The sequence below is a fragment of the Haemaphysalis longicornis genome, unplaced genomic scaffold (genome assembly GCF_048455015.1).
Source record: "Haemaphysalis longicornis isolate Haplotype H1 unplaced genomic scaffold, Haemaphysalis longicornis Haplotype H1 scaffold_10, whole genome shotgun sequence".
Lineage (NCBI taxonomy): Eukaryota > Metazoa > Arthropoda > Arachnida > Ixodida > Ixodidae > Haemaphysalis > Haemaphysalis longicornis.
The window spans coordinates 103,396,321-103,536,509 of record NW_027526204.1 but is presented as its reverse complement, the minus strand read 5'-3'; the positions used below and the strand labels follow the sequence as shown (position 1 = coordinate 103,536,509).

General features: G+C 46.7%; 4 protein-coding genes across 6 annotated transcripts; 3 read left to right on the top strand and 1 right to left on the bottom strand.

Annotated features, from left to right (window-relative positions):
• Positions 1-27,601: 27,601 nt before the first annotated feature.
• Positions 27,602-38,899, bottom strand: LOC144159007 (putative serine carboxypeptidase CPVL). The gene is made up of 4 exons (XM_077690234.1): positions 38,703-38,899; positions 37,192-37,375; positions 34,993-35,323; positions 27,602-28,650 (listed from the first exon to the last, which is right to left on the bottom strand). Exons 1-4 carry the CDS (start codon positions 38,774-38,776, stop codon positions 27,779-27,781), a joined length of 1,461 nt encoding a protein of 486 aa, XP_077546360.1. The 5' UTR covers positions 38,777-38,899; the 3' UTR covers positions 27,602-27,778.
• Positions 38,900-45,052: 6,153 nt separating this feature from the next.
• LOC144159011 (putative serine carboxypeptidase CPVL) lies at positions 45,053-56,913 on the top strand. Of its 2 annotated transcripts, XM_077690240.1 has the most exons (4): positions 45,053-45,211; positions 46,726-46,906; positions 48,555-48,885; positions 55,821-56,913. In XM_077690240.1, exons 1-4 carry the CDS (start codon positions 45,147-45,149, stop codon positions 56,633-56,635), a joined length of 1,392 nt encoding a protein of 463 aa, XP_077546366.1. In that variant the 5' UTR covers positions 45,053-45,146; the 3' UTR covers positions 56,636-56,913. The 2 variants fall into 2 exon arrangements, with proteins under 2 accessions (XP_077546366.1, XP_077546367.1); XM_077690241.1 differs by lacking the exons at positions 45,053-45,211; positions 46,726-46,906 and adding an exon at positions 48,006-48,157.
• An 11,437-nt stretch (positions 56,914-68,350) lies between these two features.
• On the top strand, positions 68,351-80,063 carry LOC144159005 (putative serine carboxypeptidase CPVL). The gene is made up of 4 exons (XM_077690233.1): positions 68,351-68,557; positions 72,376-72,556; positions 77,071-77,401; positions 79,198-80,063. Exons 1-4 carry the CDS (start codon positions 68,484-68,486, stop codon positions 80,022-80,024), a joined length of 1,413 nt encoding a protein of 470 aa, XP_077546359.1. The 5' UTR covers positions 68,351-68,483; the 3' UTR covers positions 80,025-80,063.
• Positions 80,064-103,153: 23,090 nt separating this feature from the next.
• Positions 103,154-125,824, top strand: LOC144159004 (putative serine carboxypeptidase CPVL). 2 transcript variants are annotated; one of them, XM_077690232.1, is made up of 4 exons: positions 103,154-103,387; positions 114,669-114,864; positions 118,219-118,549; positions 122,386-125,824. In XM_077690232.1, exons 1-4 carry the CDS (start codon positions 103,167-103,169, stop codon positions 123,189-123,191), a joined length of 1,554 nt encoding a protein of 517 aa, XP_077546358.1. In that variant the 5' UTR covers positions 103,154-103,166; the 3' UTR covers positions 123,192-125,824. The 2 variants fall into 2 exon arrangements, with proteins under 2 accessions (XP_077546358.1, XP_077546357.1); XM_077690231.1 differs by lacking the exon at positions 103,154-103,387 and adding an exon at positions 113,989-114,202.
• Positions 125,825-140,189: the final 14,365 nt, after the last annotated feature.

The window sequence follows — 140,189 nt, the reverse complement described above, 5'->3', positions numbered from 1 at the left end:
TCTAGTAGCTCCTCCGAAGCACTGTGGAAGCCGCGACGTCATCGACCCGGCGCAAGACCACCGAGAGAAACAGGGCAATCCATCACCCTCCTTGATGTACGTGCAGTCATTGGCTGCGCCAAGCCCTGCGCGCGCTTTTTTTTTTTTTTAGCACTCGACGCGCATGCTCCGCCCACCAGATTCCGGTTGCACGGTGAGCGCTGTCGCTGTGGTTCGCGTTCGCGGCGCCGCACTGGGCAGTGTCTCGTGCGTCATAGAGGCGCGTCAGAGCCGGAAAGAACTGCGTCAGAGCGCGCAAGTGTGGCGGCAAGGTATGGTTGGTGAGCCAGGGGAGGAAGTGAAATCTTTTTTTCGTGTTTGTGCGGCCCCTGCTTTACGCAGAGGTGTAATATTTGGTACACGTTGTCGTGAAGGGGTACTCTAGCGATTGCGCGATTGAAATGGCGATATTCGGAAGCCTATTTAGGGCCCCTTTAAGCTAGACAAAAAATTGGCGCGGCTTGCACTAGCAGTTAGATGGGCAGATGAGATCAAGAAGTTCGCGGCGATAAATTGGTCGCAGTTAGCACAGGACCGGGGTAATTGAAGATTAATGGGAGAGACCTTTGCCCTGCAGTGGGCGTAGACAGGCTGGTGATGATGATGATGGTGATGCACTGGTGGTGCAGGGCTGGAGAGGCAGCAGAGCTGGCCGCCCCTCTCTCTTCATTGGAAACCCGGCAGTTGCCCCTCACTTGCACTTCCGAACTTGCCACTGAAAATTCTCCATGACTGGCAGGCCTGGATCGTTTCGTCCGCAGGTTTTCACATCTCTGCCAAAGTGGACCTCGTTGGCACGCGCTAGAACCGGCGGCAACCGGCTTCGCGAACTCGGCATCTCCAGCGCCAACTCGGCGTCAGTGCTCCCCATTTCAGGCGCGAACGCATGTGATCTGGCGAGTAAAAGAGCACGCGGGAAATGAAACCACGAACGTTCGGCGGAGTGTTCTCGAAGGTCGAGCTGTCGGACGCCGGGCGCTCCTCACTAGGCGCACACTCACGTGTACTCCGCCTTTTTAGATGCGACGCTGAGAGCATCTCTTGTCGGCGGCCCTGTCCTTCCTGCGTGCGTCCGTCGTCGTCGGCGTCCGCACTCTCCACCGCTCACCCCCTCTCCTCTCCGATAGCGAACACTCTCTCGAGAGGGGCATTAGATTGGACTGGCTTGGCTTGGCTTGGATTGGATTAAAGTGGATTGTGTTGGATTGTGTTGCGTCATAGCCGCGGCAGACGCACTGGCGCCGGCGCGTGCCCAGGTGAGAGCGAACACACTCTCTCAACATCTGCGGGTGTGCGGCCCAGCGCGCGCTCACTGCTGCAGTACTCTCTCTCTCTCCACGGTCTCCTCTCCTTCGGGCGCGCTGCGCATATAACCGGTGTGCCGCTCTCCGGCGGCCTTTCGGTCGTCGACGGTTGCTCTGCGCTTGCGCTTGAACCCCCCTCACACTCTTAGGCAAAAAGGACTAAAAGTTCGTCCTTTCGGGGACTAACGGCCTCTGCCACAATCATTAGTCCCTTTGGGGACTAACTGCGAGGGGACGAACGGTTAGTCCCCCACCCGGATGGTCCGTTCCGATACTCCCCAAGGACGAACTGCGTAGAGTGCAGAAAAAAGAAAAAAACGCTAGCACCGGCAGGGATCGAACCCCTGACGCCCAGAACTATACACAAGGAACCCGGCGCGGTATCCGCTAGACCACGCCGCCGGGTGGTTCCTGCGGCAGATAATATTCAAGTGTACAGCGTGTAGTCCTGTGCATAACGAAACATCCATTGCAACTGGTGCCCGAATTTCTATCTGTGCAAGCGAACGTGACCGCGTTTTGCGCCTTGCGCTTAGCGCTTTGCTAGGTTTAGGGACTATTTCTCAGTTCGATTCGAAGTAGAGCCTCACAACCATAGTTTTTTCGTAAATAACAATCAACTCGTCGTCGCCTAGTTGAGATAGGTAGCTGGGCGATCGGACGACTCATTTGTTTCCGCACAAATTAGCGCAAGCTAAGTGCTTTCTTAGTGTTCGATATGTTAAGTGCTCTATGTAACGTGTGTGAAAGGTGTCGTCTGTGTGAGTGTCAGAATAAGGAAACATGCCATATTTTCCTGCATCGGCGAAAGCGAATTTGGTGTTGCTTAGCCTGAATTCTTCAAATTCGCGTCGCTAGACGATTGCGACTGCGAAATGCAAGCGGGTTTTACAGCAGTTGCAGCATTGCCATAGCTTTGGTGCCCAAGGCAATTATGTACCCAGTGTAAAAGATAACTTCGAGACGCCTACCTGTAGCGAGCATTTTTGTTTTGCAGTTGTCATCAGCAACATGCGTTTTTTCTGGTCTGTTAAACATATACATATTCATTACGCTCAGAAATCCACTTTTGCTATTGTCACTAATTTTTGAGTTACTGTTAAGGCGCTTGAAAGCTTTCATTGGCCGTTATTATCTCGCACGAATCGAATGCAACACAGCGTATCAACATAACCTCGCCGAGAAGCGTATGACAATCGCGCTTCGCCGCTCCTTGCCATTACCCACCGCTCTACTAGCCCTAGGCGATTTTCTTATAACTAACATCAATATTTTCTCCCGTGGCACCATCTAAAGCACCCAGTGACTGCAATGCCTTGTGTTGTGGAAAAATAAAACCGTTCGCAGACATATGCGCGAAAGGGCAACGACGACGCCATTAGGGGATTAACGACGCAGCAAAGAGACTAACTGCATGCGTTTCGTCTTCCCGTTACTCCTTATAGATCGGCGGGGACGAACAGTTAGTCCGAATTTATGCACACGGCACGTACTCTGCCGCAGATACTCCCTTTGAAGATGAACGGTCCTTTAGTCCTTTTAGTCCTTTTTAGTCCTTTTTGCCTAAGAGTGCAGGATCGCATCACACCAGGATTCCCGCGAGGGGAGGTGGCGTAATTTTTTCCTGGTATCTTTTTCGTATTACGCTATACGGCAGAGCCAACTGCTCAAACAGCTCCGCATTAGAAAAGCAATAGCAGACATATTTACACCCTTTGAAGCAGAGGAAACCTTCACCTATTCACTGCCTCGGTTTTGTTGCGGGATAACACGTTTTTTATGGTCTAGTGGATGAGCTCGTGCCATTTTTTATAACTGTGCAAGGCGTTACTCTTCCCTCAGTAGCGCTCGGACTAAAACAAAAGGGATAAATTCAACGTGTATATTGCTGAAGCTGGTGCAGTGTTATCAGCCGCGCAAAACTATCTGCCTACAGCACACTACAATCATTCAGACCACCTGGATTAATTCGGCGGCTATAGCCGCCCAGGTACTAGACAAGATGTCAAGGCAAGGAGGGTTTCGAAGATATTTAGCACCTGTCTCGGCGATTTTTCGCCCCTGTCAAGGCAAATAATGCATCTTCAAACACGAAGTATCGGCAGTCTGAGGTTACTTCTTGCTAGTTCCTGCTTGATTGACCCGCTCTAAGTCCCAGCGGCGCCGGGCAAGCAAAACGCTCCTCCTCCGCTCACTGTTTTTCCCTTTCTGCCTCTTCCAGTATCGACTAGAAGCGCGCATGCGCGACAACTGGAAAACGGTTGCCGCTGCTGCCGGAGCAACGCTAGAGAAGGCCTCCGCGCTCGCGCGCACATCGTATAGCATAGTAGAAATCTTGTGTCAGCGTTCAGAAAACCACAAAAGAGAGGATGCTCCGTCCACAGGGACGAATCGCAGCAAGAAGTGTTTTTGCTTCGTGTTAGCACAAGGGGAGACACTCGTTCGTACAGCGTCAAGTCAAGCTGAACAACAAAGCTGGTGTCGTTCAAACAGCTGTACAACTACGTGCAGCGTGTTTGATTTCACCTTTTGCTGTGTCGTGTCGTGCGCCAGTGCTTTTCGCCACACGTTGCGTTCGTGCTCCGACGCATTTTCGTAACATCAATAAAGTGTTCAAGTGCGGTTTCGGCTGCCGTCTTACTGTTCGAGCGGCGTACGTCTGCATGGCTCCGCGTCGAACTCGGCGAGGCATAGCGGGCTGCGCAAAAGGCGCGGAGCCAGCACCAGAGCGACGTGGAGAAGCGAAGAAACGAAGGCATCACCTCCTCCCCCCGGTCTGCGCCTCCTGGCAGTGTTGCCATGACACTGTAACGTCTACAAGCTCAACATGGTGGTGACTTTGCTATGGCAATTACAACTACCTTTTGCCCGCCCAGTGCCACAAGAGGGGGATTTGGCGCTAGTCCCAGAATTAGCCAGGACGCTGGGTTGAAGGCTAAGAGGCCACCGGTTTGTATCAGTCACTGTTCGCACACAAGTTAAATCACTGCAAAATTTAAACTAGTGCCCGCGTGGTAGAGGAGAATTTAATACACTTCTGCATTGACTCAAGGTTTAAGCTGTGGTAATCGCAAGCAGATGATAGGAGATAGGAGCTGTTTCATTCAGTAAAATGAGTAATTGAAATGTTGTTTAATATATTCCCCTCCCGGGAACCAATATGTACAGCCTTCATAATTTTTAATAATATAGCGGGAGCGACGACCGATCGGCATGTCAGCGCCTTATCACGGCGTTCACCGGCAAAATAGGCGAGGGTACGCGCACGCGCACAGAACTATCTGTTTTGGGAGCGTCGTCTGCTGCGCTGTTCTTCTAAGGGCAACACACCCCCTGTTTTTCTTATCTTGCAAGGCCGTTTCGCTACCGGCAAAGTTAGCTAAGCAGCGTGGGGCACAAAGTCATTCAGATGCAGTGGAAGGGGGTGTACCACTCTCAAGGAAACAGCGCAGCAGACGACACTCATACAGCAGATATCCCTATGCACATGCGCGTACTCTCGCCTATTTCGCGGCTGAACACCGTGATAGGCTCTGACAAGCCGGTCGGTCGTCGCTCCCGCTATATTATTAAAGATTTGGGAGGCTGTACATGTCTCCACCATGCTTTTTCTTCACTGAATATTGTCTGGTTTTACTCTGGCGGGACCCTACATACTATTTTGCCGTAATCATTTAGGATTTATTACATGGTAGAAGAATCGACAATTGCGCTAGTTGGTAGTGGTTTTTGAACATCTTGAAGTTGCGCAGTCTCTACGAGATGAAGTAGACAGACCAGTATACTTATTTACTGCTCTTTTGTTCGCTATTGTTCCTAATTCTGCTTCCAAATTCGCGAAGATTTTCTGTGGGAGATGTCTCAGGGTTCCATTTATTTTGTAGTTCTTTATATAACAAGACTGTCCTCCAAAACACAACTTAAATGGCTCATTAACTGAGGCCAAATAAATATATTTAGGGCGAATAAGTAAGAACAGCAGTCATATACTCACAGCTCTTAGTATGCCTCAAATTAATAGAACGGCGCGCTATTCTTGCTTCCATACAAGTTTAAATGTTGAAGCCGCGCAACTACACTTCACGGGCATTCAGGAGTGCCATGAGTTAGAAACATATGTGGTGTATCGTTCACAGTGCTGGGTTTATGTTCGACTAGGTTATATTTTGTTTCTAAATAATCACTACAATGATGTCGGCATACCGGCGGAAAGAAAGCTTTTGCGCTGCCTGCAATAGCCCTAAATAACCATTCTCGCGCTCATCATGCGTCATATATCTGTAGATCTCACAATTATGTGCCAGAATAACATCCAAATAAAGGAGGCTCGCTTGAGGAACTGCCGCAATAACGAGGACCTTTATGCAGTCAAGGGCTGGCGTCGGCGGTCAGCGGCAAGAAAAAATCCTGAGCCATTTCACTCTGATAAGGCCGATAGCCGGTGAAGCTTTATAGCACACAAAAAAGAGGGAACAGAAAATTTAGCATACGCGTATAAGCAAATTTTACTTCTCTTGAGCGTTGCTGGTGGTCATACACACACGCACACACGCACGCCCATTTTATTTAGACTCTACCGACCTCGAAAATGGTTCCTATTAGTCCTAAGTAGTCCCCTCCAAACGCAAGTCGAAGGAATGAAACACATAAGCTTAAGTTCGCTATTTTCATCTTGAAAATCGCGCCCATAGAAAAAGAGGTTGCAAAAACACTAAAGGAGGAAGAAGCAGCAGCTTCCAGAACCATCAGTAGCCTCCTGTCTAGCTCTATTCTCTTTGCCCGACCTTTTTGCAGTTGCTATTGTTAATAACCTACTCTAAATGCAAATGCACGTAAGGATACGTATGGGCTTGACGTCCGATTCAGGTTTTGAACCGCGTGCGACTTTGGTGAAGGGCGCGTCTGGAGACTCTGCAGATCGCGCTATGTGGAATGGACAGTTTCCACAACCATTATCTGCGTATGCGCCTGTAGGCGCTTTCATTACATTTGGTCACTCGTTCTTGTCTGAGTTCCTGCTTGAGACGGATGACGTGAGCACGCCGGGTCCAACTTCGGTGGCTGCTACCAAAGGGCCAAGTTCAGTCATGAACAATTGAAATGCGAACACAAAAACATGAACCGTAACATACAAATCGCGCAATTTCTTTCCTCGCAAATCAAATTGTCGCGTCGCTCCAAACAGTAACAAAGTTTGTAAAAGTGACCTTCTAAATAAACCACAACCGCGCCATTGAAAGGGCTCCACGAAATGTGTTCTTAGAGTCTGTGTGTCCCGGCTCATATTTTCTTGCTTGATTTCGTTTGTCTATAACTGTACATCCTTTGCACTGTCAGTAGTATTGGGGAATGTCATAAAATTCGTTAACAGGTCTCTCAAAGAGCGACCTTAGCGCATGAAGCCAAGTGCCGCGCTTTCTCTGCCTGCCCCTCTTGTTTATGCACGAGGGCTTGACGGACACTCATGTGATACGCGGCGCAGTGAGGAAGCTAATGGATTTTCGCCTCCTTGGGTATAACATGCTACATACGCTGACCCGATTAAGCGGCCTGGTTTTTTGACGGTACTTTTCTTATGCAACTTTCGATGGGAACACGAGGGCGTGTGGCGCATTAGAGACAGTCGTTCCATTACCGACGTCAGCTTTTAAGCGTCTATGAGAAAGGTGAACGGGCACTATAATGAAAGACTTAATGACACATGGAAATTATAGTTTCCTATCCCTTCCAGCCTTTTGTCCCGTTTTTCCTTGCGTAAACGCTCTAGCTAGGAGAAGCATCTCGGCCCTCTCTTTTTGTTTGCTTTTTTTCTTGCACAATATTGTCACGATGCCAAAGACGACGTAGTTGTCTTCAAGGAAAACACGGTTATTGGAGCGAACTTATGCTCCCCTAACAACACAAAGAATACACAGGCGGCAAAGCAGCAGCCAACAAAGTGACGTGCCCAGGCGAGCGTCGGCGAGTTCAATGCCGTGGCGACTGTTCTGCGGGAATTTATCTTTGGGTGCGAGTGTTTCTCGAACAGGCGATCTCATCCAGAACACTGTAGATCAAAGAAGATTATTCTAGGCGGTTGACGTTAGTTCGAAACGTTCTCCCTGAAAAGAAATAAAACGTGCGGCATAAAAATAACGAATGGAACACGCGTGCTTCACTTCCACACGGATAATAATACAGATAAAACCGCCTGGCGCCCTCAGTAGGCAAAAAGAAAACATAAACAAACCCAATGCATGGTTCGCGACAATATAGGCCTCTTGCAGCATGGTAGAGCGCAGTGTTTACAATTAACATATATAAATCATCATATGAAAAAAACTAATGGCCGGAAAGAGGGCTTGTAGAGGATCGGATCTGAAGCGTATAGCGGCCAAATGGCCTTGAAACAATGCACATAAAGGTGAACACACCCATTCGGTCTTTTGTTATCGGGGAGAGCCCAGAATTTATAAACAGTCGCCATATATGAATGATTAACGTTTGCTGAAAACATCAATGGTACTTTACTTTGTCAACCGCGCGCGCGGCCCATTACTATGCCTTGTTCTTTCAAATGTAAATTGCTTGCCATTGTGGTCTTTCGAGCCTCTACATGAATAATTACTGAAGACAGTTGTTTTGAAAAGTGCTGGCACTTTGCGGCACCTTTGATTTACATTGGCTACCCGCCTGCGAAAAAACCCCGTAAAAAAGGAGATGAAACATTGTTTTCCTGATGAGTTATTTTACTGGTAGCTCGACTCACACCGAAGCTAGTCGGCAGAAGATAAGTGCCCACGTCGGTATTTCTTTGACACGCTGTTATAAGCTTTAATTTTTTTTACTGTTGGTTTGATATTTGATATTTGATATTTGTAACTCAAGTCCCTAGTTACAGTTCCTCTCCAACTTCCAATTAGCAGTACACCAATCGTTTACTTTTTGAGTCTTCGAAAAATATCGTAGAAACAGGAGCTCTTACATTGCACGTTGTGACAGGTATCTTTGTAAATAATACGACCATGTAAAGCCTGTGAAAGATTCTGAAGTGCATGTTACAAGAGTTACCTAGAGCAAGAACTAGAATGGGGTATAGAAGGCTCAGAAAAACCGTGCCAAGCTCGATATAAATTGGAGCCTTACGCTGAGGCAAGCCTTACTATTAAAGAACTCTGCCAATCGTGTTTTTTTTTAGTTTTCGTTTTGTCTAGTACGACTAGTACTGTGGTGAACACAAAGCAAGACGGAAAGTTATACTTGTCAGTTAGGGGAGCTCCCTGCTATTGGCGGACTAGTGCGCTCGTGTTGTGCTCTATCAACACTATAATGTATTTTAGAAAAAATTGAGTAAGCGAGAGTGTCACCTTGGAGCGTAGGACACGATAGAGTTATCGGGCCCCGTTCTCTTCGCATTATCATACAGCGAATCCATCACAGCGAGGGCGTGCTACGGGGCACTGCAAAACTATAGCTCTGACCTCATCGTATTCCCTCACGGGTCCCGCAACCAGTGAAAACTTTCCGCTCCAGCTGCATGCCATCTATAGTGGCCCCGCCTCACGATTGCAGGAGTTTTTTTTTGTGCGCCGCAAGGTGGCCTTACGGGATTTTCCCCTCACAATAATTTCTAGATCGCTGTCAAAGCTGCCGACAACGCCGCTATATTGATTCACAAGGTCCCTAAAGCTACGCGTGAAATGTTGGAGCGGTTAAAAGCATTAAGCCCGAGCATGCACCTATTAGCTGCTTTATTGCGTGCTCAAATCCTCATTGCGATATTTGGCACTCATGGTATCAACAGCAGCCATGGCCCCGTGCAGTGGATGAAGCAGTGGGTGCGGGAGCACAATGATCTGGTATACTTGAAATGCGGAAATAGCTTAGATAACTCCCGTAACGTGATCATGCGAAATTTTGCTCGGAAATACACGACCTGGTCGCATCTCAGGGAGTTTTTTAGCGAAATATATCTGGAGAACATGTATTTGAACACGAGAACTGTTCTCTTGACTGCAAAAGCTGCTGAAGGAAACAAATCGTGCATTTCCATGGTGTCAGCTGCACGCCAGTGGTACCTCCTCGACACCGTTGTTCTGACTTACGGTAACCATCAATCTGGGAAAATCCGGGGTCTCGTGGCACATCGTGGAAGAGGTTCGACTGGAACTGTAGTATCGTTCCCTCCCAAAATGGAAGTCCTCGAACCGGATAACGTAAAAACTGAGAACGTAGGGAAATTTCCTCTTAAATGCCTTCAACTCGAAAGCGCTCTTCAGGGCAAGTGGAAGTCATCGCTAGAAGGCTGCGAAATCTCGTTCGGGTGCTATCCCAATAACGATTATAAAGGACCGAACACCACATGTGAACAGAAAGAGTACATAATTCTCCACAACGTATTGCACGCTGTGAACGCAACTCCAAAGTTCCGATTTTACGCTCGTTACAATTCGCTGTTGCGCGATCTTGATAGCGGGCTCGTTGACATCTCCCTAAAAATGGGGGTGTTAGGTCCTTCTTCGTTCAGGCGACATGCTTTCCCACGAGTACTTGAATACAGCCACGAAAAATTCTACACGTGGACGGGGGAGAAAGAGCAGTCCTTTCTCACTACGGTAATCCACTCAAAGTCAGTCATTGGATTCCTTATCGCCACTTTTGTGCTTGCCTTCCTGGCATTATGTCTTGGTGAGTTCTTAGAACTCGGCCGGCACTTCGACGGTCACCTGGTCATGAACTTCGCGACTTTCCTGTTCGCGACGTTCCTAGCGACATCCTTTCCCATTCCACGGAAGCGTGGGGGATGTAAGTTCCGCTGGCACGCAAGAAGCCAAGCTACTGTCATTTTCGTTTGGATGCTCGGAATATTTCCCCTGTCCTTTTATCTTCGCGGTGAAGTCACTTCCCGCCTAAGCATCGTGATTCCGCCTAACCCCATTGACACGATTGACGAACTCGAAAGATCGTTGGACACAGGCCAGTTGGCACCGTGTGTGGTCAGACGGGAAGCTCTACACTTCCTTTTAAACATCCGGAAGGAGCGTCTCGCTAGTCTTAACAATATTGACAGGAAACTGAAGCTGGCACTTGATAAGAACGGCTCTCCGCTCACGTACTCGCACCCCTTTGATTGCTTACGTTCCTGTGCGACGAAACCTGGCTTCGCGTGCATCACTTATTCGTACGATAGCTGCCCGCAACGTACTGACACCAGAGGTTATGTTGTGTCCCGCGACTCACTCAGGTTGACGTTTGCTTTCATCCCAGTAAGGAAAGACTTTGAACGAGCGAAGGCCTACGAGAATCTGCTGGTGAGGATCTTCGAGACCGGGTTGGACATTTACTCTTCAAACAGCCGTACACAATGCAACCGAAAACTCGCGAAAGCCGAAGTCGATCCTACATGGAGAAAGATAGAGGACGAAAACGAGATTTCAGAGGTGTTTAAGCTCTCCATGTTCTTCGCCTCCTTTTGCGCTGCCCTCTCTTTCGCGAGCACTGTGTTCTGTCTTGAGGCTGCCATAGGATCGACGCGTCGCGCACTAGCGCGAAATTCAAACCCATATTCCCCTGGCATGCGAGGAGGTACCCCAAAGGAATCTACGATGGCAAGATAAATATGGAGTTGGGTCTGTGTTTCTTCAACAGCTAGCATGTGCAGAAATATGTGGGGTCGAAATATACGACTCAGTGTTTACCACAGTGTCCCTACACTAAGACCTACGGCCGGGAGTTCCTGATGCAAGCTATTGCCCCGTCAGCGGAGTACAACTTCGAAAGTGGCCACTCAACTCCTCCAAAGAAGCCAACTTTCAGCACCATGGGTGGATATCACAATGGTCGATGGTCTTCTTTGCGATAACTGTGTGGAGATTCCCCTGCTACGCCTTGGACTGCCTTTAGCTGTACCGGTGCTTTTGTCGTTTGGGGGGACTAGGCTGCGCCGATGCCATGAGGACGTGTGCAACGCCATCCACTCCTTCATTTCGGAGACAGCTCGTCTGCACTGTTAAAAACATTCCGGTTAGGCTGACTTTTACTCTTCTCTCTGTTTTTTTTTCGTGTTTTCTCTCTCTCTCTCTCATTAACCTAGACCAAATTCTTTCATCTGCTCCATTATTTTGCCTCGCATGATTGATTGTAATGAAAACATAACTCTTCTTGGCCAATCCCCCTAAGTGGGTATGCGCCATTTTTTCGGGCCACCACCACCACCACCACCACCAACTTATTCTGTGTCATACATTTTTTGCTTTATCTGCCAATACTTTTGCACAAAATTGGGGTTGGACTTGTATTTTGTCAATGGTGTTGTTACACCTTGCTTTCTTTTCTCAACTGACGGCTCTGACGCGTTCGTTCGCAGAGTGCGTTGATATTTCAGCTTAAGAGGTATACCCCCTCGCAGTTTCTGATTACCAGGGTCAGTTCGCCAGCAGCATGAAGATTGTAAAAGGACAGATTGGCTGTCCATTAGTTCAACATGGGATAAAAGAAACCAGCGTATGTTCGCCCTACGTATAAATGCAAAACTCGATCACAGAAAAGAAAGCAGTTGGACAGTCAAGCGTGTTAAAATTGGGTCAGTTATAAATATTTCTTATCACGGAATGAAACAGTATTTTGAATTTAGGTGGATTGGTGAAGTCCACATTAGAGGTCAGTTTGCTTCTAGGCTTCGGTTTGCTGAAGACCGGCTAATTTCTTGCTCTTTTCACAACGCATTCCTACAGAAGAGGAACTTCACTAAAGCTTGTTATCGAGCTAGTTCATGGAACATGTTCTGAGCGGACTGCGCTTAGGATTTCTTACGGAAAAGGTAAGAAACGTAAATATTTGTCGTAAAAACGGTGCACTTACAGCTGTTGTCACTTTACCAAATGACATAAGTGTCGTTGAATTTGGAATACCCTCTCCTTTTTTTTTGAATTTTGGGAGTTTTTCAGCGCCTCATTTCACGCCATCATACGTATTTTTTCAAAAATAAGGGGCAAAACGCGAGACAAATATTACAAATTCCACTCCTGCTACTGTGTGCCTTTCGCCTGCGAAGAGGCGCATATAAGTTTAAAGGGACACTGACGTGAATTTGTCAAGCTCCCGTTTTTGCTTGCACTGCGTAGACTGGCTCAAATTAGCACACTTTTCATCGTTTATCCGGTTGACAAATCGGTAATTATTTTACAAAGCGCGAAAGAAGAAAAACTACCATGCGCGGTTTGCGGCGGCCGCACCAACTAAGGCTGTGACGTTGGGAGGAGGGGCGCCGTGATTGGACGATGCCCAAGGTTAGCAATCAAACAAGTTTCGGTTTCGGTTTCGGTTCTGTAAAACATAACTAATGGCGTTGTTGGATGGGCATTCTCAATATCTCAGTAATCATCGTACCGCGCTTCTGCCATGTTGTCGGCTGTAAAATGCACAAGATAAGCCTCCCAGGACGGCTTGCAGTCGTAGCATTCACTAGCCGAGACCTACGCAGTGCATGAACGCCCTCCGCGTACCCGCAGACGCCCAAATGTCATGCGCTTTTCCCCCATGTTTGGAGCTTGCCTCTCTCATGCCTGTATCGTAAAAAGCGTGTTCGCACCAGGCCAAGGGTCTGTTCATTCTGGCATGTGCCCACTGCCTGCAAGCAGTCGGTGCTTATGGCAACAGCATGCCAACGAGAACTCGCTAGCGCGCCAGTGCCAGCCTGCGCGCGTTTTGTGAACTAGTTCGTGTAGCCATGAACGTTGCGGCCCAAAAAAAGGTGAACTCAATATAGAAAACATCGGCGGAAAACAAAAAAGTTAACTTACAAAAAAAAAGCACGTGCCCGCGGGGATTCGAACCCGTGACTTGCAAAATACTTGCGGAGACATACCTAGCGCCCCAGACAACTGAGCCACGGAGCGGGATGCGAAGGCCTGGCTAATATTGGGGGTTTTTTTTTCTTTACTGCATGGAAAACTTCCCTTAATACAGCCTACGAAAGTTAGGAGTCATCCAAGAAGATGCACATCACTGCAGCTAAAATAAGCCGTCCGTTAAAACTCTGGCAAGCAGACGCACGCGTCCAACAGATGCAGCCATTCTGGTGGGTCACTTTGCGCCGCATAAATGCTCCGCACCAACGCAGTTTGCTCCCGAAAAATGGACTTCGTTGGGCGAGGGGGTTCCGCGTGCCTGTCCGTCATGCGGCACTTCCACAAGCTATACAATCCGATCACAACAAACATATCATAGGGCACTCCAGTAACATCTCTAAAAGGCAAGAACCGAATTGTATAAGGGGTAATGTCCATGTCCTTTTTAAGAGTTCGTTGCAACACATCCCAGAAAAACACCGCATCCCGGCACAAAACAAAACAATGATCAATGGTTTCAGGTTGATTGCATAAACGGCAATTGTCAGACCAAGGAATAGACATTCCTTTCTCGCGCAACCATGTTTTCACTGGGAGTGTTGATGTATGCAGCTTAAAGAAAAACGTTTTTGCATTTGGAGGAAGACACATACGTGTGACCCGCTTCAAAACACTGTCCTTATGGTGGCCAATGTAAGGCTGGCGATAAACCGGCACTGGGAACAGACTCTCTAATAAAGTGTTCGTCAAAGCCTTCCTGGAAAGGGTAAACAGATATTGCAGGGAAAACCTCGCAGTAAGGAAATTGAAGGTGTCAACCACCTCCTTTAAAAACCCCCATGGCGGTTTCGTACTGACTTCACCAGTGGAGACAAGCAAAAACGGTAAATGAAAACTTATGCGCTGTTGAATAACGTTGAGCAGAAGTGGATGATGCGTCACCTTATAGAAGAAAAACCGAGATACAAGCTGGTGTACAAACAAATGTATCAGCCCAGCACCCCCAGACACTAATGGCAGAAACACATTGTCCCTACGCATAGGTTCCCATTGGGACCCCCACACAAATGTTGCAAAAACTCTATGTAGAGCTTGCACTTTAGAACGCGCACAGTGGAGTACTTGCAGCACATAAACAAGCTTTGCGACAAGGAAGACATTACAAACGTGCGCACGCGCAAACACAGAAAGTTCTCGCCCCATCCATGCCTGAGAGGCTCGCTTGACTTTTTGGAGTGCCAATGACCAATGAGGCCCGGTGTTTCGTATTTGGTGCAAAGGTACACCTAGGTATTGAAGTGCGTCCTTATCCCAAGTAATGCCACCAAATAATGACGGTTTCGCACCCCATTCACCAAACCAAAATCCCTTTGTTTTTTCCATATTCACAGCGGCTCCAGACGCGCCACAAAACTGCCTGGTGAGATTAAGGGCTTCTTGAACGCTTTTTTTATCAGCACAAAAATAGGCAATGTCATCCGCGTAAGCAAGGACCTTAACCTCACAGGATAGCGATGAAAAGCCCCGTACTCTTTCACTCTGCTGAATACTAAGGCACAGAGGTTCGAGGTATAAGGCAAACAACAAGGGTGAAAGGGGGCAGCCCTGTCTAACAGACAACTTAATCGAAACTGGCTTAGACAGAACGCGGTTGACGACCAGTTGTGTGGTGCACTGTTTGTAACAAAGCTGAATGCCTTTTAACAACACATCCCCTAAATTTACCGCTGCCAATAGTGCGAATAGAAAATCATGAGAAACGCGATCAAATGCCTTTGAAAGGTCAATTTGGATAAGGGCCACCTGCTCTGCCGAATCAGACACACACTCCAATTTTGAACGGGCAACATGTATGTTTGTTTGAATGCTCCTACCTCTAATACCGCAAGTTTGATGAGGTCCTACTAAACTAGTGATGACAAGTTGAAGGCGCCTAGATAAAATTTTTGCGAAAATTTTATAATCTACATTGCAGAGAGATATTGGCCGATAGCCGTCAACCGATTTCAGCTTTTGTTCATCTTGCGTTTTCGGAATTAAAACTGTGTGTCCTAAATAAAGGGTTGGCGGCAAAACATCATGGTCGTATGCTGCTGTGAATATTTCTAACAGAACGGGAGCAAGGATATCAGAGAACTTTTGATAAAACTCTCCGCTCAAATCATCGGGCCCCGGGGTCTTGTTTGTCTTGAGGTCAGATATGGCAGCCTTAACTTCTTCGAGTGTAATAGGCCCAGAAACCAGAGCGCACTCATCGTCTGTCAGCTTTGGGAGTAAATCAATGAGGGAACTAAATTCTTGCCCCCGAGCTAATAGACTTGACCCCGCAAATAGCGTGCTGTAGTGGTCGTGGAAAGCACTAGCAATTTCAGCTGCTTCAGTGTACTTAATACCGTTATGTTTAATTTCGAACCTCCTTTGCAAGTGCTGACTCCCGCTCATCATTTAGTGAACGACGAGTGGGGTAACTATCAATATCAAAGAATTTTTCAGTTCTCGACCGAATTAGAGCGCCATGGTATTTTTCGGTAACATATTGCTGAAGTTGTGCCTTAACAATGCCAATTTCCTCTACACCCGATCCCGGACTGACCGCTTCGAGTTCATGAAGCCCTACCAATGTACGAGTTAGTTCCCGTACATAAAAACGTTTTAAAAACGAAAGGCGTGCGGACTCTTCTATTGCGCAATCCCTTACCTCCTGTTTGAATAAATCCCATTTCTGATATAAAGAAAGACTGTGTGTTTCAAGAATACTAGTCAAGCAATCGGATATACGTTTACAAAATATTCCATCGGCCAATAAAGAGGTATTAAGCTTCCACAGATCCCATTGAGGCAGCACGCTACGCGGTCTTGCTCGTCCTAAGCAAACAGATACCATGCAGTGGTCTGTGAAGAAGATCGGGCGTAGAATATAGTCAGAAATGCTAGGCATCTCTTCTGCTGAAATGTATATGCGGTCAAGACGGGCATTCGAATTGCTCTGAAAGTGAGTAAAGTGCATGGTACTCCCTTTTACCTGACCAACATCAACAAGACCATTATCATGCACGAAATCAGACAGAGTGGCTGCACTTTGGTCGTATTGTGAACGTGGTCTAGATCGGTCTTGCTCACAGCAGACACAATTAAAATCCCCCATGAGGAGGATTTTCCGTTGTGTGCGTAGAAAATTCCCTAGTGACATAAAAAAAGGAGTTACGTTCCCGACAATTCACTGGAGCATAAATGCATATGATACGCCATTCAACTCCTATCATAACAAGGTCACAGCAAATAAAACGCCCAGCATCATCTATACTACAGGAGAGACTGGAAAACTCAACTTTCTTGCTAATAACCAAAAAACATCCACCAGTCAAGCCTGCAGAGGGACTAACACATACGCTGTAATGTTCTAAAAATGGTTCTAATGCAGCCGCCGTGTCCTCATCACTGCAGAGCTTTGTCTCCTAGATGGCCGCAATGTCCACGCCCATCCGTTTAAGGAGGCGTAAAAGCTGGTATTGCCTTCTCCTGTTTCTTAGACCTCTCACGTTAAGTGTGGCAGCGTGAAATGCTGTGACACTTGCCATTTTGTTGGAGCTTCTCAAGCGACCTTTTCACCTCCAGATGTGCCACCCTTGCGGGTGGTCTTGGATGACAGTGATTTTCCTGACTTTTTGGAGCCAGCCCGCGTCACAAGACCACTAGTCACCACAGCCATGTCGGAAGAATCTTGAGCATTGGACGCTTGCTTTTTGCCAGCGCTCGATGACTTGTCTTCGCCGTCGGCACGAGCTGGCCTCTTCACCGATCCGCTGTTACCACCCGGAACATCCTCTGGTAGAGCCACAGCATCCGCCCAGGATGCGGACGGCAAGGTAACGGAACTGTCATCTCCACCTTCTCCGCACGAGGCATCACTGCTGTCATCATCGCTGGCAGGTAAAGGTACCGCAGCATGAACCTCCCCTGAAGCGTCATTCGAAGCTGTCGAATGCGTGTCCATTTCCTCTTCCCGGTTCTGCTTACTAGACTGGGAATCATCCTGCCGCTCGCGATCAGATGGCACAGGGTAGGGCTCCAGTTCCCTGCGATTCACCGCCGAAGAATCTTGAGGCCCAGCCTCCGGATTTTCCGATAGCACCGACTGGCCAACTTCAGCTGATGCGTCAACGACCTCCGTCACATCCATGACATGAGCGGAAACGTCATCTTCAGTAGTTGATTCCTGGCCATGACGAAGCTTGTCTGCGTATGTCATGACGCACCTTTCTGCGGTAGGACCATATCGGCGACACTCGTTGCACCGGGGTGTTCGGCACTGCCGTCGCACGTAAGAGGTGGCCTTCCAGGAATTAGTACAAGACACTGGCTCCCATAAATGTCCATCACATGCGGCACATCAGAGACCGATACTCCATCCTTTAGTGTAAGGGACACCTCGCGAGCTCCAGTCTCCATATGGTCCATTCCCGGACACCGCCACATTTCTCTGGTAATGGATTGGGTGGTTCCAAATGGTTCGAACGCTTCTGTTACTCTACGGTTTTCCATGTGACGCGGCACCCAAAGTAGCTTCATCTTAACATTCTTTGTATCCGGGTCAAACACCATACACTGCAATCCTTTGACGATGAACTTCTCCAGCTGGACTAGCTTCTGCTTGACAGCGCTCGAGACGCAAGTAACCATCCACACGTGGCTCATTTGGTATTGCCCTATACACAAGACGTCGCGGAGGTTGATCACGCGAGCCAGAGCATCCCTAAAATCGGGAGCACGGTATGGCCGGCCTTTCAAGTCCGCATGCAGGAAGACAGTGTTCAAGACAGCATTACCGGTTGGCAGACGGGGAAGGATGATCTTGTACGTATCCATGTTAGTTCCGGACGAAGTAGTACCTCGGCTAGTGGCCGATGCGCTGTTTCCAGCTGAGAGCATAGAGAAACACAGCCGCTCGGAACGGCTAATATTGGGTATATATTGTACAACCGGTTTACACTTTTATTTAGTTTTGGCATTTCAAGCAGCTTAGGTGACTATTTGTTGTACTGCGCTCGTGCAGTAAGCGTCGCCCGAGTTTCCACAGTAGCTCAGATCTAGCAATTGCATTTCGTAGACGGAAAAGCGTTCGCAGATGCGTAGTCGTGCTGCTGACCGCTGTGCTTGTTCGCCCAGCGCAAAAAAGTGCTTCCCGCGCCCTAGTTTTACGCTGTACGGTAAAAATATCAGTTGATTTTACTTCCTTAGTACTTATATTGACTTCGCTGACTCTTCTCCCGCCTTCAAGAGGCCTTACATCTTCTTACTGGCGTACCAGTCAGCGAAGCGTCGCAGCGCTTGTGTGAAGCGACCTTGACTTGGAGCTAGATACAGTGTACAAACAAACCAAGTAAAGAAAGGCACATTCTTCCATTCACAAACGTGTCCTGGCTTCGTTTCAACTAAGCGAACGAATTGCGACCAAGCAATTTTTTTTTAACCTCCTGGATTGCGACGACCCGCCGGCGGCCGGCGGACGAAACGCTGGGCCGACTGACTCTGTTGGCCGGGGAGCCGTGCAGTAGCGCCGCAGCCAATTGCCAGCTCATCCCCTCCTGACGTCACACGAAAACGCCACAGAAAATGGGCGAGCGTAAAGAGAGGAGGACAGCATTTTCGAATTAGTTTTTCTACTAAATAAAATCGCGTAAACGCGTCTAGAGTGGTCGAAACATGGCCTGGGGACTCCGGACTACAATTTGCGCTAGTAATCCCGCAATGTTTACATATCACTTCAGTGTCCCTTTAAAGGTCGTAGTCTTGAAAATGTAAAAAGAACCACACCGCCATATCCCGCGGAATTCATCGCATGCGGGGTCGTCTGGAGCCCACCCGTCGAGGCATTGACGTTGATGCCAGACGCTGTGGAGTGCTTTTTGGTCACAGAAGAGCGACCTTTCTTAACCACATCGGCGACTAGTACGAAGTGGCGGGCCTATTTCCCTGACGCAGAAAGACAGTGAAACGCGCGTTTCAACGAACCGAACGCCGTCTTTACGAGTAATCCATGGTTGATCTGAACGCCAACCCCCCATTTTGAAGTAATGTCGGAACGTGACATCCCGTTCCGACGTAAGTACAAGGCAGGCCCTTCCGAAGCGAAGCAGAATGTTAATTAAACGTGTAACACCCCTGCTACACTAGCGTCCGAATGTCATTTGAACCAAATGGCGTTTGACTCAAATGCCAAGTTGTGCTGCTACACTAGGTTTTGAAATATGCCATTCGGCTCAAATGACAGTGGAGCCAAATGAGAGAAGAGAGAGACATTTAAGATTTTAAATGCCATTTATGGCACTCTCGCACGCAGCGTCTTCGATCGGCAATAAAAAATATAATACTCCCGTATGAAACACAAACAAAAAGTTTTTGTTTGTGGAACTTTGGTAATTGTTCATTTACTTAAAATATGAAATCGACATATTTAATTTTTATACTCTCAAAACCACCGGGTCAGTTGCAAAAACAAAATAGAACTACGCAAACGGCCACCACATTAGAGTCAAAACTAGTGCCTGTTCTAATTTGATATCATTTGACTGCCTAAGACTGCTCCGAAATTTGATTGTTGTATTATTGTACGCTAACGGAACGGGACGACAGCATCGCCACTACAGCACGGCGAGCAATTGTGAAAGCTTTCAAATGCCATAGAAATTGTAGTGTAGCACGGCGGATTCTGAATGGCATTCGAAGCACACCATTTCAGTCAAATGACATTTGGTTCAAATGACATTCGGACCCTGGTGTAGCCGGGGTATTAGTGGGCCACGCCCCGACTCAAAACCGACCTATGGAAGACACCAAACCACGCTTATGCTATACAAAGACAAGGTGCAGAATTGAGCTAATAGAGCACTTTGTAGAAAACAAAATAACGGTTCTTGTCAAAAATATTTACAATGTTGGGGCTGGATCCCACGACGTTCGCTCCGAGACCCATTGCTCTACCTCCATGTCACGAAGGCCGAACAACGGGGGTTTTTGAGCCGTACGTAGTATAAACGAGCAGAAAGAGTGGTACAGGCGAACCAGCAGATGGCGCAGGGTGCGCACAGGTAGTGCCCAGATTGTAGAAAATCAGAACAGGGGTGCCGAATCTCACCTTCGTCCTCCAGTGGAAACAAATAGCCCGATGTCGATCATGATTTTTATGATCACAATTTGACATTCGAGGGAGACTAGCGCAGTTTGCTTCATCTGTAGCAATCAATGCGAATAGTCTCCATTCTGATCCCTTATGCAACTGAAGTTCACTTTATAATATACTATCACATTGATCATCATTTTGGTGTACCGCAATTCGCCTAGCACCCCAAATCTCTATTATTTGTTTTTCTCGCAATGTTCCTATGTACACGGGTTGCTATTATTGAGAAACTTGCCTTCTGATTCTTTGCCTATTGTTCCTCGTCGCTTCGGCTCGTCGCGTTACTCGTAGAAGCGCCTCCTGACATCCGTGTATTTAGTTATCAAACATAAAGTATTGTCGCAATCATTGTCATGTCAGTTTTCAGTGTGTTTAATAAATTTCACGTGCCTGGTTTGTTTTACGAGTGCTGCGTCTCACTTAGTCGTGTCCGGACGTTTTGTTCAAGATGATGATACCTTCCTTTTATACTCTTGAATAATTATAAGGGAAGCGGTTTAGGTGGCAGTGTGTATGAAGATCTTCTGGGAACACATAATCATTGTTAAACTTTATGACCTTATCTCGGCACCAAATCAGTCATCCGCGAAGCAGTGACCGCTGTTTATGAGCGACGATCACTTCACGACATTCACAGAACCAATGAGTTCATTGCTATTCGCTGGCTGTCTTTGCTACTCAAGCAGCATATTGCGTTGCGGAGCCTTACGGCGACAACACTGTACTAAGCGAATGAACTATGCTTTAAAGATGGATACCGCACAAGCATTTTCTCATGTTTTTCCGCCACAACACACCCCAAAGTGTATTCAAAGCGCTCCTTCCGATACAATACTACTTGAACTGTAGTGAAAGCTTTTAACACAAAAGCGTTTTATTCCGGGATACACAAAGATTTCAGTGGCGTCATATCCGTCATGGAAATGACGCCAGAACAATGAAGCAAGCGGCCTGTAAAGGGTACACCTCTGCACACAGGGTCTTTTTGTGAGGAAGCAACCTTTAGTGCTAGAAAGTACGTAATACTTAGGGTTGTTCGTCTTCGGGTTTTATATTTGAACACGAAAGTGTTTTATGCCGCGATACACCAAGATTTTACTGACATTATATCCGTCACGGAAATGACGCCAGTACACCTTTGCCGAAGCGACCCGCCAGCAGGACGTCGCTCGCCAAGCACACTTACAAGACAGCTGCCGACCAGCAAATCATGCCCAGCTACAGATGTCGCTGCACATTTCACTTTCTTGCTTCACCGATTGCTATGACAGACGAATCAACCGCAGATTTTTTCTGTTTACACGGGTTCAGAGTTTGTAGGCTTTATTTTTTGCACTGTTCGCCTGTAGGGACGTCTAATGAAATTATACGTCAGGGCTAGTTTTTGTGGCAATATGAGTTGTACTTACACGTCTTGAATGCATCGTATATTATTCAATCCCGCGCACATCTGCATGGTTATGTTGCCGCTATTTAATTGCTTACAACGTCTTTAAACAAATAAATACGCAGGTGTCACTTTACGGCATAAAAACGGCTTTATTAAAAGAAAAGGCCTGCAAAATTATGCGTTCTGATACACACCTACGGCGATGTCCTCATGCCCAAGTTGATGGGAGGGAACAAGAATGACAGAGAAACGTCTGTATATCATTTCATTTGGTGCTTCAGAAAGTTGTTCTTAAGAGATAACTTGTTAGCTGCGTTTCTGATGCGACCGCAAAGAACTGAATCATTGTACGTTTTGACGGGAGCGTGGGAATAACCAGTTCTCTGTGCTTGCTGGTGTAAGGCGCAGTGAAAACTGGTTGTAGACCGCTTTCGAAGGTGTTTGAACAGATGTGCGAGCCTCAGTTTGTATGTTTGTGTGTATGGCCTACCTCTTGGGCATTGAGACCAGTCCTGTGGCTTGCGTGATATCGTTATGTTGCGAATTACTGACATTGTGTACTGCAGAGAAACGTATTCCCCACGCTATGCAAACAAGGTGACCCGAACTGTGATTGAAAATACTTTCGGGGGGGTCAAAACAACAGGATAATCAATATCAATTTCAATATCAATATCAATATCAGCGATGTATTACCACTGTGCAAGCTACTAGAAAAGAGCTGGTGGGGAACATCGACCCGGCGTCGTAACTGTTCAGTTTGACAAGTATAGCTCGGGGAATTTTATTTGTCTGGAGCCTGTAGGAAAACATGGCGAAAACTAAATAAAATGATCTAGGTGGAAGTGCGTCACGCGATCGGTCGGCCTGAGAGACGTCAAGCCGGCCGGGCACTGAGCACCAACGCCTACGCCCTTTCCGCCCGTTTCGCTGAGTTTGTTATCCGTGAAGATACACTCCAGATGCACTTCTGCTCACCTTAGTACCAGAGAATAATTTTCTGAACCAATCTGCAAAAGTAAATTTGGTGTCTTGGTTGGTACGTCATAGTCATCCGCCTTACCCCAACACCTAACTGAAGGCAATAAACAGCGGTATTGAACCCCCAGGTAATTTTGTTGCGAGCGTAAAACTTCAAATAATATATTTCGACGCAGCAACCCAGAGGGGAAGAAGGGAAGCAAGTTCAACAACAACGTAAAAACGGATTGAGATAGTGGGCAAGCGTATCAATCAGCACCGCTTAACTAAGTAGCAGGCACAGGTACCGAATGAGTACTCAAGTTTAATAACTTTTCAGCTTTCAAAAGCACGCGTATGTAACACAGGCGAAGGAAAAGGAGGTAGGTATAGCGCAAACCCATCCTCTTCTGTTGTTTCTGTACGCACAGTCTTGTGATACGCGGTGCAGGGAGGGAGGGGACGGATTTTAGCTTGGTGTGAATTCAACTTTATTGCGAGATACGCCGACCCGAGTACGCTCATCAAACAGGCTGGTGTTTGTCTTACAAAACTATGGCATGTAATCGCGTATCTATGGCAGATTAGAGACCATCGTTCCGATACTGACGTTAGTTTTAAACATTTAGGAGAAAAAAAAAACGAGCCCTATTACGCAAGACATATTGCTACATCGTCATGATTGTTTACTGTCCCTTCCGCTCCCCTTTTTCACTCTTCTCCCTATGTCAACTCTCGCCCTGCAAAGAAGCACTTAGGCCATCCTCTGCGTTTTGCATAAATGCGGCTGTTGACGTGCTAACCTCTATAAGTCGGCTGAGCACTACCCCCAACAATACACTTGTTGTGATGTTGGCGTAGCACGTTTCAAATTTCTCCTTTGTTTCTCCTATCATTGTTTCTCCTATCCCACAGTGCCGAAGTAAGGGGAAGAGAAAGGGGCCGTCTACCTGATTTAAAGCTTTTTGGAGGTCTAGTTGTAATGGCGCAGTAGGCGCAACGGCCATCTCCGCGTCCTCAAAGATGGTCTTCATTCGATGTAAATTGGTCTTTATTGAGCGTCTTTTGAAGCCGCAGGTTTGATGTTCACTAACCACACTTTGGAGGGCCCTCTCGAGGCGTCGAGTTAGGATCCTGGCGAAAATGTTAGTCGGTCGACAAGACTGATTGGGCGGAAATCAGTTACTGCTGGTAAAGTATCAGATTTCGTCTTTTTGGGGATTAGAACGAGGTTACTTTCCCGTATGGTGTGAAGAAGCCGCTTTTTGTGCCTGAGTTTTTTCAAAATTGATTGGTAAGATGGGGCCTAGCTTTTGGCGAAAAGCTTGGTAGAATTCTGCAATGATCCCGTCCAGGCATGGCGACTTGTTCTTAAGGAGTTTTTTTTTTATTTCTAGATGCACCTCCCCTGCAGTTAAAGGCGAGTTGATTTCGTCTTTCCTGTTGTCGGCTGTCGTGGGTAAAGGAGCATGTTCCTCGGAGGGCACGCTGTCTGGCGTCCGTCTGGACCGGAAACGTTCTTTGTAGTAGTCACAAAAGGACGTCGCCACTTCCTCCCGCCCCTCCGCAATACCACCGCTGTGGCTGACTCCGTTAATGTTTTGCGGGCGACGCATTCTTACTCGAAGGCTCGGAAGAGCTTAGACGGCTGTACCTCGAGCTTGCTCTCTGCTTGCGGCTGCGGACAAGGGAACCCCAGTAGTGCTGCTAGAGTTCGCTCCAAAGCACTTCTTTAGTTAGGCGGATGTTGTCCCGGAACTCCCCTCGATGAGGCCGCGGATGCTCTCCATGAGGCGGTACTCGTTTGCTCTGCGTTCGGCCGCCTCCCGCCTGCCTGTCTCCGTGGCCACTTCCCTAACATTTGCTTTGAAGTTTTCCAGCGCGGCCTCGTCGACCGTGTTGGCTTCCAAGCTTTCCAAGGCCTTCTTTACCCTTTCGGTGAGTCCGGAGTTCAGCTACCGCTGGTCTTTGTTGTTGTAAAGGCTGGGCCTGCTACCAGACCGTGATCGGAAAAGGCGACAGGAGGGACATTCCAGCTCACTACCCGCTGTAGATAATCGCTGTTTACGTAGAAGCGATCAAGCCTCGCCTCGCCATCGTGTGTAGCGGGGCACACCCCAGTCGCGGTCCGGTGCCACGTCAATAAAATCGCCGCCGCGTAAGACGGATGTCATGGTGCGAGCCGAAGTGTCGGCCTTGATGCGGCTTCCTGCCCCGTCACAGGCACTTTGCACGCAGTTGAAATCTTCCCCCAAAAGTACATTTACCTCTACGTTCAGAACAGGTCGCAGAGAAGCAAAGAAGCCCTCCCGAGCTTGACCTTGGTTGGGTGCTTAGACACAAACAAAACGGGTGATCTCTCCGCCGAATACGACGGCGTCAACGAGTGAGAAACGGTCCGCTCCCCTCAACTCGCAGTCTATAATGTTAACTTATTCTGCTTTCCTAATTAGAATGGCCGTCCCGCCACCACGACTTTGAGTTCGTATGGGGAAACACCAGCAGTCATGACCGTACGAAATTTCGGTCGTCATTAGAGAGGAATTTTTTTGTTTTCTGGAGGAAGGCCCAATCAATGTTCTGCTCAAACCTTGGGCATGCACAGGCAGACTGCACGCAGCCGTATGCATCCAGGACGAAGCCACCAGAGACAGCGCAATATTTGGAGGAGTATACGGACGCCGAAGAAATGGCGGCCACGTCTATCCCATCGACGCCACTCCCTAGTTCCTCGAGCGCCGAGGAGCCCTTTTAAGCCCCCCTACCCCCCGTTGGCAGTCGAAATGAGCTGGACGGCTGAATCACCCCCCACCACGGCGGACGGTGTTACAGCGGCCTCGTCGACCGTGTTGGCTCCCAAGCTCTTCAAGGCCTTCTTTACCTTTTCGGTGAGTTCGGAGTTCAGCGACCGCTGGTCTTTGTTGTTGTAAAGGCTGGGCCTGCTACCAGACCGTGATCTGAAAAGGCGAAAGGAGGGACATTACAGCTCACTACCCGCTGTAGATAATCGCTGTTCACTTAGAAGCGATCAAGCCTCGCCTCGCCATAGTGTGTAGCAGGGCACACCCCAGTCGCGGTCCGGTGTCACGTCAATTAAATCGCCGTCGCGTAAGACGGATGTCATGGTGCGAGCCGAAGTGTCGGCCTTGATGCGGCTTCCTGCCCTGTCACAGGCACTTTGCACCCCATACACGAAGCACCCTTTCTCGACAACGCCAGGAGACGTGGCGAAGGCCAAGAATTCGGTAGGTATTTCAACCGAGGCTGCCAACGAATATTGTTGGTTGTGTTTTGTTTTCCGTATTTGGGAAATTCGGACCGTGATAGCGCTTGTTTCTGGCGCACCGATCTTGGAGGGGATGGGGCCAATCATGCCAGTACTACAAACGATGTAACCAGATCCCCCATATTTGAGGCAAGAAAAGCTATTACACATCCCCGGTCTACCCTAGGCAAGCCACGGTAGCCGCGAATGGAAAGGAATGCACCGCTAGAATTCTGGCGTTGACAACGCTTGCTCGTCACGCACTCATCTTGCAGACAAGTCACATTATGCTAATACTGCAAGCGATGTAGCCAGATATCTCTTATTTAACATACACAAAGCTATCGCAGATCTCTGATCTCCCCGATGGAAGCCGAACAAGCCACAAATGGATGAGCGCTTGCGAACAGAAATGGCTTGCAATATGTTGGCTCAAGGCAACGGATTACCGCAAGTTAAAACGAAATTGATTGCTCTGTGCTGACACAAACGACTTCAAACCACTAGACGGACAGCAAACCCGGACGTACAGGAAACCCGGATGCTTTCTCTCGCTGCGTCGACGCCAATATCCGGTGAACATATTTATTGGGGCTGCTCGCGCGTCAGCTCGTGGCTGCATTCATTTACAGATTACAGGCTCGCGACTCCATCCATTTATGGTACAGGTTTATTTTTTATATATATGCCCGTTTTTATTTTTTTATATCTGCATTTTTATGTCCCGCTATGAAATAAAAACGGGAACATAAAAAACAAGCCCGTAACCATATGCAAACTGATAGTAATCACACATACGGCAGTGTCCTTGCACCCAAATTTTCGCTGTAAAGGAACAATGCATAGAAACATATGTGCATTGCTTGAGTTGATTTTCTCATGCAGTGTTTCCTAAGAAATTGTCCGTTAGCCACGATTCTTATGCTAGTGCAATGGACTGGTGCACTGCATATTTTATGGTTTGTGTAGGAGTCACTAATTCTCTTTCCTCGTTGGTGCAATGCGTGCTATGAGAGTTGGGTTGGGTGTAGTCTGCGTACAATGTACCTTGTGGACGCTGAAGTCGGTATTGAGACCAGTAATGTGACTTAAGTAGTATTGTTATGTTTAGAGCTAGTGCCATTGTGTACGCCGAAGAAGTGTACCACGCTCACTATACAAACGGTGCAAAGTAAATTATGAATGCAAACTTCTTAATTGGAGTAAAATAGAGTGATAACAAATATGGGCAGTGATGAGTGATGAGCAGTTTGGCAAAAATAGCTGGGGAATTTTGTTTGCCTGAAGCTGGCAAACGGGATCGGCGAAAAATCTGTAAAATGGGAACAGACGGGCGCTTCTGCTCTCCCTAGTACCAGTGCATCATTTTCTGAGGCGACCTGCAAAAGTAGGTTTGGTGTCTTGGCTGTGGCATGTGATAGTCATACGTCTTACCACAACACATAAGTCAAGGCAATAAATATGGGTATGAACTCCTTTGAAAGTTGTTTTGAGCGTAAAACTTCACAATGCACGTTTCGATGCAGCAAGCTAGAGGTGAAGAAAGGAAGCAAGTTCACAAACAACATCAACACTGATTGAGGTGAAGGTACACTGTATCCCTCAGCATCGCTTAAAATAAGTATCAGGCACGAGTACCAAATGAGTACCTAAGTTTTAATGAACTTTCAGCTTTAAAAAGCGGCCGTAAATAAGAACGGTATAGAATACAAAGAGGTAGATATGGCGCAAACCCAGCATCCTTTTTTTGTCTTTGTGTCTTCTTTTCGGGGCTGTTTTTACAATGAACGGTTAACAAAAAACTCGACCAATTCATTTTTCCGAAGTATTGTTCTTCGTTGGTGTCTTGCTATCCTGTACCTCTTTACCCTTACCCTGCCCGTCTGCTGACCTTGCATCTTCAATAAACATCATCATCAATCTGTTTGCCTCGTCCGGTTTGTCCACGGCTGCGTAGTGGCCGGCTCCGAGTAGCACACCCTCCTTCATTTTGCCTACTGTTGTAATGAACCCGGAAACGGAGTGGGAATGCTCATAAGCTCTCCAACGCTTCGGCTGCTTTTTCCGGAACTCCTTGGCTCCACTCCACTTGAGAGACCGGAAGTAGTCCTGCAAGTTCCTTGATGGGAACAGCGTGTCCATCTGACCAGTGTACAGAAGCATAGGGTACGACTCCAACAGATCCTCAATCTTGCCGCTGATGTCGGTCAAGTAGTCCTTGGCCAGTTGACGCGTCACCTTGTCTTCGGCTTCCTGGAACCCCACGTCCTGACCAATGTGAACGGCTCGTTTAAACTCGTCCGTCTGCACGTACTTCTCGTACTTGAGCATGTTCAGCGGCTTCTCCGTATAGAGGGCACTCGCGTGGTTGTTGTAACCGGTCAACCTCTGGAAAAGGGTCGGCTTAGTCTCAGCCGTGAATATGGTGCGCATAAGGTCTAATAGGGCACTCAGCTTTCCTATGTGTCTTTTGGCCTTCTTCCTCATGTCTTGGAACTCTTCTTGGAGCAAGTCGCGCTCTTTCTTTGTCACCATAGAAGTCTCGTAGAGGAAGTCCGCAGAGTCAGCTACTTCTAGGATGTTACCCAGGAATCCGGCGCCAAGGATGGCCCCGTTAAGTCGAAGCGGAAGACGTGGCTTTTTTGCGGTGTGTAACGCGTGCGCCACGGCCACACTGTACCTGGCTGCAACAGAAAAAGCACAAAAATAGACCATAAAGAGTTACTCTTCTCGAAACATAACAATTGAAAGCAATGCTTGTTGTATGCATACACGGCCTGCAGAACGCAAGGCCGAGCAACCTGGCCACCTCCGGCCCACGCAGCTGCAAAATGGTCCCCGCTCGATACCACTTGCCAGATTCGTTTGTTCTTTCCTTAGGCTAAACAATTACGTAACTCGGATTCTTCCCAATTCCCATTTCCCTGGTAGAGTCCACATACAGCACGGCTTCAGCCCACTGCATACCAACCACCATTCTCGTCACCTTTGCCGGGCCTCTTCGCCCAAGAAGCATGCATCTGGCGCAGAGTTGAAACTGGAGCCTATTACCACCGCACCACCATCACCAAATATCCCCGTCCCTCTACGACCACCTATTATGCAAGCTCGATAGCATCCCCATCATCACCTAACACTTAGTCTACCACTTTAACACAACCGACAGCCTCCACCAAACCCCACCCTTGAGCGAGCGGTCGGAGACAGCGCTGAGCCGCCCTTTGCCAGATGAAAAACAAGCCTAGTTGACAAGAGCCCTGGAAGCAGCGTGGACTCGCAGCCTCATGGACCAAGGAAGCTTACCACACTCCCGTACCTTTACGTTACGCTCAATGAATATTCAGTACTACACTAATATGCTCGTTATGAAAGAGCTCCCGCAGATTGATTAAATTTTTTTTTTATTTAGGGAGGCTACAAGGTCGCCTACCAGGGATCGCCGCTTCGTTTAAATAGCCTCCAAAACAGCATGATGAACGCGCAAGCTAAAACCCCTTACCAAAATATTTATCTTAGTTATCGAAGCGAATATGGCATGTCCCAGAGCATACCGTGCGGACTGATGGCATGAAAGTTGCGTTCTCCTCTGCAGCGGTTGTCAATATTCCTTAAATCTTTACCAGTGGCATTAAACTACAAGCTACTGCTCCTAACCGTCTCGTAAAAGTTTCTTTCCCTATGCGGTCAGTGTGTTCATTCCGACTGTGGTGCGGAATAAACGTATGTGGAACAATCTAACATACACCTAAACAATGCATCACAGGAGGCGCCGCGAACATCTCGGCAACCTGCGCACAGCAAAAATGGTACTTCCTTCCCCATCTAAATTCCTGTCACGAAGACACGCTACATATGTTAGACAGTCGCAGACATTGTCCCTCCCCTGTGATCTGTTCCTCTACTACATACAGAAGTCACGAGGCCATCCGTACTGTTAAGGTATGCGGTGGCTATCCGGACAATGAACATACATATTGGCGATGTGTACGGGCCACCTCGTCTTCTACATTTCTTTCGACGAACCCCTTCCCCCGTGATATTTCCTACTCGTAGTCTAGCTGCGCCGCTCCCCCCGAAAACCTACGGGCAGCCCTGTGGTCCCTCTTGGCTGCCCACATTGAAACTCTGCATGACCCCACACTTTCATGAAGGCAGACGGCAAGCTCCCGCGTACTACCACAACCCCTTCCCTCCGGACACTGTCACATGCTATGTTGACGCGGCATATTACCCAGCTTGTGGCTCCACTGCTTGCGTATTTATGTCCCTCCCCACTGACACCTCAATTACCTCCACAGCAGGCCCTTACTTCCATTCTACTTCTCCCTTAGCTCTCGAACTCGCGGTGATCGTTCCCGCAACTAGAGAACTAACTTCCCTACCCCCTTCCCCCCGCTATCGCATATTCTCCGACTCCATGGCGGCGATTCGAGCTCTTCGCGACAACCGAATCGCCGAAGATCTGCATGACGACCTCTCTGAAACTCTATCGCTCCTCTCCCCTGCCTCGGTCACTGTGGTGGGGGTGCCGGGCCACTCAGGGATTATTGGCAATCAGCTGGCTCACCAGCTAGCCCGCGATATTACTAGCCGGGCGCCGGTGATCTCTTGGCCTGTCCCCCCAATGGCAGACGAGGCATATTTCTACAAGAAAACCCTCGAAGAGCACTACCAACACCTCCGGCACTCGCTGCAGACTCTTCCGCCACCCCACATTACCCTATCCATTGCACAAGTGCCCACCCTTCGGGCAATCCAGCTGAACACCCTCACCACTCCGGCACATCTTTACCACTACGGCTGTCGTTCCGACCCATACTGTCCCAACTGCCCCGCTACGTACGCAAATGTTGAGCACCTCCTTTTCTCCTGCCCCGCTGCCCAACAGTCTCCTCATTACGCTAACCCTCCTCCTCCCAACTGACGAGTGTGGTTGGTGTCGGCGGCCCTAGTTGACCAGCTGGCCACGATTCTACTTGCGGAAGAGTACGGCGCATAGGTCTTAATCTTACCAGAAATAAAGTTCTTTCTTTCTCTTTCTCTCTCTTCTCTCTCATCTCTCACTCTCTCTCTCTGGAAACTCTTTCTGCATCTCTACCAAGCCCGCCACTGTCGGAGGACCGTGGGACACCCCCTTTCTCCGAGGACTGATAACTCCGCGGCTCGGACTTGAGCTGCAGAATAAAGTTTGATCTCTCTCTTTCTTGACGCTTGGCTGAGGAACCCCATTACGGAGTAACCAAAACTTTGACGCGGTTTCTGTGGTGGGGGAAATTGGCGAAGCATTGCACATAGTGCGGCTTTTCGGAGTTGTGTGTGACGTCATTGGTTCTGCGCAAAAAAAAACGAACATGTATAAGAAATTCTCCGGGCATCTAGAATTTCCTACTCGAGATGGCTATGTCATAACACCTTCTATTCTTGTATTGCTGAATGAATTACATAATATTGTTACGTGGCAACAAGGCAAATGAGACGAAGCATGGAAGATGTGAGCGATGTATTTACATGATAGTGCCGCAGAGCGATGCGATCTATTTACAAGCGGCCATGATCGCTCGAGCCAGAGTCCATGCCATCCACTGTTTCGTAGTCGTCGATGATGGATTCCAACGAGCTACGCGCCAGCGCCTACTTGCGCTTCCCGTAAGAGAGAGAGAGAGATAAATATTTTTGTTTATCGAGCAAAGGCTGATGTGCGGGCCTCGCCCCGTGGAAGGCATCCCTATTGAGAGATGCCTTGACTTCGGCTGGACGTCCGTTATCGGGTCTCGAGGTTGAGCTGGATGTCCGGGTCTGGGCCGGCCAGGGAAGCCCTCCAGTGCTCGAAGGTGGGATTGGGAAGTAAGGGCAAGTCTGGCGTACGTTGGCACTCCCATATTATATGGTAGAGGGTGCAAGGCTGGCGACAGTAAGCACAGAGGGAAAGTTGTTGGGTGGGGAGGATGAGGTGGAGGCGGGTGGGATGTGTGTAGGCATTCGTCTGGAGCCACCGCCAAGTTGCAGCTTCCTCTCTGGAGAGGCGTTACTGTGGCGGTGGAAGGCTGCGGCGAGTTTGCCTGTAATAGGCGAAAATCTCTGTGCAGCCACTCAGTGGGTGGGGTTGGTCTTGACGGGGTAGACATTGGCCACCGTCGACAATGGCTCGGTGTATGAAATCCCGAGCCGCGGCATGAGCCGCGTCATTTCCGGGGATGGCGGCGTGTTCAGGAGCCCAGACGATGCGTATATCAGGGGTTGTAGAGCAGTTTTGAGGATGAGGAAGGCTGATAAAGAAATGCGGTCAATCTGGTAGTTTCTGCGGGCAGTCTGCGAATCGGTGAGCATAGTAGCTGGTTTAGGGCAGGAAGTGGCGGCCACGGCAATGGCTATTTCTTCAGCGACATCGATTGAGGTGGTAGTAAAGTGGCGGCATTAATGCATTGACCAGTATGCGGAACAATATCGCAAGTGCCGATGCCGTAGATTGAAATGCGTAGTAGTGCGTTTGTATTACTCTTGTGTGATTTTCTGTCGTGCTGGAGCGCCAAATGTATTTCGTTTATACGTGGCAAAGCTTTGGAATTTTATTAAATTGTAAACTCCTTCCATACTTTCCCTGTCTGCGCCGCACTGTGGTACTTTGTCACGGTGTTCTCAGAGACAACAACGTTACGCATGGAACCCTGTTACCAAAATCTTTCATAACCAAGGGTTATCAACTGTAACACAGCTAACCGAGGTGGTTCACGAACTTGCCCTTGGTGTAAATAGCTGTTCCCAAACAGATATAATATTGCTTTATTTATCGAAAGCGTTCGATTGTGTCTGTCAAAACAAACTGTTATTAAAATTGGAAAACAAAATTGTGCGTGGAGAGATAACGAATTGGGTGATAGACTTCGTCAGCGACCACCAACAGTTTGTTGTTTTTGAAGGCGCATTATTAGGGACAGCTTCTGTTAAGTCAGGTGTGCCCCAAGGCTCCGTCCTTGGGCCGCTATTATTTTTTATCTATATCAAGGACATTAGAGCCGACATAGACTGCAAAATTAAGCTTTTCGCGAACGACTGCATTATTTACAGGGAGATCAGAGACAGTGATGGCCACAAGGCCCTAAATATTCTATTGGAAAAGATTGCTCACCGGTGTGCGGAATGGCCAATGTCAATAAACTTAACAAAAACTGTCTGTATGACGGTGACCAGAAAAAAGTGCCCTCAGAGTTTATTTACACAATAAAAAACACACTCTTACAAAGGTTACGCCCCATAAATATGTCGGTGTCCCATTAACTTCCGATCTGAGATGGAATGCGCACATAAACAACGTTACAGCAGCGGCTTTACGTAAGCTGTGTTTCGTAAGAAAGCGCCTACCACTTCCGCCGACACAAACTAGGCTTTAACCTACACAACATTCGTTCGTCCAATTTAGAATACGCCAACACTGCTTCGTTTCCTCAATCTGTTACTCATATCGCAAAATTAGAACGGGTACAAAGGAACGCCGTAAGGTTTATCCACAACAAGTACAAAGACACCTACTCGCCCACTAACCTTTTGGAATCTTGTGGTCTTCTCATGCTAGCTACAAGGGCAAAACTGGCACGATTAAAATTTATAAACAACCTCCTTCCTAACCGCAGCTACATCGATGCATCAAAATACACCTCCCTAGCAACATCCAAAGCACCAAGACGCAAACATGCGAACACCACTACGGAATACACTTTAACAACGACTGCTTGAAGATTTCATTTTTTCCCCTGTCAATAGGAGAGTGGAATAGTTTAGATTCCTCGATTGCCAGTATACAAGCATTGTCAGAGTTCCCCTCAAAAATTGAGGACATGTTTCGTAAATAATATTCCAGTTTCTTTCTGATGTTTTTCTCTTTTATGGGCCGTATTACCGTTTTCCGGGCGGTTATTTTTGGTGTATAAATGTTCCCGTACCCTTCTGGGTAAAAGTATTTGTATTTCCTGTAGCAATAACTGATTCTACGTTACCGGAATGTGTGTTTTGGTGGTGCAATATTGCCGATGCTCTTGTGTTTGCATGCAACTATTGTATTGTCTGCTTGATAAGTAGTACTGTCTTATATGCCACCTGTAAGTATGTACTAACTGTTCACTGCTTGTGTGTAATTAACGCGATTTTTCAAAATGTACCCAATTAATTTTGTAAATGCCTCGAGGCCCCTTAAGGCATTTCTTCCTTTAGCCTCTGTGTCCTCTTAGACATCGTCAGAGAAAATATGCCGCTGTAAAAATTTAATACTGCAAACGGAGTATTCTCCATCCACGAACTCATGCCCTTCTGCTTTGGTTTCGTATGAGACTCGCAGTATCGAAAATAAATCAAGATTTCGTTTATGTCGCACCTATAGTAGCATTATACGCACCGACAAAAACTCCCTATGCTATTCTTGAAGTGTGCAAGGGCTTGAAAAAAGGCAGTTTAAAACTATTGCTTCAATAAGGAAAGAAAAATCACAAGTATAATTATTTAGGTCTTTGGGCAAAGAAAAATGCGTCACTGCTTAACTTTTTTTCATGCTATATTTTTGGATTGTTCAGCATGTACGTAAATTCGATGTTTTACAGCCGTGTTTGAGATTCCCCACTTGTCTACCAGCTTAGAGCACATAGAGAGAAGACAATCAGTTTCATCAGCCACCTCCAGACTACATAGAACACATAAAAATGGCTTTACACTACAAGCGCTCATGACAACCTGTGTGTCCCGCCATTACAAAACAAGCAGCCTGTCTCACAACCACCTCAATACGTGAAAAGAAACCCATAGAGAACATTTTGAGCTCTCTATAATGTTTGTACACACGTTACACTCTAAATAATTCCCCATTTAGGCGTTCCATAAAATCGTGCTGTTCTGTCGCTGTGCCCTTTGGTCGCTGTGCTCTTCTGTCGCGTGCCCTTTCGTCGCGTGCTGTTTTGACGCCGCCCACTCAATACAACCCTTTTATGCACATGTTAGGCATTAGTTTAACACCATCGTAGCCTATATCATTACCTACTCACCTCCGTAGGATTCTCCTCCAACGTAGAATTCCCTATTCTTGTACTCGGGGAACATCTTCAGGAACTGCTTCAGGAACTCAAGCACGCCCTCAGCCACATCGTCCAAGTCCTTCGCGTATCCCAGCAAGCCCTTGGTGTAGCTGAATCCTGCTCCCACGGGCTGGTCTAAGTAGATCACGTTCACCCGGGTATTAAGCGACGCGTTTCTTATGAACAGGTGACCTTGGTCATTCATGCCGAGCGGCCCGATCTCGAGGAACTGGCCGAACAGAGAGGACAGGCCCGGACCCCCTTGAAGCCAGAGGAGAAGTGGTGCATCGCGTTGCTTATGCTGCAATCAATAAAAAATGAAATATTGTGGATCTTTGTATTTCCAAATAGTGTAGTGTTGGTGGACTTGAAGTACTGGAGTAATAAATGAAGTATTGAGGGTTGGAATGTTTATTGCGAGAAACCTGCAAGCTTTATTTGCCATTCGCAGCTGGGACCTGTTATTGAATTCAAAGTAATTATTTGGCGGTTTTTCCACGTTTTTTACGTCCACTTATAACCGTCAAGACGTGTAAAATCAGTCCCGGAGCTCCCCAGACAAATGACAATGGTGTTAATTAGATTGTGCTTGCAAACATTACGCCTTCTAGGCTACTGCTCTGTGTGGCGAGTACACGAGCTTGCGAAATATTTCATCCATACCACCAGCAAAAAGGCGCCTGAACGATAAATTGATGTCCACGTCACGTTTTTAGAAGTGTACGCAGTGCTACCAATTCAAGGGCATGGTACATGCTGTCCTTGAACGTGGAATTAATTTTTCCTAACTATGCATTTCATTACAAGAGGGTGTCGGGGTTTCGTGCTGGTTTAAAACACCTCTCTAAAAATATCTCACCCCGAGAGGCTGAAAACTTCACCCGAAATAACAATGCCGAGTCGAACTGTTCGAGAATTGATGGAAGTCTGCTTCATTTAGAAGATAAGAACCCGGGTAAAGTAATACGCCACCACAGTCAATGCATCCAGGGAGACCATGCACAGAGCACGCGGAAGCTGTCAATGATTCTTTTTTTTTAATTCAGAAAATTATCCGTCATCAAGGACTGAATTCTACCAAGTACTGTGTTGTGTATACGGGAACTTTTGGCTGGCATTTTGGGTGAACTCATAATCGTCGGAACATGCGTACAAAGTTTCATAATATCATCGCAAAACATTTAAGTACCCCACAGAAAAAGAAATGCCCTGTGCACGGCACAGAGATGCTTTTTTTTCCCTGTTAACATTGCCAAATTCAAAAGATAGCAGAGGTCATGTTTGGAAATAAGCAATAATTTTTAAAATACCCGTTTCTTAGAGACAAAATAACATGTTTGCAAACATGCCCATTTGCAAAAAATGTTTGGCCACAAAAAACGTCCTTTGGGCTATTCTAATCATGGCACCAAGTACTGGATTTTTAGTACTTATGCTTTTATGTCAAACAACGGTTATTTCATATTCACTTCGGATATGAACATTTCCTGCCGCCGTCAGTATATCATGCGACGTTCATCACGTAGAGCAATGGAAAAATAAAATGCGAACAAGAAAATAGGAGCCAGAATACGGAAAATTGGAAAATACTGTTCCTTGAGGTTCAATAATGGAGCTCTATTCGTATATTTGGAAAGTCACATTTCCGCACGCTGTGTTTTTGTAACTAGGCCACGCATCATTTTGACTTGCATGGAAAGAAATCGCGCTATTTGTGTGTTCTGTTTCATATTTTTGTGTTCGAATTTCATTTCTTCATGGCTGTACGGCTTGTTATGCTGCGAAAAATATATTTTAACCTTGTACTGCGGGTGACGAGAAGCCCTGCAAACATTGCAATCGCACCCGAAAGTACCGATTGATTGTAAGGTTTAACACGCCGCCGCAACGCAGGCGATGAGGCGCGCCGCAGTGGAGTGCTCCGGATTAATTTTGACCACCTGGGGATCTTTAACGTGCGCCTAAATCTCATACACACGGGCGTTTTTGCTTTTCGCCTCCATTGGAAAAGCGGGCGCCGCGGCCGGGAATCGAACCCGCGACCTCATGCTCAGCAGCGCAATGCCTTAGCCACTGAGCCACCGCGGCGGGTGCACCCGAAAGTGTACGGGTGCTCCAAAGAAATATTATGTTCTCTAGGAAACACAAATGCGATAGTGGGGAACTTACCAACGCTTTGATGTGGAGAAAGAACAAATGGTTGTCAAATAAGGTGTTGCCGATGGAGATATAACCGGAGTAAGCTTTAGCGCCGACTTTCTTCTCAAACAAATCAACCCGGCTCAGACGCCGTGCCTCCTTGATCTTCCCCTCGGAGATGTAAGATGACAGGAACAGAGACTTGTAGCTCCCGCTAGGCGCGTAAAAGAAGAAACACACCACTCTTATGAAGGCCGAATGCCCGTCCCAGGGAATACCGTTGGCTCCACTGTAACTCATGCTGCTGTTAATACGAATGATTATTGCATGGTCGACTCTCCCTCCAGCGACTATTCTCCCTCCAATATTGCATGCACGGATCTCCCACGTCCCCTTTTGTATAGAAGTGTGCGATTGTACAACATTAAATTAGGTCATAATCGGTGGGGAAATCTCTGACGACGTGGTTAATAGTGGTATCTACGCAGTGTATATGAAACGAATGGGTAAAGCCAAAGTGAGACTCAGAGGAGCAGAGTGTACTCGCAATCTCCGCACGACATGCATCGACAGCCCATACAAACAGGCAGAGATGACGATGCAATCATGTCTGCTGGGCTCACCAATCACTTGCTAAGGGGCCTTCATAGAACATCGCTTGGTGAGAAGTGCCCAAGTAAGTGCTTGCGCATATTTCTTACAGATTTCAATATCCAATGCGAACTATTTTCTTTTCTGTCAATTAACCTCTGGTAGTTTTTGGTCGCTATCTCTAGTCCTGACACCACCTCAAGGTTCCTGAACTGCTGCTTGCGTTTTCCACGTTTTCACCTTGACATTCAAACCAGCTTGCTCACTGGGACTGTTTAAGAATGCACCGGTAGCTATAAGCTAAATGAACAGACACGTTCTGATGAATTTATGACCGATAATTTTTGCCAGTTTCGAAAAGAAAAAAACTATAATTGCTTCGATGTTGCATGAAGTAACGTGTATAAAGGCTTTGTTACATCTGCGTTCTACGTGGGGTGTGGAAATAGTTCAATATGTGCCCATACGTCTTACACGTGGAATTTTCCGAACGTAGGAATTTTTTCTGCGTTTTAAAAAACTGTCTCGTAGCATCGTGCTGTTGGCACTTGGGGCTTTTTAACCGCTAGAATTGCCATGTTTAAACGTTGACCTTCGCTCTCACATCTTTTTTCATGTAAAGCGCCCGCATCCTTCCAGTATGGAACTTTTTCCTTACTCTTGTTTCAGTCAATCGTTACTTATTTACTACGGCTGTAACCACACCACCTAATCACAAATTATTTTGAATCCCTTCAGCCTTGAAGATCGCAGGATGGAAGGCTGGTGTGAGGAATAGCAATGACACACTTCTCACATTTAACGTGCACCAAATGGAGATCACAGCGTAATTTTTTTACAAGTAGCCTTGGAAGAACTGATGCTAGTCTTATAAAGAGGATGTGATTTGCATACTCTGAAAGCTGGTTTGGCAGGGAAGCCGACTCAAATCGAAGATTAAAAACACTTACTTTCCTTTGCTTCCACCGTTGACAACTGAAATTGCTACGGTCACGAAGACTAGACTTCGGATTCCACAAAACATGTTGCTTCAAATAAATGGGCAGAATTTTGCTGCAGCACTGCTTACTACGTTGGCTCCCACCCTGCAGGTCGCCCTTTAGGGCCTAAGTTCTTGTGCGCACCCCTTGAAGAAAAGAGTGGACAGGCACACCTGCATATGCCACTTTTACCCTGACAGCGTCTTTGTTGTCGACGCGCTGTTGTTGTCTCCCTCGTTTTTGATGGATTGGGACCACGTGTTTCGACAATGCTGGGCCCATACATTGAGTAAAAACACCAACTGGAGCCCGAAAAGCCGGTTCCTGCAAGTGCTGTGGACGTAAAGGACATTGGCACTGCACAACGAACAGGTAGCAACGTTGCACTTGTCGCAATAGTTTAGCTTGGTAGCAGTAGGTTGCGCTCATGGGCTTCACTAGCGGAAGGCGGAAGAAATTTCTTTCAGCAGAACCTTGTTTCAGGTCGTGGGCGTAGTTTTGGAAGCTGTAGAGAAAAAGTTTGAAGATACCAAAGCATATATAAGTTTTGAATGAAATAGCAATATTGTCCAAATAAACTCCCCAAAGTGCTCCTTCCAGTGGCTGTGTTGACGACGCACCCGATATGACTTGCTGATTAAGCCGTGATCCTCTGACGGCACTTGTCATCTTCACTAAAAACTCCCACTCAACGAGTTTGTGATATTTCGGTTGGTTACGTTGATGTCGCAGCCAAATTGGAATTCGGGAATAGGCCGTGCGTCCCGGTGCCAGCTCTGATTGCTATTGGCCAACCACCTTCAGTGGGTACGCGAGAATTGTGAGTGGGCACTCTGACGTCGGCGGCGAGCTTCTGGCTGCAGTTGCGCTTCTCACTGACCCATCCACCACAGTGGGTATGTTGCTAGTCCAATATTGAACCTTAAAGGAGCCATGAAGACAAAATACAAGTTGGCTTTATTTTAAAGACTGCTTAGTTCCGATAACAATGATACTAATATCATTTCAATCTTCGAACAAATACCTGCGATACTAAAGAAAACGTGTGAAGCAGTCGCGACCCCCTAGCCAATTTCCCTCAACTTTTCTATGACGTCACGGAACCTTGTTTGTGCGATTGGCGGCTGCCTAACTGACCTGTCGTGACGACACATGACTGGGCGTCTGTAATGGGGCCTCTGATTCCCTTTGACCGCATCACTTGAATGCTAACGTGCAGTTAACGCACTGAAAATTATGTTTTATTGTTGACCCATATGACGTCATTCTCGCTCATACGACGTCACTGTGGCGCAAAATTTGAAAGTTTTTAAATACTTCTTGCTTTTTTTCGTTAAAAAACATATTTTGTGGCTGTAATAAAGCTGAGTGAGATACTGAATCTTAGTTCTTTCAAATTACACGAAGTTGTATTTTCTCTTCGTGGCTCCTTTAACGTATGGCTAACGACGCGACAAGCAACGTCAACTTATAAATGGAGCTGCATGTGCAGTTCGACGACGTTCTCCGAGCCGAAGGCCGCAACGCATTCACTAAGCCCCTTTCGTCAGCTCGAGCCCTAGAGCCGTAGGGGCGCGCAGCGTCATGAGCCGAGACACCACCTTTTCCGCACAACAACGAGCGACAAAGAACAAGGTCATGGAACTTGACGTCAGCACCAAAATGATCCCCACGTCATGACGAAGCTGATGCTTCGGGTAAAAACTGAGAGGCAAAGTATATAGAACAGGCAAAGTTTCTCGTAACCCGCCGCGGTGGCTAAGGCATTGTGCTGCTAAGCGGGAGGACGCGGGTTGGATATCCGGTCCCGGCGGCCGCATTTCTGATGGAGGCTAAAAGCAAAAACACCCGTGTGTACGAGATTTCGGCGCACGTTAAAGATTCCCAGGTGGTCAAAATTAATCCGGAGCTATCCACTACCACACGCTACATCGCCTGCGTTGCGTCGGTGCGTAAAGCCTAATCAACCAATCAAAGTTTCTCGTAAGGATCGTGTTCCCGCTGCGTCCTATCCACTGTATTGGCGCCAGGTAGAATGTTGGTTTCTGCAACAACCTTTATGACCTCAACGGAATTCCCTGGCGTTCACCCCGGCATCGTCACCGGTGCTGGTTCTTACTACTTTCTCAGCTGCTGGAAAGTCAGCTACCAGCGTACAGCCCTTAGAAGTGTTAGCACAAAGAACGAGTGGCCAACCCATGCCGGCAGCTTACAGTAGTGCGCGGGCTAGCAAGCGAGGTGGTTCGCATGCGCTAGGGAAGCCGAGTGTAGAAGCTCAGCCTCGTCAGCGCCGATTTCTAGCCGCCGAAGATGCACCCGTTCCAATCGTAAGGTTCCGCTCTGTGAATTGGCTGGCACCCACTTTTTTGTTGTCTTTAGCACTTGACGATTGGGCTAACAGAACAGATGGAACTGTGGTAATGTGGGCAGAGACGCTAAATTGTCGCAGCGTTTTATACTTGGTGCTCTACTTTTTCAGTTTCTAACGTTCAACAAATGATTGGCAGGGGCGGAAGCTGCCTGTCTTTTCTCTTGTCCGCTCACTCAAAACTCTTCTCATAATTCACGTGCTTCGTCTCATACAGGTGCTACGTTCTGCCAATCTCGGAATACAGGTTTTTTGCCGGGGTTTCGTGACGTTTTTTTGGTGCACACATCAGGAGCCTATGTGGCATGAGGAAGTTTTTCTTCGGTTGTGCGAGCTGGACATGGGCTTGTTAACTTCTTTGTTTGGCAGCTTTTTTTATGTTTATTCCTCTTTCGAGATGTTCCATACCCGTTCTCGAGCGCCGTGCTTCAAATATGTCTCACCCATTCTTCTCTCCGACCGTGAAGTGTAATCAATGCCTGTTGCAGCATCCGGAATCCCTCGGTATGTTTTCAAACAACTGTCTCACACTTTCGCTTCTTATAGGTTCGTTTAAGTCGTTAGTATGCCTTCAGTGTGTCTTCCGAGTCTATTATCGATGTCACTCTCTCTGCGCTTTTGGGCATCGCTTTATTTAGTATACCGCACCTCCGATGCGGACACCAGGACGTTCACGACAGAGTAAGTAAAATGTGTTTCCAACCAGGTGTTAAATGTATTTTTAGGTATATATTGCGGCGATGAGCGCTTAAAACTTGGATTCAAGACTGGTATTATTATAGCTTGGTCTACAAACTGCCGCCTTTTTTTTCACACCAAGAGGCAACACACCACTGTTTCGTAGATTTTCAGGGATGTGGTCTTTTTCTGGGACATTTTGCAACTTGAACACTAAGAAAGAATATGAGAAAAAAAGAGAGAAGTATGTATTTATTGGAAAGGCTAGCTGTTATAAAAATGAAAGATGGCTACTCCAAACTTTGGAATAAGAGAAAGGTGGCTTTCTCAATAATGGATGAGGTATGAACATCACGCCATTTTTAATCCGAATTCTGCCATTTGGGCGTCCAAGTGAGCCACCCTGTGGCACGTTTGTTTTGAATTCTGTGACAATGCCGACAATTTGATAGGCATGCCGAGCCATCTAGATCAACTAAGTTCCGTGAAATGGTGGCATTTGTACAAAGTGTGTACGGTTTTTAGGCTAACCACCCGACCGGTTCTGTATTTAGAAAGTTTTTGTGTCTGCCCCAATTTCCGCATATTCTTTATTCAGCTTGACCATGTATTGTCCTCGTACTGTCTTTATGCTTGTTTGAGTTATGTCCAACATAATGTAGATCTCACTATGTGCGATAATATGGCATTATTTTCTATTTATGTTCTGTTTACGCTGGTGGCGTAATGTGGCACAACGAATTAGCGCTAGTTTTGCTGAACGGTAAGGTTTCGCCCATCTTGAGTCGTGATGAGCACCCCAACAAAAGCCCCCAAATAGAGCAGTGAATGTAGGCACTCTGACCACTTTTATTTGCCGGGCGCAGTTTTGAAAAAGATAGAACATATGGTGACATTGAGGACCGAATAATGTTTGGGGGAATTTGCCACAATTTTTCTTCACTTACACTAAAGAAGTCCCGGTAGGTCGTCTTCCCGACAGCTCTCCAGAATGACCAATTGAAGTGTCCAATTGTGCAAATTTTGCAAGTAACGAAGCCGAACATATGATTTGACTAAAAAATGCATGTGCGCAGGGACAACATTGAAGGCATGAATGGTGTTTTGCGTAGCCCAATGCCACTGCGCAGATGTCCTTTTTCATTCAAATCGAACATTCTGCCACGTCATTCGTCGAATTTGTGCACTAGACCAATTGATCGGTCATTCTGAAGCATTTTGGTGAAGACGTTCTACAGGAGCGGTCAGAGTGTAGGTCAGACGTAACTGACCGCTGGCGTATGCGTAGAACTCCGCCGGAAATCTGTGTAATTTGATACGAAACTCGCAAAAATTATACCGAAGCTATAAAATGTGGCAGAAAAGATGATGCCACAACAGATAAATTGCTGCTTATTTTATATACACTGCCCCTAGTTCCAGCGTGGTTGGAGTAAACGCGTGCTCCAATTTTAGTTTTTGCCGTCGTTTAGGCGCGGTTTGAATAGCATAGTTCTGGAATAGTTCTTCAACTACTGAGCAGTTGTGCACGGTGCGTGGTCCTCGCAGGGAGTGAAATGAGGTTTACGTGGCGAGTGGCAAAACAATTTCTGGTATGACGGTGGTGTGACGTCATTCCAGGGGTGTCATCACCATTCTGGCAAGGTGGCGTGACGTCACTTGATTTGTGGAGTCCAAAACATCGTGGAACATTGTGGAAGGTCCCTTGTTCTTTGAGCGCCGTACTTGCTAGAATGCACTGCACGCTGGGGGATGAGCGTGTAATTGAAACCGCTCTATTCAATGCGAGTGCTAATGTTACGGATACCATTGTTTGTAGGTGATATCCACGCGTTAGGCGGGGTTGAAATTGTTGTCGCAACGGTCGTATTATCTTTAAATAATGACGTCATTTGACGTCTCAGCCAACCGAACTGCGTGAAACGCCGTTTCCTTACGTCCATAGCACACGATACGGCTATTACGTCGGTAGTCTGAACATAGCATTACACGTTACTAGAGACGTAGCCGTTGGGTATACGCGCTGCATTTAGAAAAATGGGTGAGTAATTAGCTTGGATGGATAATGATGGGAGTGGAGCAGCCAGCCGAAGGTAACGTCACGGACAAGCTTGAAGTTACCAATGGTTTAAACGGGCCATGAAGACAACATACGCGCTCGCTTTGTTAGCAAGACCACTTTGTCCCCGAAAACAATGGTGCCCATTCAAGTCGAACTGCAAACAAATGTTAAAGATATAACAGAGAAAACAAATAAAGCAGTTGCGACTTCCCAGCAACGTTCTGTAGAAATCTGTGACGTCACCAAATCTTGTTTGTGCGATTGGCAACCGCCAACCAAAGCCACCGCCACAAAACATGACTGGGCGATTTCAGTTTTGTTTGTTCGTATCACTTTAATGCTAAGGCGCAGTTAACACACCAATAAAGTTGTTTTTCATGCTGGCCTACATGACGTCACTCCTGGACATACTACGTACTGAAGCAGAATTGCGAGTCGGGCTAGTTGGTAAATTTGCACGCTGAAGCCTTCGAAAAGCTTTATTTACACAAACATGAGAGAAACCGAACAACAGTACAACCTCTCATCCTGTTGTTCGGCTTGTGTCACGCTTTCAGTATTGCGCTTTTTGAAGTTTCGAAATATATACTACGTCGTTGTATAGCAAAATTTGAAGGGTTTTTATTATTTCTTGTGTGTTTGCTTGAAAATCATTTTTGTAGATGGAATGTAGCTAAATAAGTTACTGAAGGCTACTTCTTTCAACGTGAACAAACGTAATTTGTTTTCATGGTCCTTTCAACATACCATACCCAATTTAAGCCGAAATTTTCTAACTTCTTATCTCATTTGCCTCGGCGTCGAACCTTCACTGTACATAAAAAAAACAGAGCTGGGCGAGTTGGTGTAAGCTGATGTCCACGAGGTGCAAAAAGACACGGACGAGAACACTGAGGTATACACAAACGAGGCGCCCTGTTTGTGTATACCCCATATTTTCGTCTGTGTCTTTTCTCGCCTCGTAAATATGAACTTCGCTGTGCAGCCTCCGAAACGAGGATGACGACATTTACTGCAGCTGAAACGGCTCTCTTCGACTCCATTGGGAGTTGTTGAGCAACATACGCGCCGGCAAGTGTCAAACACCCCGGACAAATCCATCAGGCTGAAGTGAAACAACAACAGGTATACGTCGGAAGAAAAGACGCTGTCAGCGTAAAAATGAGATATGCAGGGGCCCCTGTCGTCTCGTTTATTTTATAGTCCTCGTAGCAGAACCTTCAGTCCCAGAGAAAAACATCCTCTGTGATGGTTTGAACCTGTGAACTGTGCTGCGGTGTAGTTCTGACGCCTTATCTTAGACACCATGCTTCAAGCGCTCCTAAGATTAGCCTGCGTGATTTCAGCTGTTAGCAGTGGAAGCAACGCAGAGTAAGTGGTTTCGTTCGCTCATTGGAGCCGCCTTTCTTTCAAAACCAGCCGACATAGCATGCATGCCATGTTGTTTTGCTCAAAACAGAAAAAAAAATCCTCAGCCTTTTGGCTCTGTCAAGAAGGACGAGCAGCGAAGCTGTGGTGTGTTTTAACTCAATCGATGCATCTATGCATCTTTGGACGCGTCGAACCAACGAATAGTTTTCGTGACTGCTACCATTTGGTGTGATTGATGCGTTCGGCAACCACAATAGCATCGTCTCCTTTGTCAATGCGTGCAAACGATGCTGACTATCTTAATACAAATAATGCATGTCATGGAGCGTTTCAGTACATTCGACTGCATGGACATCACTAGTAACGACATCCCTAACAACTTCACTGGAGATGGTGACTTTTATTTCGGTGGTACAATCGCACGCTTATATATCGAACAGAACAATGAGGGGTGTCCATACAAAAACAATTCGTATTGAAAGAGCTATACGGGCAAAACACGAGTTTTGGTTCATTAAACAGATCGATTTATCCTGATAACGATGATACGAGTTTTGTCACAAACTTCATGCAAATGATGGAGATATTAAAAAACACGTGAAGCACTAATGACTCCCCAGCCACTTTCGGATAATTTCTCAATGACGTCAGAGACTTTTTGTGTGATTGGTGGCAGCCGACCTTAGCAACCGCCAAGTGCAGTACAGTGCACTGGGGACTCTAGTTTCATTTTAATATATTGCCATGAACCATGCATTGGGTTTGTTTCTTTATGTTTTATTTTTACCGCCCGGCTGCGCCGGTCTGTGTTATCTCAGTGCCAAGGGAAGCGCGTCTTCCATTCTTTCTTTCTGTGCCGCATGTGTTATCTGTTCTCATACGGAGAGCATTTCTATCTAACGTGAACAGCCCGGAATAATCGTCTTGGATCTACAATGTTCTGGATGCGAATCGACTGTTGGAAAACCACGCGCGCCGAAAGATAAAAAGCCTGCAGAGCAGACGACGGGGTATTCGACTCGCCGTAGCTCGCATGCCTATACGTCAATTTGTTGGCTGCTGCCACGCCGCCTCTGTATTCTTTGAGTTGTTAGGGGAGCACAAGTTCGTTCCAATAAACGTGTTTTTTTTTCGAAGACAACTGCATCGTCTGTGGCTTCGTGGCAATATCGCCTGAAAACAAAAGTGCAGTTCATGCACCGATAAATATCTTTTTAGTGGTCGCCTTCATTACTACATTTCTACATATACTACGTCGTAGAACGAAAGCTGAACATTCTTTAATATTTCTTGCATTTTCCGAATAAAAACCATCTCACACAGATGGAATTAGCTGAGTGAGTCAACTAAGGCCACTTCTTTCAAATTGAGCAAGATTGTATTTATCTTCATGACATGTTTCACAACAGCTTCGGTTGAGTAGGACCGGGTGGCAGTCACCGAAAGAGACCTTCGGCCTGAAGTAGGTATCAAACACCTCACGATGACGTATTTCTTCTTCACGTTTCTCACAGGAACTACACGTCCCTTTTTCTGTCACCTTACATCGCGGCTGGGAAAATCACAGAAGCACACCGGCTGAGCAAGGTCGATTTGTTCCAGAAAAAAATCGGGGCTACAGCTCACTCCGGCTACATCACCATCCACGGGGACGATTTTGACAACCATTTGTTCTTCCTTCACGTCCAAGCATTGGTATGTTCTGGACGAGCCCGTTTGTATTTCTTTTAGAACAATGTTTTAGCACTATGTGTACACGGCACTTAAGTTGAGATGCCACCAAAAATACTGCTTTGCTTTTCATCAAATGCGTTAGCAGTTATGTTTATTAAAACCAGAGCCCCCACTTGAAATAGCAATATTTCGGTATTATAGAAATGCTTGCATAGTAACGTCTTGCCGGAGGCGCCAAGTCGGCACACTAGAAAAACCTAAGAGAATGGTTGCTATACTTCAAAATTCAGGGAAGCTTGGACTCACGCGCAAGGCTTGAACGCTGAAGCTGCTGTAGGTGAGCATTGCCGCACACATAGTTAAGTTTCAGTATCATTGTTTATTTGCATGGTTGCGGTGCTAGTGATCGTTGTCATACGCATCAAAGAGGTCGTCGTTTTCTGTGGGGCGAGTGGTGGATACAAAGTCATTCTCAGCATTCCAGACTTACACCAGCTCAACTGGCGAGGCTTGCACTAAGTTGTACAAGGCTTGAACCATAGCGAAGCTACGGGATTTCTTTATACGTGAACACCGAAGGACACCTCACCATGCATTTGCGCAATTTTGAAATTGTTTAATTTACATGCTTCGTCGTTGCGCGTTGCCAGGCAACAGCTAGGCGAGTGCGTCGTCGGCTACCGTGCATCCGTCTGCTGCTGACGCCCCACCCAACATTGCGACTACTTCGGAACTAAACAAACATGCTGGATCAGGGATCCTGCATGCTATGCACAGCGGCTGGATGCACAGACGATGACGGTACGGAGAGAATGTTAGCGCACAGAAGTCTGGGTTCTGCCTCACGTGACCTTAGGCTGCGGGCTGCGCCGAGCAGCCGCAAAGCAGCGTGAGCGAGAGGAGAGGACCGCCTCTGCTGCTGCGTACTGCGGACGCCTGTGCGTGCCGCTTCTTTGCGCGTGCCGTCGCGCGTCGGCTTCGGTGATTCTGAGGATTTGCAAGCGTGGTCGTCCTTCTCGAGGGGCAAGGCGCCAGAGGAGGGCCCCAGAAGCGGCGGCAAGCTGCAGCAGCAAAACGTGTAGTAGTCATCGTCATATGTATCGATATCGTCACGTTCCTCATGCCAAGCATTACATGAACGGTAGCGCTTGATGACAGCGCTAACGTTTGTTGGTTTCATTGTTTTGTTTTGTTTTGTTTTGCCAAAGCCACTGCGCGTGCCCGTAACGCTCGCCGGTCTCCGCGAGGCACGGAGCGCTCCGCATTTCTATGGTAATTTTTCCCAACACCAAACTTACGGCTTGTACAACAGCTCCGCGGTTAAAAACAGGTGCAGTAAGCACTTGCTGTTATAATTACGCTGCCCGGGAGTGCGTTTCTTGTCATTTGAAGAACATACATTCAAAACATTGTGCACGGGCTGTTACGACCTGGTTTTATGCAGGTCGTAAGCTATGCAGTAGTGCATTACTGCATAGCTTATGCGTTGTGGCGAGTGGAACACCCGTGGAGAAGGGCCCGAGCGCGCACCAGTGGAACGCCGTAAAGTTGAATGTATTTCCGTGGTAGGGGCGGCCGACTAACTATCGTCTTTATACGACATTTGCCACGATGGAAGTTAGCAGATGAGCGGCCAATTTCTTTGTTTTGTTTTCTTATTTTGTTGCAGCAAAATTCCAGCAATGGGCCTCTTCTCCTCTGGCTACAAGGAGGTCCGGGACTGTCCTCACTGTTCGGCCAGTTCCTCGAGATCGGGCCGCTCGGCATGAATGACCAAGGTCACCTCTTCATGAGAAATGCCTCGCTTAATACCCGGGTGAACGTGGTCTACTTAGACCAGCCCGTGGGAGCAGGCTTCAGCTACACCAAGGGCTTGCTGGGATACGCGAAGGACTTGGACGATGTGGCTGAGGGCGTGCTTGAGTTCCTGAGGCAGTTCCTGCAGATGTTCCCCGAGTACAAGAATCGGGAATTCTACGTTGGAGGAGAATCCTACGGAGGTGAGTAGGTAATGATATAGGCTACGATGGTGTTAAACTAGTTCCTAACGCATGCTAAAGAGTGCTACACAAATTAAGAGGCTTTTGAGTTAGATTTCTGCATTTGTAATGACGGGGGTGATGGGGCTAATTGGGCAAGTTGGTTGAATTGCGTGGTTTGAAAAAGCGCGCAAAAGCGGGGACAACATGTAGAGGAAAAAAATCAGGAAAAATTCTTTCTTTGTGGGAATAATAGTGTGTTGTCATTTAAAAACAAGCCAGGGCCTGTCTGGTTTGTTTTTTGCCTACTCTTACCCCGTCATTTTGCGTGGTTTTCTATAATGATGGGGTCATTCACAAGCAATCCTTAGCGCTTCTACCTTTTGGCTATTCCCACGTGTTTCACGCAGTCTGAAGTCTCCTGATGAAACTATTTCCTTCTGTGAATTTACTTCAAGCTGGTAAGCAAGTGTGGCATGTCACAGATGACTCCAAAACATCCACTTTACATACATCCAGAACAATCCTAAAATACAGCACGGCTAAATAGGAACCTCTCCACGCAGTCGCACATTTTCTGAAGCACAAAAAACAATTCAGTTCATAATATATTCACCTCTTTCACACTTTCTTTAGAGAGGGCCTTTTTTCGCTGCACAGTACTTTCGGCAAGGGCTATGGCGGCCATTTTAGTGGTCATTATCGCGCATTTGACGATGTGTTCTACTGGGAACAGTGGAGTCGTCCTAGAGTGCCGAGCGCTCTCGGTGGCCGTGAAATTATTTTTTCTATGCTGCAAACAATTCACTATCCCCAAACCTGCACATTAAAAGAGTCAGCTGTTAACGTGCCAGTAACTACCCATTAAATATGTAGAAGGAAGTTAGGAAAAAAAGGTTAAAGAAAGGTATTTTTCAAAAAAAGCTGGTAAGCGCCCAGGTTTGGCGCCTAAACGTGAAACGCGATAGCGTTACCGTAATCAGCAGTGAGGAAGGATCTAAACAATGTGGGGGGGTACGACCTAGTACGGTGCGCAACACCCCTGTCTATAACACTGAGTTCAACTTCAACTGGTTACCTCTCAAAACTGCGGACTCAAACTTGCCACAAAAGACGTTGAGGTAAAAATATATTGCCGAGACTTCAGAATGACACAATAGTTTTCTTCAAATGTTTTTCGGCTAAGGCAAGATGAGGCTATAAGTACGAAACATGTGTTATAGACAAGGGTGTTGCCCTCTGTACGTTATTCTTGATTAAGTCTTTCAGCGGGAAAATATTTGGACGAACGACGTGAACGGCGGGGTCATGGCACATCTCCCTGTCGTTCGCCTTCTCATTTAAAAGTCTTGATCAAGAAATAATTTGTAGCCCGTAAGGCACAGTTATGCGGCAGTGACCATTACATGTCTATCAAGAGCGCGTGCGCGCCACGGCGCCGTACACCATAACGCTGACGTCATAATCAGCGGCTTCCCCGCGGCTTCCCCGCGGCTTCCGCGAGCGGCGAAAACTTTCCGCTTCTGCTCCCTCGCCATCTCGCACGCAGAGCGACCCAAGGGTTTCATTGCGCGCCGCAAGGTGGTGCTACGATACTTTTCCCTCACGGCCAATGCCACCGACAACACCGGATTTTCTGCTACGCGAAGCCTTTAACGTACGCCGCTGCGCGTTAGTGGGCCACCAGGCCTAACACATGCCGTCCATCTTTGCCTCCTTATAGCAGGTAAAATTGTACTATCGCTTCCTAAAGAAATTGAGAGATGCGCGAAGCTAAAAGTGCGTCCAACTTTCGCTAAAGGAGCGTCCAGTCAATTGTCAAACCTTCAAAAACTCAAACCCCAAACGAAGAATGACCTCGCGCGACGGTTTTTTGTACATTAAGTAAACGCATCTACGAACGATCCCATAAATGCATACCGACACGTGGTTTATGAGATAAAGGCCTACTGTTGTACTCTTCCTTCGTGATCGATGCGTGTATTATCTAGAATCGTTCCTCTCGCGATTTTCGACTAACTGTTTTGACACAACGGGATCCCAGTTTCACGAACGCGCTGTGTGGCCAGAGATCTTATCAGAGCTTTTCGGTCGACCAAATGGTCTATAGAAAAAATGGTGTAATTTTTTGGCAGAACGCCATCGGTCCCACTCAGAAAGCTTGTGCTTTAAAAACCGCCTCTTCGAGTTTCATTTTCAATGGCCGTCGTAACTATGAACCTTGATCAAAATGCTATGAAGCCGCATTATCAAAACTTCAATAAGAATTTCTGCCTCTTTGCAAGGCCAGAGTTAGAAAACGCGCTGCCTTGGCCAATACGCACCCCTCTCGGCCTGACAAAGAAATGTGAACAAGAAACACGACAATTTCTTAATGAAATCCCATTTGATTGGAGGAAGCTCGCAGCCCAAGGAGGGTTGGGATTATACCGTAGTTTCGCGCGTGAAACTCGCCCCTGCATATAATCTGCCTCCCCACATTCAGCCCGCCGGAAACGAAACTCCCACCTCCCCTTGCGGGAACCCCTGTTTAGATGCGACGCGACGCATAGGGGGTTCACGTTGCAGCGTTGGACAGCGGAGGAACGGCGCTGGAACGATGGAGCGGAGCGGCGCAGCCACCGCGTTTTATAGCGCGCATAACGGTGAGGGGACGCGCCGGCGCCAGTGCGTCTGTCGCGGCTACGACGCAACACAATCCACTTTAATCCAATCCAAGGCAAGCCAAGCCAATCGAATCCAATCCAATGCCCCACGCGAGAGAGTGTTCGCTATCGGAGAGGAGAGGGGGTGAGCGGCGGAGAGCGCAGCTCGCGCAGCGAGGACAATGGCGGAGGGGCGGACGCCGACGACAACGCCCACGACGCCGGATGCAGGGACCAGGCGAGTGAATGAGATGCAGTCGCATCTTAAAAATGGCAGCATCTCCACTCCGTGCACGATGGCGAGGGTGGGGAGTGCGGGGACTCGAAATGAGATCCAAGTTGCGCCCCGAGTGACATCCGATTTGCGCCCCGACCGTCATTCAATTTGAGCCGTGAGTTGCACCTTGATTATTCCCTAAATTAAGCTGCAACTCACGGCTCAAATCGAATACCGCTTGATTCTTGCTTGATGGTGGTGTGCGCACGGATAGACGCGAATGGACATTGGGAGGTACTCCGCACCGTTATAGACGAGGGAGTAAGCCGTTTGGCTCTTGTGTACTTACTCACGGTCGTAGCCCAATCGGTAAGTTGACTGACACTAACTCTGTCCGGTCTACCAGGCACAGGATCGAATTCTGCCGGTGCTTGCGTGATTTTTTGCTATTGTAAATGCTATGTGCACGGACATGGACGGACATTGTGCGGTCCTAAGGTGATCCGCACCTAAAATGTGGCTGATCCCTCTTTCATAGGAATCGGTAAAACACGAAAGTGAGATGTGCCTTTACAGGATCAGTTGAATGTTTATTCTCCATCAATATGGACTTGCACATCGCTATTTTTATTTCTTCGACATGGCACCGTCAGACTTATCAACATTAGACACTGGATTGCATGCGCCGGAGCACCGCGTAAACTCGAATTTAACCACACGTGCTCGCAAACCATGCGAACGAAACCGAACGGGTTGCCAACGAATCTTTTGGCGAATTCAGGGTTAAATCAAATTAAAACAAATCAAATCATTTATTTGCCATCATACATAGTAGATGCAGCGAACAAGCTTGATTTGCGAAACTGCCTTGTGGGTGTGCTTGGCAAGCGACAACCTGCTGGCGCGTCGCTTTCGCAAATGTGCGACCACTGCATCCCTGCTCCGTAGAGTGTACGGAAGATGGTTACGTTGCGACGAGCTTAGATGACGACAAATGTCGGCGCTCATTAGCATCGTGATGCACTACTTCGCTTCACCTCTCGTAGACGGCAGCCCCATCGAAATAGAGGAGGTTATAAAAAAAGATATATGGCGCGTTCATACGGCTGTCTGCGCTTCAGCTCGTAGCGGAGTCGGTAAAGCCCCTTGCACCTCTCGTTGCGGCAAGAGAGTACCGGAATTCTGGCGCAGCCGCGTTTTTCTGGTGATTCCATTGCCATGACGGATATGACGTCATTCAGATCTTGGTGGACCCGCACAAAACACTTTCGTGTTTAAATAAATCCTTGCGTATTTCCTGCACATTTCACACAGGAAAGGCGGCACCAAAGCTACTGCCTAAGCAACACTACATACTATGTAGACAAAAAAGCGTATATTCAGCAAGTATTTTAGCGTATATTTAGCGAGCGTATATTTAGCTTCAAGGCGGAAGTCACAATTCACTAATAAAACAGTTGTTGGAGTCCGCTCGTCCTTGTTTTTTCTTCCTTATCCTTCTATGTTTTCGCAATCGCTGCCATGGAAGGCTTAGTCAGTGTTACTGCGCAGGAGCTTCACGGTACAACGCGCATTGCGGTGAAGCTGCACGAATAGAAAAATCCCGCGCATTATCCGCACCCCTACTTTGCCACAGACATTTTCGCATTTTTGACGTAGGTCATACGCGCATATATACGGTAGTAAAAGAATGGGATAGTGGGGTACCTTCAGCCATGGATGCCATCTTGGGTGTTTGTAAGGCTCGCCTCAGACTGCTTATCACAGGCCTCTTTAGATGTTGTTCTCATTCCAAACAACTTCCAAAATCACGAAGTTGGAACACCTAAATGTTCAATTCAGAAAAAAAATGAAGATTTTCCTTCGAGCCCGCGTGTATCCAAATAACCCAGTTGGTATGGATCAGCTTTGGTGCCAGTCAAGTGTGGCAAATAGCTGAAATATACGTTCCTGGTGAGATTTTTTTTAAAGTTATTAAAGAATCTTAAAAAAAGATGGACGCCATCCCACCCTGTGAAATTGGATATCCAGCGCAGCTGTTGGAAACCGCTACACATGCTCATGAGGAAGGGTTTGAAATGTCACTCGCTGCCTCGGCGGGCTTGTCCCTTGCACTCCGCTTCTCTGGCGGCAAATGCTGGGTCCTGACGCATGCTCTCGGCGTCTTGGGTTAGAACTTCTGTGTCCTGCCTAGCCTCACGCAAGCGCTAGCCCTCGAATGACGTCAACCTCGCTCCCTTTCGAGTGTAGCTGCAAACCTAATCTTTTCCAGAACACATGGGCGGTTCGGTTGCGTTTGTTCACCGGCGCCTTATCATCCCTCATGCGGTTTCTATTCTTGTTTGTGTTTTTTACACCAATACAGACCTCTATGCTGCCCCACTGATTAGCCTGACGTATGCGGCCGTCTTCTTAGGCTAGAACTGCTGGGTCTTGCCTGGGTTTTTGTGTTCACGACACGAGATTTTCCGACCAACGAGAGCCTGCTAACAACTTGGCTGTAAAAACATAATAGAACGTCTAGAGGACTCAAGGCAGATGACCAGCTGGTTCACGAGTAAAAACTACCGAGCACTGATTCCGGGGTAAATTAATTCTACGGGGTGAGGTAAATTCTCCCACAGGCCCACCTGCTTCTTTTTTGGGCGTGCGCGCTCAAACCCACGCACTTCTATTACTACGGCGAATAGCGGCATCCTAAGCAACGAAAGTCAAATGGCCCTGAGCACGCCGCCAGCCCCGAGGACCTATTGGCTTCTTCAACAGGATATCGAAACATCTTTCAATTTTGCCCACGCACGTTTTGTTTCTCGCGCAAAAACTAAAGCACACTACCTGACGAAACGTTCAAGAAACACCTTTGGAATGCATTGTGTACTATTGTCACATTTGGTGACAAACTGGCACAACTTTGGTAACCGCTGCTGTGAAGAGGACACCATTCACGCATTCTTCGCGGTTTCATTTAGGTCATGTAAGATAACACGCACTAATTAGAACCACTAAAATCTTAAAAAGGTTGTTTGAGTCCATGCATACGTCGCTCTGTGTTTTGTACGTGCGTCCTAAAAAATCGACCTTGTCCTGTTGCATCGCGAAATGCAGGGTTTTAAACGAGTTTTAGTTTGGAAAAGCTCCGCTCCGCCAAGAAACCACGAATAACATCGCGGGTGAAATCAAAACACGCGTAAGTATTGTTCCACGGAAGATTCATACCCACGGTTGACGAGGCCCACCGTCTCTGACCGAAGTTGTAATACAGGCAGACAACCACATGAAAACATGGCAAGTAGTGTCGAGCAACCTATTCATTGGCAGGGACCGCAAGAACCGTTTCGTAGTCGCGGGCTCCCAGTGCGAGCAAAGGGAGGTTTATGTTCGGGCTAGTTGATATTCCGTAACTTTTAGCTTCAGCGCACAAAAAAAACATGGACAAGGAAGACAAGGACAGGGCGCTTCCTTGTCTCGCCTGTCCTTGTGTTTGTTCTTGTTGGTTTCCGTGCGCTCGAGGGGGAGTCACCTGATCGCATTCCTGTGGGACATAATAATTCATAACCCGCGAGCCTAAAAAAACATCGTGTACGATACGAAAGGTTTCACAAATTCGTATAAATGTCCATAACGGTATAGTTTACTTCGTTTAGAAATGTGTCACATCTTTTCTGAGATAAAAATAAATACAAAACGCATTTTCATTTATCTTGTTTCAATAGACGGCGCTTGCTGCCTATCAAGCAAGAGATTTATTTTTTATTTGAGTGCAGAAGTCACATTTCTCTGAAATAAACAAACTAGGCCGTTGGGAACATTGGTGTATATTTTTAAAGCTTTTGGTAATGGTACACGGTGTTTTTTTAGCCCGTGGGCCAAGTACGAAGTACCATAGGAATGTTATCTCGTACGTCCCCCTTCAACTGAAAGCCAGTGAGGCCACGTACAATGAGGCCTGCAGAAGTTAAAGTCCAATAATGCTCTTGCCTTCTGCTGGCCCTGCCTGTCCACGCCAAACCTCCATACGCGTTACGCACCAAACCTGTTTATGTTTCGACAGTACTAATTCTACATTCCCTGTTATCTTTTATTGTTTGTTACAGCCAGATACACTGTGGGTATAGCACATACCTTCCACACCACCAAGCAGCCACGTCTTCCGCTTCGACTTCGCGGAGTCATGCTTGGCGCCGGCTTCCTGGGTGACCTTCTGAAGGTGGCGGATTCCTCGGACTTTCTCTACCAGACTTCTATGATAACCAAGAAAGAGCACGACTTGTTCGCCGAACAGTTCCGAGACATGAGAAAAAAGGCCACAAGACTCATGGGCAAGATCGGTGCCCTTCTGATCCTCATGCGCACCATATTCACGGACAAGAAGAAACCGACCCTCTTCCAGACGTTGACCGGCTACAACAACCACGCGAGTGCCCTCTACACAGAGAAGCCACTGAACATGCTCAAGTACGAACAGTACGTGCAGACGGACGAGTTTAAACGAGCCGTCCACGTGGGCAAGGAGGTCAAGTTCGAGGAGGCCAAAGACCAACTGACACATCACCTGGTGCAAGACTACTTGACCGACATCAGCGGCAAGATTGAGGATCTGTTGAAATGGTATCCCGTGTTTTTTTACACGGGCCAGATGGACACGCTGTTCCCGTCGAGGAACTTGCAGGACTACTTCCGGTCTCTGAACTGGACGGGTGCGGAGGAGTTCCGGAAGAAGCAACCCGACCGTTGGAGGGCCTATGAGCATTCCCACTCCGCTTCCGGGTTGATTACTAAAGTGGGCAAAATGATGGAAGTTGTGTTACTCGGCGCGGGGCATTACGTGGCCGTGGACAAGCCGCAAGAAGCAAATCGAATGATGATGATGTTTATCCAAGAAGCGGAAAAAATGTTTCGGAAAAACTAACTTCCGTTTCCCTTACTTCTTTGCAAAAGTGTCATTTACAAGAAGACACAAAATAAATTAAAGGGACTTGGTTAGCGCTTTGTCCATCTCTTCTGTTAGCATGTCGTATCTCGAACGCTGCTTCAAAATCCAAGAACATCGAAATTTCCCTCACGCTTACACATATCAGTAATGCGAATTTCGAACGTAGTTGTCCAGCTCATTGTATTGCCAAGAAGTTACATTTTACTGCGATCACATACGGCTTTAAGTGAGGCTTGGGTTTGGGCTAGTTGGCTATACTTCGTTTGAAGGAACAGTGCAAAGACGCGGATGACAGAACGTAAAAAAGACAGTACAACCGCAGTACAAGACAGTACAGTAAAAGACAGTAAAGCGCTTGTACTGTCTTTTTTACGTTCTGTCGTCCACGTCATTGCGCTGTTCCCTCAAACGACATACGGCTTCCAATCACCCAGGCATCTAAGAGAACAGCAATGAACATCACATCAGAATTGGTTGTCGAGTAACCGCTCCTGAAACGCCGTATGGAACCGACTAATTCCTGAGCCCTCCCCCCGGACCAAAGGATTCTACGGTGCTCAATTAAGTTCCACAACAGCACTCTGCAACATGGAAATTCTGCCCTAACCCATGTAACTTCATTCATATCACCTTGCGGTACGCACATAACTCCGCCCTCTCACCCTTATTCCCTACCCTTTTCCTTCCTGAGCTTTGGCAGAACCTGACGACCAGAGCCCGTTTGGTTTTCCGGCATTTCTGGGATTTCTAGGGCTGTGACAGCTCGGCGTCCCATGGTCTCCTGGAATGAGGGACCACTCACACATCACCGGACTGAAAATGAAGTTTTTCAGCAACAACAACACATAACCACTGGCTGGCCCGCTTTCACAGCCAGCGTTATCATAACGACGAACCCTTACCACCACGCACGCTTTCCCCCTTAACCATAGTTACGGCCCTAGATAGGCGTTCTACTCCGGGATAGAACGAAAAAGTACCGTACGCTTCTCCGCTCTTTTGCTCCTCACTCGTCCGCCACACTCGTTTACTCCGCTTTACTGCTCGCGCTCACTTCGCTATCACCTTCATTCATTCTCAGCTGCCATTCGCATTTGTTCTCTTTCATCGTAACATGCGTCAGTAGATTGTTCGCGCGGTTACGTCTACGGCCACGGCAACGCTGATGTCGAACTAACTAATTGGCGCTTAACAGCAGCACTCTAATATTGAAAGTCCAATAACTACAAGTGCACGCGTTTTTTAAAGCTGCCAATAAACACACTCTCCCTGTCGCATAAATAAAATTATTCTGGCTTCTTTCCCGCCTTCCCTAAATATCACTACTTTCGAGCAGTGACATCCTGCACTGCTCCGTTCCGATCCCTACATCCAGTTCCAAGCCGTCCGGACACCGCCGAGACCAAAGGACTCTTAACCCTCGTCTAAGGAGCAAGCGGGTTGAAACCCTCCCACGTCTCCCCTCTTCCAACCAACACCTAAACGTTAGTAAAGTCTTGTCTCTCCCTCTCTCTCTTCCTCCTGCCTCTCAAGGGCATAGTTGTCGTGGAATTCTTCAAGGAAGAAACAGAGCTGTCCAATGCGCGCCAGCATATACGTTTGCGGATTCATTACCGAAGTAGCCAGCACGATGGTACGCCTTCTTCTAAAAACATTGTATTACATGAGTGGAAGTCAAATGCAAGACGGCCATCACATTACCGAGTGGTTAATACGGTCTCCTAATCGCAAGATGAGCAGGGTCGGCCTAGGTCAGTGAACTTATGCAAGACTGATACTGCGTAGGCATGCCGTTGTCGTCCTTGAGAAGCGATTCAACTCCTCTTCTGCACTGGGCGACTGGTCATTGCCACCGTAAGAAGTGATAGTCAGCTACTAGATGGCAAGAATGGTTGGTCTTCCTACCCTGTGTTCTATTAGCGCAAGGACAGTGACCCTGCTCTTTAATTTACCTCTTAAGCACTACTCAGGCGGCGGACGAACTCCACACCCTCTAACTCCACAGACTCCCCGCGTGGTCTATGACTGCACACCCCCCGCCTTTGTGCACATGTTGTCCGGACTGGCGGATGCGGCGAGGCTACGTGAAGAGGATGTGGTTGGTACATGCTGGATCCCGGACTTCGTCGGAAATTTGAAAGGCAGAGAGAGGATTCACCTCCTGAAAACCCCCGCCGGAGACGCCGAGCGTATTCCTTTACGTTTCTTTGTTGTTATACAAGCCCATCGCTTCCTGTACACGCCCAGCGCCACCTACTGGGTAGCTTAAAACACTTCATCCATCGTTTTGAGCAACTGCTGAAAGAGCCCCGCCGTTCGTCCTCAGTAGCCCTAGGGGTGGAATCAGAATTTTGGCGCAAACGACTTAGGTCCAAGCCCTAAGTCTAAAGATTTTTCCGAGACCCCTACATTTATTTACTATAAAATATTCTCGTTGCTCAAATCTACGCACTCTTTTTGGAAATATATATAGTTTTGTATCATTTAGGTCTGTTTGGGGGTTGAGCGTGCATATCGACACGTTTAGCTACCGTCAGGTGGGGAAAGCAAGCCCTCAAAGCGGGTGAAAAACAAGTGTGAGCTTCATATCACAACAAATCGCTCTAACGCCCCCTCCTGGTTTTGTCACGTGACCATAACGACCGTGACGAGGACAGAAGTCACATGACAACGGCCGTGTCGTAACTTTCTGTATAGTTGCCTCACCCGAAACAGCGCGAAGGTATTCACGTTTGTGCTACGGTTCTTCGACGTTTGTTTGAAGCCTGAGTTTCTAACTCTCATCGTCGATACTATCCGCACGATAAGGCGTCGTGGCCGGTTACTAAACAAAGTAAGCGCAGCGTCGAACTGCCAACGCTCGGCGCGCGTTGTGCGCTGTCGTGACTTAGGTCACAGGTGAAAGCGGCCTGCTCAGCCCAAGTCGGCGAACCGCCGATAACACGACGACACCGATCCATCTCACGTAAAAATGGTGGCGAAGGTTTCTAGTGCTAGTTCTGCGCTCTCTATCCTACAAGCTACGTTTCCATCACGCACATTTCAATATCAGGCAAAAACGTGTCAGAGTTCACCACACAAACAAATGCCGCGCTGTGGTGTAGCGAATACGATGAGGCGAAAATGACTGTGCGCATCGGAATCTGCAGATTGACGTACTACCACATTCTGCATGTGATCGCGGTGGCTGTGGAGTACATGGTAAATGCGAAAATTAGCGGTGGTAGAGTTCAGGGTGCGTTGTGGCATATCTACCGATTAGTCTTTGCTATCGCCATTCAAGTAGGCCCGCTTACTCGCACGATAAATCAGGTAAGTATAGCATTGAAATCTTGGGTTGTGAACACGCCCGACGTATCTGCTGTATGCGCGTTGCTTATATATGGCCACTGCGCCACTCACTGACTGTTCAGTAGTAACAGTACTAAGAACCCAAAAATACGGTACATACGAGCTTCCAGTTTATGCCTGCCCCATACAAACAACAAATAACCAGAGTGTCGCATTGCACAAAAAAAAACCCGAGAATCGCAAGGCAGTGAAGTAACCTGAGCATTCGTGTGGGTTATTTTAGAAGCCTCTAACCAGCGTCATCACACCTTGGGTGCTTATCACAGCAGTCTATGCTGACGCTTGCTTGCTACTGCGCGTATTAATTTTTACTGGGCTGAAGCAACCGGCACTGTTCCAAAGCGAGACTGCATCGAAAGTGTTTTAATACATTGCTTTTGAAAACAACACAAGAGTAGAATAATGCCCACAGCGAAAAAAACGGCCATAGAAAAGAAGAACAAACAAGCGCGGTTTGTTGTCCTTTGAGCTGCCCATTGTCCTTTTTTGCATTGTATGAATTATGGTTTACCATCTTCCGGCCCCCTTATGTCCTAGCTAGGCTAGATGTGGTGAGCCGCCAAGGACCCTTCAAAAACACTGCGGACAAAAAAATCAGTTTAATGTGGGCATCATGTTTTTAAAAATGCAGTTAGAGATTACAAGCGCTCCATTTTAAAGTACTCGCTTCCGTGGAAAGTGATGTATGACGTGAGTCTGGTGCATTTCAACGACACAAATCATCACCAGAATCATGTATGAATTTCTGTTATGAGTGTGTTAAAGCCTTATGAATGTGGTATTCATGCCTAGAACGACAAAGACAGAGAAAACAATTTATTATCTAGAAAGCCCTAGCCTGGGCCATCATGCCCCAATCTTTTTATAAGGAGACGGCCGGTCTGTAGAATCTCCGGGCCCTCACTAACCCGAAGGCAGTGGGCCGCAGAGACGTGCTTGCATCGACTTCACGTCTACGCTATAATCCGGGTTCAGCCAGTCTTCCCAGGAAGCCATTCCCGGGGGCTTTGATGTGGCGGCAGGTATTCTGCAGGGCACTCCCAGTAAAGGTATCGTACTGATGGGTGGGAAGGGCAGTTAAGTAAAGGGCAAGTGCGGCGGGAAAGGATAACACTTGTATGGGGGATACAGGGTGGGGTAAGAAGAGAAGAGGTCTGTGCTTTTAGGACTATAAATGCGGTTTTACGGGAGAGGGTGGGGTGGGAGACTGCAAAACATTGCGCACTGGCACTTCCGCAATATATGGCCTTGGATATACAAAGCTTCTAAACAAAATGGTACCGAACTCAAGGTCTGCTATGATTCCAAAGAGGTCACTGGCAAGCATCTTCTCACACACACGAGTGCTGGGTGTGTCGCCTCTTACTTTTGCCGTCGTTCCAACTGCGCTGATTTTTTCTTTTCGTTGATCCGAACCAAGGCACTTGAATAGCCACTTTTGTACATTTTATCACATAATGTGATATGTGTTGACCTCTATCCAAAAAATATCCGTGCGTACATCCTGTGTATGTCATAAAGTTTTTCCGGTCGATATACTCCATTTGATAATGGAGCAGCTAGAGCCAAAAGCAAACACTTTAAAAGTTTATCAATCCAACCTGTGCCACCAATATATAGATTCACTCTTGAAAAGGGAAATTATATCAGACATCACGTTATGTGCCTTTTCGAGTTCTTTCCAGATTGATTGATTGATTGATAAATCTTTATTTGCGAGCCTGAGGCGCAGATGTTAGGGCGCCCGCCTGGTGGAGGGCATCCTTAGTCTCCCTCAACATCCCACGGGAGCATTGCAGCCACAACCATGTCCAGCACGACCTTTTGACCATGTTGGAATAGATATTTACGGTCCACTTCCCAGCACGGCCGCAGGCAATCGTTGGATTATTGTGGCAGTTGATCACTTGACACGGTACGCGGAAGCAGCTGCACTGTCCACTGCCACTGCTCCCGATGTCGCATCCTTCTTTCTTCAACGTTTTATTCTGCGGCACGGAGTGCCCAGGGAGCTGTTGAGCGACCGGGGACGAGTCTTCTTGTCCGAAGTCGTGGAGGCGCTGCTCACTGAATGCCGCGTTGTTCACAGGAAGACTACATCCTACCACCCCCAAACCAACGGGATGACAGAACGTTTTAACTGTACACGAGGCGACATGCTGTCGATTTATGTTTCTCGCGACCATTCGAACTTGGACTTAGTTCTTCCTTTCGTCACGTACGCGTATATTACGGCCACGCAGTCAACCACCGGCTTCTCACCATTCTTTCTGCTGTACGGGCGTGAACCTTCCTGCCTACTTAATTGACACCATCCTTCCTTACCGCCCTGACATCTCGGAATGTGTTCCAGTCTCGGAAATCGCCAAGCGAGCCGAAGAGTGCCGCCAACTGGCACGCTCCTTCACGGCAGCAGACCAAGTACGTCAGCAGTATCGCCACGGCGACAGTAGTGGAACGCCAACTTACCCTGCTGGCTCCCTTGTATGGCTACGGACACCGTCCACGGCCCCAGGGCTTTCAAGCAAACTTCAGACGAAATACCAGGGTCCCTACCGAGTCGTCGAAAAACCGTCTCCCGTCAATTACAAAGATACACCTTTTCTTTCCAGAAAACGTGTATCCGTGAATCGTTTTGTATAAGACGTGGATGAAGTGGTACAAATATTGCGCAAGTAGTTACACAGAATCTTCGCTTTTCCACTTGGTGAGCGTGGCGTGTCATCAGATAACCCAGGGGCTCCATTCTTGAAATGGATTTGAAATCGTTTTATTGGGTTGAAATTTTATGAGATTGAAATTGATTAATTTGAAATTGTGTGATGACACAGCTGAAGTCGAACTTCCGACTTCTGAAAGAATACATACACAAGAAACAATCTATATAGTTACCACACCTTAGGAATTTCGTTTCAGTACTCCTTTCAATTGCTTTTATTCTTCACAGAGGCGAGACAGGTGAGAACAGGGCTGCTTTCGTCTCCGTAACGTCGCTGTGTACTCAGCAGAAAGGAAAACCTAAAAGAAACAAATAATTTTAGGTACCATTAAACGGGCCATTAACTTGTACATATTTTTTGTAAGAAACGGGGAAACAGGTGACATCGGTGCCAAATAAAGGTGCCCAGAGGTTTTTTATTTATATCAAATGTAGTTAGAATGTAGTATTTATCAGTGGTATTACGCAAAAGGACCGGCAGTAATGTGAAGTGAGATGTATGATTGTTAAGCTTGAGATTATTGAACATTGTTAAGCTAGGAATAATAACTGCAGCTGAAACGCCCTACATAATATAATTTTGATATCAAGGCAGTGCTGTTGCCTCGCTCACTGTGTTTGGGGTGTCAGTTCGTGAAATGAAACCAACATTAGTGAAATTTTGCTGAAAGAAATGCTGAAGATAAACTTACGTTCTAAAATGCCCTTTGAGCAGTACTAAGTTTTTTATCCACGAAATGTTAGCGCAATAAAATTGTTGCCCAAACAGCCTCATATCGTTTTCCATTTTTTTGTGTCGGTTATGCGTCTCACTTTTTCCCAAAAAGAGTTTAACTTCGTATGGCTAGTGTTAGCCTCAACTGTAGCCTATGGTTTAGTTTTTAGGTGAGGCTTTGCAGAGGGTGTTTTTTGGATGGAATCTGCGCGAACGAAACGAAGACTGGCAAGCAACAGAAGGATGGCCGCTCGTCTGACAACTCATGTTAAAAATGTCATCACCCAACATGTAAGACCTGTTGGATTTATCATGCAGCCATAGCTTTAGCCATAACAAACATTCTGGCTTCTCTACACCTAACGTGCAGTTCATATTGGGAAAGTGTTCGGTATCTCTGAGCAGGCTGTTCGGCCAACAAAGGTACACTGGAACCTGTCGGGTGCAACAAGTTTATAAATAGTTTCACTGAACGTGGCTGCGCTGAAGAAGCTAACATGGTGCCAAATGTGAAGAATATGCAATATTCTTCAAGTGAAAAAAATTTAGTTTCACCTATATATCCATATGCATTAAGTCGACTTAATGACTCAAACATACTGGGTCTCTACAGTGAAATTACACAGCGGATTGTTGAGGAGTAGTGTGAAGATACTCCACACGACAGGAATATATGTCAGAAAGTAAGAAAAATAGAAAAATGACCGAAATTATCGAGCAAGATGACAGCTTGAAAAAAGAAGTCACGACAAAAGTCCCGTAGGCAAACCTCCCAGAAATCAGAATAGTCGGCGTAGAAGAGGACATCGAGACAGACTCCATCTCACAGCGTCTCATCAAGCAAAACCAACTCGACTGCACGGATGGGGGTTCTCAAGGTAAAGGTATCGTGGAAAGAAAAAATTCAAGAAAATCAGCTTGCAAATAAAACTCATCTGAACATTTAGTGGTTACGGTGTGGTTTCTTTGATAACACGTTCCTCCCACGCTGCGGCAAGTGTTCAGTCTACGGTCACCTGGAGAAGTACTGTAGTCCAACAGGCGCAAAGTGCCCCAGGTGCTCTGGCGAGCACAACTTCAAAGACTGCACCAGGCTTCCATCCAGCTCGGTGTGCAAGAAACACAGCTACGGCAGCCGCGATGACATTGACACGCGTCATGCCTTATTCTCCTGGAACTGGCCGACTTAGTCCGGCGCGTCGTGAAGGATGAACGCATCCGGGAAATGTGTAAGTAGTGTCATAGAAGGAAATTTTCGAACTGCTACACGAGAGCTTGCATTTGCGCATATATATATATATATATATATATATATATATATATATATATATATATATATATATATATATATATATATATATATATATATATATATATAAGACAGAAATAAGAACTGGCAGTCAAGAAAACCTCGGAAAGCGAAGGGGAGAATGTAGTTGGTCAAGATAAAGAATTTGGAAAATAAGAAAGCGGAGAAAAAATGCCCGCCAGGTGGGATCCGAACCCACGACCTCCAGAATACCGGTCTGGTGCGATAACCACTACGCTACCGGCGGGGCTACTCTAGCCTCAACTTTCCGGGGTATTTATGTTCACGTGTTTTTGTTTCCTGCGCTTGGGGGTGGTAGCCAGCGCCACTCGGACTACTCGGGGTGAAGGGGACCTTCTTTTTAACCCCCGGGCCGTGACTCGAGCGCCTACGACATGTCGAGAATGGTCGACCAGCGTTGAACCCTCTTAAGCTCCCTATGGCACCAAGACTGCCAGAACAGAGGCCCTCGCTATGCATGTAGCGAATCGGAATAGGAAATGAGGGGCTCGTTAAAAATAAGACAGAAATAAGAATTGGCAGTCAAGAAAACCTCGGAAAGCGAAGGGGAGGATGTAGTTGGTCAAGATTTTTTCTCCCCTTTCTTATTTTCCAAATTCTTTATCTTTATAATATAGTGAGCACATATCCAATCCTTTTGATGCTTGTTGGTGCTGGATGGAGTGATAAACAAGGAATGGACAGAAAATAACGAAAAGCAAAACTTTTCGTTAGGCGTGATGCAATATGGACCATGCTAGACTTCAGTTGTAGTCTGGCTTTATTCGACAAACAGAGTAAATAACAAACATTAGTATACATGCAGAGGTCCCATAGTGAGAAGCACTGCAGGTGGGACCCACGAGTATTAACCAATACCAAAAAATTCACTACTTACCCAGTCCCCACATGACACCAGACAAGCAAGCACACTTGCAGTTCCCTACTTCATTCCGAGTCAGCCACAACCTTCTCGAGGTCACTTATCACTGACCTGATTGCCGGCGCATACCGCGGCTATATACTTGGAGAAGCGGACTGGCGACACTTGAGGCCACAGCATCTCCAGAGTCAGAATTCTTCGTGGCTGGGGTCATAGAGTTTCATATTAATATACACTAGAGGGAAATCTGGCGCCACTGTCTAGGGGAGCCGCGCTTCAGCGAGCATTCCGTCATGTACCCGGTAGGTACGTTCCACTTGTCCTTGGCATGGCTCATGAACAGGTTGGAACGCTGGCTATGGCTGCAAAAAAGCAACAATATTACCGTAGATGGTTCATAAAATTCGTTTTGTTATATAAAATTGTACCTACAAAATGTCAGTAGTTTTTAGAAGCATAATGTACGATTAACAAGAAAAAAATGCTACTTTTTTTCGTTAATTTTGGCTTCGAGACAAAAAAGAAGCCGTATGGCTAGCTAAGCCAAGCAGGCGAGGAACGTCGCTAGCAGCAATGGCGCCGCCCACGGCGGCCCGCGACTGCTGCGACAGATTTCCCTCTAGTATATATTAGTATGAAACTCTATGGCTGGGGTGAAACTGTTCTGCTTACTTGCCGTCACGTTCACATGTCACGCGGCATGACGTAAGCACCGCACGCACTGTAGGAAAACTCTTGTTCCGCCTCAGGCAACGTGCAAAGAAAGCGTTGTGGTAAGGCAGCCGAGTTCGTTCTGTGGAGACCCGGGTTGAGCTCCCACACGAACTCAAATGTGTTTTCTATTTAGCCTTCAAAGAGGCAGCCATTTTCTGTGTTGTAAACAAACAAAAACGCTGATTTTTCGCCAAATGAGGTGCTTAAGGCTTTCGATTTGAATTGAGGATTGCAATGTGGTTTGTGTTACAGTCAAGTTTTGAGGGCACGAATACTTGAAGGTAGTACTATCACAATCATGTCTTGAGGAAGCCCTTGAGAAAACTCTGTGCTGTTCCTGAACATGAAATTCTGGTGTCACGTACTTCTACACAGAACAAGCTAAGACAATAAATGTAACCCGAAAGCAAATTATCAAATAGCATTTTCACACAAAACATTCAAGATTAAATAATGCATATAGCAAAATGGGAGCAATATAGAATAGAGTTAAATGCGAAATTTTTATACTGACATACAGAGACGCACACACATCTCCATAATTCACTCTCGACCAACATGATGATTTGTTTTACCCACGGCCTTACGATGACCAGGAAGGGGATCGTCTCATCGTTGCGCACTTTGAGAAAAGAATACTAAGAAACAACCCCTAGTATCACGCGCGTCAATAAGACGTGTATAGTCGATACCCCAGCACTTGGTCAACATCTGCTAGTTAAAAAATTTGCAGGGATAGGCTTTGTTCTTATACGTTTACATTGTTAACATAATAAATGGCCGTAAAACTTTGGAACTGTTTATAATGAAACATTTTTATTGAACGTGGTAGCCGGTTACCCAAAGACATCATAACCTCCGCAGCGTTACTCTGGGGCAAATGATTCGTTTGAAGTGGCCAAAAATTCTTAAAAGCTTCCCAAGTGTGTTTAAAAACACACGTCATGCAAGCACGCCTGTCACAGTGTGTTTGTTTTTACAAATGTCTGTTTAACAAATTCGCATAGTCAGCTATCGCGATTCCAGTTGTTTCATATCAATACGAAAGCATTAGTTAACCCAGTACCTGAAAAATCCCGCTGCCCTGGCACACATACGGCAAGCGAAATGGCCTATTGCGCAAAAAATAAAAACAGATGAAAGAATTGCTTAAACACACATACTACAAAAACAATTTTTTGCTTCTCCTGCTTGGTCTTTTTAAGACCACTGTAAGTTGTAAGTAAATTTGAAAATAAATAAGTAAAGAAAACACAAAAACAAAATATGATCGCTTGAGTTGCCTTATGCATAACAGCGAAACATAAATAAAAAAGCGTGAACTTTCCCACAGATCATAGCCAAACAGTGCGAAGGCGGGAAAATTGAATTTGATAAATTGGATGGCAAATAGAATGGCCTGTGGGCTAAGTAGATAAAATAAGGAGTGCGATAGGAGGGTGTCTACATGTGCGCAAAGAGAAAAGGGCAAAGAAAAATGAAGGCATCAGGGCTCGCTCGCCAAATGGACTCTTATGCTTTCTCATCTGATACATCATAAATATTCCTTACGCGTCCTTATAGTTTCATTTCCCATTACCAGCTCTTCAAAGAGCAGTTGCTTCAACGTGGCATATTTGCGAAGTAGGCATGGTATCTGGAAGAAGTTGGCTAACACGTTTCGTGAATTTAGGATCTGTTTAGGAAAACCACGAGCTTTTTCCATACGTGTGCATCGGCTCTAAACGTCGTAAAATTCCAATTTTTCCTAACGCCCCCTGCGTTCACCGGAAAGTACGTTAACCTACCTGTGCCATAAGTATACACTAACATGTCACAAGTGCTTTTTACAGCGATCATGTTGTGTGCTACCTGTAGACAAGAACATCTGACGCTTCTACAGTAGACATGTGTACCGCATTACTCATACGCCCAGACCAAATCCGTCAAGTGACCGGGGGTAAAAATAAATGCTCGCCGAAAACAAAGGCACTGCTGCGCGTTCCCGCAACGCGTATAGAAACGTCTGTGCGTTTTCTCTTATTTGTGGCATTGCTGCCATACGCTTAGTTTCAAGAACAATCTGCTCGATGAAGGTTAGAATGGATAATAACACAACGTTGGTTAGTTTTACACGAACTTTTCGAAGGCGTCATGTTTAGTACTGTGACAAGGTTAACCCTCGCGGCATTCGTGATTTTGGTGGTACACTGCAAAGCCAATGAAACGTAAGTGGCCTCGTCGAGCATTCAGATTGTCGTTTCTGCCCGTTCAGAAATCACAACGTCCTGCGACTGAAAACTAGGGTGCAGTTTGTGGTTGTCGATCTCAGTTGCGACTGCACAAACACTTCGCCGCACTTATAAAACGACCCTTCCACACATGTTTTCAACATTTTTCAAAACATTAAAAGGCTTTCAGAACCCAGTCAACAAGGCCATGGAGTATTCAGAATAAGGGTTACAGAAGAGCTCAGCCGACAATTACTGCTATAACAACTTGTTCAAAACATTCTTCTTTCCCAGACTTGGCGTTGCTTGACCTCTTTAACGACGTCATTTAAGTAATGTCGCGGATATTGGCCGGGGGCTTTCTTTCAGTTGTCACGACAAACGCATTCGATATTCATTTCAATAAACCACACCAAAAGCAAAGCAGAAGCTGGAAGAGTATCTGCTGCCATGAGTTAATGAAGCAGGACCGATTTGCATTGACGGTAAATTTAGATTTGGCAGCGTTTGGAGGGACGAGGAACAGATTGAAACATTTTATCAGCAGTGTTGAAAGGTCATTTTAAGTTCAGGCGCACGTTAAAGGCACACTGAAGCAATTTGCAGCAGCGTTCTTGCCAGCTACACTGTGTTTAACACGTGCGAATCATTTCTTTCGCCGTGTAGTGGTAGCTAATCAATTTATAGGTTAGGCTCCGAAAAGGAGAATACATACTGTGCCTTTAGTAGCTATTATACCAATTACCGCCATGGCGTCACAATATAGCGGAATGTAGTTAGATTCTACCTTAGCCTCCGGAACATTCATTACCGCCTATTGTCTGGTAAATATGCACCTCTTAGTGGAAGGTCACCTAATTCTACTTGCACGTGCTTGGAATTAGCCATGCTTTGTCCTGTAGAGTTGGAAGCATGTCACCACACTTGGTACATCGCCTGTGCGATGTAACGAAAACAACTTGGTATCGCTTTACAAATTATAAAGATGTCATACTCTTATGGGATGTCCTCCAAGAAACCCTTAAGAACGACTTCGAATTGACTCCGCACATAGTGTAAAGTATCTTGTATAACCCGGAGACGGTTATGTGCCATATGGTTGTTTTTTTTTTTTCTTGACGCTTTGCATAGTTTATGGAAAACGCTAATCCTGAATAGACACCCTGAACTCACGGTTTCTTAAATATTAAACTTTTGCGAGAGGATCATTAGCCTCAAAGATGTCTACGACCAAAGTGGTTCTCCCCGCGACTGGTATCCCCCGCTTGTTACTTGCTGACTGTTCCCCCGTTTTAAGCCATATTTACATAATTGTTCGTTATGTTTAGTTTTGTTCTTTATCTTGTTTTCCACTCGTCTGCACGTGTACGTAGTTGTAACTATGTGGTGCAAATATCATTTCCTACATTGACTTGTCGTGCAATAAATACATTGTGGACAACAAGAAATCTGCAGAAAATTCAGAGAGTCGTCGGTCAATGTCTAGCATTTTTATTCTGCTTGTTTAGACTGTGAGTTCTTTACTGTCAGATATGGCTATCAGTAGAACAAGTCGTTGGAATATTTTATTCCCTGTAAGTTTTCTTTGGGTTTCTTTTGACCAGTGATGTGATTTTATACCACTATAGCCATGAAGCACTTTTACTTCGTTAATTATGTTTTATTTTTCGAAGATGGAAGGGGTACTGCAGAGTTGGTCCGTTTATGCTATTTTTTATTCGTATCTCCAACGTTATATTGCAAACTTTTTTTGTTTAGTCTACTGTGATTGATTGCAGGGTTTCACGCGCCGACGTAACGCAGGCGATGAGACGCGCCGTAGTAGAGGGCGCCGCATTAATTTTGACCACCTGGGGATCTTTAACGTGCGCCGAAATCTCATACACACGGGCGTTTTTGCTTTTCGCCTCCATCAGAAAAGCGGCCACCGCGGCCGGGAATCAAACCCGCGACCTCGTGCTCAGCAGTGCAACGTCTTAGCCACTACGCGCCCGCGGCGGGTGTTAAGTCAAGTTTTTTTTCGGAGATGTATGCATATTCTTTTTATTTTGTCAGGTCATTTTTGAAAAAAAAAACATTTTTTCTGCATTTGTTATTCTTGCTTTCTCAATTTTTTTCCGACAAACTATCTGTAGTTACTCTATCGTAACGATTACAGGTGTTACTTCCGCCAAATCTGCTTTTTCGTGGAGACGCACAGAGTTACAGGGTTCACCATTTTCACTATATTTTTATGATTATTTCGAACGTTTTTTTGCGGACTTCTTTCATTTATTCCTCAGTTTTCTTTTCTTTAATGGAGGGAGGGGGGGGACAATGTATAAGGTGCCTATCTTTCATTTTGTCAGTTCAGTTTCGTGGAAAGATTATTTTTTTCTATTTTCTTGTTTTTTGTATTTTCACAATTCTGTACGGCACATTGTCCCAGTTTACGCTATTATAACGATTACAGGTGTTACTACTGCCAAATCTGCATTTTAAGTGCGAATGCACTTCTTAAGCGAACCTGAATCGTCCGCCGCCGTCGTCCGCATAGCAACAACTGCGGGTGCGCGCGCTCCTCGTCTTCCCTAGCAACGGGGGGAGATGGGCGGCGCTACTCTCCTCCTCCTCTCTCCGCTCAGTGACTGCGGGTGTTGGGCGCCTCCTCTCCACTTCGGGCGGGAGAGCTCTCGCTCGCGTAGCGGGCGCTCCGCATTCCGACGCGTGAGGGTGCTCGTGTAGCCCTCGCCGTAACGGCGGGCGCTACTCTCCTCCTCCTCTCTCCGCTCAGTGACTGCGGGTGTTGGGCGCCTCCTCTCCACTTCGGGTGGGAGAGCTCTCGCTCGCGTAGCGGGCGCTCCGCATTCCGACGCGTGAGGGCGCTCGTGTAGCGGCTGCGTGGCGCGGGAGGGTATTAGTCGAGCGCGCGCCGTCGTCAAGAGCGGTCGCTGGTCCTGCATCTCGATAACGATGATGGCGGACCGGGCAACGGTACCAGCAATAACGAGTGAAATATCTTTCTTTGTAGTTGTGTGCGTGTGTGTAATCTCTCGACTACTCATTAAGATCACGATATCCACCGTAATCGCGCAATCAACAACCGTGCATTCGCACTTACACACTCTCCCCCTCGGGGAAGTGCGAGGGAATTTTTTTGTGGAAGTGCACTGCGTTACTCGGTTCGCCATTTGCGCGACTTCTTTATTGGTATTTCGAACGTTCTTTGTGGACTTTTTTATTTAGTTTTCGCTTTTGGGGGGAGGTGCACAAGATCGGTATCTGTATTTTGTCAGATCATTTTTGGGAAAATTTTATTTTTTCCATCTTTTATTTCTTAGTTTTTCAAACTTCACTCCTACAAATTAGCTCGATTTAGGTAGTTATAATGATTGAAGCTGTTCCTTCCGCAAAATCTGCATTTTTGTGGACATGCAGGGCGTCACACGGCTGGCTGCGACGGTACTTGGCAAACAGTGCTACGCCTTCAAAAGCCACAGTAGTCTTGGGGGTAGAATCATGGGTTTCAGAACGAACGCCCGGTCTAAACCGCTGTGATGCCGATATGTTTTTTTTTTCAAAGATGCGTGATTTTTATATTCTAAATGTTCTCTTAGCTCAACTTCGGGCAACTTTTCATTAAATAATATCTTTTTAGGTCGTCTTGGAGCTTGTGGGGTGCGACATACCCACACGCCTAACCAAATTTTGTATCGCACCGGAAACGTCTGGCTTGTACCTATCCTGGAACGGAATATCACTCTCCCACAATATCTTTCATATCACCCCCTTCGCCACTAAATCCGCGTGAACATCTTATTTCGTGCTCCTCACAGGTATTACGAGTCACTGTTCCTAACCCCTCTCATCACGGATGGTAAGATTGAAGAGGCAAGGCGACTGAGCAGCGTTGAGTTGTTCAAGGAAAAGGTCGGGGCTACAGCGTACTCCGGTTACATCACCACAACCCGCAGGATCTTGAACAGCCATCTGTTCTTCCTCCACATCAGAGCGCTGGTATGTTCTCTGACGGTAAACTTATGTCCGTAGCAAAACATTTACTCTTAGCAAGATACTTGCACTGCTGATGCTCGCGCTACGCAACTAACAGGTGTCGCCGGTTTCACCCTGCATCTGTATGTGTTAGGTTGTTTGGAATTCAAGGAAAGCCGGATAATACGGAATGTATTTTAGTAAAATACACCTTCTAGTTGTTCAGATATGCAGCAAAAACGCCAGAAAACGTTGGTTCTATAAATGGTTAACAACACAGCAACTTAAATGTTAGATACCCTCGTACAGCTGTAAATTCAGTAAAATTATACAGTAGTAACGGAATCCCTTGAATCATTTTCTGTAGGGGTTAAAATGTGTGGCAGTGAGAATACTGTCGTTTGAAGAAACCACGGAGACATAATACAAGTTTGGTTAATTTAAGATAAAATACTACATGTCACGATAACCGCGATACCAATTTTAATGGAAACGTCAAAAAATAATTGAGATAATAAGAAAACAAATAAAGCAGTGGCGACTGTCCGGCAACTTTTCTGTGACGTCACAGGATCTCGTTTGTGCAAACGGCGGCCGCCAATGTAAGCCACCGCAAGAAACACGAGTGGGTGATTGTAGTAGGACCTCTAGTTCCATTTCTTCGCATCACTTGAATGCTAACGTGCACTTAAAGGAGTACTGACACTTAATGTTACAGACGATAGTCTTTCTTGGGCTACTTGAACCCAGAAATTTTGGTCTGTCTGTATGTCGGTCTGTCTGTCTGTATGTATGTCTGTCTGTCCGTCTGTCTGTCTTGTCTGTGACTCGATTCAGCCACCCGGCCAAAGTAAAACAATGCGTGCGCAATAGTCTTATATAGTCACAGCTAAATCTACCCGTCTAAGTCCGGTGTAATGTTCATGCTTGTCAACATTGTTGAAGAAGAACCAGACATTACGCAAATATAAGACCACAAATTAATACAGAAGTGATATTTGCAGTGTTCCTTTATAAAAAATCACACATGCTTGACTTTTGCGAAATTAAATACTTCATCAACTGCAGAAAAAAATTCCCTCCACCGTCGCCTGCTGTCGCCCGCGCCACTATAGCTTCTGGCGCCATTTTAAGAAATCAACCGGCAACAGTTACGAAAGGTTCCACTAGATAGGTTCCACGTTCTGCTTGCAACGCACGTGGATTAGGGAAACGCTGTTCTATAAACGATGAAGTAGGCCGCCTCGATTCATGCGTGTCTTCGCCGTACGGCAGCGTTGGCATCGAGACACCCGGTTTTGAGCAGTGGAGCGCGGGAAATTTAAAATGATTTAAGCAAACCTGTCGATAAAGACTATCGTCTTTTGACGACATTTGCAACGAAAGGAGCAGATACGCGGCCATTTTTTTGTGTTACGTTTTTTTTTTTTCGCTGCTATGCGTGCCAACTAGCCCACTAATCATAGAATGACACAGTAAACGGTTGAGCGCAGCGTTAACATTCTTTTACGGCGCCGTTTATTCGTGTCAGTTGTCAGTTTCGGTTTCGACAAAACGAACGCAGAGCGGCCGCCGTGAAAGGAGGTATCACGTGTCGTCACCATCTTGCCGTAGCGCTACCGCTCGGAACGCGCGGGGGAGCGAGGTCTTCCCCGTCCCCACGTGCCCGGGAAGCATGACGTAAGTGCCAAAACCATGACGTGTACACACGCCGGAGCAGGGCGCTCCAACCACAGCCAGCCCGTCGGCTTTGTCACGGGAGGCCTGACGTCGGCAGTTTGGGGTAGGTACCAGATGATGTCGTGTCGGCCCGCTCTGGGCTTTCTCGTGCGGGCGAAGATTAGAATTAATTTAAAATATGTTACGCTGAACGGCTGCTGTTGAAACTTGCTGGTAGATATCTCCTGATAAAAAGGAAGCATTTTACATAGTTATCTCGGCTTTGAAATTTCGTGTCAGTGCTCTTTTAACACTGATAACAACTATGGTTTTAGTGCTGATTGTGTCTGCGCCCATAAGGCCACTGTACCGCGAAATTTGAAAGTTTATCAATATTTCTTCGTTTTTTTTGTTCAAAATTGGCCGCGTATCTGCTTGCTTCGCTGCAAATGTCGTCGACAGACTATAGTCTTCTACCGCCCCTGCTTCATAAGTCCTCGTGTCTTTTCCTTACGTTTTCTGGGCATGTCTTCGCGTCTACACCTGGCACTTCATGACCACTGCCATGGTCGCTGAAGGATGAAAAACCGCGTGATCTGGCGCCGTCTTTCCCAGCACACCACCGATGATGATGATGATGATTATGCTTAGCGGCTTCCCCTTTGTAACGGGGTGGCGTTGCACAGCGGCCTTAGTAGCAACGCCACTGTACAATCCCCTCACCAAAAAATACAACCAAAATAAATAAAAAATAATATCAAAATAAAAAAAACATCTACGAAATTTTTGTGCTAATCTGACTTGTTTGTCCACATGTCTTCCCAGATTGTTCTCTGCTCTTTTCCCACCAACATTCTAATCTTCTTTTACTAACCTCTACTGCTGTCCAATTCACTTTTCCGCTAACCTTAAAACCAAGGGCCTCCGGAAGCTGGATGGCTCCCTCACTGAGGACTGGACGGATACTTTTGCCCTCCGTTACAATATGTCCCATGGTTTCCGGCATCTTTCCTCCATGGTTTCCGGCTCCTTTCCGCAGCCTGCGCATAGTTCGACACTGGTGGCACCATCGGGAACTGGCCCAGGGAAACACACGACTTTGCACACCCAGCGCCTCTGCGAGGTGGCGGCACCGTGTCCGCGGTGGAAGGCTCTGCGTTTCGCATTCTACGGTGGCTAATATTTCATTTGACACTGCAGGCCAAGAGACACTAGCGTCTTTAAAATAAAGCACCCATGCATTTTTTTTCAATAAAAGAACACTGCAAACATTTCTGATCTATTGATGTTGTGCCTTAGATATGCTTAAAGAAGCACTGACACCAATTTTCGGCGTTAATATGATTGCACAGTTCGCTTCCTTCACTCAACTGAATACCCTGGCTGAAATATGAGCGGCCTGCGGCGCGAAGAACATAGTTCAATTGGATCTCATTTATCGCGCGGACGGATCAGCGCGCGGAGCAGCACTCAGCAAATGGACATCAACGTGACATCACCCCATGAAGCCAAAAAAAGTGACGCGACAGCGCTCGTCAAAAACTCGTGACGTCACTTCATGCGCGCGGCCCCGCGAGCGCCGAGCGGGAGCAACACCCTCTCAAGCGGGCGCCGGTGACGTCCGCACAAAGCGGTGAGGTCAGGCCGGGATTCTGTCATATGCGCCGTTCGGGATGAAAGCGCGGGAATTTGAAACAAACGATTTTAAGGCCGTTCAATGTAATTAGCTATCGCGCGCTGAAGTATTTCAAGGGCTGTTTCAGGTTGGCCAGACAATTAAGCATCGATAAAAACAATAAAAGTCTAACATAAAATTTTCGTGTCAGTGCTCCTATAATGTTTTATGTTTGCTCAACAATGGTGACAATTATGAGCACTGCCACCAGACGTGGATGTCTGGAAATGGCATTGCCTAGATAAACATCCCGTTCAACAACTGCCTTAGCTTTGGCCGGGAAGCTGACTCGAGGGAAAAACAGAAAGGCGGACGGACAAACAGACCAAAATTTCTGCGTTCAAGTAGCCCAAGAAATGCGATCGTCTTTAAAAACGGGTTTCGTGAATGGGATGCAGTTGAGTAAGTAACCAAAGGCTCCTAGTTCTTTCAAATTGAACAAAGTTGTATTAAGTCTTCATGGGCACTTCAAACACCGTATGCACTATCCGCGTGTGGAAGGCCTACCGAAAGCTTTAAGCCGGTGCTGTCCGCGTCTCATATTACTGGAGCACTCCAGGTTGGTTGTGTGCGTCGCTCCCAGCGCTTTCATGTCCATCCTAGTAAATTTCGTGCTCATTTCATGCTTGTACCTCGTAAAAAGAATTTCTCTTTATCTATCGGCCTGACTCTCTCTGTGTCCTCAACATCATAGAAAAGGTTTTGAATAAGGTGTATTCATCCATCCATCCGTCCGTACGTACGTACGTTCATCCATCCATCAGTCTGTCTGTTTGTCTCTCTGTGTCTGTCTGCCTGTCTGTCTGTCTGTCTGTCTGTCTGTCTGTCTGTCTGTCTGTCTGTCTGTCTGTCTGTCTGTTCGAATGGTAGAGTGAGTGAGTGAGTGAGTGAGTGAGTGAGTGAGTGAGTGAGTGAGTGAGTGAGTGAGTGAGTGAGTGAGTGAGTGAGTGAGTGAGTGAGTGAGTGAGCGAGCGTGTGAATTTGAGGGTAGTGCAAGTGAGTTAGTGAGGTAGTGCAAGTGAGTTCTCCTACTCTTACCGAGTAAAGAGTGCGTGTGCGTGCGTGTGTGCATGCGTGTGTGTACGTGTGACCGTGTGCCGCGGTTAATAGGGAGAAACGCATTAACCCTGTTCCTATTCTTTGTTTTTAGACACTCACTCCTTCGACCAAATAATTAACCCCACCCTTTGTTCCTTCCCTCTAGGAAGGGCCAACTACTGCGCCACTTATGCTTTGGCTCCAGGGGGGTCCGGGCCTGTCCTCTCTGTTCGGTCAGTTCCTGGAGATTGGGCCGCTGGGAATGGATGCCAATGGGCGCCTTTTCCGCAGAAAATGTTCGCTACAGCGGTATGTGAACGTCGTCTACCTGGACCAACCGGTGGGAGCGGGCTTCAGCTACAAAAAGGGCTTGCTAGGATACGCTAAAAACCTCAACGACGTCGCCACGGGAGTGCTTGAATTCCTGAGGCAGTTCCTCATTATGTTCCCGGAATACAAGGGTCGCGAGTTCTATATTGGAGGTGAATCCTACGGAGGTGAGTACGGTTCGCTGAATAAACTACACGTGTATGCATCCTCTACACCTCAGTTAAAGTGCAAAGGATGCGTACACGCTCCCAATGACGCTATCCTTTCCCAGTGACCTCCCACTCCATGGCATCAGTAAGTGCTGCAACTTGCCGTTGGAGGTGCATACTCCACCGAAGTTGCGGTGCTCCAACTTCCTGCAGCAAGATTTCTGAACCCCCGCAATTCAGCAACCCTAGGTTGTATTAGGCATCCTGGCATGAGCATAGATGTAGTAATTTCTTTATCATGACATTCCAGTATGCAGTGCAATTGCTACGTCAACCTAATGTCCGTGCGCGCGGACGAAATTCTTCTCCTGCATGTCACTGAACTCGGGGTGCTGCTTCTTACTATACGTAGTCTTGATCGCATAATTCCCCATTTGAGGCGTGGGTACGTTTCGTGCCCTGTGTGGTATTCTTGTCACTTCAGGAAGTTCTCCAGCTGGTATAATTTGCTATGTCGGACAGTGTTTGATCATACACCAGAACGTGCGTAGTAAGGTACTTGACTGACAAGGGTAGGTCTACTGACAGTAACACCTCCAACTGCTGCTCAATCTTACAGGCCAAGCTCAGAGTAGTTTTACCACTTGATAGACGACGTTCTAACGAACCCATCTATGCGAGTTTCAAATTGTTTTTATTATGAAGTAACGTTCAGATGATAAAATCGTGCTGTTTGGTTGCATCTAATCTTGTGAACTGGATACTGACTCTGCACCAAATGTCCCTCCTGAGCAGTCTCTAACCGGACACCAGTGGCACGAGAGACGGGATGGCAGACAGATGAGGAGTACATTAATACCCTTCTGCTACCGATCACCATCTTCTATGAAAAATACCCTTTCAATGTGACAACCTGCTCTGGAGCATCTGCAGGAAGTACAATGTTCTTTCACAACTCCCTCCTCGGAATTCTGAAAGGTACAGCCAGTACTCATTTAGCTGTGCATTTAACAAAGCATGAGTTATCTTCTACTTTGTCTGCGATTGCGTATAGGTTTGAAAAACAGGACACATTTCTCAAGACTCTAGCGCAGTCCTTATAGGTTTTTGTAGCACGCATCTTAACCTTTCTGCCACAGATCCAGTCCTCACAAGAACGGAGTTTCAGCCATTGCAGACAAGCTTTGTGACTCAGTCCCGAAGGAACAAGTATAATTCATGATGTTTCATATACCTTGCCTGAATTTGAATCAGAATGCAGACCCGTCGAAGAATAACCACAATAACCAGGTTCTTCTTGTGTTGAGAAACGTGTTCACAGCGAATACGCACTTATCTGACGGGCCCAAGGGGAGAACTGGTCAGTAGATCAGCCTAGACCATTCCGTTTCTAGCTAAAACTTGGAGGATTCTCAGCTTTAAAGACAAAATTTCTCCGGGCCACCATACGTAAAAAACGGTCAATATGCTACATAGTCACTATGCTATAAGGTCAATGTCCGATGCTCTCCCCGCCACCTCAAAGCTGGCCAAGCACCCCTAAAAAAGAAGTGTAAACCTGATATAAAACAATGATTTTCTTTTCGAAGAATTTCAGCACTTGCAAGAGGTTCTCAAAACACATGCTGCTTAGCACAGGTTGTTAAAGACAGAAGCCATGTTTCTACATTTAAGCCCCAGAGGCAGAATAGCAGGCTCCATTTAATGGTTTCTCAAGGGAAAAGTAGAAGTGTTCGGACGAACCAGCAGATGGTGGGAGGTGCATGCGCTGCCCCACCGAAATGGTAATGCTATTTTATTCCCTCTTTTTGCAGCCAGGTTCACCGTGGGTGTTGCGCATGCCTTTCATACCAGGCTGTACCCAAAACTTGATCTTCGACTCGAGGGAGTCATCCTGGGCGCTGGCTTCCTGGGCAGGCTACTGAAGGTGGCCGACTCCTCCGACTTTCTCTACGAAACTTCCATGATAAGCAAAAAGCAGCGCGACAAGCTCGAGGGAGAATTCAAAGGCATGAGGAAGAAAGCGAAAGGACCCATCGGCAAGCTCACGGCTCTGCTGGACCTCCTACGCACCATATTCACTTCCGAGGGCAAGCCGACCCTCTTCCAAAGACTGACCGGTTACAACAACCACGCCAGCGCCCTCTACACGGAGAAACCGGAGAACATGCTCAAGTACGAGGCCTACGTGCAGACCGACGAGTTTAAGCGAGCTGTCCACGTGGGCAAGAGGGTCACGTTTCAGGGCGCCCAAAATAGGGTGGCGCGTAAACTGGCCAGCGACTACTTGACCGACATCAGCCACAAGATCGAAGACTTGCTAAGGTGGTTCCGCGTACTCTTTTACACGGGTCAGATGGACACGCTGTTCCCGTCGAGGAACCTGCAGGACTTCTTCCGGTCCCTGAACTGGACAGGCGCAGCGGAGTTCCGGAAGAAGGAGTCCGTGCGCTGGAGGGCTTACAAGAACGCCCACTCCCTTTCAGGATTGGTTACTCAGGTGGGGAACATGACGGAAGTGGTGCTACTGGGAGCGGGCCACTACGCGGCTGTCGATAAGCCGAGGGCAGCCAATCGCATGATGGTAATATTTATAAAGGGCTTGAAATGGAACGCATCGAGTGAAACCAAGAAAGCTTGAACATACCGCAGAAATAAAGGCAAACTACTTCTACCGACAGCCGTGCTCATAATAATCGCTATAACCACTTCCCGACCTTCGTGCGAACACATTCCTTCAATCGTTCCTACAGCTGACCACTTTTTTCACTTCTCCAAACATCTTGGTACTTGGTGGACAAGATCCACTAAAATTTTTACAGAGTTACGTTTTATTTCTGTTAAGCGGCACGCTGATTAAAGAAGGTGCCGAAATAATTGCACATTCATCAAATGGAGAATATTGTCACGTAGCCAAAGACGACGCAGCTCTCTTGAAAGAAAAGCAAGTTTTTTGGAGCGAACTTCTGCTCCCCTAACAACTCAAAAAATACACAGGTGGCGAAACAGCAGTCAACAAAGTGACGTGCGCAGTCTGGTATCGGCGAATCCAATACCGCGGCGTCTGGTCTGCGGATATTTATCTTTCGGCGCAGGTGTTTCTAGAATCATCGAATTGCATCGAGAACACTGTAGCTCAAATATTGTAGGCTGGTGACGTAAGTTCGAAACACTCTGCCTATCAAAAGAGATAATAAGTGTGGTATTCAAAATATTCAATGGAACACGCCCTTCACTTGGTACAAAAATAACACAGCTGGGCATGGCGGGGCGGTAAAAACGAAACATAAATTTAAAAAAACCAATGTGTGGTTTGAGGCAATATTTGACAGTGATATCGTAATGATGATTACGACTGAGGACTCATTAAGGTTTATTTACACAGAGAACTTGGGCCCCAGAGACGACGTGCTAACTGCAATATCAGAGGAAATGATTATGATGATGATGGTGATGGTGATGGTGATGGTGGTGGTGGTGGTGTTGTTCCTTGGTGAATGCCGCATGCCCAAACAGGAGATTGGCCAAACGTCAGTGGTAGGAAAAAGATTGTATTTAACTAAGTGCTCCGCAGAAAGGAAATTTAGAGCGCTTGAAACTCTTTTTGAATGTGCAATCTAACATACAGAAAATAAAAGTCGGGAAAAAAAAAGAAAGTACATAAGTTGCCACCGTAAACAAATCCAGTCTGAGCGGAAATCGGTTAGAACTACCTAAGAAGCTCCGAAGGGCGGAGCCCACACCCTGGTTTCAGAGCTCCATCTCGGGCGTCCCGAGTGAAAGGAGACTGGCCACAGATAGGACAACCCTCAGGTTGCGAAGTGGCGCATCAAGAAGGTGTAATCTGATCCCAGAAAGCCGCTGACACGCCAGTAGGTAATGATCGACGGACTCATCTTCATTGCAGCAGCAACACGCAGGAGACGGCGTCAGACGTCAGCTGTAAAGATGCCCGTGTAATCGTGGTACACGACAGCAAATAGATTATACACGACAGCAAATAGGCAGTAATACATTATTGTTTAAAAGATAGCTATATTGCAGTGGTTTTTTCTTATTAGTAAGTGTTATATGGCAGCATTTAGCTATGTTTAAATTCATCTGCCATTGCGCACACGAATCTGAGACTTTGAATCAATCTGCTTGTAATACACGTGAATCACCGACACTCTTGACAGGATAGTACAAGACGCAATCATCGGCGTATAATTTGATATTTGACCGAATACCACTGTATAATATGTTATTCAAAAACCTCGTAGTCACTAAATTTCACAGCGCGACAGAATCTTTATAGAAGAATAGTAGGATATATACGTAGATGTCTTCTAGAAGTCAACTTTTATATTCAAAACTGCGCTGTCAGTAGCTGGAATATTTATATGCGAGGTCAGTATTTTGAAAACTAGGCAGTGCACTGTACGGGAATTTAAAAATATAGTCTAGGCAGTGCACACCCCCTGCAGCAAGAATATATTACATCCACAAAAGAAGGACTTGGCATTTTTTAACACAGATAGAGGCGGGGAGGGAGGGTCGTAGTCAGAGAGAGCCAGAAGCATTGCTTAGTGTTGTCGACGAATACGCGGGGAGGTAATAAAACCAAAGGTACTTAACGGTGCAAAGAGCAGTAACAGCATAACACGCAGTATAAAATCTGCAATGTGCTGACGAGAGTTTGATGTATTATCTTTTTACCTGAAGGTGCTGAAAATCCCCGCTGCTTTTTCAATAACTCACAGTTCATCGCCCCAACAATTACCGTTGCAACTGAAACTTCGCGCTGGTTCACCGACCCTTAAGCTAAACTGTACTACGTATGCCAACCTCCATATTTTGCCTATTTTCTATAAAACCAGCATTCTCGTATAAGCGCAAACTTCGTCCAGTTGGGTATTTTTACGACCCATACGACAGCTACACTTCGATAGACAAGCATAATCTATGCGTAGAAAAAGGCGCAACTTTAAGACGGACCGTTTCGTTAGACACAAATCAGTGAAAACACGATGCGAGCGTACTTACGTGCTCCTAAAAGATGACCCCTACCCTTAAGAAAAACTTTACCAGCGTGCAAACATGTATATTAAACAAACTGGCAATAAGTGAAATTATTGGACCTCAAAGATTAGAGTATCTCTCAGCGACGTATAATAAACGTATATAGACGTTATATGCTAATGTGTTCCTCCGGCCTTACCTTCTATCATGTCTTTAGCCATCCGTTTAAGGTTCATAATTGCGACTTAGTGCTCACTGTCTTTGGTGTGAACGTACGAAGCTTTCTTACATTTCATCTGTTCCGCGTGCGGCGCTACGGTGCAAGATATTAATGTGTATTTTATCGTGAGATTTTTTTACTCTCTGTGGCTAGTGTTGAACTGTTTTATGCCTTTAAAACGTGCTTCTTTTTACCTATTGTCGTATTTTGTGTTTTCCAGCATCCGCGTTGTATATGACATAAGAAGAAAATGATCCGTTAAAAAGACGTTAAATGATTCGTTAAAAAGACACTCTTCAATTTAAAAATAACCACAAGAATACAACACTGCAGGGGCTATTTTCAGCTTCTGGGGCCCTCTTGGAAATCACTGACATTCCAAAAAATCGAAGAAATAACCGGTTCTTTATTTTCTGCATGCGTATAAATCAATATATCTTAGTACAGGAAGTCTTTTCTTATTAAGCCATAAGTCCTTTTACTCACATTTCAGAGCCAAGTTCACACTGTTTGGAGTGGAGCAACAAAAAAAAAACATTTGACGTGTTCACTGTTGCGTTTTTTACCGGAACCATGGCTTGAAAGCTTGGTTCCATTGCAACAACTATAGTTCGAAAATATATTCGGATCAAACATTTCTTTTCACCTTTTGCTTCTATGCTCGTAAGAATCCATCACCACAGTACATGTGTAATTCGTCTGTAACAATGTCCAGGGTCTAGCTGCAGAATACTTTGGCCTTAACTTCCCCTCCATTACAAAGCGGGAGAAGGAAGGGAGGAATAAATGTAAAAGAAAGGCAGGAATGTCAACCAGGCTATGTCCCAGTTTGCTACCCTACACGTGGGAAAAGGGAACAATGGGAAAAAAAGAGGCTGTGGAGAAAGAAATCTTTATTTCGCGAGCGATGCTGCTGCTGTTAGAGCACCCGCCCAGTGGGTGGCGTCCCTAGTCCGGGATGCCCTGGCCTTGGCTGGCAGTCCAGGGCCTCTTCACCAGTACACCCTGGGTCCCAGTGTCCGGAATTTTCAGGCAGGCCACCCACTGCTCGTTAGCGGAGAAGAGTTGGGGGTGGCCTGGGGTTTGTCCGCACTCCCGTGCTTGCTGGTATAGGGTGCCGAGTAAGGGAGCGAAATTACAGGTGGCCGGGTATATGGCGGGGTAGACGACGTGAAGAAGGGTGCGATGAGGGTAGAAGTTTGTATTCTTCGGAGGCTTCTTGTCTCAATAACTCGGGATGTGCAGCCGGAATATTGTTCTGCTTTGGCGATAGTGGGTCAGAATATCTCCATATTTTACGAGAGGTTCTGTTTCGAAGAAAACAGAAAAAAGAAGGGAAAGGTAAGGACAGAGCGTAAAGTGTGCCCAGTGTTACGACACTATAGACGATGAAGTTCAGGGACTCATTGCGGTAAAAGCCCACAAGATAAAGTATACTGATCCATCAGAATGATTCCTAATGTTCTGACGCTTGCTCTGCAAGCGAGGCTCTCGTGATACCTCCGTCACGTTGAAATATTGCTCCAACACGTGAAACGGGCCGCGAAGAAAACCGACATTTATGCCCTGCTTCCTAAACAACCTGTGACGCCGAGATTCTTAAGCCGCCGAGTCCCGTAAACGCGATAACGATACGCGCAGCTGCCCCGGCTACCGCGCATTGAGGCCATAAAGCTTTCACACCGGGACACGCACTGTACGGCGTTCACTGCGAGGTCATTTCTCGGACATTACGTACAGGCCTGTCGGCGGAGGAAACGCTGAGAGATCAGCGCTAATCCCAAAGAAAAACTCTGCGCCTTTTTACCCAGCGCGTGCCCTCACCGCGTCACGTATTTACAGGCGCAAGCCTGCTGCAATCACGTAGCCTCTGACAACTCGCTCGCAACGGGATCATGGCCGCGCAAACCTTCTTTGCAATGTGTCTGTGCATCGTTGCTTGCATAATACATTCCGGTTACCGGTTCACGGCGAAGCGGTTCGACTGTCTGTTGTTGATATAGCGTGGTCAGTGTCATTCAAGGAATTTTTCTTCTTCGTTTACACACGTACGTTTACCCTTAGATCAATTACGACCATATATCTACGACCTCCCTGTTCGTGGTCGCAACTTGAGGAAAGAAGCGCACCAGTATTGAAATCGTAAGTTGCTGCTGTCCGCGCGCAGAATATCCCACTCATGGCTGCGTACAGGCGATTGAAACCGGTGTTTTGCGCTTCCAGATACAGATCTCGCTGCGCCTATACAAGTATTGTACGTATAAGCACAAAATTAACTATAAAATAATGAAAGAATAGATTTTTGATCTTGCAATGTGTAATATTTTAATTTTACACATACCGCAAGAAACGATAATTCAAGATTCAAATTTTCTTCTTATACTTTGTTGGCAGGGAAATTGCTTCTTGTGTATTATTGGCCCGCCTAATGAATGGACGAATAAAACTAATTTCCTCATTAAAGGGACAAAGGATGGTACGTTATTGGTCACGGGATTGGCGTCAACACTATACCTTCCGTCAACCACCAGCGCTCTTGTCACGGTCTAAACTTGCATAGACGGCTCGGTGCTGAGCATCGCGCCTTCCCACTACTCTGAATTTAGTGATTTCACATAGCTGTTAACTCACCCGCTGGCTATGCGCCAGTCATGATGATCATCATCGCGGATTTACCGTGCGAGTAAATTGATGATCCCCGTAACGGGGAGCCATGGCTTCGGTCTCGCTTGGGTCGTTCTTCCGTCAACATTTTGGTGCCGTTAAGCACGGGAGAATGAACACGTGCGGCAAAGGAGACCAGCGACGTCCCCTTCGGCTTGAGGTTCGTACAACCCGGTGATTTGACTGCCGTTGACCGCCGTTGCTGCGCCCTCAGCCGGAGGTCGTCATGGCTGGCCCTGACCGCCCACCTACGACCGACCGGAACCTTCAACGGGACGCATATACGCACCGTCCCGTCCAGGGTACCACGCTTGGGATCAACTGTACGTCCCCCGTGTACCAAGCTGGTAATGACCTGTACGCCCTGCGTTCGTTGAGGAAGGTTCTGCGCGCTGCTGTTTCGAGGCTGCTAAAGGCAGCGACTGAGCTCCGGCAAGTTCCCTCACCGTCTGCGTTGGATTCGCAGTTGGCTATCAACGAGCTCGAACAGAAGGACGCTGAACTCAACAAGCTGAACGATATGGTAGGTGAGATGCTGAAAGGAGACGAGTTCGAACACGATTACTACATTTTGCACTACCAGTAAAGGATATCCGGGCCCTCAGTCAGCTGCGATTGACTTTGAATGATCTGCGGGCACCCGGCATTAAGTTTACCGGAAAGGGAACTTCACCCCGTCCCCACGACCCCTCCCACTTAATGAGGGATTCCAGAAAAGCTAAGCGGGCAATTTGGCGTCTAATGTGTAGTGGTTGGATTTTATTGAGTGCCATGATACCTGACGGAGAATCACTTCTTTTATATTTATCATAAATAAAACGAACAGCCCTCCTCTGAACCTTCTCCAAATCGTTAATGTTTTTGTTCGTGTACGGGTCCCAAACGAAATCACCATAGCTGACTTACTAGGTAAAGAACTCCCATATGAAACCCACATCCAAGCTTTAGTAGATGATATAGTAATCATCGTTCAGTTTAAATCAAGAAAAGATGCAGAAGAAAAAACAAACAGAGTATTAAAAATAACTAATGACTGGGCTGTAAGCAAAGGAATAACAATAAATAATGACAAATCACAAGCAATGATAATAGGAAAACAGTATGGAACCCATCCACCTATACTCCAAATAGGTTCAAGAATAATAAGAACAGTCAACAAAATGAAGTTACTCGGTGTAATATTAGATAATAAGTTAACATTTTTACCTCATCTAAATATCTAAAAGAAAAAATAGCTACGATAACATACAACCTGAACAGGACGCTAAACGACGACAAGAGTTAAAAAAGAGAATTAGTGCGAGTTATGTATAAGAGAGGCATTGAACGAATCCTTACCTACGCAGCACGGGCGTGGTACACTCGGAAAGTTGATGATTGTGGGGTTTAACGCGCCGACGCAACACAGGCGATGAGGCGCGCCGTAGCGGAGGGCTCCGGATTAATTTTGACCACCCGGGGATCTTTTAACGTGCGCCGAAACCTCGTACACACGGGCGTTTTTGCTTTTCGCCTCCATCAGAAAAGCGGCCGCCGCGGCCTGGAATCGAACCCGCGACCTCGTGCTCAGCAGCGCAACGCCTTAGCCACTGAGCCACCGCGGCGGGTTACACTCGGAAGGTAACTATTTTAAGGAAACTACAGGCGATCCAAAGGTTACCATTACTAATGATAACGAAAGCTTTTAAAACAACATCAAACCTGTCCTTAAACATTATCGCAAAAATCCCGCCAGTGTATCTAACAATTGAAAAAGAAATTGAACAATATGGAGTACTAAAAGAGGGCAAAACATTTTCATGGGACGACAAGCTATACACAAGAAATCAAATCATGAAAAAATACGATCTCTGGACAGATCACCCAGCAAATAAAAACGGTAATATAATCACTCCCACAGAAGAAATAGTAGACCACCATATATATACACGGATGGTTCAAAGACGGAAAAAGAAGTAGGAGCAGCGTTTGTAATATTTAACAATAACAACCTAATAGTAAGAACGGAAAAATTTAAGCTTCCAGAATACAGTTCCAACTACGAAGCTGAACTAATAGCCATTAAAAATGCAATAGAATTTATAACAACAAACAAAGCAAACAATAGCCATCAACTATTTACCGATAGTTGGTTGGTACTCCAAGCACTAAAAAACCCACTTAACACAAATCCAATAATTAACGAATTAAAACTAGTCCTTAGAGAGAATGCAGCAGTAAGTATAAAACTCAGGTATGTAAAAGCACACAACTCCTCAATAGGTAATAACTTTGCAGATGAATTGGCGAAAGAAGCCGCAAGAAACGGAGAACCAACTTTTGTTGCAATAATAAATTCATTCATTTCGAAACATTTATATACCAAGCTAAACCAGAAGTGGAATAAGGTGTGGAATAAAGATGGCAAAACAAGTTATACTTATAGGTGGATTAAGAACGTAAATCTTATTCTGGACCACTTTCCTACAAGCTTCTACTCTTCCCAAGCCCTGACAGGGCATGGTAGATCCGTTTTATTTTTCAAGATTCAGAATAACACAGGCATCTACATGCAAGTGTAGCAAGGATATAGAGAACTTTGATCATTATCTAACAGAATGCCCACTCTTAATAAATGAAAGGAAAAGACTCGTTAAAAACTAGGAGAGCACTGAGAGAACAGAAAACCGGAAATAATTAGGAAAGAGGAAACAAGATTAATTTTAGAAGAGATTTGGATTGGATTGGAAAACATTTATTGAACATAAAAGTGGGTGGCTTTTTCAGTCCAGATAGCCGCGAGCTAGCGCAGCTGCTTGGGCGCGAGTGATGAGGCGTTCTTGGTCCTCGCACCGTGAACTCACCAGCTCGCGCTCCCACTGCTCAGGGGATGGGGAAGGATGGTTTTAAAAATTAACGAATTCATTCTACAAGCATAAGAATAGACCAAACATAACAGAACACCAACACGATTAATCACGACTATATAAAGATGGGATATGATACAGGGATGGAGCAGAAACGCCATGTTGGTGAGGCTTCCTCCCCCCACATCTCCAGTCATTCCCTTCTTACACCATAACAACACAAGGAAACCAAGCAGAACACCAACAACACATAATCACAAACCATCAGGCGTAACAAATCTATATACCCGGTCAAGTCAGGTCACGAACAAATCATGAAGAACAAGATCAACAAACCAAGATCAAAGAATCAAGAATCAAGTAAAGTTCAAGAACAAGAACAAGACAAGACGTCTACCAAGGATCCAAGTCGACAGTGAAGATCAATTTTTAGAACGAAGTGTTCTTAAGTTTTAGTGTTTGTTATTTTTCTTTTAATACTTGTAAAGTTTTCTGATTTTTTGTTTCAAACAAGAAAATTTTCCTTTCATGTTCAAAAAAAAAATCCCGCAAATAGTTTTCCCGTTCCCGGGCGGTGGTCGCTGAACTATCTTCTCTTCCCCATTACACCTTCCTTTTCCTGCCCCAACCACCTTTGTTCCACTACGTCAACCCATATTTCTACCCCCTCCCCTTCCCTTTCTCTCCCTGCGATACATATATGGTGCAGGCTGGGAACCTATTTCCCTCTCACAGTCACCTCACCTCACATGTATCAATAGGAACATGCCCACCAGGGTTCACTAAATGGAAAGCATCAAACAGATGGACACGATCAAAGTGACGTTTTCAAAAAATCAAACTCGCTGGCACGCAAAAGCACAGATGTATCGCTGACGCACTTGTCCCCTTTCCGCTTAATATTAAACGCTTCCAAAGGCACCCTCGCGCCTATATTATTACTCCTGCCGAGAGTTCGAGTCTGCTCAAAGAAAGGTCTACATTTTTCCAAAAGACTGAAAGGCTTGCGTTTTATATTATATTACAGCGTTTTATATTAAGCATAAAGGGGACACGTTCGTCAGCGATACATCTGTGCTTTTGCGTGCCAGCAAGTTTCATTTTTTGAAAACGTCACTTTGATGGTGTCCATCTGTTTGATGCTTTCCATTTAGTGTACCCTAGTGCGCATGCTCCTAATGACACATATACAAACATGAGACGAGGTTTCAATAAATGTTAGTTGCAAGTGAGGGCTTGTCCCGTCGTTCTTGTTTAGTGTCGTTGTCCAAGTCGCGCTCAATTTTTCAATCAGTAACATAACAGCACGCTGTAGGCTTGATTGCGTAAGACGAAACTTTTGAAACTTACATTGCCTGCAACTGGCGGCCAGTAAAAAGGAGCGAAATGTTGCGATAGGTCTTAATACACGTATTTTGTTTTTTAGAGTGGAACTGCCTTAAACAAAAAAACTCAACTCGTCATGCATGTAAATGGGGCATAATAACCAGCAACCGAAGTTTTGTTTGTAATATAGCAACAGAGAGAGATGGCGTGTCACTGCGAAAGGAAGTTTTTAAGTGCGAATGCACTTTATAAGCGACCCCAAACCTTCCACCGCCGGCGGCGGCGGCGGCGGCGTCCGCAGTCCTCCTCTCCCTAGCAACGGCGTGGAGCGGAGAGGAGCGTCGGTAGCAACGGCGCGGTGACGTCACTTCACCACGTGACCGCGCTCGCTCCGCCTCCTCGCCCTGGCTGCGCGGGTGTGCGCCGCTCCCCGCACCGCTCCTCGCGCCGTGACGTCATGGTATGACGTCACAGCGCGCCTCCTCTCCCCAGCAGCTACCGCGCGCCTCTCTCTCCACCGTGACGTCACACTCTCTCCTCTCCCCCTCACTCGGCTGCAGCTGCCGTGCGCCGCTGTCCCTCTCCCCTTGCGCTCGCCTCCTCTCTCAGCCACCTGGCTCGGCGCGCTCGGCGCGGCGTACCCCCCATATATGCAGCGATAAACTGCCAGACCTCCGTGGGTCGGCTCGCGCGCGCTCACGGGCGAATGCCAACGGATTTTAACTTTACTCCCCCTCATAGCGTCACCCTGTGCATTCGCACTTAACCATGTTCACCCTCGGGGAAATGCTTGGGAGTTTTTTGCCAAGCTGTTCAAAGCCAAATGAGCACTGTACCCCCGTATGATCTCAAACCTTTACAGTTTTTTTTACCGGGTTCACCGATACCACACACACAAACACACACATGCACATCACACAACATATGCACACAACACGCCCGCACGCAACACATGTCAAGCACACACTCCACATGCGCACAGCACGAGGAAGCACACATATGCTCCCGACCTAAAATAAAGTTGTGGCATCCACAGTAAGCACACGGAGATAGATACCAACCTGTACATATGTTCGGTACTACCAGGTGTTTCCTGGCCAGCTGCGCACTGTCGTTCGCTTCATTGACCCCTGTGGAGCACACACACTACGCGACTAACCCTCTACTTGCCGGGCGCTTTTCTGATGGAGGCGGAAAGCAAAAACGCCTGTGTACGAGATTTCTGCGCACGTTAAAAGTCCCCACGTGGTCAAAATAATCCGGAGCCCTCCACTACGGTGCGCCTCATCACCTGCGTTGCGTCGGCGCGTTAAGCTCTACAATCAATCAATCGAATCCTGTACTTGGAGTTAAGATTGGCGTTAGACGCCTCACAATACAGTTTCTTGAAGCAACACAAAAAGACAAGGCGTATGCTGTTTACGCAAAACGTCTGAAAAAAACATAATTTGGTTGGAAAGCGAGAAAGTTGTGAAGAACAGCGCCCATCACCGTTGCACGCCCTGCGCAGAAAAAGGTAAGTTTTATTGTTGGTAAACGTTTACGCTCCTCTTTCATTGACATCGCGTAATCTGCTTCCCTTATAGTATGATGCAAAATCATTTTATACCTACCTAAAATCCATGTTTATTACACTGGTACGCAGGGACTTCCTAAGATCCTGAATGAAACATGATACCCTTCGCAGCAGCTGTGGGTTGGCCTTCTATGTGCTGATGTTGCTCAAAAGAAGGACCAGTTTTTTTTCCTTCATCTCGTTTAAAATTTAGGGTATTTCCTATTCAGGCAAATTGATTGGTTGTTCCAGAGGCAGGCAGTGCGTAAAAAGTCGCAGCTCTGCAGGGAATTAATGTGTAATGTATGCAGTCGATATTCTGCAGTGCACATTCCAATAACTTACTTGCTTTAAGATCTTACCTTGAAGCAACCTTATCTATTTTTTAATGTTTATTGAAATGTATAAAAAACACCCGGGGGTCTCTCGCTAGTGCATCAGACCCCTTTAGGGGTAGCGATAAGTTAAGGTTCACGACGGGTATGGGCGGTAAATAGCAGGGTAAAAATAGTGGTTTGGGATATGAAATGCAGGAGGGTGTCCCACACTGCCTTCGCTAAATTTGGGGGGTTGGAGGGACGCAGGAGATCATTTAAGGAATTTGAGCGTAAGTTAGCGGGAAAGGTGTTTAGGAGAATCTGTCTTTCAGTTTGAAGTCGAGGGCATGTCCAAATAATGTGTTCAGTGGTGTCCGGAATTTCACATGGGATACACATGCCTTGATTAGGTAACGAATGAAAAACTGTTGTCGTTTTTCAGGGGAAAGGTTCGTAAGTGCCATTAGCTGTGTTAGGCGGAATTGTTGAGAGCGAGAATAGGACTTGGGAATGGGAGTGTGGTTGACCAGGGAGGCCAGAAAGTCTTTCCGTTGCGGTTTGATGACGGTCCGCGGCTCGTCAGGGTCATAATCGCAGTCCGAAGGCATCCAGCTGGATTGGGGCAGGGTTGTGAACGATGCGCGTGCCGCCAAATGGGCTGCCTCATTTCCGGGGATTCCGGCATGGCCGGGTACCCACGTGATGGTGACGTCGATGTTCTGTTGATGAAGGATGCTCTTCATTTCTTGGATCTTATTAACTCGTAGACAGTAGGATAGTTGATGACGACATTCCAGGAAAGCTTCCCGACTATCTGTGTGAAAGTGTATGAGTTTGTACATGGAAAAATTGATATGTTATTAACAATGTGACGAAGCGAAAGGATGATATTTTTTAGTTCTGCCCCTTTAATAGCGGTATCTGGTGGCAATGAATGAACGCTATTGACGTTAAATGCCGGTATGTGCCACGCCACAGTTGTGCTGGAATCTATTTTAGATGCGTCAGTGTAGATGCTGAGTATATTATGGTGGAAAGACCGTTTCTGGTGTTGTTTTGCAGATTTCCGCCTGTTTTGTGGTTGATGATCCGGTTTAGGATCTCTTAATGCTAGGTTGGTCCATGGTTCTGATGTGTTGGCTATGTCTGGCAGCTGCGAGGTATTGTGGCCAATGGCTTCAAGGATGTGTCGTCCGTACCGTGAGGTGTACAGTCATTGTGCATGTGAGTTACGGAGTGCGTATGCCCTGTCGTTGTATGTAGGTAGTTACTGCAGTCCTAAAGGTCATGAATTCTAGTGTAAGTGGGTAGGCCGTTCATTAGTCGTAGACTTTCTCTATTAAGTATTTCAAGGGTTTGTTGTTGCTTTTTAGTGATATTAAGGTAAAGATAGGCATACATGACTCGTGAAATGAGGAGGGTGGGAGTGAGGTGTCTCAGGTCATTTTCTTTAAGGCCAGACTGGTGTGTCGTGAAGAGCTTTTAATGCGGAGGATTTGTTCAATTGTTTTCATTGTAGTGACCTTGCAAAACCGGTTGGTTCGAATGCGGTGCTGTTTCGCAGACGCAAGTGTTCGAACCACGACCGGCTTCATAGAGACGGTCGTGGTTTGAACTAAGACCCCGAACAAGCTCATAATTTGTAAATACGTGGTTGGTTCGTAGCTTGTGCGCGCCAGCTCACAACCTACATGTTGCGTGCGTGTGTGTGCCTGTATGCGTGAGCGTGCCTGTGTGCGTGTGTGTGCGTATGCGTATGCTTGGGTGCATGCGTGTGCGTGTACGCGTTCGTGTGTACGCTGCTATTTTGACGTTGCCAGTCCCACAAAGCGCATATGGGCCGTATACCCAGCTTTGTTCAAAATCCGTTCCATACGGTTCTCTACAAGAGTCTATGTGGTGAACTCGTACACCTTTTATTTCTAGCCGAAGAAATGAACACACGTGTATTAGAAAAAAAGGGCCCATCTCCCCGCGAGGGGGGCTCGAGTAAATGCGTCGCATAGGGGGTGGGTGTATTGCGTTAACGTTTAGTGTTTGGGGAGTTGGTGGTAGTGAATGCGTTGTATCAGCAGCTTCTTGACGTAGTTTGAATGAGTCAAGGATATAAGGCGCGTTCATAGCCTTTCATTCTGTGTCGGTTTTGTGCGCAGTGGGAAGAGCACCATGTACCTCGCGTTCCGCCCACAGGTAGTGAATGCGTTGTATCAGCAGCTTCTTGACGTAGTTTGAATGAGTCAAGGATATAAGGCGCGTTCGTAGCCTTCCATTCTGTGTCGGCTTTGTGGCGCAGTGGGTAGAGCACCATGTACCTTGCGTTCCGCCCGCAGGGTCGTGGGATCGAAACCAGGCGCCGGTAAGTATTATTTTTTTTATATAGTGTAGGGGGAGGGGTACGGACCTGTTGGTGAGAGCGAGGAGGGTAGCGTGATGCGGGAGAGGAGGAGTGGGGGAGAGGGCGCACCTGGAACGGCTGTTGCGGACGCCGAGGCACGCCGACAACGCCGGGTGACATCGTGAGTTAAAGAAATGCTCTGCGTTTAAAATAAAGGTCTCATTCATTCTGTTTCTGTTATTGCACTGCCATTGCAACAGTGTGCAATTTCAAACGTGCTGCCGCCGCTGCCGACATCAACAAGTTCACATGGCGAAAGAAATCCCACCTTCAAACGAAAACTTCTCGAGCGAAAAGAACGTTCACAGCAGGTGCAGCAGCTGCTTAGAAGTGGTTAAAAATCTGCATCTGCTCTAACTTTACTACCCTATGACGTTAATTGCCATAAACCTGTCCCTCTAAAGCGGATAAATACCTATAAGAGTTGCGGTACTCCCTGAGAGCATTCACCCACTCGCTCGTAATCACCGCTGTTCGCTCAATTTAGTATTCTTTAACCCCACACCTGAGTACAACTCAAAGCACCTAACAACAACACACCTACCAACAAAAGCACATAGCAACAAAACACGGGTGATATTTTTGTTCGAAATTTTCGTTGCCCAACATATACGACGCATGCAAAGGGTCATCCAACCTCACTCAAGGTGCCACGAAGGGCGTGGGACGACCTATAAATATTCGTTAATTTTTACAAGCGTCGAATAGACCGTGCTATCAAAGCCTATGTAAAACCACAGCTCTTTGACCCCCCCCTCTTTTTTTACAAGAGATTGTCCAACGGTGTAAGGAGATATATTCACTTGGGGCCCTGATATTTTCTGCTTGATCTAAGATCTAGGAATGGAGTCCTCGCCTTGGAGGCGTTTAAGGCGTGCGGTATGAACTGTCGGACCGGTCCATTGCCCTTGATAGCGCCGGCATTGGACAAAGAAGCTCGCTGAAAGGGGTCGCGTGGCAGGTCCTCATAGTGGAACCGACATGATTTACTCGACGTGAAAGTCGGTCCTGCACTTATTTTGTTTTCTTCCTTGCGCTAAGCCAGTGAACGGGTTATTTAGTCGTCACCATAGAATTTGGTTGAAATTTCGTGACCAAAGAAACTAGACCTATCAAGGTGATCATAGTTATGTGAGCGGCGTCGTGACCACACGCGGATGAAGCTTAACGGGTTATTCAAAATAACCAGCCGTCCAGGATAACGCTGTACTTGAACGACCTCGACGCCACCTGGGGAAGATGAACACCCACCGAAGCATACGACAGCGATGGCCTCCCAGAAAGTACGGTCAAACTTCCACTCTCCGAACTCGGGAATTTAGCGAAGGTTGGTGTTATCAAAACTATTCCTCTATTGTTTAAAAAAGTGTTTGAATGCAAATTTATTACAACTATTTTGTTTTTCTCGGACCGCTTAGTAACGGGACTTAGGGAAGCAGTTGGTCGTATATCTGCGCCAGCTATAAACACTGAGAGAGCGCGATTTCTGCATTAGGACTCCAAATGTAGTGGTCAGCTGAAGATTTATTTATTTATTTATTTGTTTGTTTGTTTGCTTGCTAGTTTGCTTGTTTATTTATTTATTTATTTATTTATTTTATTCGTCCTTTATACAAGGATTGGTCAATCACTGACTACATTGGCCAATCAACCCTTTAAATCATAAGGGAGTCGTCTCCCTTTTGAGCGACACCACGTCAGGTTAGGAAATCAGGTCAATTGCTCACTTAAAGGGTTGATTGGCCAATATGGTTCATGACTGACAAATGTTTCAAGAAAGTAGTAGCACCCTACTATTTAGGAGGGACTGCTACGAAAATTCATTTCAGTGAGGAGCGGGTGGACGGGAACTGTATGCATGTAATTTTGCACGTGCACGAGTTTATTTAGCAGTGTACTTTTTTCCTTCCTTTCTATTTCCTTCTCGCCTGCTTTAGCCCACGGCCACTGTTTCCTGTGATTGGAATTAACTGATGATGACCATTTTTTATTTTTTTTATTCAATCAATGAACCTTTTATTTAGCCTTCTCTTCATAAAAGAGTGCTGGGAAAAGAACAAAAAGCCGCAGTACAGCAGCTTGACGAGGTCCTTGCCCCGTTGTCTTGGCAACGGATACAGCGTATGGACTCTTTCATAGATACAATAAATACAGTAAAACTACAACAAACGTGTAGCAGATACTACCGCACGAATAGTAGCTCATTCATAGTATAGCTGTAGTGGGAAAAAACACAATGGTATTACGAGCATAGTAGCATTACTATATGCATGTAGCTCGTTGCATCGATGCTAGGCTTTGCACAATAAGGTGAGAATTGAAAAGCGCCTACATTATGTATAACGCACAGCAATATTTTACAAAATATCAACCAGAGAAAATTGGGTGTTTGAAATTATACAGAGTTACATAGGCCTCTGCCCGAGTCACAGGTATATAGGCTTGAAACGCAGACATACAAGCCAATGAAAAACACACAAAAGATAACTTTCTGCTAGTTTTAGGCAAACCCTCCATTTTTAATCATATGCGATTTCAATCGTTTCCTCGAGATACTACTTAAATCTAGGCAAATTCTGTGTAATTTGTTTAATAAACACGGTACACGATACTGCAATCTTGAAAATCCGTAGTTCGTACGCGAGAAAGGTTGTAACCACATGTTTCTCTCTCTAAAGCTATACGGTACTAGAGTTGGCTTATTAAGGTTACATAGACCTATAAAGACTTTGTTGTTATATTGTAAAAATTGTTTGCGTTTGAGCGCGAGGTTAGTTTCATATAAATTCTGCATCGGTACTACATTAAGGCTGCAAAAAATTTCGTAGGCATGCGCATCATATGGTACGTTAGCTATATTTCGGATTGCTCTTTTCTGCAGCTTGTGTATGTTGGTTCGTGATGTTGTTCCCCATACAAGAGAACAATAACTTAAGTGAGAGGAAAATAATGCATGATAAATTAAAAGCTTAATCTTGGACGGTAACACCTGTCGTAATTTGCCCAATACACCACACGTCCTGGCCACAAAGCTAGCGGTGCGCTCAATATGGTCATCCCATGCTAAATGCTTATTAAAAATTACCCCCAAAGTTTCAACTTCTGTCGACAACAGTATGTTCTCGAATCCAAGATAAATTGCAACATCTTGGTTAATACATTTTTGTGGTGGCGTAAATGGAAGAGCTTTTGTTTTTACTGTATTTATTTCCAAGGAATTGATTTTACTCCATTTTAATAATTTACTCCAGGCATCATTTGCTAGATTTTTGAGATAATCAATATCGCTAGACTGTAGAACATACTTGTATCATCTGCATAAACTATGAAATGAGCATGCTCAGTAATATTGACAATATCATTTATGTAAATATTAAACAAAATTGGACCAAGAATGCTTCCCTGTGGAACACCTTGCGTTATTCCTTACATCGCCGATTGTTCAGATTTAATTGAAATACATTGCTTTCTATGCATTAGATACGACCACGACCGTAAATGGTCGAGTGAAACGCCGCGAAATCCGTAGTGTTGCAGTTTAGCAAATGGAGTTAAATGGTTGATCCTGTCAAATGCTTTTGAGAAACCCACAAAGATACCTAATGTTAGTTTTTTATCCTCAAAGCCGTTCAAAATTAATTCTTTTTGCGCCAACAAAGCTAACTCTGTCTACATTCCTTGCCTGAATCCAAACTGTGGCGCCGATATAACGCTGTGTTTTTCACAAAATGAGATAATGCGTTTACAAATAATTTTTCTAATCCTTTGGATATAGCACGTAGCACCGAAATTGGACAGTAATTTGATAGCTCGTTTTTGTTTCCGGACCTAAATAAAACTACTACTTTTGCATGCTACTACTTTTGCACGTGCCGCCCATCACCTTGCATAGGTATACCCACCCAATTAGAGATTATCAAAATCATCATCACCATCAGCAGGCAGCCTCCTTCAACCCATGCATGGGAACGAGACCCGAGTTTTTGCGCACTGAGTAAACGCATCTACCAGCGATCGAAATGTATACCGATACGTGGTTTATGAGATAAAAGCATACTACTGCACTTATTCACAATCTATGCCTGTATTATCTTATCTAGAATTGTTCCTTCATTGCAAATTTTAAGTAACCGTTTTGACACAATGGAAGCCCTGTGTCACATACGCCCCCTGTGCCCAGAGATTTCATCAGTTTTCGTTCGACCAACCGGTGTATGGGGAAATGCCTTAGTTTTTTGACAGGACGTCATCTATCCCCCCAAGAAAGCTTTCGCTTTAAAAAAAAACTACGACAACAATTTAGTTCATGAAAATGCCTCCATCGCAAATGCGATGAGCGCAGTGTTCCGGAGCGCTAACAATTGTAACTAACCCAACTTTATCTGAGCATAGAAGTGCTGAAATTAAAATAGTAGTATAACACAGATACATTAGCTTCCTCGGTAAGATGCACCGCGTCATCACCACCCCGCCCCCGCCCCGCCAAGCGTGATACCAGAAACAACCAGTCGCTCAAGTGGTGCTCCCCCATGGTTTCAACCCCTGCCGCGATACGCCATCGTATGGGAAAACTGATCCGTACAGCAGGCTAGGAGATTTTCCAGGGGCTGTAATAACGTGAGTGGCTGAAGAGCCTGCGGGATCTCCATCCCCATCCAGGCAAAATTCAAGACGCGTAAGGACGCAGCATGTGGAGTGACACGTCATTTTTAACCCACCCCAAGATTCTCTGCACCTATCACTATTACCGATAATTCATCATAGCTAAGTCTGTTTACAAGCGTTACGATAAAAGCTTCAATGCTGACAGCTGTAAATACACTACCTGCACTAAACAACTCTTCCTCGCTTCTAATGAAGTATCGTTTCTAACGACGCCTGTTTTCTGTAGCGCATATGCTTCGTTATAAGCAAAGCTTCATGTACTTTGCTATAAAAAGCACTTACTCTCACCGTGTCTTTTTTTTTTGCATTCCTACCACGTTTTTCTTGCTTCGCCAGTATTACGACGCATGAGCAGCCGAGCTCACGTCTTATAGGCTAAGTCTTTTCGCCACTTCGATAGTGCCAAGATCTCACCCAGGATCCTCTGCTTCCGAGTTATTGATACTGGTAAACACTCGAAGCCGAGACTTCGCGGAAGGTACAAAGATTTAGCAGCGTGTTTTGTGTCTGTTTTGTAGTTCACCAAAATGCCCAGAAGACGGTCAAAAATTTAATCGCTTGCAGATTACACCGCAACTGTGAACAGCAGCTCAACGAAATACATGTCGTCACAGCTCCACGCAGACTCACGTCCATGATACCCGCAGTGGCGGCTCAGTGGCTAAGGCGTTGTGCTGCTGCGCCCAAGGACAAGGGTTCAATCCCCGGCCGCGGCTGACGCTTTGTACATGGAGGCGAAAAGCGAACACGCTCGTTCGTCGAGATTTCTCCGCACGTTAAAGATCCCAGGGGGTCAAAATTGCTCCGGAGCCCTCCAGTGCGGTGCGCTTCACCGCCCAAGTGTAGTTTCGGTGCATAAAACACGACAAACATAATTCACGGCCATACATATATGACGCATCCCCAACACCGGCAAACGCGCACCGGGCGCCGACACACGCTCGGTATTTTTGTTTTTCATTTAAACGCAACAACCTTGGGGCGTGCCGCAAGAAATATGTGCTTCGAAGAGTCATAATCGACCGGTCGTATGTCAACAGCTTCAGCTGCATACGTCGTATAACGATGTGATGACCGTCTGTGCCTTTTTTGCGTCTGCATTGCAAAGCCTCCGGAACTTTGACTCCTACGGTAGCATAATCTTGACAAACACAACAGTACAGCACTCTTCGCTGAACAGAAGCACACTGCAGGGCGAGCACCCGAAACAGCAGCGCTTCATAACAGCCTCATAGCGTCTAGAGAGCTGTTTTCTCGAGCCTAGTGCCCCTGGTCTCTTTATATGGCGTTGATAAAGCGGACATGGTTTCATGGTTATACTGCCCGAACGGGACTGCAATTCTCGCAGCCCTGTGCAAAGACAAAAAAAATGTGGAGATTCTTATCCTGGAAGCTTTACCGTGTCTACCTTTCTTGATGCTGTACAAAGTTACAGAGCTGCCAGTGCGACCTCAGTGAAATGACCCCGCTCCCCGCGCGTACTTGCCTTTGACATTGTACTCTCGAAGCTTCTGTTACTTCGAAGGGCACATCGCACCTGGACTTACTAGACTTAGTAAGGCCGCTTGTAAGTCAGAAATCTCAATGAATACGCGACGCGATCAGACTTGGACCTGCGTCTTCCTTACGTAACACTTGTGTTGGTAAGTGAGAAGGGTTTTGTTGCTTACCGGAGAGGCACTCAGAGCCATACATTATAGCCTTTCTCATATTGCACTGTAACCGAGGTTTAAGATAGAAAGTGTAGTTACATTGCCTTCTATATACGTACCTAGATTTTCCAGCTTACCAAGCTTTCCGGCGGCCTGCAGTTACATATCGTTCCAATAACTCAAAAGCTGTTCTAACGAGCCCACTTCCTTCCCACCCGAAGCCTTATTGTTCCCTTCCTTTTCCTTTCGACGTTACAGTTTGTTGTAAACCCCGAACTCATTTTTGGGGACACCACCCCCCAACGCTTGTGCGTACGTTTTGCGCGCGTCTTGTCCCTTGGGCTATTTTACACTATGTACCCTCAAGCCCTTCACCTCTTCTTCGAACGTCATTTATTCCTACGGTATCCAAGTTAGTGTCTAAAAGCGCCTACAATAGCACAGCTAAGTTGCCTTCACTAGGCAGGGTTCTAGTGTCGGACGTTGCCAGGTTCGTGTTTCAGGGGCGGCCTGTCCAGCCTGCAGATTTGTTTGTTTTTGTTTGTTTGTTTGTTTGTTTGTTTGTTTGTTTGTTTGTTTGTTTGTTTGTTTGTTTGTTTGTTTGTTTGTTTGTTTGTTTGTTTGTTTGTTTGTTTGTTTGTTTGTTTGTTTGTTTGTTTGTTTGTTTGTTTGTTTGTTTGTTTGTTTGTTTGTTTGTTTGTTTGTTTGTTTGTTTGTTTGTTTGCATAATTTGGGCATGATACATGTGCATCACACAGTACATTTCACTTTTCATCTTCTGTCGAAGTGAACGGGGCAATAGGCGTTCGAGACGCCTGTCGAAGCCCCGTATCTGAAGATTCTCAGCCATCTCTTATGTATTGCTCATGCGACTGTAAAGTTGCTCTTGCACTCTTTAGCTGCTGGAGACCGGCGGCTGTCGTGAGCTATCTTCACTACGTAAGAACGCTGCGGCCAAATACTACACCAGTGTGACCAGGTCCTGCTTGGTGAAGTAGTGCTCTTTGAGTCATAGGGATAGTTGCAACAGCTAGTGTGACCTTACTGGCATGTGGGATCTTGTTTTTTAACGGGCCATGGGTAATTCAAACCCTGGGGTTGTGGTATTGACCATAATGTTAAACAAACAGATAAGCAATGATAAATGCCCAGCCCCGTTGTTTTCAGCAAGGGCTCTTATCAGTTTTCCGCCTTCATGAAGGGTATGTATGCTCGCCAAGGGTTTCAAGATAATAGAAACCCTGGTAGGTCCTTATTTAGAAAGTGAAGGATATTTGCGTAGCGCGAGCCCAGGAGCCTTGCCGACTTGACGCGTATGCGCAGCCATAATAACGTTAAAGCATTCCCAATTGTTATTATAATCTCACGACTACAAACATATACGAAAAAGCAACTGAAAGAGACATGCGTATTCATCACCTTTCATTCTGTAAGCATGGCAGTGAATTTATTAAGTCTGTGGCGGATGTAATCATTAGATAATAGATGTAATGGTGGATGTAATGGTGGATGGATGGATTGCATCCAATGGATGTAAAGATCACATGCTATTTTCAGTAAGTCATGCGGGAAACCACTTGTGTATGCTCTAATAATAGCATTACCTTTATTCTTGTTTTTGTGAGGAAAAGTATGGCTGAGTCTGAATATGCATAGAAACGCGCATATCGGAGCGTAGCCTTGTTCTGTTCACTTGTGCGGTCAATAATTGCTACAAAGTAAGCGCATCTCGTTAAATATTGCAACGATTGCGCTCATGCTAACGATAATCCCATACTTGATGAATTCAGGAAATTTGTGGGCCGGTTGCCTGATAAGAGTGTCGATATGTTACGGGACGATTTCAAGCGGATAGATGCAGCTTGTATTAAATCTTTTGCTTCTCGCAAACGCACGTATTCTCCCCCGCCTAACTACCCCTGGGTTACCCGAACTATTTTGCACTGAAAACGCAGAATAAAACGTGCAGAAAGAGCAAAAAAACTGGCCCTCCCGAATTCATCAGTTATCTTCGAACCACTGTAATAATAAGTCGTCACTAGCCATAGAGAAATATTTTTCTTCCGCATTACCCAACTTTAGGACACCTAATCCTTCTGAATTTCGGCAGTACATGGTCAGCAAGGAGAACCGCTTAGATTCCGATGAAGCGTAAAGGTACTCATTATTGATGACACGTAATTAGCCAACACAACTAACGAGTGCTTTCACCGCGTGTTCTCCCCACCTGAATCTAACTCTTCACTTCTCGAGGAAAAGTTCGTATCAGCTGAAGGTGTCATATTTATTCCGCTCAGAGTAAAAATGGTATTCTCTGGAAGTATTCACACCATGCAAATATATTTCTTTGTCGGCACCCAGGACCCATATCGCATACACTAACGGTTACTTTTCAGGCAATCTTTTATCACGCCCATTTTTGTGTTTTAAACAGGGCCTCGCACCCCCGAATGCTAACAAGTTTAACTCTTCGACAGCCATACCACGAATATTTTAATGAGTAATATCGACATGCGAAAATAACTTTGCGTGGCGCTTTTTGGCTTTAGCTGCGTTTGCACCATAAGAATGCATATATTGATTGATTGTGGGGTTTAACGAGCCGACGCAACGCCGGCGACGAGGTTCGCCGTAGAGGAGGGCTCCGGATTAATTTTGGCTACCTGGGGATCTTTAACGTGCCCCAAAATATCATACACACGGGCGTTTTTGCTTTTCGCCTCCACCAGAAAAGCGGCCGCCGCGGCCGGCAATCGAACCCACGGCCTCATGCTCAGCACCACGACGCCTTAGCCATAAAAATGCATATACCACTACCACTACTTTTCAGGCTACAGCAAGCCTTACGGTCCAGCTTTATAACTTCAAGATGGATTTTAACCATGACTCCAAAAAAGGGGAGTTCTATAATCATTGTCATCATCATCGTAGCTTCGGCGCGTAAAAGATTTGTATTTGAATCACTGCAGCACCTCTGAAGAAACAGCAGACAAGTCTGGGAGTGTTCCCGCACTGCTGCTGCTGCGGCTACCAGCCGGGGCAGCGACGACAGGGCTATCAGCTGTAGCCAACCACCGATCCGGCGGCTTGATATCAGCGCCCCGGACGGCGTGCTGCTGCGCCGCTTGGCGCAATCGGTGCGATGCCGTCGAACTCCTCCGGCGCAGAGACCGGTCAAGCGCACGTCGGTACGCACCTCAAGCAGAACCAGCCAGCAGACACTCAGAGAAACGGAGGGGGAAGTTGTTGGGACTCTGTTCGGACAACTATGAGTGGCCGTCGATGGGTCTGGTTGGTGCTGACCGCAGTCTTGCTGGTGCTATGCATCGCACTCATCGGAGCCTTCGCCGTACCTCGCAAAAGGTGAGAGCTGTATGAGTGTATACATAGCTAGTATGTGTCGTCACCACTGCCCTTTCTTGTGCACTGCTCGCAGATTCGCTAGTGCTGCTCCAAGTGAGAGCACCAGATAAGTTCACTACCTTTCGCCGTCAACGCGGTTCACAAACATGACAGTTATAGTGACGTCAGTGCAAGCTATGTATTCGCAATGGTTCTATGCAACTATTGTTGTACGTGTGTGTGAGCGCGCGAGCTTTCCGAGTTTCGTGTTGAGGACCCGGTAGAGGACGTCGAGATTACGCTTAGTCCCGGTTGCTGCATAAATTCACAATCGTTTTACAGCCATTCCCCTAACGCCGTGAGACAGGGGAAGAAGGAGCGTGGTATGGTTAGTTTTAGAACTGTTTTCTCTCATTATCTAATGTACTAAATGAGACGAAACTTGTTGTTACATAGGCTTCATAGACGACACATGCAATTTATTTTGTTTTGAGATACTTCCAACACCACACGACTTAGCACCGTTTGACGGGGACCATACTCCCCCCTTTATTGTATTCCGTGTGTTTGGAAGTGTAAAGCGGCACGAGAAATACAAAACACTTCTATCGCTTCAATGTGAGCTGCCAAACTCTGCCACGGTTATACAGCGGCAATATAATGTCCAAGCTCTTGCTTCTTTCGCATCGGTGTTGAAGCAAGCATAGATTTTAGCGGTGCAATGTACTTTATTAACGGCGCTGCCGAAGGTCGGAGGCACTTCTCCGCAAATACGCGCAGTTTTCCGTGTCGCCAGTTTCGCGCTGTCTCGCCTTCTAGTCCGCGTGCCTTTAAAAACCAATCACGTCGAGTTTCAACCAAATAAAAAAAAACAGCGCTGACACAGACAAACGTAGGAGGCGACACATGTCCTTTCCTGAGTCAGGGCTATTTTTCTTGTAGCAATGTTGCTCCAACAAGCCTAAGCTATCACTTTCGTGGGCGTCATTCTCGACCGTTTAAAAACTGTAATGGAGACGAGTTTGTGCCTTTTTTAATTTATAGCAAGTAAATTCATAGTAAGGTAGTAAAATCTCTTTCGCGCTTAAAAATTTAAATATTTTCGCTTCTTCTAGTGATGGATTGAGGTGCTGGCACACGGCTCCGTAACTTCCTCTCTGGCATTCCTACCCTGAAAAAAAAATCACGCTATGTTTGGACACTATAACCACTCTATTCTCGCTCCCAGTTCAAAGCTTCCTGATAAATATCGCAAATTAAGGTGATAAAAGCGTTTTGTACTTATTGTGACGCTCTGAAGTTTCAAATTGTACATGGACGGCTGTAGGAAGGGTACGGTGCCATAAAAGGAATTGCGGTATTGAGAATAGCTGAGAAATTACATTTAATTTGCTCGATAAAAAACCTCTATACAGTGACAAGTCTCGTGTCGTTTACCGCCGTACATAGTAAGCGATGACCACTTTAAAACCACCCATATCACGCAACTTCTCTCGTTGGCTCAGAGGGCTTGGGGGAAGGACTGTAAAATGAGTTGTCGCAGAATCTCCTTAGTCAAACAGAGTAAAAGCTCGCTAATTCGAACTCGGAGGGGACCATGAAACTGTTCGAATTAAGCGGAGTTCGAATTAGCGGGTGGGAGCAAGAATGAAGAAGAAGAAGAAGAAGAAGACTTTATTTTTCAGCAGACGTTGTTACAATCCCTGCTGAAGAGGCAGGAGCTAATGGCATTGAGTGCCTGACGAGGGCTCCTGACCCTCTGGAGTCCACAACAGAGGAGTTCACAGTAGAGGACATGTTCAAATCAAATATGCGTGCTTAGCAATAAGATCCATCGATACAGAGAAAAAAAATAAGTAAATCAAGAAAAATACAAAAAGTCGTACATTTCCTATAATGAGAATCAAAAGTTATACAATATACATAAAACTTTTTTCTTCAATACCTGTTGCCAGCAGATACAATACAACACGAAATGTTTCCTTACTGATTGTTCCTCATGTCTGTGAAAAAATCACGTCTTCACACAGTACAGTTTAAATTCTTTAGAGTGAGACACGCCTAGTGATTTTCATATCTCACTTTCTTTTCTATAAACATCACCTTGGTTTCAGTCTTAAATACGGTTGCACTGGTGCTAAAATTTAAATTATCCTCTAGGATGTTCAAGACATGCGGTACTTGATAAGTGGCCGATTGTTTGCCGTAATTAGTCCTAGTTTTAGGTGTACGTCTTATTGGACGCCGTACACAGTAATGACGGTTTTCTGCGTCACCATCTACATATAACTTGTTTTTGTGTACCATCTGCAGGAGTCTAAAGTAATACAGCTGGTCAGCTCTAAGTATTGAGTGTTTTGAAAACAAAGGTGAAGTTGGCAGGTCTTGGAATTTCCCTTGAAAATTTTCGAAACACCGTAATATCTTTTTTTGCAGGACAACAAGCTTATTGTAATTATTTCGTGAGGTAGCGTCACGGACATAGCGTCACACTGCGCGGGAAGAACACGAAGAAGCCACTTATGGACTCGTCATAGCAGATTAGGCGCTACTACACGTTTGTAACAGGTGATTTTGTAAACAATGTTCATGGAGCTCGAGCAGCGAACGAAATTCATTGATCAGTCAGTTGTTTTTCTGTTTCGTTGTTTTTCATCTGTAGTAAATTTTCGTTGGTTTGGATTTGCAACACATTGTAATCCCTCTGGGCCGACGTCTTCTGCGAGGAGCGATGGAAATCAGAGGATCCCAGTTCGAATTGACCATTCTGGATACCGACCCGTTCAAATTATCGGGAGTTTCCCCCATTGAAACAAGCAGGACTGTGCTGGGACTAGGGCGTCAGTTCGAATTACCCGAGTTCGAATTAACCAGCTTTTACTGTACCACCACATTTCACAGATATGACAAGTCTACAATTATACGTCGCTTAATTGCGCTAATAAATTCAAAGTACGCTAAATCAGCGAATGATCGAAATTTGTGAGCTCGTCATCAAAACGCTCCTCACCAGTAATGATACTACGGCAGCCCTATTGTCTCGGCTATCGGTGCATATCTGGCTAAACAACCTGCACCCACTAGTCTCGCTGTGACATCCGGTATCTTGGGTGTTGCTTTAAAGGGACCCTGCCACACTTTCGATAAGCGCTTTCACTCTTGCCTTCGCGTCTGGGACCACTGCGAAAGCTATAGTTATCGCCAGCACGGAGCGGCACTGCGTGATTTGCTCGTCGCACCAGACACGGCTTCCATTTCGGCTTTGTTTTTGTGGCTTTTATTTTAGTTTCTATGGAAAAGTGTACACTGCTGCAACTGAAGAAACACCGGCCAACAGTCGCTACATGGCCTTACTAACGTAATTCGAGCTGTCGAAGAACGTCAAGACCATGAAAGAAAGAAAAAACTTTTGGGCGAGTGTACAAGTTATCTGATGGGCATAGAGCAGTAATTTTTGGCTGAGGTACTCTGCGACCCCCTAATATAAGTACTGGGTGTGCTGGGTGACTACGTTCTTCAATCATTTAGATTTCAAAAAAGTTGAAGAAAGTGTTGCAGGGTCCCTTTATCGTTTCGGGGCTGATTGCGCGCTGTACTGCGCGAACCGCAGGCAATTAGCGTATCACAGCCGCCCGCCGTATCATAAGTGCATGGAACTGGAAAAGGTGTACAATGAGCGACCGCTGCGCCAGGCTGTATTACAGCATTTGTGCACTATTGCCTAGAAGAGAGGCCATGTACTTTATTGCTTCATCAGGCAACTTCATTAAATGCTTCTCAGAAATAATACAAGAAATATTTGAACGGATAACCAACGGCTGGTGTCCGATCCAACACAGAAATACATTTCTGAAATGAAAAACGATGCACATCACAGAAAAGCAAAATATAAAAATTAGGTAACCACAGAAAAATCGTTATTAAACCAGTAGAACATTTTACATGTGAACTGAAAATTTTTTGCAAGTTTAGTTCCCCTACTTTCCCTACATTCCCTACTTCCCTACTTTCACACAAAGAATTTAATCAACCTTTTACTATAAACATTTTTACAAATTGGAAGGTTGACATTTCTTTTCGTCATCTTTCCTGCAATCATCCTAGATTGAGCTCGCCGGGCCGAATGCACGGCAGTATTGCTGCAAAACATTATGCCAAAGAGAAAACTAACATTATCCGACTAAAAAAGTTTCCTCTGAAATCTACCGTTTGCAAAACGTAATTAAGGTGTTGATTACGTATCTGTGTACTAAGTACATTCTTATGTCATAAGAAAAGATCGGAGGGATAGCTTTTCATTTTTTATCTCCTCGGGCTATTCTGTTTGGAACTCTGAGAATCTATTGTGTTCAGAAATATTTTCCAAACTAGGAGTAAACCATTCTCCGATAATCTATATAAATACACCCCAAAGATTAGGATGGATCAATACCACCTTTCCTGTTCTTCACAGCTTCTTCAAGACTGTTCACACAGAGGTATTTAGCATAACGTAAAGTAATTCGACAAAGTCGTAATTGAAGCTCTACGCTTGCTCTGTGCACAATTTCAAGTTCAATAGATTGGTTTATCAGGTTTTAGGAACATCTAAGTCATCAAAGGTAATTCTACTCGTAGTAACCTTTGACAGAAAAATATAAAAAATTTCAGGCATCTTGAAAACCCCCAATCCAGCGTTCGTATTCAAGTATTCCCGAAAAAAACATAGGGGAACGGGAACTGTCATGTTCCCGAAGTAGTTTCTAGCCCTTGATACCCAAAACTTTATTATTTTGCTTAAGCGTGCGAGAAGTTTTTTTTTATAATCTAAAGGGACATCCGACATAACAAATATGAAGTCAGAAAAAAAATTCGTTCATCAAGACGGACACTAGGACACACTGGGCGCTGGGAAACACTGGGCACGGGCTGCCCATATATCTCTTGAACAAGAGAGCTACATTGATCACCATGACTTATGTTTCAACTCAACACAATAACGTAAAGTTTGACTATCATTTGTAATAACAACGAAATTGCATAATTTCGGTTACCCGTCATTATCCCATTAAGCCACCCGGCCTCGATGAAGGTTGACACGCGTAAACAATATTTTGTTAGCACATGGAAGTACACACTGCCCTCTCCTCTTCAATTTTTGAAGGTCCGGGATTCTTTTTCTGTGGATTAATGGTGTTAAATGTACAAACAAAATACTAAGGGCTACAGAACAAAATATTGGGTTGTTGCTCCTGAGCAACACTGGGCATCCATGGGTTAAAGATTTCTGGACGGTCGAAGCTCCAAGCAAAAAGTGCCTGTGTTACTATAAATGAGGCGTTTGGTTTGTTGTTGTTTTTTTTTTTTTTGTAAATAAGCCAGATCCTGAAACCGAAACTGTCAGATAAAACTGCAGTACGTGACACGAAAAACTCGGCGTCTCTTCCCTAAATATGGGGTGGCAAGGAAATAGCTAAAATAACTTCCTGCCAACATCTACGCAGATCGTAGTTCGTAACAAAAATTAGCCTGTACCTGTTGCTTTACGTATCACAATTAGCCAAATCCGTTTGCTCAATGGGAGTTTGCTTTTGGCTCGACTGTTCAGACTGTTTCGTTGGTGTTCTCAGAAGCTATTTTTTTCCTTTTCGGAGCAGGTTTATGATAAATTCAGACGGGAATTAGGAGATCGGCCAAAGAGCCGACCCCAGATGTCAACGACGAAGGGAACGGAAGAAGCGAACGAAGTGAAATTCAAAGATGTGAAAAAATAATTTCACCACGTCTCTCCCGTACCTACGGAGTAACTCTGGTTATATGTATTTTTTTACTGCCATATTTACCATTTTAGTACTTAACTAAGTACCCACCGCTTACAAGCCCTGGCAAATCCCCCCCCCCCCACCTCTGAGAGTACGAACCACTTCATTAAGTTGAAGAAGAAGATATGAGCAGCTTTTTCGTGAAGTGTTTTGGAAATTCATGGCAAGGCGATGAAGTGCTTGCTTATTTCTTGAGTGCGTTCAGGCGTGCCTGAGAAAATTATACTAGGGAAGAATTCGAAAAAAGCTGCTAATGGTGCCAAGAGCACTCACCTGCTCTCCGTGTATAGTTCTACGCTTCTTAATGCCATTTTGCATGTTTAATGCCTTTTTCGCGAAAACAATGGCACCATTGTTGAAAGTCAATTTAAATAAAGTTTTCATAAGAGTGCCGCATCAACTTGAGTGTTTCAATTCAATATGAGCCAAATGCAAACTTACGTACCACTCCAATATTGCTGAAATTCAACCCATAATCTTTAATCACTTGTGGCCATAAAGTTCCCTTTGCTCACATGTAAAATATATCATATAATGGCCTCGACAGTGTTGCATTTATGTCGGGTAAGAAATTTCCGCTCGTTTCTCAAATTCGCGTTAGTTAGATTTGGCTCATTTCAAAAAAAGACGCCTCAAATATCGCTTGATATCCTGGGGACATTTTTTTTTTTTCAAGCCACGAGGGCTAAAAAATGCTATCATGAAATTTAAGCGGACCCACCCGCAAGGTTATGCACGAGATTTGGCTCACCACAAAACAGAGCCAGCTGTTTTTCAAAAGAAGCTGTCGACAAAACCTGGATGCATTGCTGTGCTCTTTGCTGGGATTTTGCGTGCCCGCGGACTACTCGTCAGTGTGCATGATAAAAACGGCAAACAGCGGAAATTCTAGACATGACGGAAGAGTGTAAAAAGACACTGCTTTGTTTATGTTACCGCCCTACGTAGGCGCTGTTGGTCGTTTTTCGCCGTGAACACTAACTAGCCAACCTTTCTATTCTTTTTATCGTCGTTAGAGGAATGTCTGTTTCCATAATACGGTAAGAAATTGAAATGGCTACACTTTGTCTCTGCCTAAACTGGTGTCACTATGGCATCTACTTTGTGTTATCGCTATTTTGGCGAAATGTGTACGTTCACTCACTGATATCCCTTGCATTAGAATGGGCAGAATCCCCGTAGCTTTGCATTTGACTGAAGCGTGGATATCAAGAGTTTCCGACTTCACTGTACAACTAGGTGCAAAGCGTCGTGAGTGCTTTTTTTATAGCCAGTGTCTACATGTACGTCAGACGGAACCCAGAATTGAAAACTAAAGTTGCACCCGACGGAACTTTAAACCAGTGTCTAGAGTTACGTCCGCCTTAACCTGTAAATGATATTGAAGTTACGTCAGACGGAAATGAAAATTGAAGGTACGCCGGACGTATCTCGACCTCAGCGGTTAAAGATACGTCGGACGTACGCCGACCCCGAAAATCTTACGGTACGTCAATATGAAATCCCTCCTCCAGTGAAGAGACTTTACGTCGGACATATTGGATGCCCAGAGGCTAAAGAAAGATACGGCGGACTGACAGTTCAGGCCCGTCCGACACACCCGCAGGTGTATCCTGAGGTTGTGCTATGCGGTTGCCATGGTCGCTCGATTGTTCGTCTTGTTGGGCGTCTGTTGGTGCGATCCCGCCGGCCTTCGTGGCGGCGAGGAGCGGCCTCGCGCTCGTGAACCCAAGTTCTAGGGTCGAATCCCCTGGTTACCTTTCCTTTATTTTTTTTTTGAGACAATGACCATTGCTATGCATTTTTCTCTCATTTTTGTAAGATGAACCTTCCTAGGTGCCAGCCGCCACTCGTAGTAAGTTTTCCGCCTAACGCGGTGCGAAAAAAACAGGACCCATCTGTAGCTTGTGATCTATGTCCGTGTTACTTTAATCAAGTCTTTCCTGCCTTGACCAGCCGAAACATTGTGTTGCACCGGCACAACCCACAACTGTGAAAAATTCACTCTGTGTGCGATGTAACAAATTTAACTTTCGTTCTTCTTTCGTAACAAGTTTATGGTGAGCCTGTCCTAAGTTCCCGAAATTTAAACCGTGTTTCTTTACGCTGTGTAGACCATAAGCTAGATGGTACCGCTCCACATCAGCTTCCAAAAATCGAGTGATCATTGCAGTGCTTCGTGTAATGACAACAGCGCAATACGTACCACTGCCGTCCATCTTCTAAACATGTTGCAGAAATGCATTTCTCAAAAAAAAAGAGAGTAAAGAAAGTTCTCGGGTGGGGGGGATTCGAACCTAGGACTTCGGGTCACGAGCGCGAGGCGGTACCTTGTCTGCACGAAGCCAGACAGGATCACGTCTTGAACAGAGGCTTAACAAGTCTAACACTCGAGCGACCAATATCCCAGCATTCATGCTGAATTTTTGCGCAGCGTAAGACAAGGACAGATACAACAAGGGATACGAAGACCAGCGAAGACCAGCGCTGGTCTTCGTGTCCCCTGTTGTATCTGTCCTTGTCTTACGCTGCGCAAAAATTCAGCATGAATTCTGAGTACCAACTAGCCCGCCTAGCCCGACTATATCCCAGCTGTAATCTCGTCTGATGTAAATCGCCTAAGATCACACGGGAAGCTCTTCCTCCGTGGCATTGGATTTGCATTTACAGAGGGAACCACACAGCACAACCTCAGGATACACCTGCGGGCGCATCCGACGGTCCTGTAGAGTCATCCACCGGCTAAGTCCGTGCCTTTCTTTACCCTCGGGGCATCGGGTACGTTTGAAGTAAAGTCCTTTCATCGGAGAAGCGACTTTATTCCGACGTACAGCAACATTTTCGAGGTCGGCGAACGTCCGACGTACCTTTCTTTAATTTTCACTTACGTCGGAAGTAACTTCTATCATTTACAGGTTAAGCCGGGCGTAACTCAGGACACTGGCTTAAAGTTCCGCCGGACGTAACTTTACCTTTCAATTCTGGGTTCCGTCGGACGTAACTCTGGAAGCTGGTTTGAAGTTCCGTCCGACGTACCTTTGTTTTCAATTTTGGGTTACGTCGGACGTAACTCTAGACACTGCGTTTTTTATAACATTGGTACGACAAGTTTTACGCTTCAAAACGGGTAGAAATGTTCACAGTTCAAAAGTTCAACGCATGCTGTTATCTGACGTACAAAGCAGGTCATACAGTTTACACTGTTACATCAGTTTATGGCGCAGTTATCCATTTTCAATGAACAAAAACATATTGAGCTCCGAAAAGAATAGGCGATTTTCGCACGCAATCTCCGTACCGAGATATGCGGTCAGTATCAGCGAAAAGACGGGCAGCAAAATCTGGGGCATAATTTTAACTAGAGCTGTCAGATGCGATACCTATAAATACGCAGTAATTTTCACTATACCCCCCTAAACATCGTAACCCAGGTTAATATCAAATCTCCATGACATCGTTCTAATCTAAGGCTAACAACCAAATTACCGCGCTCGTACAGAAACGGCCTCAACCCCTCACTTCTCGAAGTAAATGACGAGATGCGCTTCTGATAACTTCGAAATGTGTACACCTTATCGACAGCATTACATCGTCTTGTAAATATTATAGATAACGTGCGACTGATCCGCCATGTTCATAATATGGCGTACGACAGTCGGACATTTAGATAAAGGTTGTTCATTCAGGATGAACGCGTGCCCAACAACACAAAAATGACCCTCCGGTCATCGCCTTGTGACTCACGGCTTATCTGACCCTGACGTGAGGTTAGATTATGTTTTTTAAAGAGGACGATGAATTTTTTTGGTTACCTAAACGCGATAATTATCGTACGTGGTGGTATTTGTTGCGTATACAGCTGAGGAAGCCCGCCAGGTGCATGCCAAACGCGATTTCTTTTCACCAGGTCCCCATGGCTTCGGTACGGAGGCAGTGGCTCAAAAAGATAGCACGAAGATAACTAGTTCTCACCGCAAGCATTGCCCTGGTGCGGCCATGTGTTGGGCTTCTAAGCTCCCCCCTCAACACCCCCCTCCTCCCCCCCCCCCCCCCCCCCCCCCCCCGCCGACAGAGCTTCTACAAGCGTGACGCTCCAATCACGGCAAAGACGCCGCATTCGTTGAAACGGTTGCCGTCGAGTAGTGCTCTCTTCGCTGAAAAAACGTTGTCTTCCAGAGAGAACAACGGCGCTTCCCCACACAAAATGAACCTGTTCAGGTGTTTATACATAGTCGAGCCTTCCCTGTGAACTTCTGATTTTTGCCCGAGCATAGACGAGCTTCACGACAAAAAACACCTCCTCGACGTAAAGCGAAAACGGTAAACGTTTCCCCAAGTTTAAATGAACGGATATGCTCGAAAATAAACAGTGCTAGTCAAGCAGGCGCATATGGTATCAGTGTGGTTACTTGTTTACGTTGAAGTTTGCATAGCTAAGAAGCGCTTGTAGATTTAACCGTGAATTATTGTTGCTGGCCGGTTGCTGGCCGGATCGGTACAATCGGCATTGATAAATACGACCGCTACTTTTTGTGCGACAAGCAGCAGGCCCCATTGCAAGGCAAACGAAGCTGGCGAATTTGAGGATTAAACAGCCCCACCTGATGGAGCACGCCGTCCCTACACGGCAATTTTTTGGCACGCTGGCTCCCAATGTCGCCGGCTGCGACGGGCACTTCGCTATCTACAAAGCCGGTCGTGCAATGAAGCCACTCACTCTCACGCGCAGCTAAGCTGCCAAGCATCGAGATATGAAATCTCATTCCTCGGTAAATTTTCTGTTCTCTGCTTTGTTCATGAAGTGTCATCTACTCCTCCCTGAGTTGCCCTTTGTACGCTTTTGCAACTTGCGTGGCTTGAAGATTGGGCCAGCAACCGCACTTTCAGCAGTGTTTCGCAGTATTACTGTCCGTGCCAGTTTTTCCGTACTCTGCCTGCGCACGAAAACGATCACTCGGGCAGCGCTTCATCTGACCTACATGGGTCAATTTTTCGCACGTGAGTGGAATGTCGTGCAAGACACAATACCGGCATGGTAAGTCGGGTACGACGCCCCTTGGCTCTTCCAAGTTGATGCTTTGACTGAGACCGCTAAGCTTGTAGAGTGCAAAAAGCATCACGCGAATGCCGGCACACCCTGCCACTCTCTTTGTAGCGCAACTGCTAAGAGACAGACACATGCGCGTCCGAGGGATCCGGTTTGCGACGTGGCGCGGCAAAATAGATTGGACGCACGTGGGAGTCGCCAATCCGAGGGGTCTTTCGGTAGCCAAACCGGTTTTAGGAGCCGGATACGCATATGCAGACGCATATTTTTCCGTTCGTGTGTTTCGCCCTTTATGCCCTATGTTCTAAAGGTGTCCCACATGCTGAAGAAGGTGGCAGGACGTGCCGGTATCTGTGTGGCGTTTTACGCACACAGAAAACTAAGTGATCCGTGCCACAAAGTGGCACGTTTACGGTTAAGGCGGCGTTTTGAAAAGAAACATTCTTCCCGCCAGCACCGGTCAAGGCGGCGACGAGGACACGCTGTACCTGAGCCCGTACGTGGAGAAGCAGGAGGCGCAGGAAGCTCGAGCCCGCAGCGTGGTGCCCATGTTCTCCCTCCCTGACCTGGGGTCCGAGGCCCACGCGGGGCTTATAACCGTCAACGCTATGCTGGACAGTCACCTCTTCTTCCTTCACATCCAAGCCAAGGTGAGTTCGACCATCTAGTTCGACAGCGCTAAACAACCCGTTCAGCGGGAAAGCCGGTGTCGGAAGATGCGAAACGGTCCCAGCCCCTGATTGGTAAGCGTTCCATAGCCCGGCGCGTTCCTTGGAGCAGCGAAAGGTGGTCGTCCAGGCCAGTACACTTCAGATGAAGTAAAATAGCGTGAGAACGCAGTTAAACGAGCGAACAGAGAGGCAGCGAAAGTCACCTTCATCCGGAAGACGTACTGTTAGCGCTGAAAGGCGTTCGCAGGATAGTAATACACGGGATGCTAGCGTCCCGTGTATTCCAATTTTGTGTCACATCCAGCGCAATCAGTACGCTTCGCAATCGTAGCCAACTGCCCCAACTTACCACCCTTAATTAACCATCGTCGTCTACTCTGGTTGCACGGCAGCCGGAGCGCGCAGTGGCGCAACGCGCAGGATATTGACCGAAGCCAATCGAGAGTGCCAGGGCGGAAGCGGATCGCTAAGCAAAGTGTCGCTAGCAGCAAAAAGGCGAAGTCCTTCCAGGACGCAAGGTGGAAGCAAGGCCTTTCAGACGTTCAATTGGGCATCAATTCTTCCGCATGCACAGCCCATAAGGAGAGCATAGATGTCCTCGAGCTTAGTGCCTTTTGGCGAGGCGAGGAAGCGAACTACAGGTTTTCGAAAGGCTTTGTTGTGGCTTCGATCGCTCTCCTTCACGTTGCGCCGCTTCTCGTTCATGCCGCCGTCTAATGAGAGCGTTGACGACCACGGTGTATTCCGCGCCTGTACGTTGGCTCCTTCAGCTGCGTTCTTCCGCTTTCTCCATCTGCGGCGTATTGGCAACAACCTTCAGAAATGTAGGTACTGACGTGGACGATCACCTCTCCCTACTGCCGATTTTAAACTGTGTTGTAGAACGCATCGTGGTATGGAACGCTTCCAAAGGAGCCGTTTCTATGCCGTACGCCGGTTTTCTTGCTCTTATAAAACTTTCGCCTTAATAACGTGACAGCCGCAGCAGATTTTTCCAATGACTTTCTAGGTCCCGAAATTCGTATGCAAAACAAACGCTAAAAAGAGAGGCGTTTCGTTCCTTTTGCGCGAGTAGTAATGCGGACACCGAACGTCGGCTGCTAACTAGGCTTGATGCCACTGGGCTCTGCTGGCTGATAAAGGCCACGACCGGGCGTTAAACGTCCAGTGTGATTTCTCGCTTTTGAATTGAGTTATCAAATATTTTGCATACCTGTTATCGCGCCTTGGCTGGTATCAGTATTAAAACAGATCGATAACTACTTAAATAATTAAAGCAGTAAATAAATCACGTATAAAGAACGATGTGTGGACCCGCCTCGGTGGCTCAGTGGCTAAGGCGTTGTACTGCTGAGCACGAGGACGCGGGTTCGATTCCCGGCCGCGGCGGCCGCTTTTCTGATGGAGGCGAAAAGCAAGAACACTTATGTGTACGAGATTTCGGCGCACATTAAAGATCCCCAGGTTGTCAAAATTAATCCGGAGCCCTCCCCTACGGCGCACCTCATCGACTGCGTTGCGTCGGCACGTTAATACCTACAGTCAATAAATCCAGAACGATCTGTGCCTTCACATGCCGAATCTCAAGTGAAATTCACGTAAGTTTTTGATAAATAGGCGCCCAACCATATTGAAGTTGGATTTTCCCGTGCCCTAATCCAGAAAACGTTACTGAGGGGCCCATGCAAAAACGTATGTTTAGTTCATTAAAGGGACCCTGCAACACTTTCACTTTCTTCGAAATTTTAGATGCTTGCAGAACGTAGTCAACCAACACACCGAGCACTTAGATTAGAGGGTCGCAAAGTGCCTCAGCAAAAATTACTGCTCTATGCCAATCAGATAACGTATAAGCTTGCTCGACAGATTTTCCCCCTTTCCCAAACTTGGCTTTCTTCGCCGGCTGTAAGGCTGTAATGACGTCATTACAGCGATGTAGCAGCTATTGGTCGGCTTTCCTTCAGTTACAGCAATAAACTCATTCGATAGCAACTTTTTAAAGAACAGCCACAAAAGAAAAGTATACACGTAAGCCGTATCTGCTGCGACCAGCAAATCATGCAGTATACAGTTCCGTGATGGCGATAACTATACATTTCACAAATCTTCAGACGTGCAGAAAAGAGAGAAACCAGTGAAAGTGTTTATCCGAAGTGTTGCAGGGCCCCTTTCATCATCATCATCATCATCATGAGCCTGTTTGTGTCCACTGCAGGACGAAAGCCTCCCGCAAATATTTGCAACCACGCCTATCGAGTGCAAGCCCAGTTCATGTTTTTCCCCCAAATTTTCGTAGCTCATCTCGCTAACGAGTTCTTGGCCGACCCCTAGTGCGTTTGCGGTCTAATGGCAGCCAGTCTGTCAAACGGATGGTCCACCTGTTGTCCCTCATTCGGATTACTTGACCAGCCCATGCCCATTGTTGGTTGTGCAAAAAACCGGAAACGACTGAACATGTTTCCATTGATTCTTGGGACGGGGTTTTCTTCTGGGATGAGCTGCAACGAACGCTGCAAAAAGAACTTCCAATCGACGCGCGCGGTATTCGGTATTTGTCCGTTCAAAACGAAAATGGTATCCCATTCGATTTAATCACGCTACTGGGCCTGCACAGTAGATGGATGTGTCGTACGGCAGTCCGCTACTCCAACATTGATGCGCGTCCTGTCCCGGACTATTTCCAAGAGGCCGGGTCTCCTTCAATGAAGTTGTAAAGGCACAAGTTGATGTACCAGACTGGCTGTCACAGGTGGAAAAGCTAACACAGATGGAAATATTTTAGCCACTAGCGCTATACCTCAAAATGGGTCAGCGATTTTATCATTTAGTTCAACTTTGTTTTTGTTTGTAGTACTGCTTGTGTTTGTATAGTCGGAACATGTTTGGAAATAAAGAAAAAAAGACAGACGCTATGGCGAAACGCCGTGTGGCTCTGCTTGGGTACAGCAAGCGAGCTACGACAAGGCGAGCCCCTAAAGTGCTCTGCGCTTAAAACTTAAATTGTTACACAGCGCTCGTGTCTTCCCCTCCCTTCCGGCCCGTGTCTTCGTCTGCGCTGACCATAACGAGTATCTCTACTCGCTCGATTGGCTACCCTACTAAAGAAACCTATTGTGTAGCTAGAATAACAGGAGGCACCTGGCGATGGCGAGCAATTGCGGAACGAGTTTCGTAGAGTGCTGTCCAGAGAACGTATCAAGGGGTGGCTAACGGTGCCTGAAGGTTTACCAAAAAATTCAATAGCAGATCAAAACAAGGTCCAACTAGTACGCTTTCGCCCCCACATTCTTAGAAAGTTCCAAGCAATGCCCCGCAATTTTGTTTCTCTCGCAGCGAAACCACCTGGAGGCTCCCCTGCTGCTGTGGCTCCAGGGAGGCCCCGGCAGCTCTTCGCTGTTCGGTCAGTTCCTCGAGAACGGACCCCTGGCCATCGATGCCCACGGCAAGGTGCACCCGAGGGAGTACACCATGCGGGAGTACCTGAACGTCATCTACCTGGACCAACCGGTGGGAGCCGGTTTCAGCCGGACGGGTAGCCCCGACGGGTACCCGACCACCCTCGAGGAGCTGTCGCGCGACATACACCGCTTCCTCGAGCAGTTCTTCGAGCTGTTCCCGGAGTACAAAGATCGGGACTTCTACGTCGCTGGAGAGTCTTACGGAGGTATGTGGTGGATTGATTTCGCGAAGTAAGCAGCCCATGTCTTTTCGGTATGGACTATGGTGGCGGCAGTTCTCTTTCGCTGTGGTGACAGCAGTCGTAAAAACCGTGCTGAATGTTCAACTAAGCCCGGTGGCAAAACAAACATCCAATCAAGGGACAGTCCTTGATAATCGCAGTCATGACCAGCATGCTTTATTCGCTCTCTGCAGGACGAAGCGATCTTCCATATATGCTTCCGACCACCCCTCTCCCGAGTTTGTCGAACCCATTTCCTGCCCGGCATTTTCGTAACTCATCCTCCCATCGCGTCCTTTGTATTCCTACACTTCTTTTGCCATACCTTGGAGCTGTTCCGTTAAACAAGTGGTCTTCCTGTCATCCGTTAGCCGCATTACATGACTTGCTGAACCCCACTTTTTTACTTAGTTTGCGGCATGATGTCTTCCACTCGACCACTCGAGTGATTTCTTTATATGCTGGTTTCTTATTCCCAAGTGTTACTCCTGTCATCCTTCTTTGCATAGTTTGTAGGACCCACCTGTTTCCTTCTGGGTACTGAGTAAGACCTCGAGTTTCTGCCCGACATGCCATCACTGAAAGTGCACATTGCGTATATACACTCATTTTGGGGACAGAACTTAGTGGGGGGGGGGGGGGGGGGAATTTTCTGATCGCAGCCCAAACCATTACAATTATGCATCTAAGTTCTTTCTAATGGTTTATTTGTGCGGTGATAACCGCCAAGGTAGTAGTCCTAACCATCAATTTCTGTATTCCACTGCCTACAGGGACATTCTTGCCGGCATGTCTGTTTGACATTATTTTCTATTTCCCGAAATTTACATTTCACACTATACAACAGAACTTTTTAATTAAATTTATTGAGGCATGTCTTCTTGGTCCTGCATGGAGCGACTCCATAGCAACGCGTCACTCGTCTTTCAATGCACATATTTCGTCCTTGCCAAAAGCTATTGCTGTCTTTAAACTTCCTGATTTTAAGTGCAATGCACTTCTTAAGCGACCCTGAACCTGCGTCCACCGGCGATGTCCGCGCACGTGGAGATGGGCGCGCGCAGCCTGGCCGCTGACATAGCACATACCCACGTGGGGGATTGGCCAGGAATCTCCTCGTCTTCCTTGGCAACGGGGGGAGATGGGCGCGCGCTGCCTGGCCGCTGACATGGCACATACCCACGTGGGGGATTGGCCAAGAATCGGGCGTGAGAAGGGCTAATGCACCTGCTTAAGGGAGTACTGACACGAAATTTCAAAGCTGAGATCCGCTCTAGCAATCAAGTACAACGACAACACAAATAGGTGTCTGTGAATAAATGCATCTTTCTTTCTTTGCAGTTGTGTGTGTGTGTGTGTGATCTCTCTTTCGCGAACATTACCGAACCGCGCAAATTCAACTCGTGCAATCGCACTTTCACATTCTTCCCCTCGGGGAAATGCGGGGAATTTTTTAAATCCTTCTTCGTAATCTTGCTTTTCTTATAAAGTTTTGACAACTCTCCCACTTCCTTTTCAAATGACGCTACTGTTTCTGAGTTCTTCAATGGACCTCTCCCGGGGTACGTCACGCGGCGGCCGTGACGTCACGGAAATCGCACGTGCTGGGCGTGGCCGGGAGGGTGGTTGGCAAAACATTCGGACCGGCGCGCGGCGCGTATGCAGTGAGGCTGCATTAGACGCGCGCAAAAGTGGAATTTTTGTTTACGTGTTGGCTTTTCTGATGCCAGTGGGCTGCTGTGCTCTCGGCTACCCAAATTTTGCGAGCAAAATCAGCGGCATCAGACTTTTCGGAGTCCCCACAGAGGTAAATTCGGCGTGTATTGTGGATGTGCGCAATGTGCCGAAGAGGCTGGCAGCCAAAGCAGCGACATAGTCTGCTCTTACTCGTAGCAACATTTCGCATTCTCGAACTTCAGCTGTTCTCTAAAGCGCAGTCATACCGTCTACATTGGCAGTCCGCGCTGATTCGTGCAATGAAATGATACTGTTTATCAACCATCTGCTATCATGCAGCACCAGCAGAAATTTGCTCAAGTGAAATAGGGAGGGGGAGGAGGGGGCAGACGGAAATTTTCTTGCTGCGAAATATTGTCATGTTTTGAGAAGGTAGAGCACTGTATTAAAAACACAATGAATGCCTAACCTGCTTAGGCGACGCGAAATAAATGTTTCGACGAGGGATCCGCGATAGCCGCGCCTGCCGCCTGATCGACAACGACAAGTTTGGTCTTTTGTTATGGGGGGATCTGTTCAAGACGAACGAAATTCATTGCTTGTAAGTACAATAAATTTTTACCTTGATCAATTATATTCTGCCTTGAGGATGCCGGAAAACTGAGATGCTTGCCGTGCTCACATGTAGTATCGTGCCTTCGGGGCGAGATGGGCCGCTCACGCGACTCGAAAAATGTGTTTGTCCTTAGCGAACAGACTCAGTGAATGTATTCATTTGTTGCGGCCTCCCGACGCTGGCGTATGCAGCGGGCGTACATGGACACTAACTTTAACTATCATGAAATAATGACTACCGAAAATATTTCAGTGCACTGTCGCAAGATATACGCACTAACCATATGTGGTTGCTATGTTACTCTCACAATGACGATGAACCATTTCGATATTTCACTCTGCGTAAAGGTAAGAAAACAATCGGTCAATCTCGTAGAGAACGACATCATCGCGATATTTTTATTGGAATAATTTTTGCCTTTTGCTCTTCATATTTTTGTTTCGTTGCTGCTTATTTTACTATTTAATCCTTTCATGCTTTACCTTTCCTTTTTCCCCTCGACATGAAATCGTGTGTACGCCACTGTCTGCGGGCGACGCAGAGACCAAGAACAGGGAGCGTTTAACTGCCTGAGGCACCGCGCTTAGCTTAAGCGGACCTCGAAAGCAACAATAATTTAGCTTTCCTTGGTATGTGTCCGAACACAAAGAATCTTCAAAAACATTTTGGAATGCGTCGCAACAGCACCAACCTTCAGAATGACTCGTTTAGGCTGTTCTGCCGCGCACTGATTATCCGAAAGCGTCGCCGTTCAGTTGACCGTACGTTAAACGAAAGTGTTGCGGAGGTTGTAGATGCGGAAAGCTACATGGAGGTGCGACGGCCACAGCTAGGATAGCTAGACACCCCACCCCCCTGCAATGTGGGAAGCCAGTGACGGCCCGAACCAACGGCACATCGTTCCTTTCGGCCAGACCGTGCCGTCGGCGCAGGCGCTTTCTGCCAACCGCCACCTCACTTCGCGGCCGCCAGCAGGCGCCACCCGTCGCGCACGTGCGCTTAGTGACGTCACGTTGTTTACATACAGGGAGAGGTCCATTAGGTCCTTTGTGTTGAGAAAACTGAGCACTCCCGCTTTGGGCCCTTACCACTTAAAACTACTGCTAATTGCACGAGCAGCATGGTTACGTCATCGTTCAGTGCCTATATGATATATTCATTATGGTTAATCGAAACTGTGAATTGGTTCTGTAGCGGCCCTCCAAGCTTCACCATCCTAATTCTTAGTGGCTGTAAAGATAGGCTTATTTTTCATTAGTTAATCCTTTCCCTCATAAGTCCAGAGTCATTCGGTCCTTGATAATCCTTCAATGACAGGATCGTACATTGCAAAGCGCTGCGACTTCCCTCACAACATATGGGTTTGCAGTGAAAATGATATAGCCATTTCGTTTTTCGTTTGGCCAATGGGCGGTCAACAGCCGCCTCCCCTCCCCGGCATAGGTACCTCTGCATTTACTAGTGGCTAAGAATCAATGAATGCAATTTCTTAACAGAAAGCGATGACTTCTTTTCTTTCTATTTGCAGCCAGGGCCGCTGTAGCCCTGGCCATCCGACTCCACGAGAATCCGGACCTTCCGGTGAAGCTGCGAGGCGTCTCCTGCGGCGTCGGTTTCCTGGGCCCTCTGCTGCCGATGCTGGACCAATCCGACTACTTCCACAAGCTCGGAGTACTCGACTACCAGGGCTGGCAGATCTACAAGAAAAGGATGGCGGACGTGCAGGACCTCGTGACCGCAAACCGCTCCATAGAGGCCCTCGGTCTTCTCTTGAAGACCGTGTTCGTCAACACGGATCCAAACAAGGAGCCCACGCTGTTCCAGCGCCTGAGCGGCTACGCTTTCGACGGTAACGTGCTGCGGAGCGTCGAGCCAGCAGAGTTCGGAGCGTACCGCGAACACGTGGCCTCCGCCGACTTCAAGCAAGCCGTCCACGTGGGACGCAACGCCGAGTTCCGTCGGGACGCCCAGATCAACTCGAAACTGGCGTTCGACTATTTCCGCAACATATCGGACATAGTGAGCACCCTTATGGACAACTACCGCTTCCTCGCCTACACCGGGCAGCTGGACCCCGTACTCGCTGTCAACCCTATAGAGGACTTCTTGCGCGATCTCGACTGGAGCCGTGCCGGTCAGTTCAGGCACGCCCACCGCGCGCCCTGGTTCGCCGGAGGGCGCGAGGAAGGCATCTCGGGATACGTGACCACGGCGGGCGACTTTTCCTTTGTCGTGCTCGCCAGCGCCGGACACTACCCGGGGTTTGATCAGACACGAGCCGTCGACGACTTGATGCGGAGGTTCGTGGCGGGAAATTTGACGCAGCTGCACTAGTGCGTGTGCCAGCTAGCCCGTGATACGAGGGACAAAACAAACTGAACTAATTAAGCGCTAAGAGTGACTCTTGAGTGGAGGGGCTGTGTGCGTGTTCTATCATCGTTCACGTGGACACATTTGATTCATTCGCGAGTGCCTTCGTGGTTGGTGCGTTTTTACTTCGATTATATCTGTGCCCGTTTTATCTGTCAAACAAGTTCGCAACCTGTTGAAATATTCCGGTGTCGCTTTCTGCATAGATATGTATGTTTGAACGAAATCAACTGTCTGCTAATTGTCTCTGTCCCCTAGTCAGTTGAAGAGCGACGCTTCTCATGCGCTAGCGGTTCCTTCTTGCGATCGCAGCGGTAACGCCTTTTAATGCGCCAATTAATTTTGATTGATTGATTGATAATTGATTGTAGGGTTTAACGCGCCGACGCAACGCAGACGATGAGGCGCGTCGTAGTGGAGGGCTCCGGATTAATTTTGACCACCTGGGCATCTTTATCGTGCGCCTAAATCTCGTACACACGGGCTTTTTGCTTTTCGCCTCCATCAGAAAAGCGGCCGCCGCGGCTGGGAATCGAACCTGCGACCTCGTGCTCAGCAGCGCGCCGCCTTGGCCACTGAGCCACCACGATGGGTGCCAATTAATTTTAACGGAACCATACATAGACGTACGCACCATTCCTGTTGCAACGCTTGTCTATGGGTAAGAGCACATCCCACTTCAAGCAGTCAAGGAATCGACTTCCCTCTCTGCGACCACAGTACCCGTCTATAAGGCACCGAAGAAGGGGTCGTGAACCTTGACAGCCACGAAACGGGAAGCCCCTGAACTCTGGTGTCTAATAGCTAGACGATCTACCAAGCTAAACCAGGCTCGGGATGTACCATATGAAGACGGCAGGCTTGAATGCGCTTGTCAGACGATTCTAAGCAGAGTGGTGTCGAAAAGCTACCTCGGTACAGGATGCGGGACGTACACAACCACTGCGTCAGAATTCATTACGGCAGTGGTTCTCGAATGGTGTTCCGCGGACATCAAGGGTTCTGAGAGGGCGTTTCAGAGGCCCGTGAAGCCCACCCAAAAAAGTATGCACCCCACTTTAATTTTTTCTTGAGAAACTTTTCCGGCAACGCCAAGAAACGGCTTCGCTGCATGGCACGAACATACATCTCCGCTTTGCTTTTAAAGTCGGCGTTTAAAGCGAAAGACTTTTTAGTGGAACCCATGGCGCGCTATCAAAAACCTAACGCCTTTCCCCATACAGTTTGGTCGACCGAAGAGCTTTGATAAGATCTTCTGACACACGGCGCGTTCTTGAAACCGGTCTTCCATTTTGTGAGAGCGGCTACCTAAAAATCGCGAAAAAAGGACGGTTCTAGATAAAACAATACACCAATCTATCATGAGGGATGGGTATAGTATTAAACTTCATCTCCTAAACCATGTATCGCTATAATTTTAGATCGTTAATAGATGTGTTTACTTAGAGCGATTAATATAGTTTTATGAGTTCGTTTTTTACGAGATTATATGTTTACCCTGTCTCGTGTTAATCTACAAGGACCTAATTTCCATGCTTTTTCCAGCACCACTGTATAGAACTGTTTAGTCTAACTGGCCTAACAATCTAATCTAATTTAACAAGATGTGGTCTTACGTGTGCGTAAAATTCCGATCTCTCCCTCGACAAAAATAAAGTGATTCTTCAAAATGCATACCAAAATTTCGCCTGTTAAGACATGGCTGCCCAGCCCGAACATTTTTGTGTCTTAAGTAAACTGTCGCCTGTGCGATGTACCGGAAACAATTCAGCACTGCTTCATGAATTGTAAGGGTTTGTAAGAATTGCACATTGTAACTCTTTTGAGATGTCCTCCAAAGAAGTCTTAAGCAGGACTTTGAATTGAACCGACATCGTGTAAGGTATCTTGTATCACCCGAAGGCAGTGATAGATGATTGTTTTTTTTTTTCTTTCCTTATCGCTTTGCATAGTTTACGGAAAACACTAATGCTGGATAGATACGCTGAACCTACGGTTTATTCACTTTTGCCAAATGATCGTTTACCCTAAAGACGCCTACGACCAAAATAATTCCCGTCCTGACTGATATCCCCTCCCGTTTTTAAATCAAATGTACATAATTGCTAATCATGTTTATATTTGTTCTTGATGTTGTATTTAACTCATCTGTATTTGTACATAATTGTAAATACGTGTTGTAACTATCATTTCCTATATTGACTTGTGGTGCAGTAAATACCACGTGGAAAACAAAAGACGTTTGTCCTCAGTCCGTTTTCCATACGGTACTTGGCTGTGTGCTCCTGTGGTGACGTTCCCTACCACCTTTTTGTTTGCTTGGCACGTACAGTCGGCAATGGTCTAATTAGTGTCGCATCATGGCGGCGATGGGAGCATTCACAGTTGATTTTACCCAACCGGCCTAACCGTTTCTGCTCACTGACTAGCCAGAGTCACTGTTAATTATTAATAATGACTCTGGCTAGCCAGTGCGCGGAAGCGGTTTGTCCGGCTGGGTAAAATCAAGACAGACTGATCAGTTTGCAGTTGTGAAACGACACCAGCGAGGATTGCTGTACTGCATGGGAGTAATCTGTCTTGATTTTTACCCAACCGACCAAACCGCTTCCGCTCACTGACTAGCCAGCTATTATTAATAATTAACAGTGACTCTGGCTGGTCAGTGAGCGGAAGCGGTTCGGCCGGTTGGGCAAAATCCACTATAACTGCTCCCATCGCCGCCATAATGCGACACTAATTAGACCATTGCTCGTACAGTCTGTGGAGATCTCGGTTAGCAGATCGCAACGCTGACGTTCACGCCAGCTCACCTTAAAGTACTCCCACGAGGTGCTGGTCCACACGCAGAGTGAATTTTCAGCTATGAGTGAGCATCTGACTGGGTTACAATATTTGGAAAACTCCTCACCATCCGAGATTTATAGGTTGCATTGAAAATAAGTGCAAATAGACCTTGGGCGCATGCGCGTTGCAAGTGTATGCAGTCGTGCTGCACACAGGGTGTAACGTACTTCGGTGTGTTAGCCTGCGGACTGGGCGAAAAAATAACATTGACTCCTCACCTCATGCGATTATTCTAGAAACATTGTACACATTTTTCCGCATTGTACATACAATTTTTGTATGTAGAAAAGGCATGTTTCCTTTTATGTATAGTGGACATATTTATGTGATCCAAATATGACCTTTTTTTTTTCTTTCGCTGTGAAGACGCATTTTTTGTCTCAATTCCATGGAATAAAAATAAAAAAGGCCACTGCAGTTGAAGTCAAGGCCTGTGCGGCGTTGTGAAACGTACTTAAGGCGTTTATTTCCCTTCAACCCTTCAAGATTTTACTGTGACCAATGTTTCCGCGTGGAAGCCGAAACGACACTTTCCTTTTAAACTCGAACTGACTCGTGGTCGGCGTCCTTGTCTCTCTTCATCAAAAGCCACAGTAGGCTGAGACTAGAATCGTGGGTTTCGGAACAAGCGCTTAGGTTTCAAACCCCACTGATGCCAAAATTTTTTCCAAAGACCCATGATTTTTTTGTGTGCGTAATGTTCTCTTAACTCAATTTCGCACATTTTTTTACAGCGAATCTGTTTAGAAACTCGCTATTTTCTGTGTCCGCCATTAAAAATAGCCAAAAAATGCCGCGCGCACGTGAGACCATGCCTCGCGGCGACCACCGGGCAGTGCACGAGGTCGCGGGTTCGATTCCCGGCCGCGGCGGCCGCTTTTCTGACGGAGGCGAAAAGCAAAAACACTCGTGTGTACGAGATTTCGACGCGCCTTAAAGATCCCCAGGTGGTCAAAATTAATCCGGAGCCCTCCACTACGGCGCGCCTCATCGCCTGCGTTTCGTCGGTGCGTTAAACCCTACAATCAGATCAGAATCAGAATCAGACCACCGGGCAGTTTAAAAAACAAAGAAAATGCCGAACGCTCCTGTGTGCGTGCCTCGCGGCGACCGCCAGCGTCCTCGCCTCATGTTTGTCGAGCCAAGAATACCCATTTAGGGACATTGACCAAAATTGCGGCGTCCACCTGGCAGTTAAAAAAACCAAGAAAACGACGAGCGCTCATGTGTGCGTTAGCAGTAGTACAAAACTTTAATGAGCCATAAAGTAGGTCCAGTTCCCTAGTCCGGGAATCCAAGTGATGACCGGGTGACCGATGCCCTAGATGCCAGCAGTTGCTGGACGTCCAGGTGGTCGCTGGTAATCAGGGTCTCCCACAGCTCATGGAGGAAGAGGGCGAAGGAAGTGGTAGGAGGTCGGGGTTTGCGGACTAGTGTGCCAGGCTTAGAGTAAAAGGATCATTGGGCTGGAAATTGAAAGGGAAACATTGGGTGTAAGCGAGTTGGATGGACGAAGGTATTCGTTTGGATCCGACTAAGAGTCGTTTCTTCTTATTTGGACAGCTTGGAGTGAGGTCGAAGGAATTGTCTGTGTGGACTCCGCTTGTTCTTCTTGGGTCTGGTAGGAGAGTACGCAGGCTTGGTGATGGGCAAAATAATAGCCCGTCAACGTACAGTGGGTGGGTCTCCAGACGAGGGCGACGCTTCTTTGTGGCTGATGTTGCGATAGGAGAGGGAAAGTTGGTGAGGCCACCCTGCCGGTTAAGATGGCCGGGCTCTTGGGGTGAATGAAGTGCGATCGCCAGTTCTTCATAAATCTGCGTGGATGTCGTATTAGTTGAAGCACAGGTTATAAGGGCCGATTTGGTGGTGTTGTGACTTTGCCGACAGCGGAACACGTGCGCGTACGGCGACCCCACTTTGAGAGGGGGTGAATGGAGAGTGCACTTCGGCTTCGTCCTCAAAGGTGCCGAAGCATCCGGAGAGGGCCGCGGCCGCATCTGTGTTCTGCGACGGACCTTTCGTCGGCGTCGTCTCTTCCCGCGCGACGACACCAGGGTGGCCCCGGCAACTATTAGTGGCAATGCGGCGCCGCCGGCCGTGCGTCTCTCTAAGCCACTTTGGGGAGGGGGACCTCCGCGACCGACTCGGTCGGCTTCGAGCCTGCGGCCATGTGTTTGTGTGGTCCGAGTGTGTGTTTCCCCGCGTTTTCTCCTCTCTCATGTCTAATAACCGAACCCCATTTTGTACAGAGGAGCGCATTCTACCTCTGCACTGAAAATAAACGGCTGTGTCTCCCGTTCTTCGGAGTCTTCTGCTTCTTGTGGAGGCCCCGGCGCTTGGAATGCCCGGCCACCCGTCCTAGCCGAGGAGCCGCTACCACGGAGATCGCAACAGTGGTGACGGTTGCAACCTTGTGCCTCCCGCCTGGATACGAGCTAGCGTCTGTATACGCGACGTCCAGACGGTTCCCGTAGATGTTCTCGTGGGCTTGACACCGTACTTGTTTTCTCCCCGGGTGGAGATGAGGGCGCGTGTTCTTTGGTATTGGGCGAACCTGTACAGCAGATCTCCAAGCCTCGCGGAGCACAAGAGCAGGAGGAGATGCTGGATGCGCGAGCCGTAGGTGTTCGAGTAAACCAAGGGCCGCAGGTGTTTGAGTGATCCGGGCACGTTGGCTGGCACGGTGGCCTTCAACTAATTCTGAAAAAGTATTATGAAGTCCCAGTTTTAGAAGCCGCTGAGTGGAGCTGTTCATAGGCAGACCCAATGCTTGTCTGAATTTTTTGCGTATGAGATTTTCATTGGAGTCCAAGTCTCCTTAGGTGAGACAGAAATACGAAGCAACGTAGGTAACTCTAGAGATTAAAAGTGCTGTAATCAGGCTAACCATATCTCGTTCTTTCAGGCACCGATGACGGTTAGAGATGCGTCGGAGCATGTGCGTAACTTCAATGAATGTCTTAAATTTTTTGGATAAAGTCAGATCGTTCCGTGTATTCGCTTGTATGGGGAAACCGAGAATTTTAATTGAAGAGGTGGGCTTGATGTACTGGCCGTCCAAATGTTCCAAATGTAGGCAAATGGGATCAATGTTTCGAGCTGGAGGATGTTTGCGCACAATGATTAATTCTGACTTCTTGGGTGTACATGGAAGACCCGCTAATGATGAGTAAGACTGCACGATCTCCGTGGTTTTTTGGAGCGCATCTTGTATGTTTCCTATAGAGTCAGTATCTCTCCAAACGGGGATATGATCTGCATGCAGAGCATCACGTATCTTGGGGATGGCTTCTAGTTGTTTGGGAAAGTCCAGTAAGGCCAGATTGAACAGAAGGGAGACATTACGGCACCTTGCGGCGAGCCTCGATCACCAAGCAATCCTCAAGGCGACCTTCCAGCGTCCCTCATGCACGTTTGTCAAGCCAGGCATACCTACTTAGGGAGATTGGACAGTATTGGGCAAAGAAAACTTCACCGTTCGCCCTACTCGTGGCCACACTTGCTCGGAACAAGTTAGACTCCAGCATTCGCCGTAATCATGGCAACACTTACTCGGAAAAGGTGATGCCCTATGATTATCACTTTAAAAAAGAAATAAAAAAGCTCTCACTTACAGCAACAATGATGGAGTAAAGGTCGTTGCGGCAGCGAAAAGAAACAAATCGGCTGTAATCGTGAACTTAAACCATCCTGATAATCCGGAAGGTTGCGTACAGCTTCGCTACCTTGAAGTCTTACGCGCAACTGTCAGCTTCCTCGGCATTTTTTTGTGTAAATAATATCTTTTAGATCGGCTTGGAGGTGGGGCGCGGCATACCATCACGCCCAACAAACGTTTTGCATCGCACCGGGAGGCGCATTTCCAAACGCTTTGCTGCACAGAGCACCCACGTGACATGTCTGTTCGTGCGATGCAGAACGGCAATTAAACGTCATCATTGGCTGCGCCCCAAACCTAAAGCTACCTAAAACATACCAAGCCACTATTCTTAACACTAACACATAAATTTGGGTTTGCAAAAAAATTAAATTTAGAAAAAAAGTTGAGCAAGGAGAAAAAAACAAGACATGGACCTGCTGTGGCCCGAACCCAAGCCGTCAGTGCCAGTGCTCAGTACTCTACATCGATGCTACAGAGCCCGAATGGTGGGCTCCTCTTAGCAGGCACGCAAAAGAATAGCACCCGCACTGACATCACACATGTCACTTGGGTGCTCTGTGCAGCGAAGCGTTTGGAAACACGCCAAGGGGAGTGTCTGGCTTGTGCTTATGTTGTAAAGGGATAGCACTCCCCCCCACTACCTTTGCTATCACCCACCTTTTCCACGAAATTATCTTGAACGTTTTCCTTCGTGCTGCTTGCAGATACTACTAGTCCCTTTTCTTGACCCCTCTCATCACGGAAGGGGAGATTGAAGAGGCAAGGCGACTAAGCAAGGTTCAGTTGTTACCCAACCTTGCCCAAACTTGCCAACTCTTGTCTTACCCAAGCTACCCACCTAGTGCTTCTGGACGTCATCAATGACCTTTGGTCTACAGGGACTATTCCGGACAACCTCAAGCTCACGCTCGTCCATTCCATCCCAAAACCTAACAAAGATCCCTCCAACATGCCTAACCTTCGGCGCATTTCTTTGACACGAACAATCTGCAAACTCATCGAGCGTCCCATAAATAATCACATGAAACACTATATGGAATTCGTCTGGCCATGGCTCCACCCATCACAAACTGGTTTCCGCCCCACCTAGGTACGCACGACTGTTTATGGCTGCTGCGGCGGGGGATCAATCGCACTTTCACAGCAGGCAACACCAATTATGTCCTTGCCATCGACATGCGTAAAGCGTTTAATCGCGTGAGCTGTAAGAATTGGCACAAGCATTCCCAAGTCAGCTAGCCCAAAACCGGATCCGGCCGCTTCTAGACAACCGCCCCATACGTCTAAGCGCCATGCATCCGTGATGGAGCCCCAAGACAGGGGCGTGGACAGGGGCGTGCTTCAAGGCTCGATCTTTGGACCTGCGCTTTAAGCCCGCGTTGCACGCCCACTAGAAAAAGATTCTGCTGCACGTTTCGCGATCTATGCAGATGATCTTACTGTATGGACCGAAGTTGGAGACTACACGTCAACTGAAGACATAATAACTGAGTTGCAGGGCGCAGCCCACAGCCTCACGTCGAACCTCCCGACGTTAGGGCTAGACCTGGCTCCTGAAAAACCAGAGTTGTTGGTGGTTCACGGACGGCATAAGATACCTCCTGATATGCACCATACCATCTATCTATCTGACACGCCAATTATGTCTATGTGGGGCAAAATTAGATTGCTGGGTATCCCTTTGGTCAGTCACAATAGCGCACAGTGCTGGATGTACGCTGTAAATCGGGTGGCTGAGGCCTCTGTCAGGCCACGTTCGCCTTCAGTCTCAGCCTTCCCTTGGTTTCTGCCAAGAAATAAAAAATCAAATCAAATCAAATAAAGCAACTTCGAAATACCTCGAATCTAATACTTCATATAATTTCGAGAATGTCAATTAAGTATGGAGGGGCCCAACAAGCGGCTTGCATTACCCGAGCACGAGCAGTACGTGGCCGCCTTCTTTATGGTGCCCCTGTATATACTTTCTCAAATAGTCACAAGAAGCAATTATCAGTACTGCACAGAGCCACGCTCCGAACAATAACTGGATTGCCGTGACATACCCTTATCGACACCCTCGAAAAGGCAGCTCCTCTGCTTCCTATGGAAGTCCTGCTTTCTGAAGCTGCCCTTCAACACGAACAACGCCGATCTCTTAAGTGTCAGGGAGCGGCGCTAGCTGCGTGGGATGCTCGAACCATGTTGCCACCACCATTTAGTCAGGCACCGCCTGCCCCCTGGGAAAGGCCAATTCTGACATCCCCACATCACCGACCACATCACTGGCATTTCCAAAGCAAGGATGTGTCCCCGCCAAAAAGCCCTTAATCGCATTTTGGACCAGAAGCTCCCAGATGAAACTGTCATCTTCACCGATGTCAGCCTGGACCAACACCGAATGGGCCTCGCGTGGCATTGTCCAGCACGTTGCGAATTTGACGGTTCCATTACGAAACATATACTTTTCCCGTCTCGCACTGAAGCCGAACTGCGTGGCATTCTCCATTCACTGGACCATCTTGCCTACAACGTCTCTGCTCCACTGCCTGCTCTCATTCGTATCCTCACCGACTCCAAAACAGTTATTGAGGAGTTCAACAAGGCTTTTTCTGACCATCCTACTGTCCCCCAGATTCAAGGTATTGTCAACATACTCGCTAAGAGCGGCACTAAAACTCGCCTGGCATGGATACCTTGACACATGATGCAGGAACATGGCAACCAGACCGCGCACTCCGCGGCTAGGGAGAGCCTCCTTGTAACCCCTCCGCTGAATCACCAATCCCCTGCTGCTGTCTCGGCCACCTCTTTTCGCCTGCAACAGCACCACGATCCCCACGCGCGCCGATGCCGCCTAGCATCAATCCGAAGAGCATTTCTTTCTTTTTTGCCACCGATTTTCTAACTATCGGAGAAAGCTGCTGAAGATTCCCCTGCTACGCCTTGGACTGCCTTTGACTGTACCGGTGCTTTTGTCGTTTGGGGGGACTAGGCTGGTCCGATGCCATAGGGACGTGTGCAACGCCATCCACTCATTCATTTCGGAGACAGCTCGTCTGCAGTGTTCAAAACATTCTGATTGGGATGACTTTTACTATAGTTTTCCTACTCTTCTCTCTGTTATTTTTTTGTGTTTTTTCTCTCTCTCTCATTAACTTAGACCAAATTCTTTCTTCTGCTCCATTATTTTGCCTCGCATGATTGATTGTAATGGAAACATAACTCATCTTGGCCAATCCCCCTAAGTGGGTATGCGCCATTTTTCGGGCCACCACCACCACCATCAAGCACTCCGATTGGCTACCTACACGGTGCTCCATCTCTGCCACGCCCAGCGAAAATTTTGATTGACAAGACTCCTGCCAATGCTGCCCTAACTCCTCACATCATAGCCAAATGAATTCACCCTGGGAAATCACCACCCCCACGTTGTCCGCACTGTTCAGCGACTTCTATCGCGAACCTAAACCATTTAATATGGGACTGTGCTGCATTCTCAGACCATCGATATATTCTCGAACGTGCACTCCCAAATGGTTCTTCACCAGATAATCCCCCATACCATGACCCACAATTCCTCGCCGCGCTAGGCACCTTTTTCCTTGAGAGCGGTCTGGCTCGAGTAGTGTGAGCCGGGCCTACAACCCACTCGGCCCTTCAAACTGGACAATTAATGCCTCACTCGGAAGCTGCCTACACAGCCCTTGAAGATTCAATAAGTGTTAATCCTCCCTTCCTGCTATTTCCATTTCGCCCCTCTGGCCAACCGACCTTCCCTTCCCAATAAAGGCCTTTAACTACTACTACCTCATGCCTGACGTCAAGGCGTCAAGCCAAAGAGGGAAGTTCTAACCGGGATACGAGGGTTGTTGCAATATGTTATAGAAAAACCTTCTAACCTCTACACTTGTACATCATGAGAGAATCATCATGGAAGAATAGTAGTATGTATACGTAGATGTCTTCGGTAAGACAATTTTTATACTTAAAACCACGAGGACGCTGGAAGATTTATATGTGAGGTTGGTATTTAAAAAAACTAGGCAGTGTAATCAACGGGAATTCAAAAGTATGCTCCAGATATTACACCCTCCCGACAGCAAGAATATATTACATCCACAAAAGGTGGACTTGCTATTTTTTAACACTGCTAGAGGCGGGGAGGGAGGGGCGCATACAGAGAGGGACAGAAGTATGGCGTAGTGTCGTCGGCGAACGTGCGGAGAGATTAAAGAAAAGTAAAGGCATAACCCGCCGTATAAAACCCGCATTGTGCTGTCAAGAGTCTGCGGTCTTTGTTTTACCCGAAGTTGCTGAAAATTGCTGCTGCTTTTTTTTCAATAACTCACAGTTCACCGCCACAACAACGACCTTCGCAACTTATTTTACTTCTCACTGGTTCGGCGACCCCTAACCTAAAATACATTACATATGCCAACTTTCACATTTTGAATATTTTCTCTAAAACCTGTACTCTCTTATAACCGCTGACTTGAACAGTCGGTCCTTTCTACGACCCAGACGCAAGTTACACACTTTTCTGTACAAGCGATGCGCAAAAGAAAACATGACTCGAAGGGGCGACCGTTCAGTCAGCAGGAAAGGAAGAGCGAATACACACGATGCGAGCGTATTTGCGCGCACCTAAAAGGCGACCTCTGCGGTCTACCCTTAGTAAAACTTCCACCACCATGGCGAACAAACACTTGCAACAGGGGCAATAAACATGCTTCTCAAAGATAAAAGTATCTCCCAACGACGAATACCACCTTTAGCTGCTTAAGCAACGTATATACACGTTATGTTAACGTGTTCATTGGGATTTGCTTTCTGCTTCAGCTATCCGTACAATGTTCAGAAGTGCGACTTAGTGCTGTATTGAGTATGAGCCTCGGCGAAGCTTTGTTACATTTCCTCTGTGCCGCGTGCGACGTTAAAGATTTTCCTACTGTCTGTGGCTAATGTTGAACGATTTTTATGCCTCCAAAACGTGCTGCTATTTATGTATTGTCGCCTTTTGTCTTTTACAGCATCCGCGTTGTGTGTGACGTAAAAAGACAAATATCCGTTGTCACCGCCGCACGCTAGTACCTCCTTCTACACTCTAACATTTAAAAAATAGCACAAGAACATCACACTACGTTGGCTATTTTCGACTTCTGGAGCCCTCTCGTAAATCATCGACACTAGACGTAATTGAAGAAATAAGCCGTTTTTTTTATTTTCTTTATGCGTCTGAGTCTGACTATATATAAGTGCAAGCAGTCATTTTTGGCCTTAAGTCCTTTAATTCATCTCTAAACGCCAAGTTTCCACTGCTACGGGCGTAGCAAAGGAAACCCGTTTCACGTGTTCACTGTTGCATTTTTACGGGAACCGCGGCTTGAAAGCTTGGTCCCGTCATACGATCTGTAGTTCCAAGATATACTGGGATAAAACATTTCCCCTTACCATACATTTTGCTTCCATGCTCTAGAAACCCATCAACAAAGTACTTGTGTAATTATCGGGTAAAAATATCAATGTCTGTGAAAATGTCCAACCACAGAATACTTTGGCATTAACTTCCCCTTTCTTACAAAGCAGGAAAAGGAAGGAAAGAAGAAAGGTAAAGGAAAGGCAGGAATGTCAGCCAGGCCATGACCCAGTTTGCTATCCTACACATGCGAAAGGAGAACAATGGGGGAAAAGGAGGACAACATAAAAGAAGGAGAGCGTGCCCACAGAGCGTAAAGAGGTGCCCAGCGTTACGACACTATAAACGATGAAGTTCGGTGACTTCTTACAAGATAAAGTATACTGATCCATTAGGCTAATTCTTAATGTTCTAACTCGTGTTCGGCAAGCGAGCCTCTCGTGACAGCTCCATCACTTCGAAATGTTTCTACAACAGGTGACACGGGCGGCGAAGTGTTCTAACTCGTGTTCGGCCAGCGAGCCTCTTGTGACAACTCCATGACGTCGAAATTTTTCTCCAACAGGTGACACGGGCGGCGAAGAAGTCCGACATTTAGGCCGCTCTTCCTAAACAACCTGTGACGCCGAGATTCTTAAGCCGCCGGGTCCCGTAAACGCGATAACGATACGCGCAGCTCCTCCGGCTACCGCGCATTGAGGCCATAAAGCTTTCACTCCGGGACACGCACTGTACGGCGTTCATTGCGTGGCCATTTCTCGAGCATTGCGTAAAGGCCTGTCGGCGGAGGAAACCCAGAGATCAGCGCTAATCCCAAAGAAAAACTCTTCGCCCTTTTATCCAGCTCGGGTCCTCACCACGTCACGTATTTACAGGCGCAAGCGGGCTGCAATCACGTAGCCCCGGCCGACTCCCTCGGAACGGAATCTTGGCCGGGAAACTTTCTTCCCGCCAGTGTTTATATGCCCACTCCAGATGAAATGTGTCCTTCCATTCAAGTTGTCGCTTCATCGTGTATGGCATAGGCACTGTATCCGAATATATATCCAGTTTTGTGGACGGCTTGATTCTGGACATGCCATGCTCTCTCCCCTCCTGCAATAAACACACCACCCACTTCCTTGACTAAACAATAAACCTCAGCATACCTCCAAACAGCCTTCTAGTGGTCCTTGATGTAGCCTCGCTATACACAAACCTCCCTCCCAAAGATGGCACAAATTCGTTATACTTGTTTATGAGAAAATGGAGCCACTTAATAGATCAGTTGGCAGTCAGATGCTTGTAGAACGTTTGCAAATAATTCATGTGTAAAGCTCGAACAAACGATACACAAGAAGAGGGCAACACGAGCGCTTTCTATCAACTGTTTATTCAATAAAAACGCACACACATGTTTATACTCGATCGTTCATTCACAACACATGCGCAAAGAGCATGCAGATACCTTTTGTTTTTATGCATTACCGTCCCGCATGATCCTCGATTGCTGCATCCAAAAATTTAACTTCATTTTTCTGTAGTGTTATCGACGGCTGGGCGACACACGTGTCTCCTGATTTCCGTATTTTGTAAGCCTCAACGCTAAGTCGGCACATCTAATCTTTGTGCGCACATTCTTATATCACACTCCTACATGCTGGTTGGCACCCTTTGCAGGCTTTACAATGGAGTGCGAGATTCTAGTTCGGCGTCCCTTTCGCGGAATTCTCGCGCAGTCTCACATTTAAGCAGCGACCGCTTTGACCAATGTAGTGCTTTCCGCAGTCTAACGGAATGTTGTACACAACACCTTTCTTGCACTCTACATACGAGTCCCGGTGCTTGAGAATATTTGCACTCTCCATCTATTCTCCTAGCAACGCTTCCGAAGATCATCCCAAGCTTGTTCCGATCCGTAAACACAACGTCGACGCCATAGCCCGCAGCGAACTTTTTCAGCCGACGCGAAATGTGTATGTAGGGCCCCACCGCCATTTCCTTGTATACCCTCCTGCTCCTCCCTTCAGGGCGGCCACTACTCAATCGCTTTAACTGCTTTAACAGTCGCTTTGAAATTGAAGCAAGCAATTTCGTAGGAAAACCCGCTTGTGCCAGCCTCCGGACTTGCACTTCGAAACTTGCGCGCATCATGTGCACACACGACTTGTCAATTGAGGCCTTGTTTCACTAACTTCGAATGGTTAGGAGCGAAGCTCAGCAACGGATTTTCTGATTTCGGCGCATACGAACAGCACACGTGGTCTCGTTCAAGCTTGAGCCTTAGTTCTAGAAACTGAATCGCGCCTTCCTTCTGTGTTTCCATTGTGAAGTTCAAGCCTTTTACGCTCCTTTTAAACAACTACAGAACATGATTTTTGCACATTTCTTTCCTTGGATCCACAGTCACCAGGTAGTCGTCGACAAAACAGAAGGCCTTATTTTTTTTTTTCAAAAGAAATTTTTAAGCGAAGCTGTTCTAAGCCAAATAAGTACCGTATTTTCACGCGTATAACCCGCCCCTGCATAAAATACACACCCCCGCCCCCTTTCAGCCCGCCGGAAAAGAAAAATAAACCTTGCGTTTTGCCGGCACATTTCATACAGGAAAGGCTGCACCAAGGCTGCATCAAGCAACACATCACATACTATGTATAGAGAAAAAGCGTATATTTAGCAAGTAGAATGCACTGACTACAAGCCGAAAGTCACAATGCTGTAATAAAATTCAGTTCTTAGAGTGCGCTTGTCCTTGTTTTTTTTTCCTTCCTTGTCCGTGTACGTTTTGCGAAATCGCTCCCACGGTAAGCTTGGTCAGTGTTACTGCGTAGGAGATTCACGTTAACACGCGCATTGTCGTGAATCTGCACTAAAGAAAAAACCCCAAGTATTTTTCGCATCCCTACTTTGCCACTCGAATTTTCGCCTTTTTGGCGCGGGTTATACGCGTGAAAGTACGGTACTGTATGCCTGTGTATACTCCAACCTTTACAGTTTTTTCAACGGATCCACCTCTACCACACACACACGCACACCACACAGCACATGCACACAACACACGCACACAATACCAGGCAGGCACACTGCACATGCGCAAAACACGAGGACACACATATGCTCTTCCGGAAACGTCTTCATCCCCCCCCCCCTACCTAAAATGGAGTTCTCGCGTCCACAGTGAGCACATGGTGATAGACACATACCTGTACACATGTTCGGTACTACCAGGTGTTTCCTGGCCAGCTGCGCACTGTCGCTCGCTTCATTCACCTTTGTGTAGCACACACACTGCGCGACAAACCCTGTACTTGCGGTTTAGATTGACGTTAGACGCCTCGCAATACGGCAGCTTCAAGCAACGCGAAAAGACAAGGTGTATACTGTTTATGCGAAAAAGCGACGCCTGCAGGAAGCACAATTTCGTTGGAAAACGAGAGAGCGGTAAAAAAAAGCGCCCCATCAATGCTGCACGCCCTGCTCTGGTAAACGTAAGTTACACTGATGCCAATTATTCACTCAGCCGTTGCACTGACGCCGCGTAATCCGCTAACTCTATGATTTCGTGATGGTGTGATACAAACCCCTTGTATAACTCAACATCCGTGTTTAGTACATGCGTACGTTCCGAGGGACAGGGACTTTCTAGGATCCTGAAGGAAACATAATACACTTCGCAGCAGCAAAGGTTTCGTCTTCTATCTGCTGACGTTTCTCAAGAACAGAACCAGGTTGTTTTCTTTGATCACCTTTAACTTTGGTGGTATTTCCTATTCAGGCAAATTTCTTCCTTGCAAAACTGATTTATTGATTGATTGATTGATTCATTGATTGATTGATTGATTGATTGATTGATTGATTGATTGATTGATTGATTGATTGATTGATTGATTGATTGATTGATTGATTGATTGATTCATTCATTCATTCACTCATTGATTGATTGATTGATTGATTGATTGATTGATTGATTGATTGATTGATTGATTGATTGATTGATTGATTGATTGATTGATTGATTGATTGATTGATTGATTGCAGGGTTCAACGCGCCGAAACTTTACAGGTTAGGTTATGGGGCGCGTCGTAGCGGAGGGTTACAGATTAATTTTGAGCACCTGGGGATGTTTAACGTGTGCCGAAATCTCGTTCACACGAGCGACCCGCCGCGGTGGCTCAGTGGCTAAGGCGTTGCGCTGCTGAGCACAAGGTCGCGGTTTCGATTCCCGGCCGCGGCGGCCGCTTTTCTGATGGAGGCGAAAAGCAAAAACGCCCGTGTGTACGAGATTTCGGCGCACGTTAAAGATCCCCAGGTGGTCAAAATTAATCCGGAGCCCTCCACTACGGCGCGCCTCATCGCCTGCGTTGCGTCGGCGCGTTAAACCCCTACAATCAATCAATCAATCACACGAGCGTTGTGAATATTTCATTGTAGTGACCTTGCAAAACCAGTTGGTTTCAAAGCGGCGCTGTTTTGCAGATGCAGTTATTTGAACTAGGACACCGAGCAAGCGCAGAATTTGTAGATACGTCGTTGGTCCTAAATTGTGTGTGCGTGTGCGTGTGTCTGTGCATGTGTCTGTGTGCGTGTGCATGCGTGTGTGTCTGTGCGTGCGTTTGCGTGTGTGTGTTTGTGTGTGCGCACGTGCGTGTGCGTGCGTGTGTGCTTGTGTGCGTGTGTGCGTGCGTGTGTGTGTCTGTGTACGTGTGCGTGTGCATGTGTGTGCGTGTGTGTGTGCGTGTGCGTGCGTGTGTGTGCATGTGCGTGTGCGTGTGTGTGCGTGTGTCTGTGTGCGTGTGCATGCGTGTTTGTCTGTGCGTGAGCGTGCGTGTGCGTTTGTGTGTATGTGTGTGCGCGCGTGCGTGTGTGTGCTTGTGTGTGCATGCGTGTGTGTGTGCGGGTGTGTGCGTGTGCGTGCGTGCGTGTGTCTGCGTGTGTGTGCGTGTGTGTGTTTGCGTGTGCGTGTGCGTGTGCTTGTGTGCGTGTGCATACGTGTGTGTGTGTGTGTGTGTGTGTGTGTGTGTGTGTGTGTGCGGGCTGTTATTTCGATGCCGTCAGTCCCAGCAAGCAAATTTG

Excerpts from the sequence above, each read along its gene's own strand:
- LOC144159007 (XM_077690234.1), bottom strand. The coding sequence starts at position 38,776 with ATGTTTTGTGGAATCCGAAGTCTAGTCTTCGTGACCGTAGCAATTTCA. Across the intron at positions 37,376-38,702 it reads AACGGTGGAAGCAAAGGAAA|CGGGAGCTACAAGTCTCTGT; the intron begins GTAAGTGTTTTT and ends TTACGCGCCTAG. Across the intron at positions 35,324-37,191 it reads TTCTCCACATCAAAGCGTTG|CATAAGCAACGCGATGCACC; the intron begins GTAAGTTCCCCA and ends TATTGATTGCAG.
- LOC144159011 (XM_077690240.1), top strand. The coding sequence starts at position 45,147 with ATGCTTCAAGCGCTCCTAAGATTAGCCTGCGTGATTTCAGCTGTTAGC. Across the intron at positions 45,212-46,725 it reads AGCAGTGGAAGCAACGCAGA|GAACTACACGTCCCTTTTTC; the intron begins GTAAGTGGTTTC and ends CGTTTCTCACAG. Across the intron at positions 48,886-55,820 it reads TGGAGGAGAATCCTACGGAG|CCAGATACACTGTGGGTATA; the intron begins GTGAGTAGGTAA and ends TGTTTGTTACAG.
- LOC144159005 (XM_077690233.1), top strand. The coding sequence starts at position 68,484 with ATGTTTAGTACTGTGACAAGGTTAACCCTCGCGGCATTCGTGATTTTG. Across the intron at positions 68,558-72,375 it reads CACTGCAAAGCCAATGAAAC|GTATTACGAGTCACTGTTCC; the intron begins GTAAGTGGCCTC and ends TGCTCCTCACAG. Across the intron at positions 72,557-77,070 it reads TCCTCCACATCAGAGCGCTG|GAAGGGCCAACTACTGCGCC; the intron begins GTATGTTCTCTG and ends CCTTCCCTCTAG.
- LOC144159004 (XM_077690232.1), top strand. The coding sequence starts at position 103,167 with ATGCCGTCGAACTCCTCCGGCGCAGAGACCGGTCAAGCGCACGTCGGT. Across the intron at positions 114,865-118,218 it reads TCCTTCACATCCAAGCCAAG|CGAAACCACCTGGAGGCTCC; the intron begins GTGAGTTCGACC and ends TTTCTCTCGCAG. Across the intron at positions 118,550-122,385 it reads CGCTGGAGAGTCTTACGGAG|CCAGGGCCGCTGTAGCCCTG; the intron begins GTATGTGGTGGA and ends TTCTATTTGCAG.